The sequence below is a fragment of the Ambystoma mexicanum genome, chromosome 1q (genome assembly GCF_040938575.1).
Source record: "Ambystoma mexicanum isolate Mex_15411 chromosome 1q, UKY_AmexF1_1, whole genome shotgun sequence".
Classification (NCBI taxonomy): domain Eukaryota; kingdom Metazoa; phylum Chordata; class Amphibia; order Caudata; family Ambystomatidae; genus Ambystoma; species Ambystoma mexicanum.
The window spans coordinates 426,423,877-426,568,055 of NC_090922.1; positions in this window are offsets into that span (position 1 = coordinate 426,423,877).

Below are 144,179 nucleotides of genomic sequence, written 5' to 3' on the forward strand. Positions count from 1 at the left end.
TTGTGCTCCGCTCTTAATGATCTTTCTTTCAAGTTTACTTCGGTTCTCGTATTATTAGGGTAGTCGCTCTCTCCAATTGGACCCACTGTTCAGATCTTACCTTGCGCGTTACTTTATCCTCTTCCCAGGGTATTTGTATCCCACTCTTAATGGTCTCTTTTCCAGTTTTATCATGATTCTCTTACTCCTATTATTACAGTTCCATTTCATCAACTTTACAGTCTTGTCAATTTCACTGGGATTTGCTTCTCTTGTTGCATAACGATCCCTGGTGGCCTCCCGGGCCTCCCGTTCTTCCTGTTACCTTGAAATCTACAGGGGAACATCTCCAGGCCTCGGCTCGCTCATGTTCTCTTCGGTTGTTCCAGTTCTTCGCCTTCTCGATTTCTCCTGTGTCTTGGTCTCAGTCCTCTATCTCTGGGCCAACCAGTAACAGTGCAGGTAAGTGGACAGTGTGAGACAGGCATGGTATCAAGAGAGACCACACAGACAACAGACCTCAAGTTTCAACAAGCTTTATTAAAATATCAGGATGGTGTAAGGCCTAACTTGCCCTATAACTAATGTGTGGGGTTGTATATTATAAAGAAAACCTATGCTTGCCCTCACATCTATAAATAAACAAAGTGCGGGGTGATTTCTCTTAGCCAAAATAGTGTTAACAAATAAAGTGTTAGCTGCTCTCTGCTTAAGTTCTTAGACTTCAGGCTTAATATAGTTTCAATAGCGTTTGGTCTAACCAATGTTCTATCAAATCTTGAGGTTCCCTTCCCCAAGATCAATTTAGCACAGTTCACAAAAAGAAGGTCTTGAGGTTCCCTCCCCCAAGACAATGTTTCTCAGTTCTTTAAGTTCTCAGGATTCCCTTCCTCAAGTACTCAATTGACTTGCTACAAAGTCTCAGACTTCTCACCATCTAAGGCCCCCTGGTCTTGGTGCAGTTGTCGGACCACACGGTCTACCCATCACAGGTCACGTAACCAGGAGCCCTGTGCTTCCCCTCGACTTAATATGCTCTGTAGGTGAATTTCACAATGGGGAACTTTCAGGTATAGGCGCAGTTGTCAGGCCACACAGTCCACCCATCACAGGTTGCACAACCCTAAGTTTCTCCCCTTTTGCCTCTGTTGCTACACTCTTGAACATCCGTTTTTGTACAAGTCTTCTCCACATTGGTTTCTTAACCTCTTTCCTCTAGTTCTATATACAATACTGCTTTTGCTCAGTCTCACACTCCTTGTCAGTTTATTTTGCCAATATTTGTTCAGTGTTTAATTTGTCGGTATTTAATATGCCTTGGTTTTACTTCAAACAATATTTTCACTACTGCTCAGTATTTCATATTGCATATTTTCCCTCTCACTATACTATTCATTCAGTTCTGTATTTAAGCCTGTGTAAATGCGTTCAAACAGTATTGTTTGTTCAGTTTAGTATTCAAGATTAAGCAATTGCATTCAAGTAGTGCTGTTCATTCAGTTCAGTATTCAGGATTGAGTAATTGCATTCAAACAATGCCTTTCGTTAGATTCAATCTTTTCGTTTAGTTCAGCATTCAGAATGGAGTCATTATCTTCAAGCAATGCTTTTCGTTCAGTTCGATATTTAAAATTGAGAAAATTGCATTAATTTCAGTGAACCACTACTTGGCTGTGGTTCCCTCAGAGAGCTGCAGCACTTCCGAGTCCTCTGACCCTCACTGGCACTTCCCGCTCCACTACGGCGGTCCCTACTACTCCCTCTCACCTCTTGGCCGGCCGGCATGTGGACCGCTTTCACTTCTCCTCGCTGGGCACTTCTATGCACATGCCGGTGACCAGAGCGGTATGCAGCCGTTCTGCTTTTCTTTAATTTGACAGCTTCCGCTATCCTCCTTCACTGCAATGGGTTCCTGGTCCTGCACACACCATGCAACTTGCACACTTCTTCTGGTCTTGTGGGTCCTTCGGGATAGTGGAAAGTCTCACAACCTCCGGATCTCCTGCGGCCGCTCTCTCTGCCTGCACTAAGGTTGCTATCCCTTCCTGCACCCAGGCCGCTCTCTCTCTCTGCATCCAGACAGCTCTCTTCCTTTGTACTGGTTTGGGCTCTACCTTTTATACTCAGGTGTATGTTGTCAATTGGTATTGCCTGGCTATAATAAATCCAATTATTGGGACATGCCTGACCTTCAGCAGTAACTGTCTGCATACTCCTGTTCTTGGTCTCAGTACTATAATGGTGTATTCCATAGGAAATGTGTATTACTACTAGTCCCCTCTTCTTCGTCTCAGTACCAGATAGCGGTGAATGGGGAGTTATGGGTTGGGATTGCATATAACCCATAAAGGCTGCGGAGGGGTCAGATATGTCAGTGTTAGGAAAGGGGGATACAATGTCTAGCCCTCAGGCACTCTCCCCCCAATCCCCAAGGACCCTCCACCCAGGTGATCCTCCCTCGCTTGTCCACCTCCAAGGTCGGGATCCAAAAGCGATGGCCCTCCCCTGGCCACCTGAACAGAAGATCCCTGGGGAGTAGATGTGAGAGTCTCCTCACAAAGGTTCCCTGATTTCTCTGTGTAGTGGTTTTGGCATCATTGGATAGGAACCCTGTCCACCATGAAGTCATCGTGGTCACGAAACCACCGGAATCCAGGTTCCATTCTCCTCAGTTTCTCTCATACCAATGCACGGTTCTCCTGGGCTCTGCCTCTCTCAGGTGTGAGCCCATCAGGGGGCTTACCCTACTTGCGTATGCGTTTCTCTGCTTTGCCTCGTCTTGGCACATGCTCTCTTTCTAGCCTCCTCATCTCAGTTAAATGGAGATCTCCTTTTAAAGAGAAAGATCATCTTTCTTGTTTGTAACAGTATGTTTTAGTTTTGTCTTCAGCCAAGTCTCTGGATTTTATCCTGTTCTTTACCTCTGATAGTCCCATGTATGGCACCATGCGGAATGGCTTAGGGAGTTCCTCACGGAATGGGAGTCCTTGTCCCCAGAGGGGGAGTCCCTCCCATTGAGGTCCCACTTGCCTCGATCCCTGGGGAGGATATTGCGAAGCGGGCTCAGCTCCCTAACCTCACAAAGGGCTCCTTCTTGGGGAGAAGGGACACATACCTCTGATTCATCACAATATATTCAAGTGTATGTGGGTAAGTGGTGCCTGGGCAGGGGAGGACTGGCAACATTTACCCTCGGGGACAAGTGAAAGTGGCCACAACTTCCAGAACAAGTAAATTCAATACCAAACTCTCCCCCTCCCAGACATTCACAAGTACATATTGACATTAGTATCCTTTTATGCACCATATTTTCCAGTTATGTTTGTAGTTTCTTAGACACCCGGACCACAAGTAACTCTTCCATATACCAAACATAGTAAAATCATTTCACCAGAATAATAGAATTGGTGAAATGGGAAAGCTGTAATTTTAGCCTAGGTTTTGCTCTCACAGCTAGACATGAACTTGCACAGCAAAAGACTCATACCTGGTTTCCTGCATCCACAGCCCACACCACAAAACCTATATCTGGCACCCTGTTTCCATAACCCCCACAACATACGACCCTTACTTGGCATCCTGCCTTCCTACTAATACACTTTATATAAATGATTAAAATTATAATTATTAATGGATCAACATTATAAATTATAAACCCAAGTAAGTGACTTTCTTTAAAGACAGTTAGGGAAAATAAGGCACAGAGATAAAAAGTGATTTGCTCATGATCACATAATGTATGAAGTGTGGAAACCTGAGGCATGAGCCCTCTCTTCATGGTTGCATAGTTTCCAATTTAGAGAGTAGGGGAGACTTCATCCTCTCCAACTCTGCATTCAATATTAGAAACAAAAAAAAACGTTTCTGCAAAGTTGTTTATTAAGGGATAACTATGTGAGGAGTTGCAGGATTCAGAGAGGAACCTTTCCTTGTGACGTTAGGGAGGTGAACCAGCTATGCAATAATCCCCTTAGGGGTGACGGTATTCGGGACTTCACAGGGAGAGACTCCTCTCTGGGAGGCAAGGACTCCCGTTCCACAAAGGAACTTCCTAGAGCCCTCTCTTCTAGAACAGCAGAAAAATCAGAACACCAGAGACATCAACCAAACCAAACCACTATTAGTTATTGTGACATATGACCCAACATTCAAACTGAGGATCTTTGTAGTAAAACTACTGTGAAGAAGAACAATGCTGAGCGAGTAATGTCGATTACTCAATGGTTGGAAACCAACACTGCTATAACAAAGAAGAAGGAACAAACCATGAGGAGTGATCAACTAAAAGAAAGAACGGACTATAATACTCCGCTGGGGAGGACCATGCAGCCAATCATAAAAAGAGATGGTGGGCTGTCCATGAGAATCGAAACCCGGGAGTCCCATACCAGCTGAGTCGGGAGTGCTGAGAGAGACCGGGAGATCCTCTGTCAGGAGGAAATCACAAGGTGCTGTGGGCAAGACGCACAGAGGAAACTGAAGGCCAGAGAGAGAGAGGGGGATGAAAACCCTACGAGAAAGAGCGGTGCAAGAGCGTGGCGTTACCCAGGACAGGTGGACTATTCAGTCTGGAAACAACTCTGAGACCTCTGGATGCTGGTATCACAGAGAGCTGCAGAGAAGAAACCGAAGGAGTCAGAACGAGAATCAAAGCTCTCCTGCGAACAGGCCTGGTGATGCCAACCCGTAGAAAGCAAGGGAACTGGAACAGCGGGAGACCCGGGAGGCAAGACGGGGATAAAGTGTACCCTCAGCCTACTCGTCCCAGTGAGTAGCCCGAAACTAGGAAGAGTGAGACACAATCTAAGGACTTGTCCTAATGAGTGCCCCAAAACTAAGAAGAGTGAAAAACACTCTGGGACTCAGCCTACCGATTCCGGTGAGTTGCACAACACTAAGAAGAGTGAGAAACACTGTGGGACTCAGCCTACTTGTCCCAGTGGATGGCATGAAACTAAGAAGAGTGAGAAGCAGTATGAAACTTCTTTTACTCGTTTCAGTAACATAAGAACTGAACAAAAGCATTAGAATAGCTATTGTGTCTGCAATACATGACTCAAGGAGAACGACATAGTAACAGAGGAGGAGGAACAATATGTTACATGTCTTTTCCATAAGGATTTAATGAACTACAGAAACACAGAGGATGAGAATCACATAAAAAGAGATTCTGTAGACCTAGTAATCTCAGAGAAGGAGAGGCTTTCAGGGACACTTAAGACAGACAATGTACAAGAATTTCCAAAGCCTATAACATTGAGGAGGAGAAGCCTACAAAAGAACGAATAGAGGAGCCAAAGACTTGGAAAAGTACCCTAGAGGAACTAAATAAATTAATGAAAAAGATAGCTAAAAAGTATCTCAAAAGTGTCTAATAAGGCTGAGGAAGCCTATCCAAGAGAAGGGAGTCATTCTCCTGGTCTTTTGTTATTTTTGTCTTAGTGGTAGGCACAGAGCAGCTTAGCTTGGTACGGAGGACAGACTGTCTACTTTGGACTTCACAACTGACGACGAGCACCTTAGTTAGTTTGGTTAGGCAGGAAAATCCATAGATTAGGGATAGTGAGGCCTTTTCACTTATTATTTAAGAAAAAGAAAGTCAAGAATGCCAAAAACTGGTGTGTCTCCTTCTTCTGACCTATCACAACTAGTACACTGTTGAAGAAAAGTAGCTTTCAAAGCATCAATGTATCTACAAGAGGGAAGCCTATGCAACCTGAGGCAACTACATCTGCGAGTAGACACAATTCTAAAGATGAAGATTATAATGAAAACTCACTGTGATTATAATCTTAGGGCCTCATTACGAGTTTGATGGTAGCTTGGCAGTAATTCCACCGAACTACCGTCTACTTCATTTACCATTACCGCCACTTGGTCCCGTGGAGATACAGCAGGATTACAAGTGGCAGATGGTGGTGTAAATCCTTATTTTGCATGGGGTTTTTGGTGAAATTACCTCCGGTGGTAATTCTGCCCTGGTAATTTTGCCAAAAAACAGTAGTAGGGTGGCGAATTCACCTCCAGCCTTGTGGTGGAGGTAAATCCTCTACTCCATCACCAATCTCGTAGTTCGCAGTGTGGCAATGTGGTGGGAATGCGGCAGTAACGGAATTACCACTGCATACCCGCCAATTTTTCTCACAACGCCGAACTCGTAATGAAGCCCTAATTAGTCTGTATAAGTGTGTGTACTGTAAGGGAGGCATGGTATGACAAGTACGACACTGACACAAAGGATACTATTGGTAAAAACTTTATTGAAGTTTCAGTGGTGTTGGAGAAACTTCTACTTTGCCCTATATCTTGTACAACAAATGTGAAAAGGGGAATATGTTTTCAAATGAAAGTCAGTGTTCAAATATAAAGAATACATGTGGCTGAGTCAGCTTTCCTCCCCACATTGGACAGCATGGAGTAAGGCGGTCCCTGTAGCCAAGATGACACACTCTGGCTCAGATTCTTAACACAAAAGGCAGTTAAAAACGTGGATCGAGGCCCACCTGGTCTTCCACGTTAAAGTTACTTTCCAACTTCCAACACACAGTTCACAAAACAGTTCACGCTGGTCCTCCTCTGCCGGGGTCAGACCTCTTAAAGCAAAAACACAGTTCACCAAAAAGGTCACATCGCCCCCCTCAATTGGGCTCAGGCCTTTCACAGAAAAACAAAAACACTTGCAGGGGTTCCCTTCCCCAAACTTGATTAACCTCCTTTTGGGGTTCCCTTCCCCTAACTTATTTCACCTTTGGTCTCCCTCTGCTGGGCTCGAACAGGTTTCTGATGTCAAAGACTTTCGGATGTGCGTGGCTTCTTTTCTAGAGACCTCCGCAGGACCACTTCGACTTTCCAGTTGGCAATGCACACTCATAGGTTGTTTACCCAAGTGCTTCCTGGTCTGGGTAGTTCAATATATTATGCACAAAAGTTCAATGTTCACCTTTTCTCTTTTTCCTCACCTCAGGGTCAATTCCAGCTACCTTGTTTTACAGTTCATTCCCTTTATCGCTACAAACATTTCACCTTTCACTGAGACTTTCGAGTGGGCTACTTCCTATCATTCGGCTTTGGTTTCTCACAACCCTGAGAAAGTACTGGCCATTAAGAACTGGCAGAGTGCTTTAGACAGAAAAGAAGTCCAATGTTTTCTTGGATTCTCCAATTATTATCGGGACTTTATTGCCGATTTAACACAACTGTTGCCATCACACAGGTACTTCAAGTCAATCAGCCTTTCCTCTGGACTAAAGAGGAGGATATTGCTTTTCAGGCCCATAAAAAGGCCTTTATGTCTACACCTGTCCTACACCATCCTGATGACACCTTGCCATTTATAATCGAAGCAGACGCATCTGACAGCACCATCTGTGCGGTTCTCCTGCAAGAAGATTCCAGCACCTTGGGTGAACATCCCATTACATACTTTTCACAAAAACAGACACCTAGTGAGTGCAACTATGCAGTCATTGAAAAATAACTCTTATCCATAAAAGGGGCTTTCGAACAATGGCTCCCTATCCAAGGAGCACCCATTCCGGTTACCGTACGTACCGATCATCGAAATCTATAGTGTCTACAAAATCTACAGTGTCGGAGCAGCCGTCAATCCCATTGGGCATTCTTCTTTTCTCAGTATGAGTTTACTTTGACATACATCCCTGGATCTGCTAACAAGAGATGCTCTATCTCGTTCCCTGGGTTGTGAACAACCTATGCGTTTCCCTACCGAATCTTTTCTTCCTGCCAAACATTTCATGGGAGCTATTCGATCTTACACGGATCGTATACAAGAACTGACCGCGTCTGATCCCATGGTTCCTCATCTTCTTCGGAACCCCAAGATCTCTCTTTGAAATGGAATACTACTCTATAAGCATTGATTGTACATACCATCTAACGACGTCCGTAGATCAATCCTACATGGTCTACATGACTCCAGTGTAGCCAGGCATAGGGAAATTAAGGCTAACAATCAATTGGTATCTCATCACTTTTGGTGGCCTGGATTGTCTGAACAGGTATCTGCTTACGTTGCCTCCGCCCTCCTGCCCGGTATGTGCACAGGTGAAGACCTCAAGAAAATGACCTGTGGGCCTGTTGAAGACGCTAGAACACTCACCATATCCATGGCACAACATCTCTGTGGATTTCGTGGTGTAGCTGCCAAATCCAAAGAACAAACCTGTATCATGATAGTCGTTGATTGTTTCTCAAACTGGCCCATTTTATTCCTTTTTCTGCAATACCTACAGCCACTCAGATGACAACGGCATTTATACACAACATCTACCATCTTTAAGTATTACCTGAGAAACCTAGATCAGACCGTGGTTCCCAGTTCCTCTCTCGGTTTTGGTCTCAACTATGCAAACGTGTCAACCTGCAACGCACTCTTAGTTCTGGCTACCATCATCAGACTGACAGACAAACCGAGAGAACAAATCAAACCTTGGAGCAATACTTACATTGTTATGCCAATGCCACACAAGACAATTGGTCCCAATACCTGGACACAGCAGAGATAGCCTATAACAACTCTTGGCATTCATCCATCAAACAGACACCGTTTTATGTCACCTACCTTTATCATCCCAAGGTCTTTACTATTCTGACCATTACCAGCAGTTTCGTTCCATCCGCTGATGAAATGGTGACAGATACAAGATGTCCACAAGACCACGTCCAGCATATTACAGGAAACTAAGAAATGGCTAAAGCTTGGGGACCTTGTGTGGCTGTCGTCCAAAAACCTGCCCTCTGTTACGCTCACCTGGTATCCACAGGGACGCCACCCAGCCAGTTGGTCATTGGTGCCCTTCCCAATGATTCCCTGGTGTGGTCTCGGTGTCTATGGGATTCTGCCTGGTTGTCGGAATCGGTGGGCTCTTCGTCCTGCTCTCTGGGCAGGGGCGCGTTGTCTTTTGTGGGCGCGGGCGGTGCAGTTACTTCACTGACTGCTGCCCTTGTAATGTCTTTCAGGTAGGTCTTACTGCGATTGATGGCGTCGTAATTCTTGCATGCCTTTTCTCTGTTCTAAATGTCTCTTTTTTTATCTCCCTAGGAACGCGGAGTGTCCGCTTGGAGAACTGGATATGATCGTTCTCACCGGGAGATGATGGCGCGCTATAGAGTTATGATGCGGTAAGGAGGCGCTTTGCGTAGCGCAGCGATGTCTTGTCCTCACTGACCTGTGCTTTTCTCTTTTCGTAGGTCGCGGCGAGTTCCCAGCGCAGATGGAGTTCCGGAGCTATGCCGGCCGAAAAGCAACCAACCAGGAAAGTCTTTAAGTGCTTTGTGGTTGTAATGTCTCCACTACCTCATTTAATGATGTCTTCCTCCTTTTCTCAGGTCCTTCGATCCAGGCGGTGAACTCCACCAACAGGGCTGCTCAGGAGCTGCGAGCAGTGAAGGATGATGAATGCAGGTAAGATTCTGCTGCTAAGGATGTTCTTGGTTTTTCTGCAGGTCCAGAATTCACCAGGCTCGTGAGAAAGCTGGACACGGTGAGCGTCACGTTGCTAGAAGCAAAGTAACGTGAAGCGTGTTGTCTTGTTCGGGTGTGGTTTAAATAGCCACTGTAAAGTAGTCCCTAGGCCACCACACCGAAAACACTAGACCGCATAGCTTGGTTCTAGGAATCAAGCTATGTGGATGCCTCCACGTTGGCTTAAAGCCTAAATAAAGTAGTTCCTCAAGCAGATGTCTTTCCTTACTGATGAGCCTGGCACCAAAGGCGCCAGAACTGGCCCGAAGAGGGCCTGAGAAGTGGATGCCAGGGCTTATTAGTGATCCGAGCCCTGATTCCACCTGGCCAATGGGCTTGCCAGTGGGGATCAGGGCTGAGGGTTGTGTCAGCACTCCCCTCCAAGGCCCCTCCCAAGGTGTGTCTCCTGCTTGGTCCAGGTTTAGTTGGGAAGTTCTGATGAAACTTCTTGATCAGACGTGGTCCATGGATGTTCTCACTGGGTTCCCAGGATCTATCTTGAGGCCCAAACCCCTTCCAGTCGACGAGATAATACAACTTGGCTCTAGAGTACTTATAGTCCAGGATGCCCTTGACTTCGAATTCTGGTTCTCCATCTATTCGTATAGGTTAAGGTGGTGTCTTGATTTGTATACCGGGTTGCATTGGTTTTAAGAGGGACACATGGAATACCGGAAGGATTTGTAGATTAGGTGGTAAATCCAATTTGATGCCTGCTGGGTTGATAATTGCCTTGATGGTATATGGTCCCAAATATCGAGGATGGAAGGTCTGGGTCCCTTTGATGGGTACGTATTTGGCGGATAACCAAACCTGGTCTCCTACTTGATAGTCTGGGGCCTTTTTCCGATGCTGGTCGGCGAAGTGCTTTTGTTTCTCTTTAGCATGAATAAGATGTTCCTTTGCCTTTCTGAACGCCTGAGTGATGGTTGTATGAAGAGTCTTTACTGCAGGCATTTCCAAGCTGGCAGGAAGGTCAAGTTCTGATGTACGTGGATGTCTGCATACAAGGAGTAAAAAGGTGTTTGGCCCGTGCTAGAATGTACGGAGTTGTTATATGCGTACTTAGCTATCCAAAGTATGTCCTTCTAATCTCTCAATTCATGGTGCGGGATGCACTGTAAAAACTGCTCGAGGGTCTGTTGTTCCTCCTGGTTTGGCCGTCTGTCTGGGGGTGGTGACTGGTGGATAGCCGGACGTCAATCTGTGCCATTGCGCAACATTTTCTCCAAAGATTGGATACAAATTGGCTGCCTCGATCGGAGACCAGAACTGATGGAAAGCCATGCAGCTTGACAATGTTTTCCAGAAATACTTCTGCTAGGGTGGATGCGTCCGGGAGGCCCTTGAGAGGAATAAAATGTGCCATCTTTGAGAACAAATCCACGATTACAAGAATGGTGTTAAAGCCTTGACTCAGTGGCAGATCAGTGATAAAGTCAAGGGAAAGAGTGCGCCATGGAGCTGGAGGGATGTCCAGTGGTTGTAGAGGCCCAATGTTTTCTGTTTCTGTGATTTATTTTGTGCACAGACGCCGCAGGACTGAACATACTGGACAATGTCCTTACACCAGGTAGGCCACCAAAAGTTCTTTTTTACCTTGGCTAAAGTTTTAGCGATTCCAGGGTGTCCTTCGATCAGAGAGTCAGGATAACCTGAAATGATATGCTGTTGTAACTCCTTCTCGGGTACATATAGCCGGTCCCTAAAATAAGGTAACTGATCCTTGATGCAATATTGTTCTCCTTGAGTTTGCCATGCGAGGAAAGCATCAGGGTTCATTGACTGTCGAATATCGTTTTGTAATTCGGCTTGTGATAATGCTGTTGTGATACCCAAGAGTTTTTCTTCAGGTATGATGGGTACCGGGTCTGGAGTTGTATACACCGTTTCATCGATGCCTATTTGAGATAAGGCGTCAGCTTTCGCATTGTTGACCCCTGGTCGAAAGGTGATCACGTAGTCATATTCGGCGATGAAGAGGGCCCACCGTAACTGGTGTGAAGACTGGGCTTTTGCTGTTTTGAGGTATTGCAGGTTCCGGTGGTCTGTGATCACTGTAATGGTGTGTCTAGCTCCCAGAAGATAGTGTTGCCATGCCTTGAAAGCGGACTTGATGGCTAGGAGTTCTTTGTCCGTGATAGCGTAATTACTTTCCGGGGGTGAGAATTTTTTTGACCAGAAGGCCACAGGATGCAGCTGGCCAGTTTCTGGGTCCCTTTGTGAAAGGACTGCTCCCATTGCCATACTGGAAGCATCAATTTTTATGACATGAGGGAGGTTTGGACGCGGGTGCCGCAGGATTGGAGCGGAGATGAACCTTTGTTTCAGTTCCTGAAAGGCTCTTTCTGCTTCCTCAGTCCAAGCAAACGTTTTATTGCTTTTTCGTAGCAGTACTGTGATCGGGTGCACAACCTGAGAGAAGTCTGGGATAAACCGGCGGTAAAAGTTTGCAAAGCCTAGCATGCTCTGTATCCCCTTCAGAGTTGTTGGTGATGGCCATTTTAGAATAGCGTCAACCTTACGTACGTCCATTCTGATGCCTTTTGGCAAAAGGAGGAAACCAAGGAATTCTACTTCGGTGACGTGAAAAAAACATTTCTCCAGCTTTGCATACAAACGATGTTGGCAGAGCTTGGTGAGGACTGAACGAACATGCCTGATATGATCTTGTTTTGAGGCTGAGTAGACCAAGATGTCATCAATGTACACTAAGGCGCAAACATCAATCATGTCTCTCAAGAAATAATTCATGAAATATTCAAACACTGCAGGAGCGTTACATAAGCCAAAAGGCATGACTTGATATTCAAATAAGCCATATTTGGTACGGAAAGCGGTTTTCCACTCATCTCCGCTTCTGACCCAGACCAGGTGGTATGCTCCCCAAAGGTCTAATTTGGTATAGATCTGGGCATCTTTGACTTGGTCTAGCATTTCCGGGATAAGAGGCAAGGGGTAGCGGTTCTTCACGGTTATCTGGTTTATTGCGCAGTAATCAATACAGATCCTCAAGTCCCCTTCCTTTTTCGGTACAAAGAACAAAGAACTGGCTGCTGGGGACTTAAATGGGCGGATAAATCCGTTTGCAAGGTACTGTTCCAAATAGGATTTCAGGTGAAGGGTTTCTGGTTTGGTAAGAGCATAGATCCTGCCGCAAGGGATTTGTGCCCCAGGAATAAAGTCAATTTGACAATCATAAGGCCTATGCAGCGGCAATGGGTTAGCCTGGTCTTTTTGGAATACGTCGTGAAAGTCACGATATTCATCTGGCAAAGTATTTGTTACTCCCAGAGTAGAGGCTGTAGTATTGGAAGTCTTGGAGACACAGGAGTCGGGTTCCGGGTCAGGAGAGTAGCAAGTGAGGGAGCAGTTGTTAGAGAAGGTTAAATTCCGTGCCCACCGGTCTATCAAAGGGTTGTGAGCAACCAACCATGGCATCCCTAGTATCAACCGGAACTGAGGTGCCTTTATAGGATCGAACGAAATACATTCCCGATGTCCATCCTGGCACAGCAATGTTACTACTGCTGTGCACTGGGTTACTGGTCCGGAGGCGATTTCTGTCCCATCCATGGTAGTCACTTTGTGCCTGGTAGACTTAGAACACAAAGGGAGCCCCATCTCTGCTTCCAACTCTTGATCTATATAGTTCCCAACTGCTGCGCTGTCGATGTACGCTTCTACGGCATGCATCTTTGACGATTGTTGGTGATTTATTAAGATCACGGGTATCGCAAAGTGTGAGGTCAGTGGCTCTTTCTCATCACTCGACAAACTGACCTCTACGGTTGCCGAGCTTGGTAGTTTTCCGATTCCTTAACTTCATCCTTTCTGTGGCCCCGACTGTCCTCCTTGGGGGTTTTATTGGGCAGTCTTTCAGAAAATGTTCTGGTTTTCCACAATACAAAGTTTCTGTTGTCTTCTTTTATCCCGCTCTTGTTTTGTTACTGGAGGTCGTATCCCTCCGATCTGCATGGGTTCTATGGCATTGTCTGGCCCCCGTGGCGCATTGTCTTTAGGCCGAACATAAACTAATCGAGAGTCTGCTTTGGACCGGTCTGCTTTTCGGTCCTGCAACCGAAGGTCTAGCTGTACGACCGGATTTATGAACTCGGTACAGTCTTTGGGGGGATCAACTACCTGGGCCAAGACGTCCTTTAATTCGCCTCGTAAGCCTCGATGGAATAACGTGGTTCTTTTGTTTTCTGGCCACCTGGCTTCAGCAACCAGTCTATTGAAAATCGCAATGTATGTTAACAAGTATGGTTCCCCTGCCGGAGGGATAAAAGTTTGTTATTCACTGCTTGTTCCTGGGTATGGCGAGCAAACAGTTTTTCCATTTATCTCTGGAACCCCCCATAGTCCTGTAAAAACAGATCATTATGGGTCACCAACGGCACCGACCAATCCGCTGCACTTCCACTCAAGTATGATAGGATAAAAGCTACCCGAGCTTGGTCATTTGGAAAAGCCCCAGGGCGACAAAGGAAGTGAAGGCGACACTGATTTATGAATGCTGCATACTTCCATGGGTCGCCTGAAAACCTTTCTGGTGGTGCCAGGGGAACTGTTCCAGGCAGCGTGATCTGTACTGGTGTGGGGGTATAGATGGTGAGATAGGATTTTGCATCAGTGGATTTCCTCCAGGCAGAGGAGTCTGCCCTGTCTGCGATTGCATGAATTGTCTGCTAATTTCGTCGGTGCGCTCCTTGGTCACTATTAGGTCTCTCCGGAGTGCAATAGTCTCTTGTCGGGCTGAATGAACCTCAGCACGAAGGTCCCCCAACAATTGGGCCAATTGGTCGATTTCTGATGTTTCCATGGCGCCCAAGTGGATTATTTATGTGAGGCTTCGCGTTCTGTTACGATCACCTGGTATCCATGGGGACGTCACCCAGCCAGTTGGTCGTTGGTGCCCTTCCCAATGATTCCCTGGTGTGGTCTTGGTGTCGATGGGATTTCGCCTGGTTTTCGGAATCGGTGGGCTCTCCGTCCTGCTCTCTGGGCAGGGGCGTGTTGTCTTTTGTGGGCGCGGGCGGTCCAGTTACTTCACTGACTGCCGTCTTTGTAGTGTCTTTCAGGTAGGTGTTACTGCAATTGATGGCGTCGTAATTCTTGCATGTCTTTTCTCTGTTCTAAATATCTCTTTTTTTATCTCCCTAGGAGCGCGGAGTGTCCGCTTGGCGAACTGGATATGCTGGTTCTCACCGGGAGATGATGGCGCGCTATAGCGCTATGATGCGGTAAGGAGGCGCTTTGCGTAGCGCAGCGATGTCTTGTCCTTACTGACCTGTGCTTTTCTCTTTTCGTAGGTCGCGGTGAGTTCCCAGCGCAGATGGAGTTCCGGAGCTATGCCGGCCGAAAAGCAACCAACCAGGTAAGTCTTTTAGTGCTTTGTGGTTGTAATGTCTCCACTATCTCCTTTAATGATGTCTTCCTCCTTTTCTCAGGTCCTTCGATCCGGGCGGTGAACTCCACAAACAGAGCTGCTCAGGTGCTGCGAGCAGTGAAGAATGATGAATGCAGGTAAGATTCTGCTGCTAACGATGTTCTTGGTTTTTCTGCAGCTCCGGAATTCACCAGGCTCGTGAGAAAGCTGGACACGGTGAGTGTCACGTTGCTAGAAGCAAAGTAACGCGAAGCGTGTTGTCTTGTTCGGGTGTGGTTTAAATAGCCATTGTAAAGTAGTCCAGGCAAAGTAGTCCCTAGGCCACCACAACCAAAACACTAGACCGCATAGCTTGGTTCTAGGAATCAAGCTATGTGGATGCCTCCATGTTGGCTGAAAGCCTAAATAAAGTCGTTCCTCAAGCAGATGTCTTTCCTTACTGGTGAGCCTGGCACCAAAGGCGCCAGGACAACGCCCCAAGAGGGCTTGAGAAGTGGATGCCAGGCCTTATTAGTGATCCGATCCCCTGATTCCACCTGGTCAATGGGCTTGCCAGTGAGGATCAGGGCTGAGGATCGTGACACCCTTACGCAACTTGCCCACCAAGCTTGCACTTAAGTTTCTTGGTCCTTTTCCCATTTCACAACGGATTTCTGCTGTGGCATTCTGTCTGGGTCTGCCAGCTGCATGGCGCATTCACCCGGTATTACATGTCTCGTTATTGAAAACTTATGTGCTGGATTCCTATGTAAGACAACCCACATGTCCCCCTCCTGTTGATCTCGACTGCAGTCAATAGTTTGAAGTATGTTCCATTTGTGATTCCAGATATCAGAGAGGTCACTTATACTATCTGATTTCTTGGGTTGGTTATTCAGCAGCTACTGCACCTGGGAGCCTGCCACCCAAGTTCATGCACCTCTTCTGATTCGTTACTTCTATTCTCATTCCCCATGGAAACTGGGTACCCTGATGACTTCAGGGAAGAGGCAGAGTGTAACGGCTCACCCTTTCCTCTGCGGCGGTCGGTTGGCACCTGTATTCCTGATGGTGCTTCGACAATGGCTGCCACTCACTGAGGCGGTCCTCCGTAATAGGAAGGGTGCTATCCAGCTCTGGAGGACAAGCAGACACAGGACTCAGTGTGTAACATGTTGTACACAATGCACGCATGGTGCGTCCCAGTCGCCTTGATAACCACAATGCGATCGAGCAATAAAAGCCCAATGCGCCTTCCCATCGACGTGTCTCAACGCTCCGACCAAGACCCTCGCTTTCTTGCTCATTCTGTGCTCTGTGACTTCTCCTTGTGCCTCTTTCCTGGCTCTCTGTACTTTCTCTCGGCCCCTTTCCCTCTGTGAGCCTTATTTTGAGGTTCTTGCTCTGTTTGCTCCTGTGCTCCCTCTTCTCTCCTCCTCTCTGTCCACAACCAGTTTTCTCTCTCTTGGCTTGGTCCTGATCCTTCTGCCATATTGGTATCCTCACATCGCTCCTTTGGATACCTGTCAGAGCCATATTGACCTTCCAGTTTAGTGCTTGCACCTTATCCACACCACGAAAAAATGCTGGAATGCAAACCCATGGTGTGGGGAGAGGGTGCACAACCACCTCTGAGTATCACCTCCTAAGATTGGGAAGTGACTTGTCTCTCCCACTGCACCTCCTACAAGAACCAACCCCGGAAGCACGTCGACCCAGCATCTCTGCCAAAACATCACGAGTAAGAAGACCCAGTGATCAGGTAGTTGACACCTCTAATCACTTCCGAAAAAGAACATAGTCACATTACCAATGCTTGCTTTTACTGTGGAAAAGTAGGACATTATGCCAAGAAATGTCCAAAAAGACAGCAGCTTTGGGGGTGCTCATCCTTAGACCGAGGGGTCCGGATGAGCCTGGTACGGGAAACACCCCTTAAAGACATCCCTAGCAACAAGACACATTTTTTGTTACCGGTTGCACTTATGATCCCCGGGTGAAAACCCTGTGAAGTCACAGTCTTGATCAGCTCAGGTGCTACCAGTAATTTTGTTGACATTACCCTGGCAAAAACGCTCACTTTCCCTCTGCATGAGAAGGTGGAAACCGAACCAGTGCGAACCGTTGATGGAATAGCTCTGATATACAGTCCTATTAGGCAGCAAACTACTGCGTTGAATCTGCTCATGCATTCCGAGCACCATGAAAACATGAAGTTAGATCTTATAGCATCCCCATAATGTGGTATCATTTTGGGGATCTCATGGCTACAGTTACACAACCCTTCTATCGACTGAGCTCAGAGAACACTTGAATTCACATCTCCCTTTTGCCTTCATCATTGTTGCAAAGGTCTTCCCTCACTACAAACTCCTTGTCAGGCTCTCGTAACCATAGGCCATCTCATATGGCCCGTTGACCCTGGTATACCTTCCAAATACCATGACTGCTTGGATGTTTTTGACAAACGGCAAGCCGAACAGCTTCCCCCACACTGTCCCTATGACTGCCCAATAGGCCTCATGCCAGGTTCAGTCATTCCATCTGGTAGGGTGTATTCCGTAACACCAAAAGATGATCAAGCACTAAAAGAATATCTTGACAAATCCATACACAATGGTGATATCAGTCCCTTGCGTTCTCCCGCAGCTAGTCCCAACTTCTTTGTGCAAAAGAAGGAAGAGCACTTAAGACCTTGCATAGACTACAGAGGAATGAATCAAGTTACCATGGCAACGGTGCACTTTATAAATCAACATAAAATAACATAAAGAACCAATATCCATTTCCGTTGGTCTCTTTACTGTTTGAGCAATTGAAACAGGCTTTTATCTTTGCAAAACTGGATCTGATACGGGCCTACAGGATGTTTCAGAAGTACTACAGCAGCTTCGTCAACATTACTTTTATGCAAATGCCGAAAAAGTGCCTGTTCCATGTGCAAGGCAGACTGGCTGACGCCCATGCCAGTAAAAGCTTTCCAAATCTTCTTGGCCTCCTTGAGTTTCTACCAGTGTTTTATTCAGGTTTTCTCTACCATAACAGCCCCATTCACCTGACTTACAAGTCCAGTGGTTCTATTTTGCTGGATCAGAAAATCCCAATATGCATTTGATGATGAAAGAGGCCTTCACTATGGCTCCAGCCCTGAAACCCCCCAACCCTGATTTACCGTAAGTAGTCAAGGCAGACAAATTAACTACCAGATACAGAAAAGGAACGCTTGGCAATCAAAGAGGCCTTTCAAGCCTGGAGACATTACCTATTTGTTGCTAAATGGCCCAGAGCGGCTTATACAGACAAGCAAAACATCCAGCACCTAACTTTCTTGAAGTGCATCAATGGCCGTCGAGCGTGCTGGAACCTGGTTTTTTGACATTTGTTTTTATGATTAAACATTGTCCAGCTGTGAAACAATGCAAGGCCGACTCATTATCCTGCATCTCCGGCTGAGATCTGTAACCCTGCTATCCGGACCACATCTTACCTACCAAACATGTCCTTTGTTTCTGTCCTCCACCTTTGTCAATGACCGCCGTCATTAAGGAGTGGTTATCCTCCCATGCCAACTAGCTCAACAAGTGGAATGAGGTTTCCAGGAGGGGCTTCCATACATACATGGTCACTTATATCTCCCTGCTCAGGAAACCAGGTGACAAGCCTTGGAATTGTCCAAGGTCCATGGGCATCCTGGTCAAAATAAGACCATCGCCATTCTCAAATGGGGGCGTTAATGGCCTAGGAAGAAACAGGATGCTATTGATCATGTAATGACCTATGCCATATGTGCACAAGGAAAAAACATACAAGGTAAAGCCATGAGATTGGTACAACCCTTGCTGATTCCCCACAAACCTTGGAACATCGATTTAATCACTGATCTACCACCTGTGAAACAAAAGGACACCATATTAATTAATCTTTTATTACCCTCCTAATACCAGAGACCAGTCTCTAAGTGTGGGGCTGCGGTTCAAAACTTTGTTGCTCTATGTTGTCTTGCTTCCAAGACAAACACATTGGTCCTGAGCTATCCTACCCCAATATTAGTGGTAGTATAGAGTTTTACCAAAATGACCCGCTTAGTTCCCTGTTCTGGCCTCCCTTCAGCTCCTGTCTTGGCTGACGTGTACTTCAGACATGTATTCTGCCTTTTTGTTTTTTTTTTAAACTTTTATTTTTGTTGGCAGAGGTTCACGGGGTACAAACATCAGGACAACAAGCATATGAATCGAGTGGCTCGTAGCGCTGTCAGCGGGCCACATTAACATCTTTACAACAATGACTGCAATATTTTACAAACAAAAGAGGAGGCTGGGTAAAATCACAATGCATGGGTGGGTGCCGGGGATGGGCAGGACTCCGAAGCGGCGTCAGACAGGTTATTGAGATATGAGGTGAATTCACTCCAAATGTTCTTAGGGCGAGAACGAGCAGGCAGCGTAGCCAGATAGTCCTCCTCGCAGTTCCGTGCCCATGTGAGCATGCCCAACCATCTCTGAGGGGTCGGGGGAGAGGAACACCGCCAGGTCTGAAGTATACATTTCTTGGCAACCATGCAACTTATGTCTAGAAACTTTTTTTGGCGTTTAGTTTCCTCGGTGCCCCAAACCCCAAATAGGACTGCTAGAGGGTCGGGATCAACAGTGGTTTCGGTTACTGCACTAAGTGTGTTCATGACCCCTCCCCAGAAATCGGACAGCTTGTGGCAGGACCAGAACATATGAAGGTGATCAGCCTCTGTGGCCCTGCAGCGCGGGCAGAGGCGCACCTCGGAGCGAGCAAACCCAGAAGTCCTGTGAGGTGTGTAGTATAGCCTGTTGAGGAGTTTATACTGCATGGCCCGGAAGCGAAAGTTGAATGAGACTCTTTTGGTGTGGAGGCACATGCCATCCCATAACCCATCCGGTATCTCTAGACCCAACTCATCAGCCCATTTGTTGCGCGCCCCAAGGATCGGGGCAGGGGAGGCATCCTGCAGGATGTGATACAGTGATGAGACAACCCCCCGTGCCCCGCCCGAATTGGCAATGTACGCTAAAGCAGGGTCGTCTGGGGGTTCGTTCGGGAAGGAGGGCCACATAGTGCGGAACGAAGCGCGAAGCCTGAAGTATTGAAGGGTCTCTAAGGGGGATCTGGTGTGACCCGGCCTCCACGTCTGGGGATCTATAAATTTGCCCTCTGGGTAGAAGTCAGTCAGTGCCCTATATCCCAAAGCCTCCCAGTGGCGGGTCAAGGCCACATCGTGCGTGGGTTCCAGGCCCGGGAAAGCCCACACAGGCAGCCACTTGTAATACGGAGAAGTCCCAGGCGATGGGCTTAGTATGTGTGACCACGCGAATAAAGTCGCGGCTAAGGGGTCAATGGGGGAGTCCGGTGCGTAATGTCGGTGCAGCACTAGGGTCATCAGATTAATACCCGAGGATGCCAGCCGTTCCAGCTTGACGTGAGGGCGTCCCGGGGCGCCAGGGTACCAGTGGGTGGCATACTGGGCTTGGGCCGCGAACCAATATGTAGCCAGGTCAGGGGCAGCCATACCCCCCCGCCTGTACGAGAGTGCCATGTCAGTCCACTTTTTGCGTACCGCACCAGAGTGCCAGAGGAACTGTGCGCAGAGCGTGTGAAGCTTAGTGAAGTATGCCTTCCCAGGCCAAAGGGGCACATTGCTAAAGGTGTACAGGAGCTTGGGGAGGAGGATCATTTTGATCAGGGACAGTCGACCAGCAAAGGACAACGGGAGAGTGCGCCATCGTGAAATTTTGGTCTCAACGGTCCGCGCCACAGCGGAGTAATTATCGGTAAGTAGGGTGGGTTTAGTGAGGGATACATGTACTCCCAGGTATCTAATACCGTTAGGGGCCCAGCGCAGGGGATATTCAGAGGCGGGGTGTGTGGTAGCTCTCGTAAGCGGGAAGATCTCCGACTTGGAGTAATTGATCGTAAAGCCGGAGTGTGTACCAATGCGAGTGATGTCTCTCAGTATGGGGTTGAGGTGAGTAGCGGGATCCCTGATGTAGAGTAGGACGTCATCTGCATATAGGGATATGATTTCAGGCTCCTCTATTAATCTTATACCTTTGCGAGAATGTCTCGAACGCACATAGTCCGCCATCGGTTCAATCGCCAGTGCGAAGAGAATCGGCGAGAAGGGGCATCCCTGCCGGGTGCCTCTGAAAAGCGTGAAGATCTCAGATGTAAGAGAATTAACACGAACCCGCGCCACGGGGGATGTGTACAAGAGTCTGATGTATCCTATCATGTTGGGGCCAACACCCATTGTCTCGAGGACCAGCCACATATATTTCCAAGAGACCATGTCAAAGGCCTTCTGGGCGTCTAGCGTAACCGCTACAGCCTGGGCGTCTTGGTCTATGCGAGACATGACATTAAACAGTCTCCTGATATTGTGGGAAGTGGACCTGCCCGGGACGAAGCCCGCCTGGTCCTCGTGCACAAGGTGCGTCATTATTGGCAGGAAACGGTTGGCAATAATTTTAGCGAAGATCTTTGTGTCGAGGTTCATGAGAGAGAGGGGTCTGTAAGACCCACATTCGTCTACCGGCTTGCCCGGTTTGAGCAGCACCGTGATTACCGCTTCCCGCATGGAGGGGGGAAGGATGGAGGTTTGTAGCGCCTCGTTCCATACCTCGAACAGCCGAGGGGCCAGGACAGCAATGTGTTCCAGATAAAAGTCGGCGGTGAGGCCGTCAGGGCCAGGCGCCTTGCCTTTGGGCAAGTCGGAGATGGACGACACTATCTCGTCTAATGTAATCGGGGAGTCTAACTGGTCCCTAGTCTGTTGGGAAATCTCCGTAGTGGGGATTTGCCCGAGGAGTTCGCGCATATGCTGCTCGGTGTGTTCTGCGGGCTGGGAGTAGAGGGAGCTGTAAAACTCAGTGAATGTCTCTAGTATTTTCGGGTCCGCCCATTGTGCGTCCCCATTCCGATCTTTGATGGAGGATATCTGTGTACGGCCCGATTCCCCCCTAACCAGGGTCGCAAGCGTTTTCCCAGGTCTATCGCCCTCCCCATATCTCCTGGCGGCCTGTGGGCGACTGAAATAGCGGACTTCGGAGGTGGCCAGTGTATTATATACTTGAAGTTCGTTAGAAATCTGGGCAAGAATGGCGGGGTCAGAGTCGGTAGTGGCGCGTTGCTCAAGTTGTTTCAATTTGGCCTCAGATTGCCCCAGGGCAGTTCTGATGGCCTTCAGCACCCCGGCCTCCCGAGAGATGGACATGCCCCTTATGTATACCTTGAAGGCCTCCCACCTAACCGCTGCGGTCGTGACCTGGAGAGAGTTAAGTTCAAAGAACGACTCGATATCCGCTAGTATTTCGGCCTTAAACACGATGTCCTTTAGGGCCTCCGACTTAAAACGCCAAGTGCTGACCGTTGGAGCAGGAGTGCCCAACTTCAGGGACAGTGTGATCGGGGCGTGGTCCGAGAGCGTGCGGGCCAAAATGCCCGTGCCCTCCACCCCGCCCATTACCCCCCCGGAAACAAGAAACAGATCTATCCTGGACGAGCTGTCGTGCACAGACGAATAATAAGTGTATTCGCGTTTCTGCGGGTGGAGAGTCCTCCAGGCGTCACTAATGTTGAGGGATTTCATGTGGCACTGTAGCCTGCGCGCCGCGCGGGAGACCGCCCTAGGAGTCGTGGATGTTCTGTCCAAGACAGTGTCCAATATAAGGTTTAGGTCTCCTCCCCATATAATGTGTACTCCCACATAACCCAGAAGTATGGTGGCTATTGCGTCAAAGAATTCCGGTGAGTCCACATTGGGGCAGTAGGTGTTAATGAGCAGGTATTCCCTATTGACCAATGTGCAGTGTAATATAACGTAGCGACCCTCGGGGTCGATGTAACTTTTATGAAGTCCAAACTTAATTGATTTATGGATAAGCGTGAGAACCCCCCTGGACTGCGTGGAGTAGGAAGTGAAAAATCTGGCGGGACCCCAGGATGGGGCAAGTGCCCTTGGTATCAGACCATTGGAGTGTGTCTCCTGCAGTAGCAGGATCCTGGAGTTATGTCTGTTGGCATACGCCATGATCTTGCGCGCCTTGGTATGGTTGCTCAAACCTCTAACGTTCCAGGACATTATGACAGTAGGCATTTCAATTGTAGCCATATTCAACCGCAATATCCATCCTCAGTGAACATCCCAGCCCAAGTGGCCGTGTGGGCCTCCGTAGTTAAGACAGCATGCGCGCTTGCGCCCCTTCAGCATGCGCCCGGTGAAACCTCGTGTGCCTTTTGAGAAAACAACCCCCTTCCCACCCTTGTATTCTGCCTTTTTGGCCTTCTTTTTGTCATTGTGTCGGATCATAGTTCCCAATTTATCTCCAGGTTTTGGCAGGCCTTTTACGTCCCTCATGGGTTCTGATGCATGATTTTCCTCTGCTTACCATCCGGAGACTGACAGACAGACGGAGCGGGTTAACCAAACCCTTTAGCAATTCCTGTGGTGCCTCTGCTTACAATTTCAGAAGACGTGGCTCTCCAAGCTGTGTACCGCTAGGTTTTGCTTACAACAATGCCCCACACTCATCGACAGACTTTTCTCCTTGTATAGCCAACATACTCATTGTCTGCCTTTGCTTGATTCTCCCATCACTGTGGTCCCTGCCACAGATGCATACTTTTCAACACCTTCAAAAAGTGCATACGCAGATCTACCCCAACTTAAAAGACGCTCAACAGCGGCACCTGGCTATCATTCTGGTGACTCAGTGTGGCTCTTCACATGTGACCTGAACATTCCTGGTTCATGCAAACTACTTCCTCACTTTCTCTGTGCCTGAATAATCCTTCAGTACCACTTGGTTCTGCCACACCTTTGGCGCGTCCACCATGTGATTTACTCCTCCTTGTTGAAACCATATGTACCTGCAACTCGTTTACCAACCCTTACCCCTCCTGTCAAGTTGGGTTCCGCTGAAGAATACAAAGTTCAGACCATCCTTGACTCTTGTCTCTGTTGTGGTCGTCGGTGCTACCTCATCGACTGGAAATATTATGGTCCGGAGGAAAGTACTTGGGAACCATTGGTGAACGTTCATGCCCCAACCTGGCTGCTCAATTCCACCCGATGCATCCAGATCTGGCATTGTGTGGGAACTCTGTCATGCCTCTGCACTCCAAACTCACTTTTGTTGATCTGGCATGCCGACCCTGCAGGAAGAAACCACGTCCCTGGCGTTTGCCCTGGCATCTGTTGGACGGGCCACATAGGAAAAGACTCCATTACTCAGCACACCACGCTCAAAAGCACTGTCACCTGATAGGCCATCATGTACACAAATGACATGTGCAGTAATGCAGAAAGACTTATAAGCAGTCTGTCTTCCCGGGATCGGAGCTTCCCAGCTCTTTCTTTGCTGTTAAACAGATATTCTGTTTCTTTCTTTCCATCTGCCAAGATTGCCCAACTGCCCTCCACTCCTCTTTTCCTTTTGCACAATTAGTTGGCCAGCAGAGTGTAGCTTGTGCCTCTCTGGCTGATCCATTGTCAAGGAGGCTGTTAGCTCACCTGGGACTCAGTACATGACATACATACTCACTGAACTGGTCTTGCTTGCATACACACATGCACACACACGCGCATGCATACATGCATACATATAACACAATCACAAAACACACACACACTTACTTTAGGTCTTCTCTTCAGGGGGCTGGGGCATGGGACGGCCATGACAAATTCATGTATGCAGTGCCAGTGCACCTAGAAGTATTTGAATACCCGGGGTGTGCCGCACAGCATATAGCAATACCGATGTGGTTGCCAAGCAACAATTATGAGTGGTGTGCTGTGCTGCACATGCTGGCACACCACTCCCTCACACCCACAGGGCTGGCGCTCAGTCAGGGCTGACACTGATTGAGCGCTAGCCTTGATATTTAAAAAAACAAACCTTTGAGTGCTGCACCCACTTGTGCAGCACAGTGCACCACTCACATGTTGTTTTTTTTATATCAGGGCTGAGTGCCAGCCCTTAATATTTAAAACAAAAACCCTGATCTGTCAGTGGTCAGCTGTGCTGCACGAGTAGGCGTGCCACTCACAGGTTGTTGTTTTTTAAATATCAAGGCTAGTGCTCAGTCAGTGTCAGCCCTGACTGAACACCAGCCCTGTGGGAGGTATGGGGGGGTAGGTGGCACCAGGCTGGAGCTGGGAAGGGCAACCTTTGCATGCTTGTTGCCACTCCTGGTGTGTATGGTTTGTACAGGTGCAGAAGGAGGAGACTGAAACACAGGTGGCATGGTGATTGCTACAAACTTGTATTCAGTATGAAAACCCTTGTCTCGCCCTACATCTATGAGGGCTTTACCTGCCTCAACTAACGTTCTAATGGGTCTGTCAGAGTGTCTGTGTAAATCAATAGTCCACTGTCCTATGTCAAAAGTCCCTACTCTGTCCCTAACACTGATAACTTAAGATAAAGATTGGGCCAAAGTTCTTGATCCAGGAGAATGACTCCCTTCCTCTGGACTGGGTGTCACGATTGCTGGTTATTATTTCCTTGTAAGTCCCTTACCAGTGGGTATGACTTCCTTACCCTGGTTCATGTACTTAAAGTTCTCTGTTTCTCCACTCCAGAGGGACTGACTCTTGTCCTGTCAGGGGGAATGACTCCCTTCCCCTGGCCTCTCTTCACTTTAGTAGCACAGTTCAACAGCAGCAGGGTGAATGGCTTCCTACCCCTGGGTTCTCTTTCTCTTGGTAACACAATTAAACAACACCCGGAGGAATGACTTCATTCCCCTGGTTTCTATTTCTCTTGGTAACACAATTAAACAACACCAGGGGGAATGACTCCCTCCCCTGGCTTCTCTTTCTCTTAGGAGCATAGTCAAACAAAACCAGGGGGAATGACTCTCTTCCCATGGCTTCTCAGCAAAAAACACCAGGGGGGATGATTACCTTCCCCGAGCTTCTCTTTCTATTAGTAGACCAGTCAAGCAACACCAGTGGGAATTACTCCCTTCCCCTGGCTTCTCAGCGATACAGTTCATGCACCAGTCGGATCCTCGACCCAGGCTTCCCCATTATGGCCCACCTGGTTCTCTGACTTGCCAAGTGCTGCCACGAAGAAGAGAACTCAGCTTGCTCTTGTTGCGGGTCCTGGACCTGCGTTTCTCTTTTTGACTTGTTGAACCAACTTGGTTCACTAGCCTGCCAAGTACTGTCCCAAAGAAGAGGGTATCCCTCTCTTGCTTTCTCTTATTGCAGATCCCATACCCGTATTTCTCTGTGCGGTTCGCCGGACAGACTCGGCTTACTAGCCTGCCAAGTACTGTCACAAGGAGATTGCCTCATATCATCCTCTCGGTTCGGATAACTACTCTTTTTGTTGTCCTTCAGCCCCTCGCGGCCGACTTGCCACGCCCGGTACCTTCTTTCGACGTGGGCCGTTTAGCTGGCCTCTCTCCGGTACCAGCTTATTCTCGTCAGGCTGCATGGGTACTTCTTGCTTCCCCTGCTTTCGGCCATCAGTCTGTCTTTCCTTTCTTGGGCTGGACGGTGCTGGTGCCATTACTGGACCACTCGGTCCACCTTCCCCAGGTCTCACCACCGTCTCGCAGTGTCCAGACACATCCTGGGTCATCTACTTGTCCCCAAGTCGAGAACTCCCCTTTCCTCTGAGTCGGATTCGCAAGCGGACTGCTCTCAGTGTTCCTCATGTCCTCTCTGTTTCTCGTTTGAATTTCCCAGGTTGAGCTGTCACTTGCTTTGCACTTCAAATCCCTTTCTCCTAGTCTGTTCTCAGTTTTTATGTTGGTTAAAGGAATACTCCCTTGCAGAACACTAGAGCACATCTTCCACTTCCCTGGATTACTCTTTATGGCTCCTGAGGTCCTCCTCTTCCCAGCACTTCTCAGATTGGTAATCTTCATGCTTTTTTCGTTATGGGCATGGAGATGGCTGTACAATAATATATGGAAGTCTTGGGTAATCTATTGAGTCTACATAATATAGAAGTGTGTATGGTGTTGGGTCAGGGTTGATATACTGCAGTCTCCATAGATGTTCATCCTTGTCCCAAGAGGAGGAGTCTCTCGCCATGAGATCCTCTGGCTGTGTACCACCCCCAGGGGGACTATAGTGTTGTGGCTTCAACCCCCTGGCCTCATGGGAAGGGGCTCACCCTCGGGGAGATGTGACAACATATAAGGATTTGTCACAGGTTATAGTTGGATGGGTATTTATTGACATAATACAGCTATGTGCAACCACCATATATCAAGTATTGAGAGTGGCCAGTTACTCCCTTCATAATCAAGGCACTGCCGCTAAAAGCGGATCTACTCCTGCAATATCTTAGGTTCTGTCATATATCCCCTGTTACTAATACAATATTGCAGACTGAGCCGTTATATGTCCAGGGCATTCACTCCTGGGCTTTCAGCATACACAGGACAACCACAACGTGACACTCCCTCTTACTGCTCATTCCTGCCTAGTCAGCACCAGCATACCAGTTCAAGCTTGGGTTTGAGCAGAGAGATGACAGCCAGCACTAACAGCAGGTAAAGATCAGGACTACTTGATTGGGTTGTGTGATGGTATAGAAGAAGGAAACTGACAAGGAGGGGTCATGTTGTGGGCTATAAACTTTTATTATTATTATTATTATTATTATAGAAATACAGAAACCTATCTCTCCCTACTTCTACAGTGCTTACCGTGCCTAAACCTAGGAAAACTTAGTGATCTGTCGGAATGCTCATCCAGAAATGTTCTTCCCGTCCTCAGTCAGAAACCAACTAATCTAACCCTAACATTAGAACATGAGTGTTTAACTAAAGTAAAGAATGTGTTTGCTTCACCAGGAGAATGACTCCCTACTCCTGGTTTCTCGTTTCAATCATTTAGTGTAAATATCTCTTTCAATGTTCCATCACAAGGGACCAGGGGAATGGCTCTCTTTTCATGGCCCTTCTATAAAAGTTCTCTACAGTGGTCTTTAAATACTCTTGTAGAAAACATGAATCAGTCTCTTTAACTCCTTCCAGGAAGTAGAGAAGCTGCTGGTCTTATTTGGCATCCATTTAACATTCTGATGGCAGGTATCTTTTCCAGGGTTCTCTGTATCCTTCTCGCATGTCTCTCTACTGGCTTTTATATCGTAACGAGGGGGTTGTTTCCCAAAGCTCTCAGGCACTTCTCATGCCTCCATTTACTTGGCTGACTTTGCATATGGTTATTCCATATGCTTCTCATGCTCTTCTGTGTCACAGAATGTTTTACATTTGTCACAATCATGGATTTACAATAACACATGGTTCCACTATCAATGGTGGGGGGAAATGATGACCATGAGGGTAGGAGGTTATGTGACAGGGTTTTGAGAAGGTTTTTCCCCAGGTGGATGTCCTTATCCTCAGGAGGCAAGTCCCTCCCTATGAGGTCCTCACACATATTAATTACCACCCATAGGGGGACTATTGGGTGGCGGATTCACCTCCTCACCCTCATAGGAAAGGGCTCCCCTCTGGGGAGAAGTAACGAGACCTGGTAATTCGTCACAGTTGATGGATGACTTCTGTGCTTGCGAAATCACACCTAGCTCCAGTGTCTGTTAGAGTCAGCAAGCATGTGGCCACCTCCTTCCACTTCCTGTGGGATGGAGATGCAGCGCCATGGAGGTAAATGCCAGAAGGAAAGGAAAAAGGGACATGTTTTTGTATACACTGGAGAAACATAAGGCAGCTGGAAGTCATTATGGGTGGGTAAGGGAGGCACAAGGAAAGTGACAAAAAAGTAACATCAATCACACAAGCTTTACATAGGAAATACCACAACTGAAGTCAATATTAACAAACAGGTAAGCTTTCTGCCCACAGGGCTTGTTCCGTTTACATGCCCCCTTATGCCAGAGACGTTTTTATGCTTGTTCACACCACAAATAATGATGCTCTACTGCATTCATTCGCTTATCTCAATGTCCTTGGCAGGCTCAGTGGCTCACAGACATAGGCTCAATGTTTGGCATCCTGATAACGTTGTGCACAGATATAAGCTATTTCTGTATGCACTATAAATAAAAGCACTAGAAATAAGTCTTTTATTTGCACGCACTCACTGGAACAACCGCCTGTTTGCTTTCACAACACCATATAGACCTAGGTTGGTCCTTAGCACAATCCAACCGACCGCAACCAACTCTGACCATACTCCCAATCCCAAACATGACGACATTCCCATTGCCATTAGAGAGATGTTCATCAAGTCCTAGTTTTATATTTGCAGGCTGGGACTTGTATGTAGCAGGGGATAGTCCTAACAGACTTAGTGGGAGACAGGTGAAAGCGGGCATAGCAGTACATGTTTTCTTACGCCTTTACTTAAAAAAAACTTCGCCTGCCTCTTACCTGTCTCCAACAACCCCCATTTACCTGAGCGTGGGATCACCCCTGATGGCCCTCTGTGGAAAATGGACGTGGGTAGGAAAGGCTGTGGTAAGAATTTCCCAAACCCCCTCTAGGTTATATTAGCTATAAACACACACACAAGGAAAGGCAGACTAGTTGGTGTGCATTTCCTTTAGTTGAAATATAGATTTTTCCTTTCACCCAGTATACCAGCAGTTTTTAACTTTTGTCATAAAAAGGTGAATCACAAGACACTATTTACAACTCTATAGTATACCTAAGCAGCTGCACAAAACAAGCAAAAAAGTTCCTAAAACTAAAGAAGTACTTTAAAAATAAGAAAAGTTACTTAAAACATACAAAAAAAACAGTCTTTCCAAAAAAATACAAAAATAGTCCTCAAAAATATTAAGTGTTCTTGTAAAGTGCACTTTAAACTATGTACAAAAAATCCTTGTAGGGAGACAGCTTGTCCAGGGCTGTCTCGAGGTCTTTTCTTGCTGCAGGTCTTCATTTGTTGTTGCTCTGGGGTGTTTATCAGGCACAGCAGCAGCAGTCTGTGGGGTGGCCCAAGGTCTTTGTAAGTTGGGCTGCATATGCCAGAGGCAGCACAGGAAACTGCTGCAAAGGAGGAGTCACTTTATGGATTACTGGCCGGGCTGCATATGCCAGGTGCAGCCTGGATTGGATTGCAGCAGCGTGAGGGCTGTTAGAAACCTGAAGGTGTCTCACTCGCTGATCCCCGGGGATCTGTCATCCAGGTGGCCAGGAAGTGGCCATCGCTATTGGATCCAGTTCCTGGGGGTGGACCAGTGAGGGATGATCACCGGGATGAGGGGTCCTCAGGGAGTGGAAGTGGGACACCGAAGTGTGAGACATGGTATCCCCTTCCTTAAGACACCTTTTCCCCATCCTGCCAAGTAGGATATTTTTAAAATCTACCCCGCCCTTTCGAACACTAACACTTTGTCACACAGTGAGCGACAACAGACTAATACCCAAGCCGTTTACCTGACATGTCCCAACACAAGGTTCAGGCAGAGTCAGGCAATTGATGATAACTATACAAACCTGACCGCCCTTTCCCTTTCCCATTGAGATAAAAGGAGGAGCACAAGATCACACTCTGAGCAATGCCGAACGCACAACGAAGCAACTATTCCAGGACGGCAGTTCAAACAGAGGAGAAAGGCGGCAAAAACTGAAAGGACGTCAAGGAGGGAGTTGCTCTTGCCCTTTTCAACTCAGGCCCGTGAAGCCTCAGATAAAGAAAACACAAGACCGAGAATCGCAGCTGGCGAATGGTGTAACGGATGCCAGCAGTACATGGAACCCTCCTGCACTAATAGTCAGGGTGGGAAGACGTGGTTGCCATCGTGGTACTGTCCTTGACTCCAGTGGCAAGAGAATCGCCAGTGAGTTCAGCACAGCCAGAAGAACCTGATAGGGGAAAGGACTGTGTTAGACTTAAGGTTGCAGTGACAGCATTAAGAAGATTAATAGACAGAGGTCTTTTGTTGTGAACAAACTTGGTACCAGAGATAGAGTGGCCCGGTGTCACGTGGGTGCTCATTTGAAGGTCTCCAGCTGGTACCCCTCTCCTGAACGAAGAGAAAGTGGAACTAAAAAAGTGTTAACAGTACAAATACCATAAGGAAGGCCGGCATGAGGCGTCAAGGTGGTCATCCAAGGGTCAAGGCAAACCCCTTGTACAATCGAAAATCCTTGACATGGTGCAGAGGTTTTTGACAATTGTGAAATTGTGAACCCAACTGAGGGAGTTGTGAAACAGGCGTTTTCGCCCAGCTGAGGGTAACGCTGTGGGAACTGTAATTTTGCAAACGCAACACTTTTTCCATTGGCTTAACAGAGTGACCCGGCGAGGCGTGATCACCCTTTGGAAGTCTCTGTTTAAAGTTGGCAAGTGCTCTGAAAAGTCTGAGCGTGACAGAGGGAGGCTGACAATCGAAAGAAAGATCGGAGCCCGGCTGAGGGGGATACAAGGGTGAAGATTACCAGAAGGAACTTTTGATTTGTTGTTTCTTGCATATCAGGCCCTCACCCTCCTGCTTCCTCCCTCTCCTTCCTCTCCGCTGTCACACCTGAAGAAGTTACCAGAGTTGTCTGCTCCATGAAGGTGTCATCTAAACAGGTTTCCCCTTGCTCATCCAGAACCCTCAAAGACAACATTGGCTCTCTTGCCCCCGCACTCACAAATTTCTGTAATCATTCTTTTGCTACTGGATCTTTCCCCTCCTCCCTCAAGCAATCCCTTTTCCGCCCCCTCCTGAAAAAAACTTCAGCAGACCCTACCTGTCCAGCCAACTAGCACCCTATTTCCATCACACTCTTCCTGGGGAAACTGCTGGAGGAGATGGCCTTGCCCCAACTCAACTTGCACAGCAAAATTGTTGGTGGTCTCCACGAGCATCAATCTGGATTCCGAGCATCCAGAGGCACGGAAACGGCTCTTCTGAACACCTGTGAAGAACTGCTTGCACCTCCTGAATCCAACTCCCATGCTGTACTCATCCTACTCGATCGCTCGTCTGCCTTTGACAAGGTCAACCATTCCATCCTCATACAAAGGGCCTCATCATGAGTTAGGTGGTATCCCAGCTGTAATACTGCCCGACTGTAATAGCCTTAGCACCCACCGGTCTGGTGGTATTACCGCCGGATCACGGGTTGGGCATTAATGGTAAATCCCCATTGGGTCCAGTGGATCCAATGGGGCATTTTCAGTGCTAAAACTGTGGACTAATACAGCCGGTGGTAATACGGCCAAAAACTGGGCACTAAAAGGGATTTTCACCTCCGTAAAACAATCTCCCAACTAGTGATAGGGCCAGCCCTTAAATGCAGAGGTAATACTGTTACCGCCGCATTTAAGGGCTACGGCCCAACTCGTGATGAGGTCCAAAGGCTCCACAATACCCTTGGTATCATAGACTGGGCACTGGAATGGCTGACATCCTTCCTAATTTACTGCATGTCCCAGGTCATCCTGGGCTCCTTCTCCTCCCCTACTTCCGTCTCCACCTGTGGTGTCCCCCAGGGCTCTATCCTCTTTAACACCTACCTTGCTCTGCTTGTTCGCCTCTTCTCCTCTTTCTCCCCCAACTTCCAATGTTATGCTGATGACACACAGCTCTTTTTCAAACTGCCTGCTGACCCTTTTGCACCTTCCATCATCCCTGACTGCCTATCTGTCATCCAGTCCTGGTGCATCGCCAATGATCTGTGCCTCAACGCCTTCCCATTGGGACCCCTGTTCTCTCCTTCTCAGCCTCACTCTGGCCTTCCTCCATAGGCTCTCCCTCTGCTCCTTCCTCTGAACCAAGAAACCTTAGAGTCATCCTCGACTAATCTCTTTCCTTCCTCCCTCACACTCAGGACATTGCAAAGAAGTCCCACTTTCAGCTCGTTCTTCTTAAAGGAATTCTTCCTTTCCTCACTTTCCCCCAGAGGCGCAATGTTACCTGAGCCCTGGTTCTCTCTAAGCTTGACTATTGCAATAGCCTCCTCCTGATCCAGAATAGGGCAGCAAGACTTATCCTTGGCCTAAATTCCAGGAGACGCATCTCACCTGTCCCAAAAAGTCTTCACTGGCTCCCGGTTGCTGCACGGATTAAATTAAAACCCCTCTGTATCATCCACAAGGCTGTCTGGGCACGGGGACCACACTATCTTCAACTTTATCTCACTAAATACTCTCCTTCTAGACCTCTACGTTCCTCTGGTATCAACTCTCTGCGTGTAAAACGTTTCACTAAACAGAGAGTAGGTGGTCGATCACTCTCCTCCGCTGGTTCCCTCCTATGGAACAGCCTCCCCCTCTCTCTGAGCCTTGAGCAGAACTTCCTTAAACTCACGAAGCTCCTCAGGACTTTCCTCTTTACCTCCTCCTTCCCTTTTTCTCTCCTCTGCTAATTTGCACAGCTGCTGTGATTGGTGTCCTGGGCCCTTATGCATCCTCGTGGCCCCTGACCTCCCACACCCAATAGTCCCAGCTCCTGTCTAACCTCAGCACGTGCCCTTGCACTCCCTCCGCCTTGGATGTTTGCACTTAGCCATCGCGGCCCCTGGCCGTGTAGCACTCTCCTTACCATGCACTTCTACTATGCACTTATCTGTGGCTCACCCACGAGCACGGACACTTTAGCACTTCTCCCCTTCCCTCTTTCCTGCTGTATTTACACGTTCGGAATACTCACAAGGCGTAGTAGGTTTGTCCTTTTTTCCCCTTTTTTCCCCCACTATTATTTTTGTATTTTTTGTGTTTACTAATGTGTTTCACACTCTGTTCCATCTCTTTGCCCTGTGGGCGCTTTGAAACAGTATTTACCTGCTGCATAGGTGCCTAACAAGTGAACAATAAATAAAATAAATAAATAATCAAAATAAACATAAAAGTCACATAGAGACAAAAACGCTTCTTTTAAGAGCCACCATTGTTTAATGAAAAATAGTTTAAATGATTTTCATTCCGCCACTCCACACCTGGAAATGTGCAGATGTCTGCAGACTATCGTACTGTCGGCGGACTATGCAGGTTGCAAAGAGTCCTGTTAATTTTTTAAGTTCGATTTTTTTAACTGTGAAACGTGGCTCCAAAAGGAACCGATTTTTTTGTATTTTGTGATTTTGTATTTTGTTTTTGGTTTTTTACAGGAGAGGCAAGGTAAGGTGGTGGAGGGTGGGATGGGCCACCAACCACAGAGACAGAGATGCAGGTAGACAGGGTGAGATGTTGGGCAGGCCTTAAATATAAGGTAGGTTGCAGTGTTTCTCGTGCTCCTTGGCTGCGGCCTTAAAAGCACTTCGAAATTGCTCCCCCCTCCAGATCGGTTTGTTGCAATATAAACATGGTACTGTGACCCTCGAAAGGTAAGGGTCAACAGTGTTCTGTATGTCCTGCGAGGCAGCCACCAGGATCTTGTGCTCCACAGGTGTAGCCTGTGTGGTGGCAGGAGCGGTCCAGGAAAATGGGGTAGAGGCCATCAACCTTCTTCTCCCTGAGAAAGGAATAGCCTTTCTCAGAGCACCCGAGTTCTTGGATTTGGTGTGGCTGCGCATGGAGGTGGTCCCATAGAAGTACAGACCAGGTTTTCCACGACTGAGTACAGCCTGCACTCAGTCCATCTCACCTTGGCTGCCCCCCCCAATGGTGGTGAAAAACCACCACACCCATGACTCACTCCAGGCACTGGAGGTAGGCACTTCCTTCCACTACCTCATCTTCTCTACCTCTTCATCCTCTTCTGCATCTCTGTGCCTGCTCCCCTCTCCAGGCCCTCCAGGTTGTTGTGGTGGCGGTGGTGTTGGCCCTGTGAATGAGTAGGGATGACCATAGCAGATACCATTGGTGCATTTTGAAATCAGGTGCTCTCCCCTGGTCTGCCAGATTGAAAATGACTAAATGTAATGGGTGGGTCCCTTCAGAGCAGCCGTCCAGGGACATGGTGACTGTCCGTGGACTACAAAGACATAAATAAGCCTTAGAAATTTGTAAAAAGTTGCTTGATCAACTAGGAATGGCTCTAGGAGCTCTGCAAGAGCAAACATACAACATGAAACATCCTAGATTGGCCAGAAATGCAGTTTAGAACTGTCCACAGTGATGAACACTGTCTGCAGACACGCCGCCATGCCGCACGGGTTTGGTCACATGATGATGACCCGGACATCCGCGATGACGGTGGGTGTCCGTGGACAATCATTGGGCAGGAGCCGCAGGGTGCATGGTTGTGCACAAACAGCTGCGCTGTCTATGGACTCATTAAAAGTGCGTCATGCCAGACCGGACATGTCCGGACATGGCGCGATGTTCGCAGACACCCCATTGCATTGCGTAGATGGACACCCCGAACAGTCTTATCGTCCGCAAACTATTAATTGGGTTAATAAAAAAAAGGATGTCAGAACAATATGCAAGATATTTATAGCATAAAAAATAAATGTATTTATGAAAGGAATTGGGCTTCCGAATGGTAAACATAAATGGGAGGATTTGGAATTTCTATACAATGATCATCAGTGAACTGTCATCAAAGCGTCTTTCATTTATATTTTGGGAATTTGTTGGGAGTGATTGCTGAGGGCAAACGAGGAAAGTACAAGAAGGACAGTGATAGTCAACATTTATAATAACATGATTTTTAACATCATTTTAAATGTCCTAAAAGTCATTACTAAATTCACCCAATTTTGCAGACAATATCATGATTCCATTATGTACAGTTGGGGACAGAGATTGTCTTTGTGATTCTTGGGATTCTCCATAATTAAATTGGGGTGCTGTTTCTTCATGTAAAGTATGTGCTATAAGAAAAGAAGAAATTATTATTTCACTGAGCTCTGTATAAATTACATTATCTGTTTATATTGAAAGATGTATTGTTTACCATCACTCATTTCTTCTTTTGGGAGGTTTTCTTCCAACCACTCAAGTGTGTTTGCCATTTCTGTGAAAATAAAGAAATAGTGCTTTTTGCTTATAATAAATATTTATACAATGAATGGTAATGATAGAGAAATAAATACAGTGTACTTACTATTTGGTAAGAGGTTGTTTTGGAATGATTGCCTGGTGTATGTGAGTATGTATGAAGAGTTGTACTAAAGTGATAATATGAGGTGTAAAGTTATGGTTTGTGCTTGGTGCATTCCATTATATTGTGTGCTAACTGAAAAAATTATGTGTACATTTTCAAATGTTGATTTTGCACAAAAAGGTATATTTGGGTGTAGTAAATATAAGTAATGTTGTTTTATCTATATGTGTTTGTTGGTTAAGATTCAAACATTTTGTATTGTCCCCTGTGCTTCTGGGCTTTGTGAATGCTACCCGATGTCGATGAACCTTTGTACTGTCCATGGACTCTATAACTGCTACATTGGGGTTGAGTATAAAATAAGGAACTTGTAGCAAATTAGGGGTGCACTGGTAAAATCCTATGAAATTGAGTGAAAAAACATTGTTAAGGGGACGTTATGGTTAAGTTGAACTAATAAAAACCTATGAAATTTAGTGAAAAACTTTGTTAAAGGGATGCAACATTTACAAGTAAAACTGATAAACCCCTGAGATTCGCCAGTTATTGTAAGCTAACGAACCATAATTTGCGCCACCACTATGTATTGCTAAGACTAACACCCAGGACATCAAATATGGCATCACAAATGTCATTGATGACATCACTGATGACATCAAATATCTACGCCACTTGTTTTTGGTTGCTAACATATGTAGGCCAGGTGTTTTTGTTCACTGACAGTCAGAATATGAAATTCAAAAGGTGCTATATATCTAGACATTACCCTTGTCATGTTCTTAAAGTACTTTCCTTAGGGTTTGGTCTCAGCTCATGGTGCTCATACACAGGGCAATAACCAGGTCTAAAATACACAATTCATTTGTATACATGAAGATAAACTTCAATGTTATTGACATTTTCTGGTGATGTTTCTTTCTTCCTTATTTTACTTTCCCCGTATATGCTTCTGATTTGTATGCATTTGAGTCTTCATATGCATTGTTTGTACTGAGACAAGTGTGTATTAAGTCTTGAATTGTTAGCTATTTATTTCATGTTTAACATTAATCAAAACTCTCATAAGGTAGCATTCATTATTTTACTAGCTAAAATTACCACATAAACATACTGTACTTCTTTGGTGCATGCTGCAGCCATTGCCTATGTTTATGTAGGATTAGGTTCCTGTCTTAACAACGCTCCAGTATAATGTTTTGTTTAGACGAGTAAATTCTTTAATACATTAAGTAGTTCATGATATGTCTCCCGATCACCCCTGACATCTTGTTACCAACATGATAAACAGAATTCCTTGCAGGAACTTTTCATCAAAATACATTTTATATGTGATGTCAGTAGTTATGTCATCAATGGCATTTGTGATGCCATCTTTGATGTCCTCGGTGTTAGTCTTAGCAGTGCATGGTGGTGACGCGAGTAATCGTTGTTTAGCTTACCATAACTGGCAACTTTCTGGAGGGTTTCAGTTTTACTTGTAACCATAACATCCCTTTAACAACGTTTTATCACTAAATTTCATAGGTTTTTATTAGTGCAACTTAAACATGACGTCCCTTTAACAACGTTTTTTTCACAGGCTTGGGGTAGGTTTTATTAAAGGGTACACAGTTCACGGTGGGAGCACAACCTTTAACAGGTTTTTGTGACACAGACATAGTTATATGGCTCAGTGGGAGGACTTTAAGCTTGTTGTGTGGTAGGTAAGGTATAGAGTTTAGGTAAAACCTCTGTGGAGGCCTGTTTGGCAGAGCAGTGCTCCTTTTATTTAAGCAGAATTTATTTGTAGATGAAGAGGTTGATGAAACAGTCTTGTCTTAATCTTTCATTTTGTCTTTGTATCCTTATTCAAGTTCTCAAAGTGAGCCTGGAGTTTACGTTCTTCCAAAGGTTCTCACAGTCCAGGGCCGCACTCATCAAAAGGCTTCAGATTGGCTAATCCAAGTAGTGTGGAGGCCCATTGCCTACACTAGCAGAGAGGGAGTCTAGATGTTCCCAACATGCCACATCCGGTGCTCTTAATGCCACCCAACTTCTGGAACATTAAAAGGCCTGCCACCTCTATCTAGTACAATCTCACTGGCGTTTGCTTGCAAGATGATGTCATCAGCATGCATACAGTCCAGTTCATTTGTATAAAAAAAAACTTAACTGCATGCAGCTGACCACCAACGTTGGCAATTAAGTCATTGGGATACCCTGCATGCAATTTTAAAACTTCACAAGGTTGCGAAGAAATTAAAAAAAACACTTTTACTCTTTCCTGTTTCTCTCTGGCTCACGGAAAATGGAAACGCCACCTGCAAATACACTTTGAATGAGTTGTTTACCAATGGATTCCTCTTGAATCCACCTGGCCTTGATCAGGTCCAAAACCGAGGCAGATTCAACAGAAATCCATTTGTTGGACGTCTGCATGAAAATCACATGCAGGCGTAAAACGAAACAGACTGACAAGATGGAGCAGGATTGCATGACGGAGATCTTCAGCCTCATTTTGTGCTGAATGTAAATTGCATGGAGAGGACCACTGACATTTCTACTGACATGCTGTGGGGTCCCCTGCATGGAATTATGAAACATCACGGGGCAATGGAGAGAAGGAAAGAGTAATAGCAAGGCAGACCCACGTTTACCCCTTTATTTTCCCCTCTGGCGCATTAAAAAGTAAACGCTGACTGCAAATAAGATTTGCAAATGGCATTTACTAATGGATTCCTCTGGAATGTGCCTAGTTTGACCAGGTGCAAAACTGAGGGAGATTCCCTGGGAATCAATTTGTTTTTCACCTGCATGAAATTCTCATGCAGGTGTAAAAGTAAGCACTCACGTAAGACGGAGGAGGTGGGCACAGGGAAGCTTTTATTCACTATTTAAGTCCCTCCTCTGCTTTGTGTCAGCATGAAAATGGGACAGAGCAGGAAATGTTGGCGTAAAAGCATTACATCTCGCATTTACATATCCATTTACTACTCTGTCACATTTAAAATGAGGGTGCTTATCTCCACTAAATGCCCCTCATTTGCGTATCGTGCAGGGGGAGCTTACCCTTCAAAGACTCCCACTCCAAGCGGAGCTTTGTGGTCCTTGCTGAGTCTTAGGCAGTCTTCGGTGGCCAGATGAATACATCTTCCCTGTTTGACAGCCTGGAATGGACCCCTTAAATTGTAACTACTGTGACTTTTCAAAATCTTCTATAAGCAGTGGAGCGCTGCAGGGAGTGTGTTTGAGTGCTTGGTGTCTGGTCTTCACACGCATATTCTAATTTCGCTCTAACCTTGGCACTGTGGTCTATGGCGGTTGACTTTGAAAGGTCTTACTTTCAACATCCTCATTTTGGTCTAGTGGTAAGACTAATTGCTCCTTTTGCACAATTTAAACGTACTGAAGGTGTGGGAGTGTGTTGTTTCGATAACCCCTCTTACCTCCCTCTTACTTCACAAATTCTCCACAACAACAAACATTGGCATAGCGTGTGAGTAGTGCGCCTATTTTTAATAGTGGCTTTCTAGTGCTTAATCAGAGGGCGACTGTGGGTCAGGGTGCCTTTGAGCTCTCTGATAGGATACACTACTTGTGATTACTGTCTGGCCAAACAGCACATTATCGGAGCAAGGTTTAAGTAGTGCAGGTCACCGCACCGGTGGCTGAGACCCAATCGGCGTATTAACAGCTTATTTTCTTTCCATCTTTAACTTCAGCTGTCTATTACCTAGGTCGGGCCTTCGCAGTGGTAAAACCACAACCTCTAAAATGGAAATATCCGATGATCGTTTGGAAGGCGGGTCTAACACGTCGGAACAGCAACATTTATGCATACTAAGGAACTCAAACAACGTACCATCTACTGCAGACCGCTCAGTCTCATTGACTCATGTCGAACCAGAGGATCTGACTGAACGCATGGGATCTAACTTAATCTCTGACGTATCTATCTTGGCACCTGTTGTGTCCTCTGAATTTGCCAAAAGAGTTTGCCTCTCCTTGGGTGGTCCTATTATTCAACCCATGTATGGATCCCTGTCTCATAGACGAGGTATGGAGGTTGCTATACTTTACAAAGCTCTTCCCTATCCACCTGTTTTGCCAAGTACAGAGGCAGGCAAGTTTTCTACTATTTGTCATGGCTTGTCACCATTATCTGATGCTCACACTTTTTTCAATCAACATGGGCCCGCTGAAAAATTCTGTTCATCTCCATGTACGGAAGCGAGGCCTGTAACAAAATGAGCCATTATCTACAGGCCCAGGAAGAGCCTATAGTGGATGCCTTTTCCAGTCCTGAATCGGATTTAGGATACTATGGACCGAGGGCATAATATGAATATGTACGAACTAAGAGAGGTTTGTTCCTCCTTAAAAGACTTGCTAGCTAAAGTGAACTTTATTGAGGGATTCATTGTGGCACTAAGCGCACCGGGGGCTATTTGTAAAAATGCACTGTTCAGTGGCGGGTTGACCTCAGTGAATTCAGCGTTGGTTGCAAGTCAAACCTCTGTGTTCGATTCTTCCTTAACTTCCACCAAGGCTAATAAGCTGGGAGGTTTAGAGGAGGAAGTTGTTTCTTATTGTCAGCGTGTTCCAGCTAAGGCTTCTAGTTCTTGTGCCTTATCCTATTCCTAAGAAACTTGATCCAACAGCCCGCTCATTTGTGTCAGTTGAATAGTCAGCTGACTTACTGGTCACTGCTCTTGGGAGCTTCCTTACTATGGAAGATAGAAGGAAATCCTTAGCCTACGGTCCTGGTTTGGGAGGTCCGTCTTCAGGCCAAGTTAGACTTCAAAGGGGTCCTTCCGGGGGCTCTACTTTTAAACTCCCAATGAGGGATGAGGCCCTCGAGGTAGGCCTAGCTTCTTCGTCTGGTGGTCCGCCTTTGTCTTTGGGGGATCAGTTATGTATGCTTGAGTCATACCTTTAAGGTTAAAGAACTTTATCCCCTGAATCGTCAATACATTTTGGCTTTGTTTGGGAAAATTCCTAGCCTTCAATCCCTCTCTTGCAAAGATATAGCCAGAATGTTCTTTTTAAACTTCCACAGAGTTGATATGGTGAAAATAGGTTGTTATTCAACACTGGTCTACAACTTAGTTATGGCTGAGGGGAAATGTCTCTTGAACATGGGCTATTTGCTTTCCAAAGATTGGTCGCAGGAGGGGTCAGACTCACCTAGTCATGGGGGGGGGTGCAGGTTTAGAATCTAACCCTCGTGACCCCTTAAAGATAAGTGTACAATTGGTTGGTGGGCAAAAGCCAATGACATTTCTCGACAGACGATGAATCATCACGTGACTTATGATTGGTCCCACATTATTAATTCTTTGCATCACCATAACCCATTGCAAAGGGGCTCCCGCTGAATCTCCCCGGTGAGGTAAGTGTCATAGGCTATGGGTGGGTTTAACCCCCTTTGCTCTAACAATAAACTTTGGTGAGATGCAGATCTTATTTGTATTCAAGAAACCCTTATGCTTGATGTTCCCTTGGTGGATGGGTTCCCAGTATTTCATGAGCCCGCGAGGAAGGGCTTAAAAGGCCGACCATATGGTGGTTTATTTTGTGCCTGGCGCATCTCTCCTCATTCAAAGATTGAGGTTATACAAGTGGGCCGACCAGACATGATAGGATGTAAAATAACATGGTTCGATCCCCTGAGGCAAAATTATCTGTTTTGATTGTTTAAAACATGTATTTTAATCCTGCAACAATGATTTTAATTGATTTTTTAGCAGCCATTACTAATGTATTGGAAGATCATGTTTTATCATCTAATGTGTGTTTTATAATTTTGGGCGATTTTAACTCCAAATGTTTGGGTTCAAAGTATTATCTCCCGGGATCTTTAAGGTGTTTCTCCCAGTCTACTAGAGCTTGTGGCCTGGTATTTCCGGCTTGTATGGATGGTCTGGACCTGGTTTCTTTAAATGATTATTTTCAGGATGATACCCCCCCCCAGTTATACCTGGTCAAGTGCCCAGTCAAGATCCACCTTAGATTTTGTGTTTGTATCCTCTTCCCTTCTTCCTTTTATTGATCACCTTAGTGTGGAATTTGACAATACTAGCGATCATTTGCATCTTAGGGCTCATTTGGGGGCATTAAAACAACTGACTCGCCAGACCTGCTTTCTGACGCAGTGGAAATTTATCAGCGGAACCATGATGTCATATGGAAACCCAAATATGCTCACTGATTTAAGGCTAGCATTAACTTGGACTTTGTGGGGAGACTTTTTGTAGAGATATGTCCACGTTCATTCTCTCCCCACCTTCAGAGTACACTATCTGTTCTTAGAACGGCCTCGAAACTCACAAGGGAATGTTGTTATTTGACATCAAGACATTTGTATAACACAGAAATTTGTGGAATGAAGAGATGGTTGAGTGGGAATATAAGGGAAACTTAAAACGTGGAACATACCATTACAAGGCTTAAGTTATCGTAAAGGAATTAGGTGAAGGGTCATCGAGCCTTGCTTCTTCAAGTCGATGCAGAGAAGATGCTTAGGATATTGTCTTCCCGACAGATGACTAACATTTGGAGACTTATCTGTAGGGGCGGAGGGTGCAACTGTCATCACAACACCAGTCTATTTGAAGTCAGCAGTGGGAGGCTTACTTTAGCAATTTGTATGCTTCAGATGTTTCCAAAGAGGGGTGTTTTACCACTCAAATGGAGGTTACCTTTGGCGATGAGGCTTGGGCCCTATTACTATTAGATGTCGATCTAGTAGGAATATTAACAGCGAGTAAGAGGGCTAAGTCCTCCAATGCCTCTGACCCGGACAGCTTATCTAATTTAACGCTTAAATGCGACCCACCTATGTGGCCAGCAGTCTTATTACAGCTGTTTCGTATTGTGGTAGGGCGGACGTTGTGCCCTGATATGTGTAGAGAGGTTATTGTTATAGTAATATATTAAAAGGGGGATATGGCAAATCCAGTGAATTATCGCCCCATCTCCCTTTTGGATGCCTCGTACAAAATCTTTTCATACTTTTTACTTCATGCCTTGGAAAGATGGGCTACCTCTGCCAATAAGTTCAACTCTAACCAGTCCGGCTTTTGTAAGGGGACGAGTACTGCCCTTAATGGCCTGATTTTTCAGCTCCTGAAAAATCAAGCGTTTTCAAACAAAAAGCAACATTAATCTTGCATTTATTGATATATCCAAGGCTTTTCAATGCGTGGATCGCAATAGGATATGGGGGATGCTTAGATTGTGGGGCTGCCCTGAGGCCTTGGTCTTTATGTTGGAATTTTTATACAAAGATCTGAAGATCAAGGTTAAGTTGGATAAGCTGGGTGGTTACTCAAGGTGGATCTTTGCTGACCGTGGTCTGCGACAGGGTTCTGTTGTAGCCCTGTTTCTCTTTAATCTGTACATCTTGGGAATCAGGGTTGCATTTGAGGGGCCTGCGGTTAATCCACCGAGGTTGGGCCAGGCTGTGCTCCAATATCTCTGTTACGCTCACCTGGTATCCACAGGGACGCACCCAGCCGGGTTAGTCGCTGGTATGCTTCTCAGCTTTGCCCTGATGTGGTCTGCGGGGAAGGTTCTGCCTTGTGGTAGAATTAGGCGTGCTCTCCGTCCTGCCCTCTTTGGAGGGGTGCATTGTCTTTCATGGGCGAGTGCAGTCCAGTTACTTCACTGACGCCGGCCCGTTTGATATTGTTCAGGTAGGTTTTATTGGTGTTCTTTAGTTTTGTTGCTATCCTGCATGCCTTTCTTTGTTTAAAATGTCTCTTTTTTCCTCCCTTATCTTCCTCTTTCAGGTCGTTCTGTCCGGGAGGCGTGCAGATTCGAGGAAGCTGTTCTCAGTAGCTGCGAGTGGCTAAAGATGAAGACTGCAGGTAAGATGCTGCTGCTAATGATGTTCCTTTTGTCTCCTTGCAGGTTCTGCTTCACCGAGGTTCAAGGGAATAGCTGGACACGGTGAGCATCACGTTGCAAGCTGCAAAGTAACGCGAAGCGTGTTGTCTTGCTCGGGTGTGGTTTAAATAGCCCCAACAAAATAGTCCAAGTAAAGTAGTCCCTAGGCTACCACACCCAAAACACTAGACCGCGTAGCTTGGTTCTTAGGAACCAAGCTATGTGTATGCCTCCATGTTGGCTGACAATATAATAAAGTACTTCCCAAGCACATTGTTTTTCATGGTGTATGAGCCTGGTGCCATAGGCGCCAGGACTGACCCCATGAGGGCTTTTGAAGAGGATGCCAGGCTCTAGAGGCCCGAGTCCTGACTCCACCTGGCCAGTGGGTTTGCCAGAGGGGGTTTTGGGCGAGGGTCGTGACAATCTCCTCTATGCAGATGATCTTGTCTTAATTGACTAAACGGCAGTCGGACTACAGTAGTCCATTCTGGGGGCTCAGAATTTCTTTTGGGAATTAAGCCTCGAGATAAGTGTCACAAAATCCAAGATCTTGATCTTTAACCATAGAAAGATCTTATCTGGGAGATCAAACTTTGGATGGCATATCGATGGTAATAGACTACAGTTTGTGTCCGAATTTAAAAACCTGTGTGCTACTATTAGATCAAAACAAGTTATGCTGCTGGCTACTGATGAGTTAAGAATAGGAGCCATTTCAGCAGCAGCCCAACTTAGTGTACTCGATAGAAAATATGGTTGCTTTTCAATTATACCTGTTTTAAAATTGTATGATCAGGTGATTGTCCTGGAATTATCTTATGGGGCAGAGGTGAAGGACGTAAATTTAGACTGGGCTAAACAGAAGGCTTTTGCGTCGAAAAGATTTTTAAGGCTTCCTGCTACTCCTTTCCCCCAGTAAAGCATATCTTGGGTCTTACTTGGCTGAATGCGAAGGTCAACTGGAAAATACTACTTCTCCTGCGCTCTATATTGTGTCCTCCAGTATCTGCCCTCTTTGTTCAACTCAAAGCACTGCTTAAACAGGGCAAGTGTCTAGTTCGTGAAAATTGGGTTAATTCAGTGCTGTAGATGGCGGCTGACAAATTCATTTATCTGGAGGACCTGGAGCATAATCCAGGCAAGGTTTATTTGAGGCCGATTGGATCGAAAAACAGGGATCATATCTGTTGTTATAAAATATTTGACAATTTTTCCATGGATATTAAGCCTTTTAATGTTTTGCAGAAATAGTTACCTCAGCATGCTTCGCAACACCTTAGAAGTCTTTGGTTGCGTATTAAATGTAATTTTCTTCCTACCAATGATGTTATAGGTGGTCGATCTAGAGCTTCTCTAACTGATCGCCAATGCCGCTGTTTTAATTTAAATGTGGAAACCCTGAATCACCTCCTATTTTAGCATCCGCTCACTTTTTACTTGGAAAGATTTGTGGTGGAATTTATTAAAAAATCCAAATGATAGGCTGCTAATTAACGTAATGAATTTATTGAAATCGCTTTTACCATTGTATGAAATTAATCTGTTAGATGTGTTTTATCTTGTACTATTTATTGTTGTCCGAATGTGTGTAAAGTAGGTTTTAAATGAATCGCACAATAAATCAATAAAAATTAAATAAAGCCTCACGCTTTGCGTTTACAATTTGCCCCATTAAAAATGAGGCAAAGTGCCTGAGCTCACGAGGAAACCTTGTTTGCTTAGAGCCAATGAACCGCAGTGACTTGGTAGGGGATGGAAACTCATAAATCTGGGTCTTTGTTAATGTACAACCCCAGAGGGTGGTTACATGTGCACCTAAGGCGCTGTTACCCAAAGGGGAAGAATTTAGAAAGAAATGAGTATTGTTTTGTTTCTTTGTTCTTCCCCCAGGTTTAATGTTGACCCTGTTGCTTTCTTGACCATAACCTGTTCTGATATAGACCTATTTAACACCACAGCCTCTCACCGCTTTGATTCGATTTACTAAAAGCAGTGGGCTGACCAATGCTATCTGATGACTGCTCAGCTTGCTGCAAAAAAGATGAAGCTTTTTATGCTCCTAGTTTCACACTGGTTGGTAAAGTTTGATTTAAAAAAAACGCATCCACAAATCTGAGAAGGAGTTGTCTTTTTTTCTTAGTCCATTTACATTGCTGGCTAGGAAGCTCTCCTTTTCAGTAACTTTCTAGCACAGTGCAAATGCATAGCATGACTCATGCATATTCTATGGACAAATGAAATGAGCTGTCATTCCCAGTATGAATCTGACAGTGATGCACCATGTATGTATGAGTGGTGAGACGTCGGTTTTCAGTATTTCGGCACTTGCTCTACTTACAAGAATGACAAGAGGGCCGACCGCCATCTTGTCCAACTTTAATTGTAATGTCCCTTAACAAAAAAAAAATTGATGCTTCCCCAACCATTCCTTTTCTTTCTTTCAACTGGGCTTCACCCACTGATTTACATAAACTCAAAGTCAAAGTCAAGCAGGACATGAGGACACACTCCATCTCGCTCGCTACCTCAAGGAATTTAATTGAATTTTTTGCCTTTACCAAAGACATTTTGTTGTCCAAAAAGACGAATAAAAATACGTTTCTAGGGGTGGGCTGCTGCAGACAAAAAGAGTGAGCCACCTTAAATGAGGGGCCACCTTAAGAGGAAGAGGAGGGACTCGAGACCAGGGATAGGGGAGGAAGAGGAGTGGCTACTAGAGCCTGGGAAGGCAGAACGATGTAGAGGGCAATAAAGGATGTTGTAGAGCTCATTGTCTCTGTGTGTCCGTGAGTTCTTGGACAATGCCTCGGGCCACAGGGAGGCGGGACACAGACAGGGGTAACAACTGGCAAAGAGGCGAAACACTCCACGCAGTGCACAAGCCTGTGCCTGCCTGCTGGTGCCGTAACGTGAAGGCAGCATGGACCAGTGAGGGGATCACCGCCATTTACAAGTGCAATTATCCACCGGAGTAGCCAAATGGTGGGGTCCGACCCACGACCGCAGTTTGATGAGCCCCCACGGTGAGCCCAGCAGCAGACAGTGCACAGAGACGTACAGCCTGCGGCCACAGCGGAGCACTACGCACGGGCCGCGTGTGCACGCAGAAGCTAGGGTAAGGGGACCCTCAGCCCCGAAGAAAAAAAAAACACAAACTCAAAATGGTCACGGCACCCACCATACATAGTACACCATGACTCCTAACCCAGACTCATAAGAGTTCCGTGGACGCTACGCGACACTCAGTCAGAGGGACACCACACAGGAACCCCATACCGTTGATGCAAGTGGTGCCATCTCAAGCCACGACCCAGAGACCCTGCACGCGCACAGCACGCCATCGAGGGCCTCTGGAAGGAAAGGTCTCACAGCCCAAGGCCTAGCAAGGCCACAGCAGTGCACCCAGAGACGCCCAAACACGCCAGCACAGTGAAACAACCTGACAGGGTGACACAGGGACAATTGTAATGTGGGACGCATGCCGCACACAGCAAGTGGCAGTCCACTGACGGCAGAAGGATCAGGACACTAAATGACCTGCTGCGAACCAGGAGCATGACGCTGGAGGACCACTGAGGGAGAGAAGAAGCCTAGGGATGGAGTGACATGGCAGGAAGAGAATGGACTGACACCGAAGCCAGCGGACGACTGAAAAGAGTATGTGACGGGGTGATCTTGATGATCCCGAAGCAGAAAGAAAGCTGGAGGCGGCAAACGAGAGGCCCGTAGTGAAAAGGAGGCAGTCCGTCCGCAGTGAAAAAGGGGCAGTCCGCACACACTGAAAAGGGGACAGTCCGCCCGCAGTGCAGAGGGGGCAGTCCACCCGCAGTGAAGAGGGTGCAGTTCGCCTGCAGTGAAAAGGGAGCAATCCACCCGCAGTGAAAAGGGGGCAGTCCGCCCTCAGTGAAAAAGGAGCAGTCCGCCCACAGTGAAAAGGGGGCAGTCCAGCCGCAGTACACAGGGGGCAGTCCGCCCACAGTGAAGAGGGGGTAGTCCGCCCGCAGTGAAGAGGGGGCAGTCCGCCCGCAGTGAAGAGGATGGCCACAGGAAAGGAAGCCCAGAAAGGAGGGCCTCAAAAAAGAATGGGGTGGGAGGGTCAGGAGACCCACAATTGGAGGACGTCCAGAAAGCAGGGCCACTGGATAGAACAGGACTCACAAAGGAAGTCGGAAGACCCACATGGTGAGAAACAGCAAGGACCAAAAAGCCACAGAGGGTGGGAAAGTGACTCAGAGTCGACACTTAGCAACAACACCAATAGCCGGAGCAGTGCACAGACCAACCAGACAGGCAATGAGCACAACTCAGCGCAACAGTGCACCGTACATCAAGGAAAAGAGCAAAGAAGTGCCAACAGAAAACCAAACCCCAACAAACTACAGAAAGCACAACATAATTAGACTGCCGGCTGAAGGTCACAAAAGGTTGCATGACCACGTCACAAACATACCCTGCACACATCAGCAGCAGACAAGTGAGCATCCTGCAGGGAAAGAACGACATCCGCAAAGAATGCCGTAGGACATTGACGAATAAGGAACGATCTACAAGTACGGAGAAAGCAAACGAAGGAGGGCACAGGAGCAACAGCTAACAAGACCAAGATGCAATCAAGGGCGACCACCAGAAAGCAGCACAAGCCACGACCCCACAAAGATTTTAGGCAGGGGGGAGGTGTTGCAGAGGAAAAGAGCGAGCCACTTTAAATGAGGCGCCACCTTAAGAGGAAGAGGAGGGACTCGACACCAGGTACAGGGGAGGAAGAGGAGGGGCTACTAGAGCCCAGGAAGGCAGAAGGATGTAGAGGTCAATAAAGGATGTTGTAGCGCTCACTGTCTCCGAGTGTCTGTGTGTTGGGAGTACTGGGCCGAGGCCTCTGTCCCCAATGTGGCGGACCATGGGCAGGGGTAACATGGGCTTGGTGGGGGGCTATAGCCCCTAGCCCCGGGACTTTTGGTTGTAGCCCTGGATAGAAGCTCAGGGGCTACAACCAAAAGGCTATAGCTAGCCCAGAGTCCCGACATTAGCTTAGACCAGGATCTTTTCCAGACCTAGCAACACCTCAGAAAATATGGCACCTTGCTTGTCGAATTTGCATATCATACATAAGGCCCGGCCTGCGCCCTATAGCTGAATAAATACAAATAAATAATACTTTACTTTGTTAATTTTACCCAACTAGGAAATAATGTATGTTTATGTGCGAAATGGAATTGCAAATAAAAAATAAAAAACCATATTAAACAACACGTTACAACGGTATGTCAACTCTCATTTCTGTTTTGTGTGCATTCATATACAGACACACTCGGCATGCCTTCCCTTCCCGCCGTGGTCTGTGGCGTTCTTATTTCCTTAAAACGCCCTTCATCGTGTGGCAGCCGCACGTTCGCACATCGTGTGAGCCTCTAACCCCCACAAGCACACACAGACCGAACAGTAACTTTACACAACTGAACTCCAGGGTCCCTGCGAGGGCATTGAACGCAAACACGTGTTTTTGTCCCTTGGAGTAAAACCACTGTTTTCTTCTTTTAAGTAGTACGTCGCTAACGAGAAGCCTTTATCTAAGAGCAGACCGCATCTGCGCCTACTCCCACACTGCTGCGGTAAGCATGCTGCTTATCTCGCCTTCTTTAAAGGTCTTACCATAAGATCAGGCAGCAACGGGTTCTCAACTGCAAATGGACCAAAAAAGAACTGTTTGCCAAGCTAAAAATACGTATAAACATAAGAGAACAAAGTCGGAATATTTTTGAACATACAATTGCAGGTGCTGGCAATCAGTGTATAGCTATTCCCGCCACGCTTCGCGAGAGGCTGTGGGCCGAGTGCACTTCGGTAGCCATTGTAGTTAACAAGCACTTAGACGCGGGTCACTTCCCTGTATTGGTTCCCCTCCACCAGGGCAATTCAAATATGCATTGTTTTAGAGTTCACTGTGTACAGAACCAATATCTATTGCATTTAATAGCTTTTCTGATGTATTATTTGAAGCATCTAAGTGTTCTTGAGCAACATACATCCCACTTCAGACAGCATTTAATAGGGGTACTGGGCTAAATATATCACTAATGATCACCCCATTACCCTTATGTTGTAAAGTAGCTTTATTTTTGTAATTAATGTTTTAACAATTTATTTTAAAAAATGCAGACTTCCTGCGGACTCACTGGCCCCTTCCTTCATCCCTGACTGCCTTATCTGCCATCCAGGCCTTGTGCACTTCCTACGATCTCTGCCTCAATGCTAGCAAAACTGAGATCCTTCCCATTGGAACCCATGCTACCTCCTTCTTCCCTTCTCTCTGGGCCTCCCTCCATGGGGTCTCCTCCTGCTCCTTGTTTTTCTGAAGCCAGAAACTTTGGAGTCATCTTTGACTCCTCTCTCTCCTTCCTCCCTCACACTCAGGACATTGCCAGGAAGTCCCACTTTCAACTCTTCCTTCTCAAAGGAATTCTCCCTTTTCTCACCTTCCCCCGGAAGCTCAGTGTTTCCCGAGCCCTGGTTCTCTCTAGGCTCAACTATTGCAATAGCCTCCTACTCAATCTTCCTTCTTCCACTCTGCAACCCCCTTCAGCTAATTCAGAATGGAGCAGTGCGACTTATCCTTGGTCTTAATACCAGGGCCTGCATCTCTCCTGCCCTAAAAAGTCTTTACTGGCTTCCGGTGGCTGCACAAATCAAAATTCAAATCCCTCTGCATCATCCACAAGGCTGTCTGGGGCTGGGGACCTCACTATCTGCAACTCTCTCTCACAAAATACTCTCCTTCTAGACCTCTATGTTCCTCTGGCACCAACTCCTTGAGTGTAAAGCATTTCGCAAAACAGCGAGCAGGAGGTCGTTCGCTTTCCTCAGCTGGATCCCTCCTATAGAACAGCCTCCCCTCCCTCTGCGTCTTGAGCAGGACCGTCTTAAATTCCGAAAGCACCCCAAGACTTTACTCTTTTCCTCCTCTTTCCCTCCTCTGCTAATCTCACAGTTGCTGCGATTGATGTCTTGGACCCTTAAGTATCCTCTGGCCCCTGACCACTCACACCCAATTTTCCCAGCTTCTGTTTACCCTCAGCACTTGCCTCGGCACACCCTCCGCCCTGGAGACCTGCAGTTTTCAACCAAATGGGGCGCCATGCTGTATAGTACTTACCATACTCTGCACTTCATCTATGACTCACCCACGAGCACGGACACTGCAGCACCCACCCCACATCCCTCCTCCTCGCTGCACTTTCTTCCCCCACTGTATTTATATTGGTGTATTTTTAATGTACTTTCAATCCCATGTTCCCTCCATGTTGCCCTGTGGGCACTTTGTAACATAATTTATTTGCTGTATAAGCGCTTAACAAGAAAACAATAAATAAATAAATAAATAAATAAATAGATAGAAAATGTGATTTTTCTTCTGACCTAGTAAATACATATTTGTATACTGGACAAAGGCTGTCTGGCATTGTTGGATGAAATTCAGCAAAATACAAATATCAATACCAATCAATAATACTAATAACTATGAAGAGAAAGCAAGCTCACTGAGCACTTGACTCTGCCCAGGCTTTATCACTAGGAAACAGAATAACTATGAAGAGAAAGCAAGCTCACTGAGCACTTGACTCTGGCCAGGCTTTATCACTAGGAAACAGAATAACTATGAAGAGAAAGCAAGCTCACTGAGCACTTGACTCTGCCCAGGCTTTATCACTAGGAAACAGAATAACTATGAAGAGAAAGCAAGCTCACTGAGCACTTGACTCTGGCCAGGCTTTATCACTAGGAATGAAGAGAAAGCAAGCTCACTGAGCACTTGACTCTGCCCAGGCTTTATCACTAGGAAACAGAATAACTATGAAGAGAAAGCAAGCTCACTGAGCACTTGACTCTGGCCAGGCTTTATCACTAGGAAACAGAATAACTATGAAGAGAAAGCAAGCTCACTGAGCACTTGACTCTGGCCAGGCTTTATCACTAGGAAACAGAATAACTATGAAGAGAAAGCAAGCTCACTGAGCACCTGACTCTGCCCAGGCTTTATCACTAGGAAACAGAATAACTATGAAGAGAAAGCAAGCTCACTGAGCACTTGACTCTGCCCAGGCTTTATCACTAGGAAACAGAATAACTATGAAGAGAAAGCAAGCTCACTGAGCACTTGACTCTGGCCAGGCTTTATCACTAGGAAACAGAATAACTATGAAGAGAAAGCAAGCTCACTGAGCACTTGACTCTGGCCAGGCTTTATCACTAGGAAACAGAATAACTATGAAGAGAAAGCAAGCTCACTGAGCACTTGACTCTGCCCAGGCTTTATCACTAGGAAACTGAATCTTTTTGTCAGGCGTAGTCCGTTCACTCAGATGCATATCCTATTTATTTGATTTGTGATTAGTAAGTTGGCACCAGGCAAATGTGAAAGGTCCCTTCCTATTTCTGATGTAATGGTACATAGAGATTGGTAGGGCGAACAGAAGTATGCATAAAAGATGCTCTGGAACATGACAATCGAATTGTTTATCCGATATGGGCTCCCGATAATTGTGAGGGCTATCAGTTAAGGGCTCTTGCAAATCCTTTTGCCTTGCCAGAAAAGGGTAGTCTTAAGCTACTTTTGGAATTTCTAGTGGTCCTGTTTTTGATCTCTGTTCCATAAACTGGGGCCCACTATGCAAGGCCTTCCAGCCCCCCCCCCCACCAGAGAGGCTCGCACATAGATGATGCCGGAGAAGCACAAAAAAAACATTTGCATTATGGAGCGAGAGATGTTAACTCACTCCATTAAAATGAAAATGTAGTATTTGCATTTGCAAAGAATCTAGAAACATTTATATTCTTTGCAAATGCAAAGTTTGGTGGTGCTCCTTAGAGAGCACTTCACAGTGATGAAGGCTGGCGAATAAAACACCATGCCTTCACTCATGTAACGCTTTGTGAAAGGAATTAGGGAGTCCATGGATGACGTCACGCCCTTCAAGACACCTAGGGGGCACCGGCCAATCCAGCACGGGAGGCATCCTGAATTGCTCTTCAGCTCTCCCTCTGCCTGTCTTCCTCAGGCCAGTGGCAGGATCAAAATGCTGACCCTGCGCTCGGCCTGATAGAGGAATAGGCAGGAGGAGTGGTGAAGGGTTGATCCTGCCCCCTGATGCTCTTCCACCAACATGATGACATTGGAGCAAGAAGGAGAAAGCCCAAAGGGGGAAGATCACTGTCGATGCCCACTCAGGTACGTTTTGAAAATAAAACAATTGTTGTGCATGTTTATGTGTGTGAGAGAGAGATATTGTATTTTTAAAGTGTGCTTGAGTGACAGGGCATTTAAGTGTAGTGTTCTGGTGAGCAGGGACGTTTTTATGGGAGGGCAAAAGGGGCACTTGCCCAGGGCCCCCGCCTTGCAGGGGGCTCCAAAAGGCTGCCCGATCTAAAGAAGTAAGATTCCTTTGTTCATCAGACTTAAATAGCACACATCAGGATATTTTATGGAATGTTGCTGAGGCTCTAAACCTATTGCCTGTCTATTTTGGCAAGTACATTCTGCCTCGATCAATTCATCATGTAATTCTTTCTGTGTTCATTGTGGTATATTGGGTATTATGTTGATCATGTGCAATGGCTAATTTTGAAATGCATATTGGTTAATTGAGTGTCACAATGGTTCAGATGTTAGCTCAGTGTGTTAAGCACTTATTGCAGATACGTGTGTTCCTATGCAAGATTAGAATAGCACATTCCTGTAAGGCTAGCTGAGCCTTTCCTGTGTCTGAAGTTTATAAACCTGACTGCATATGTACTTGGTCTTGTAGCACAACAGGTGCCATTATCAGCAATGTAACTTCTCCAGATTGGGGTTGCTATAAAAACAAACATGTCATCCTTATGGTGAAGGTCTAGAAATTGGTTTGTTCCAATGGGGTGTTGTAAAAGCTAGGAAATCACCTCCAACGGTGAGCATAAACTGTTAGTCCCAGAGATTAATAAGTATCCAAATTTGGAACCAAAGCATTCATGCTGGTATCCTGGCTTTGCCAGCAGACAATGCAGTGATCCTGGTCAAATCATCTAATAAATTGTACATTACTGTACTGTCTTCTGTGAGGTTTGGCTCCCCCCGCATTCTGGTGGCATCATTTAGGCCATTACTTGATCTTTCCTCTTATGTAGGCCATTTGAGTGGAAGGGGTGGTAGACAGAAGGGAGTGGACCAGGTGGTGCAGGACTCGGGCAAGCATATTTTAAAGTATGCTCCTTTGACACAAAAAACGCTTTGCATTTTTTTTAAAGTCAAAGTTTTTTCTGCACGTTTATAAATGGCAATTTCAAAAGAAGACCAACCCAGATTAAATCTGTTAAATCACACTGATTGGTATGCTGGTACTTATATACTTCTTTTGATGATTGAGAGAATGAAGCTAGAATCATTCTGTTTTAAACCATTCTATAATATTTTGTTTTTAAAAATTGTCATGTTTGGTAATGAGATTGGTGTACTTTCCAAGTCAGTTTTATAAAATGAGATTATTTTAATTCATGGTAAGAACTGGTAATGAAAGTGTTCAAATGCAGAAATTGCTGAGTTGGCACCAATCCCAGATTCACCCCTTAACCAGTGTGTGTAATGGTGGGCATCTAATTTAATCTTGTATTGCCTAGCCTTTTGAAATTGCCAGTCCCTAGACCTTTCAAAATTGGCGGCCCTTTAGAGAGATTTCCTTCTATGGGTATGATCTTCAAAGCAGGCTCTTTCATGGTTTCACTGGCTATAGTGTTGCTTCCACAATAATAGTGAGCATTGATATATTGCACACCACAGGCACTTTAATATTTTGATCTCTAGTGGAAACACTATTTGAATACCATGTCCCACTTATAAGCTCATTCTGTCTGGATACAGACACCTTCCTGGTAGCTTCTAATCTGCATCCACTATCCATGCTATCATTTGTGTAGCTTTCTCCTTCCTACCAATTGCTCTCCTCTATCCATGCATGTTTGCATTCTGTGAGGCAGCAAATGTGAGTTCTCTGTCTATTCTGGGTTACATGTACCTTTTACACACAGTCCTGGATCAATACTACAGGCTGCATACCTTCCTGGATGATATTGATAAAAAGCCTCCTGTATCTATGCTAGAACAGAAGTAACCTCTTTGTAGACCGATAATGTTGGCTTTCAAATGGTAAGGGGACTTAAAGGGAGTAAACATCCTAATTTCTAATGCTTTGAGGCAGCATATTAAGCTATGGGTTGTGATTGTGGCAGGGGGGAGCGCGGTAGATATACTTGAGCACTTAATTCCTTTGGTTTGGTGGAGGGGGGCCCCAAAGATGTCCATGCCCAGGGCCCCAAAAGTGCTTAAGAGGGCCCTGCTGGTGAATGCTGTGTGTATGATTCAGAGAGAGGCAGTATGGGCTTGTGACTGCTTGCTTGAATGCTGTAAATGTGTTCATGAATGTGTTTGTGTGAATAAGTGTTCTGCTGGGTGCTGAGTCAATGATTGAAAGAAGCTCTATGAGTGCGTGACTGCGTTTGTGAATGCTATGACTGTGCACTGAGGTCCTGATTCTGAGCTGCGTGGAAAATAAGAAAAGTGACATTCCCTGATGGAAAGACACTTTTCTTATTTTACATGGAGCTTGCAATCAGAACCTTAATGTGTGTGAGTAAGGGTTCTGGTGGGTGTCATGTGTAGGATTGAAGGAGAGGCTGCATGGGTGCGGTACTGCTTGAAGCATGTGTCTATATGAAGGTGTGTATATGCATGAGTGAAGTGTTTTTCTGGGCGCCGTGAACACTTACTCAGGCAGATGCACATATTCATATATGCATGCACACAAGCAGTCACACCACTGTACAGCTTCTCTCAGTCATTCAGTCACTCAGAAAAACTGTATGGAGGCGTGACTGTTTGTGTGCATATGTATATGAATGTGTGTTTCAATGTGAATGAAGTGTTCTGGGGAGTGCCGTGCGTATGATTGAGAGAGGCTGTATGGGTGCATAACTACTTGTGTGTATCTGCATGAGTGTTCTGCTGGTTTGTAATTATAATTGTTCTTTGGTGAATCATTCATACAGCCCCCACCAGAACACTTTCTCAGGTAGTTGCACATATTTAAATAATCATGCACTCAAGAAATCACCCCCATACAGCTTTGCTCAATCATTCAATGATTGAGGGAAGCTGTATGGGGTGTGACTGCGTGTGCGCGTGTATATATGAATGCGTGTATCTGCGTGAATGCAGTATTTTGGTGGGAATCATGTGTATGATAGAGAGAAGCCATATGGGTGCATGACTGCATGTGTCTATATGAATGCGTGTAGATGCGTGAGTGAAGTGCTCAACTGGGCGCCTTGCAAATTAGTCATTCAGACGGCACCCATCAGAACACTTACTGAAGCATACTGAAGAAGATGCACATATTCATATATACGTGCACACAAGCAGTCACACACACCCATATAGGGTCTCTAAAACATCCAATTATTTTGAGAAGCTGTATGGGGCATGACTGCTAATGTGAATGTATTTATCTGTGTGGGTGAAGTATTATGGAGAGTGTTGTGTGTATCATTGAGAAAGGCTGTGGGTGTCTGACTGCTTATGTGCATGTGTCTATATGAATGAAAGTGTGTATATGTGTGAGTGAAGTAATCTGCTGGGTGCTGTGTGAATAAATCACTCACACAGCACCCACCAGAACACTTACTCAGAAAGATACCCATATTCATATATACATGTTCGCAAGCAGTCACGCTTCCATACAGTTTCTCTCAAACATATTGCATTCGAGAAGCTTTTTGGGGCTTGACTTCTTGTGTGCTCGCGTACATTAATTTGGGTATCTGTGGAGTGAACTGTTCTAGTGGGTTTCATGTAAATGATCGAGAGAGGCTGTATGGGTGTGTGACTGCTTGCGTACATGTGCATGTGTATATGAATGTGTGTGGGCTCGGGTTTGGGGGGCGCATTGGTGCAGGGCAATACCAAGGTGAGAACACATGTTCTTGCTGATTGTGTGCACTACCTACAGCCAGTAAGAACATGTTCTCTTTGCTTGGTGTTGCCCTGTGACAATGCCCCCTCCGAGCCCACACACACACACATATTGATATACACATGCACACAAACAGTCACGCACCCAATACAGCTTTCTCAATCTGTGATGAATCTGACAATGTTGGCCCTTCGCCCATAGGAGGAGACCTTTTCTGACTGGCTGTTGGATGGAAAGACCATATATGGCTGTGGGGCTGCCTCCTGTCAGACTGACTGGAGCCTTCTCAGGGATTGTGTGTTGTGGGTACACCCTTGGGGTGGGACCTGAATGAATGGAGCCTGAAGTCAACTCACATTCTGTGTTGTGGGTGTCTGGTTTTGGATGTGTAACACAATGCATGGGCCAGCCCTGACTGAAATGGGAGTGAATGCAGTGTAGTGTTCTTAAAGGCTGGGCGCTTACTCCAATCCACATTCTGTGTTATGGATGTCTGGTTTGGGTGAATGGCCTGAATGCCTGATTGGCTGCCTGTCTGCATGAATGCACTTGTGTATGATTGGCTGGCTAAGCCTGGCTCAGCCTGAGTGAATGGGGAACAAATGTGTATAACTAGGGACCAGTAACCCACCAATTTGTTCTGAAGCTGAAACCTGAAGCTTGAATCCTGGGTCCAGTCGGAGGAAGGAGTCTGCAGCTGCATTTCTTCAAGGAATCTGAAGACTGCTGAGCTGACCCAGCAGGACATGGATAGGCGACCTCTTTCTGAGCTACGATGGACCAACGTGCACTGCTACTCTTCATCATAACTACTCTGGAAGCCTGTTCTGTGTGCCTGCCATCTGGAGAAGGGGTATTTGTGAGTCCAGAAGAGGAGTACCTCGACATCTTCATCCGTAAAGTCCAGTTGTGTCACACAGAGTCCGGAGGAGTGTTCGTAACCGCTGGAAGGCAGATTGCTACCAATCACCCAGAAGAGGGGGGACCCTAGCATAGTGCTGCTTGGCATCCAGAGCTGCCAAAGTTCCATTTGATCAAATAATCTTTCAAGGGACATCCCCGGACACGACATCTGATGACATTTTCCTGCTGAAAAGATCCCAGGTCACTCTGTGCAGAGGAAGGTCCGCCAGTGGGTTTCCCGCCACCAAAAGCCAAATAAGACATCCCAAGGTTCCAGCCCTCGTGATGGTCCGTAGTCCAGTCCAGTGGTCGAGTCCAGGTTGCCAGAAGTCATCCAGAGGTCTGTGCTGCGAAGAACCAAAAGTCAGTAAACCTGAAAATCCAGAAACCAAACACCTACTTCTTCCACTGCACTCGTCGTGACCGAAAGGCATCAAAGGTCTACACTCTTCAGCCAGGCATTTTCAGAGTCCATAGCAAGTTTCATCTTCGCTGAAGTAACGACCCACCAAGGGGTCCATCTTTGAGGGGTCCCATCGAGTAAAGTCAAGAAACTCCACTACTTCGTCTGCCAAGGGACCAAAGGTACTGTGAAGTGGAAGAGCATCTTGCAGCATCAGGAATCATCCAGGGGATCCGGATCCATCATGGATCCTGTTCTCTTGTGGCATCTCAGGTACTTTGGGGTGGTAGAAGTAAAGCAGAACATTATTGAACATTTATGGACTGGGCTGTAATAGACAAGATACTGTACACCCTAACATTTCCATTATAGGTTGCCCAGGTGAGGGGATCCTCACACAGTATCACTAATCAAGTCTAAAGAAAGTATACTGCATATGTTACGAAACTAACCTGAAACTAACCTGCCTGTTACGCTCACCTGGCACCCACAGGGGCGTCGGTTGGACCCGGACAGCTGCGGTCTCCACCCACGTGATGCGTAGTGCAGCGATGACTGACTGGATCTGCCCTCCTAATCTTGTCTGCTTAACCCGTAGAAATATTCTCCTGCAAGTGGAGAGATGGATTTAGCCACTTATGGATTCAAGTGATGGCACCCCCACAGTCCTCCCCAACTAATCACCTCCGAAATGCCCTCACAGCAATCTCACCTTATATTCTTGAAAGATGAGCTCTCCATCCTGCGTGGATTTGCAGGGGCGCGTCGATTCCAGTTACTTCACTGGTTTGAAGGCTCGGGAGAGTTCCGGAGAGTATTGACTCTGAGGTTCCTGGTGAGGACCAGTAAGTATTAAGTTCATAGAGTTCAATATGTCCGATGTGCACTCTTGTTCCCCCCTTCCTTTCTTGTCTTGCAGCTGGCTCGTGAAAAGATGCTCTTGTGGCAGCTGGTGGCGCTCAGGTAAGAGTCTTACCCGGCACTGTCCGGTAAATGTTGCACGAGGAAAACGTGTTGTTTTGTCTCTCTTTACAGATGCGGCATGTGAAAATATGGAGAGTCACAAAAGGATGCCTCCGGTGGTAAATCAGGTAAGTCTATGGTGGTAAGAATTATATTTGTTGGTTCCCTCGGCTCACCTTGTGGTTTTCTTTTGTCTCCTAGGTGCCGAAGTTCGGCGAAGAAATGATGGAGGCAGCGCCGACCCGAAGGATGCTGTGAAGACTGGTGAGTATGGCGCGGCGCTGCAGCTGGAGGTGCGGCGCCTGCAGAAATTATGTTCTTTACAGGTCCGGAGACAAGATGGATCCATAATCAGGTGTGGAATAGAAATAACTTTCTTTTCTAACCTTGTCCCTTTCTTTCCTCTTTGTTTTAGGAGCTCCGGATTCGAGGCGGGCGTGGCAGAAGACTGGATGCAGGCTGCAGGCATGGTGAGTGTTACGCTGCTGGATGCAGAATAACGCGAAGCGTGTGTTGCTGGTCGGGTGTGGTTTAAATAGCCTCAAAAGTAGTCCCAGGTAAGAAGTCCCTAGAACCACACCCGAGTAAAAAATAGTCCCTGTAGAAAAATAGTCCCTTTCAGGCTTCATGTTGGATTGGAGTCATTTGCAGCATGGTCTGCCTGAGTTAAGTAATGACTATGAGCCTGGCACCTTAGGTGCCAGGACTGATTCCTATTATGAGCCTGGCGTCTAAGGCGCCAGGACTGAACCCAGATAGCCCCTAGCCGGGGCTGCTGAGGTTTCACTAAATGTCTAGATGTCTGCTCCCGGGGCTGATGGGCTTGGTCCGGATGCCTGGGGGTAGGCATCATGACACTGCCCTTCTTCCTGGATCAAGTTACACCTTGCTTAGCAAGTGCCATGTTTTTAAAGACTGTCAGCAGTATGTGCATTTTTCTATGAATCTAGGTATTGTGTGGTACCACACAGGGAATATATATTATTGCCATTCTTAGAATAGTATTGCCAGTACAAAGTATTATTATTTATATATATATATTTATCTGAACCTTATTTTATATAAAGAAGCTATGCTATCATCTAACATAGTATGCGGACATTCCTTTGTGGGGGCTCGGGATTAACTCTAATGAGGAACCAGCCTGCATCACCGCCTGAGAGCTTAAGCCTTGGTTGCTTGTCCATTGCTACCATATAGAGAACCTTGGCTGGGGTGATCTGTGCCTCTACCCCGACCATATAAGAGGGCAGAAGTACAGATAGCCCTCTCCCTCTCCAGTCTTTACACCGGGAAAGGAGAGAGAACGAATGTAGTTGGGGAGCCGGCTACTCTGAAGCTCACATACCGAATAGGCGCTGGAGAGTCTTCCATGTCCACAGCAATGGCAAGGCGAAAGCCAAACCGCGAGAAGGAAGCAGAACGCTACAGTCGAGAAACCGAAGTGAGAGCAAGACCCAGGGCTACCGGAGTCTTCAAGAAGGAAACCCAGATCCCAGAAGACGCGAACCGAGAACAAAGGTATGCAGGATGGTGGGAAGCAACAGGTTTTCCGGGCGAGCCTGGAAAAGCACAGAAAGGACCGAACAAGGGTCAGAGAACACTGAGAGAGATACAGAAAATCAGGAGGGTAGATTCCCCAGTCAGCAATGAATACATGAGAAGTGAATTCATGACAAGTACACGCAAGGCAAGAGAAACCCTAGCTTGACAGGAGAGTGAATCAGGCTATTTTGAATAACAATTGCGAGTCTGGGACCTGCACCCAAATGAAGTAGAATACCTTAGGGAGTCAGAGACTCAGCATGGAAGCAAGTTTGAAAACAAGGAATGCCACATTTGGCAGGAGAATAAACCAAACAAACTCGAAGTTACATTGCAAGTCTGGGACCCACATCCAATGGAGAGACCAAGGAGCTCGAGTCCTGTATGAGAAAAAGGGACAGTACATGAGAGAACAGGGACTTGGCAGGAGAGTACACCAAGATCCCTCAAGTATTGCAAGTCTGGGACTCACACCCAAATCAGAGACTAAGATCGGAACACAATTATTCTTGTACATTGTTTTGAATCCTTTTGAGGCCCGACTGGCTGAGAGAATTTATGTTACATTGATGAACACTGTTTTCTTTAGAGCAAGATCGCTCTTGCACCATTGTGTTAGTTTGTAGTGTGAGGGACAGAGATAGGTTTTGGAGACGTGACTGGGACCACATTTTGCTTTTGGACATCCTGACTGTTTTCACTAGTTTCTTGGAGGTAGGGAAATCCCTCTTAGGTTAGAGAGGCCTTTTTTCCAACCTTGCTTGATCAATAAAAGTCTATAACCAAAATCACTCTTGTGTCCAAGCCTTCCTTCTGGTACCTTACAAATCATTCACATGACACCCACCAGAACACTTAACTCACGAAGATACACACATTCTTTTTTGTTTTTTGTGCTTTTTGGTGGTGTAAGCCACCAAATCGCAATAAAACATTGTTACAAAGGGGTTGCAAGAAGCAGTCTTGGTGGTTGGCAAGACAACAGTCTTGGTGGTTGGCGTGCCATACAAACACCAACAGTGTTCGTTTCTGTAGTATAACATGGATGCAATCCAATAGTGGCTTGTTTAATGTATTTTCTCCCAATCAGGAGTAATGTCACATGTCACGTGTCTTGGTGGAGCTGCTATTTCTGTGTTGGAGGGCTTGTTGGGATTCAGCAGACCAAACGTTGCAGATGTTTTGTGGGTCCTGCCTGGAGTTGCAAGGAGATCTTGTGCGACAGCCACCCAGCATGCACTGGAGCAGCCCGGAAAAGAAAGGCTGGTTGCTCCCAGCATCATCTGAGCCTCGCTTCGCTTCCCAAGCTCTGCGGTGGTGGGAGGGGAGATATCCACGAGGCAACAAAATGGTGGCTGGAGCCGAAGTCTTCATGTCCTTGAGTTTGCCGGTAGCTTTGTTGCAAGTAAGCCTGACGGAGCACGTGCCTGCAGCATGCTTTTAAATGCAAGGGCTTCTGCTGTTCGTGTCTGATGAGGCCAGGGAAATGAGCGCAGGTGTGGCTCTCCTCCTCAGAACATACTACAGTCAAGGCTCTGCTAACGAGGCGGCTCTATTGTGGAGTGGAGTTGGAAGCAGAGACGGCTCCGATTGCTTCAGGGGATGGGCGCTTTTAAGAGCAGATACCTCGCAGCCGTTGAATGTGGTCTGGCATTCCTGGTCACACAACCTTAAACTCCCGTTAGAAGCCAAGGCAGTGACACTTATGAAAAAATGTGGCACCATATTACCTCTCCCCCACCGATCGACTCCCCTCTACCCAAAAGCAATCATACACGAGTGTGCTGCACATTCATTCGTCAGAGATTTAAAAGCCTCTACGCATCAGTGTTTTCAACCTACAAGGCCACACGGTTCATCGAGTGATGGTGAAATCTATTCCTGCTTCCAGTCATTCAATTGCTTAACCAAGCGCTAAGGGTTCTGGCAGGCTACTCACACTGCCACCATCTTCTCATAGTAGAAAATTACCTTGGGGTCCACTCTGATTCACACAGGGTCAGTCTCAGGCTGGGATGGGGGAAACTATCAGTCCACTCGTTTCCATTACCGGTTCGTCGCCCAACAATAACTTTCTCTGGAAACTATTACACAAATTTGAGGCGCTAGACTATGTGTCATGCAAAACCTGGGCATTTGTCCAAAGTTATACCAACATTATTGCTCTTTCCATTTGCTACCCATACCTCCTGCTTTTGAAAAAGGGCAGATGGAGACATTCTTCTTTTGTTGGCATAAAAAGCTGCAGATTTATTATCACAACATTACTAAACACTACATGCTTATCATCACTGCAAAAACCAAACTTTATGGAATTGTTTGTGAAATTGTTCTCCAGGTGCAGCGACCAGTCGACTGCTCCCTCTCATACTATTGCTCCCCCCTTTTTCCAACCAAGTCCCCACTAGGCCAAAACTCCCTCAACCATTATTGTCTGTGCCCCGCCTGCCCTTGCAGGTGGTAGTGGGCTGGAGGAGTGCCTTTTTTGGCTGGGGGAAGCTGAGCTCTCATCGATACCTCCAGCGTCCTTGCCGCTAGGCATCAGAGGAGCGCTGATCGCAAGAGGAGCAAAACCCCTCCCACTTTCCCAAGGCTCGTTAGTATTACCTACAGTGTCACTGGTTTCTAAAACACTGCCACTCCGTTCTTCAACTGCAACAGTGAAGACTTGCACTTTCCTTGCTGACAAAGTCCTTATGTAGGGTCGGTGGGAGGAAAAACTGCTTCCGGCCTCATTCCTCTTCTGCTTGTTGGGCAGAAAGATGGTGCTGCCCGCGGCTGAGACACTCTTATCCTGAAATGACACGCCTCTTTCCATTGTTGCCCATTCGCGGGCTTCCTATCCGACAATAATTCGTCAGAGATTTAAAAGCCTGTACGCATCAGTGTTTGTAACCTACAACACCACTGGGTTCACTGAGCGATGGTGAAATCTATTCCTGCTTCCAGTCATTCACTCGCATCATGAAGCGATAGGGAGTCTGGCAGGTTACTCACACTGCCACCATTTTCTCATAGTAGAAAATTAATCTCTGGGTCCACTCTGATACGCACAGAGACAGTCTCAGGCTGGGATGTGGGAAACTATCAGTCCACTCCTTTCCAATGAAGATTACCCCTGGCAATAGCGCAGGGAGTCCTGATGGTATGCAGTGATAAAATTGCTGCAAAAATGTCACCTGTACAAAAAATCGCGTCAAAAATGCTGTGGTTTGTTGCGTTAAAGGTGTACCCCATCACACCATTTAAGGGTAGCGGGGGTTCCGGGGGTGTCCCCCGCTCCCCTTAAATGGTATAATGTGTCCAGGGGTTGTGGGGGTGTCCCCCGCATCCTTTACATGGATTGCGGCGACAAAACCACAGCCTTTTTACCGCAATATTTTGTGTCCACAGCCATTTTTGCCGCGATTTTAACAAATGGAACCGTCCTGATTCCATTAAAGACAAGGAGGTGAGCATTATGCTTCTTCTTCTTTTATTTTCTGTCTCCAGCAGTTTCAACAAATTTAATAAATGAACATCTTTCATGTTTGGACAAAACATATTTATATTGTTTTTTGTTCAAACTACAGGGTCGGATTGGCCCCTCTGCCAAATCGTCCCTGAGGAGTGGGGGCTGGTTTCTGGTCACGCCTGGGCCGGTTTTAAAAAAAAAAGTCAATTTTTTTTTTCTTTTTTTCAAAAACCTTTCATCCTTCTTAGGTCGATAACCAACACAGGTTGGGTGATATTGTATGCATATTTGTTCTATAAAAAAGAGCTTAAGCATAAGTGCTATACAATAACATATTATCATGTGGCCTTGGACGTCTGCTTGGATTCACAGTAATTTGACAATATGGATCTATACACACAGATATTAATGATACATATGGTGATGCATTCTTGTATGAAATGTATATCACCTTAGTGAAATCATAACCATATTTTTAGTGATGTAGTTTACTTAAGAACCATGCTATTTGATGCCACTTACTGTTTTGGCAAGGGGTGAAAGGTTGTGTTTCATCGCTTCCCGGGATGTCACTTTTGCGTGGGGTGGTCAAATGACATCACTTCCGGTGATGTCATCAGAGGTCAAGGGTCGTGAGGCAAGGGGTGGGCCACTTTTTTGAGGAGAGGGGTGGGCCAACTTTATTTGGGTGACCTGGCCTATTTCTTGTCCCAGTCCGACCCTGCATGTCCCTTCAAATCTAGTCCTTTCTGTAGTCCTTCTGACTCCTATCACAAGCCCGGAGTTCTTCCTGTTCCTCCCTTCCTCCTCTTCTTTGAGTACTCTGAACTGCACCCTGGTCTGTAATTGAACTTGCAACTCGTAGAACTACAGAGGCTCGACCTTCCTTCTGATCTGCTCTGTCTTTATCTTCGATCTTTACTGGTAAACTCTGTGGGCACCTTCATTATCGAGCCCGGCAAAGGCTGAGGATAAGGCACCTACACCAAGGTTTAAGATACCAGCAAACAGTTCCCCTAGACAGAGAATTGAGAACAGAACTAGTATGGCGGCTGCAGAATATGGACGCCTGGAATGGGAAAGCCATATTCGGAGACCGACCCGACATAGTGATAGAGTCAGACGCCAGCAGAGCAGTCTGGGGAGCCTGTTGCGGAGAGCTAGAAACGGGAGGCAAATGGAGTGCAGAAGAGTTACGCCTACATATAAACTGCCTGGAACTGCTGGCAGGATCCTTCGCAGTCAAAGCCTTCACAAAGGACAGAGTGAACTCATGCATCCTGCTGAGGATGGACAACATCTCAGCAGTCAGATACATCAACCACCTAGGTGGAACGAAGTCCAAACTCCTGACAGAACTACCCAAGGACTGCTGGCTACAGTCAGGGTACAGGGAAATGGATTCATGAGTTAGAGAGCATGACATCAGGAATGATGTTAGCCATAGGTGACGTAAAAGGCTTGCTAGCAGCCATCTTAGGGGAGAGGGCTGATGACATTTAGAAGCGAGCAGGATATGCAGGTGTGATTGCACATAGCATCATACAAGATGGAGCACCATTTAACAATTGTAGAACAGATGTATGGCGTGCACTCAGAGTACAATATCCCGATACATCAGATATGGGTGCTATTATGACTAGGAAAATGGGAGAGGATGAAGACCCTGTTGCCTTCATTCAAGATATTCAAGAGAGATGGCGTCTTGAGACGAGAGAACCGTGAGATAAAACAGTGGCATTATTTTACCACATTTTGTGTCACGGACTGCCCGAGCCAGTGCAACAGCAAATGAAGAAACAGGAAGGAATGGAAGTGAAACCTTTGCCAGAAATACAGTTGACGATTGTGCATCACTGCCGATTGTTTCAGGAGAAGGATAAGAAGAAAGCCGAGAGTGGAAAGCAGGAGGAGGCGAAGTTTGTTCAGAAGAGGTTATCAAAATTAGCAATAGAGGGAGCGGTATTGATGAGTAATGAGGGTGTGGTGACACAGAAAATACGACCAGCGCAGCAAAATAATGCAGTGTACTCGACGGATCAGGGTGGGTACAATTCTTGGCCAGGAGGAAGAGGGAATGGACTGAGAGGAGGAGGACGACAAGGTGGATTTCAGAACCCTCAGGCAGGGGGATTTTATGGTGGACAACCGCAATAATGGGCCTCATTACGAGGTCACCGCCAACCCCATACCACTGAATCTGTCAGTCTAGAAAAATGGATACCTCTCATGATTGATGGCAAACGTATTTTGGTGGCCAGGGGCCAACCGTCTCATGCACGATATGATAGAAATACAGGTTTCAGAGTTTACCAATGAACGGCCATTTTGATGTAACAAGGATCACCATTTTGTTTTCTAACAATTGCTCATTGCTTTCTGTTCTTATTGCTTCGCAGCACATTTTCTGCTTACACTGCTCGACTGTTAATATTGTTGTCTGAACGTGAAAGGACAAGGCCGCAGGGCCGCGAGGCTAATAAGAGTTCATTGAAACACAACGTAGGCAGCGCCAGGAAGGAATGCCCGGCTCCCTCCCGAATGTAGCCTTGAAACAGAGCCGCAGGGCATTTAATCATTTCACAGCTGCCAGCCAGTCTCGTTATATGGTAGAATATGTTAGAATATGTTAGAAGAAAGCAGCTAAAGGCCTGAATTATGCTCTTCTTACGGCCCCCCTTTACCGAGCCCTGTAGAGCGTGTCGGCTCCCAGGACACGAATAGCACCTCATAGATAGCAAGGTATGGAATGTGACTCTTCCCCCGTATGTAGCTCGCTTTCAAGAACAGAAGCACTGTTTCTGTTCAACAACTAAAAGATGCCTCCGCACTTGCAAAATTGCATATTGTTACTAGAATAGATATTGAAGGTGTCATAATTGTCGAAAGTGTCCATCATCACACCGAGTTCAAAGAAACCCAATAAAGGGGGGTGTTAAACATGTCATAGCTGATTGTATGATATGCATTTTGTATATATTTTTGTATATATGTAACTGATGTACGTAATTCACTCTCTTGCGTCCCTCGAGGTCTAGAGATACACGTCGCGGGGCGTGAGACCGAGTTGGCCAACTGAGACTATTTGCTTTGCAATAAACCCTCGCTTTGGAAATACAACCTTGTGTCTGGCGTATGTATCGTGTGTGGTGACTTGTCTTGTTTCCATAGACGTAAGGGACCCCTAGGGGCCCCTTTCAAGATGGCGGCCGAATAGGACCCTCCCCCACTTGTTCCATCGTATACTTTGTAATTGAGTAAAGGCGGAGAACGGCGAGGACGGGACGATCGAGCTAGGATCAAGAGGTGTTTGGGGCGCCCAGTAGAAGAGATGAGAGATTCCTTTGCAGATCTGCACACACCTGATCCCTGATCGACGTACCCGGCTAGAGAACAAGAAGGCGAGGGTCCCGAAACGCAGACACGACGTCATTGGTTGCGTCAGTATACAGACGACTTGTGTCCTGAAGGACAAATTGATTTATCAGTGAGTCATTCCCCGATTCAAAGTAATCCTGATATTGGTTGAGAGTTGACTTTGCAAAATCAAACGCCCTAGGTAAGGTTGATTAACCAGGGGGAAGGTTGAAACATGCCTAGGGTATTGTCCACCCTAGCAGGGTTTTTCCGCTGTGGTAGACAATCTTTGGAAGATGGCCAAATTGCACCACCTGGGGGAACGCCGGCATATGAGATGTATGTGAAGTATGGAGTGGGTGCAATAATATTCTGTGAGACTTGGCATAGGCAAACCAGAAAGCAAAAAGACCATCAGTGGCCAATTAATGGTAGTTTTGAGATAGCGAGAATAGATAACCTGGAAAGGGTGTTGATAGGAAAGAAAGCATTTGATATTGTTAAAGACTGGAGAAAGGAAGCAATGCTCCGATTCGGAAGTAGAGCGAAACATGCGCGCAGGCATAAATCGAAAGGTGAAGTAGCGGAGGAAAAAGAGGAGGAGGAGTGGACTGAGAGTCTAAGGAGGTCAGGTAGACGTGACCAGTTGAATATAGAAAAAATATATCCACAACGAGAATTGCACATAGCAGATGAATTGATAGAAAACATATTGATCCATACAAAACAGGGCCCAAGATCAGAAGCGAGGCCAAGCACGTCAGTAACTATTGCCCAAACCCCTCCCGAAGCCCAAACTCTCCCTCCCGTAGCTCAAGCCCTCCCACAGCCACAGACCGCGCACATAACACTTCCTATTAGCCAACCAGGCCCACAGCAGACACTCCCCGCTTCTGTTGTCCCATCCGCACCTCCCACCTTGGATACAGACTCGGTACCGTCCGTCCCTCCCGGGGGTGAAATAGAAACCACGGGGTGAGAGGCGGGACAGAGCAAAGTAGATGCACGAGGGTAAATCGCAGTGCGATCAGCAAAAAAGAAAGGTGGAAGGTGGAATTACAGCAACAGGCAGAAATGTATATAGACGGGAATGATGGGACGGCAGCACTGGCTTCGATGTATGACTTCCGAAGAAGCAACGAAAGACAGGTAGTGTTGGAATGTATGGGTGAATATTTGGTGGAGAGATGGAAACAGTTAATTGGGAAATTACCACCGCAGCGATTGTTAGATTTGAATGCATTAGCACGCTGTAGAGAGAGAGATGAAGAAGTGAGAGAACATGTATATGGACTTTTTGAACTTAAAAATGAATTAGATAATGATTATGCTGAAATGTTTACTGCACCTGGGTACAGGGGTAAGGATATTGGGAGAGATAGGAAGGGAATGCAGGGGTGACATAATGGACGGCAGCAGTTACCATCGCCGGGGCAGAAGGCGATGGTGGACGAATTATTGTTGTTAAAACAAGTGGGGTGAGATTTGAAAGTATGCATACTGAAGACACGGGTGCTACTGCAGCAAGTACAAGGACATAATAGAGGGAGAGGGAATACACAAGGGAGGAGTAATTCGAATATGCATGGGCGGCCATTGGGACCAAATCAGTGTGCGTACTGTAAGGAGGAAGGACACTGGCGAGCGCAATGTCCACATCTGCAGAATAGAAATGGGTCTGGTCAGAGAAGACAGAACAGAGGGCACCAAGGAGCGAATGGACCAAATAGGAATAGTATGCAGCAGCACCACAATAATGGAGGTAATCAAAACCAAGCCCAAAACCAAAGTGCTCCTAACCAGAGTCAGGGTCAACAAAACCAACAGTACAATGGAAATAAGAGTGGGGGAAATAGAGGGAAGAGTGGGAATGTACACAGCCAAATACGTATTACAGTAATAGTAATGATTAAACATCGGACGATGTGTTATTTCCCCAATAGGACAGCCCAGGACAGGGGTTGGAACCAGTGTCCATTCCCGTGAATCAGAGAGGACCCTACGTAGAAATGAGAGTCGGGAATGAGGAGCACCGCTTCCTTGTAGATATAGGAGCGCAAAAGTGTTCAATAGACCATCACTTGGTTCCGGAAATACCACTGTCAGGGCAAAAGAATGTTTCCATAGGGTTCACAGGTACACCAGTCATAAACCCAGTGACCCAACCATACCATAGGACCATTCACTGAACATTGTCCTTTCCTTTTAACAGAAAATTGTGGGGAGAACCTGTTGGGATTAAATTTGTTGAAAAAGTTAGGTGCAGTTATACATTGCACGGCAAACGGGGCGTTCCTGATGATTTGGGCACAGGATGTCCCTGTGTCAGAATTCATGTCTGAAACTTTACCAGGAGAGCTAAGTAAAGTGCCAACCTGCATATGGGCAATGCATGACAACGATGTAGGATGTTTGAAAATAGAGCCAGTAAAGATCCTTTTGAAGAAGGGTGTTACGCTACCACAAATTCCCCAATACAGAATTTCGGCTGAAGGTGAGATAGGATTGAAGAGTATTGTTACAGATTTGGTGAAATTAGGGGTGATTGAAGAAATTACAGGCAGTACATGCAACAGCCCGATTCTTCCAGTTTATAAAAAAGGAGGCAATGAAGTACCATACCGTTTCATAATTGATTTGCGCGCACTAAACAAAGTAGTAGATCCACAATTTCCTTTAGTCCCAGATGTCACTACAATATTGACAATGATACCTGTTTCAGCAGAATACTTTAGTGTAGTCGATCTAAAAAATGCGTTCTTTAGCATTCCGGTGGACAAGGACAGCAGATATCTGTTCGCGTTCACATTAGGAGGATTATCATTTACATTTACGCTCATTTTCAGGCTACCCTCAGCCTCCCCCTCTCCTTCCCTCATCTCTGACTGTCTGTCTGCTATCCAAGAATGGTGTGTCGCCAATGACCTCTGCCTTAATGCCAGTAAGACTGAGATCCTACTCATCGGTACTCCCACTCCTTCCTTCCCTGCAGCTCTCTGGCCTGCCTCCCTTGGCCCCCTCCCTGCTCCTACCGGCAAGGCAAAAAACCTTGGGGTCATCTTCGACTCCACACTCTCCTTCTCTCCTCATATTTCTGACGTCGCCAAGAGGTCACACTACCAGCTGCACCTCCTCAGAGGTATTCTTCCCTTCCTCTCCTTCCCCCAGAAGCTCACTGTCTCCCGAGCCCTGGTTCTCTCGAAGCTGGACTACTGTAACAGCCTCTATCTTAACCTGCCTGCCTCCACTCTCCGCCCTCTGCAACTCATCCAGAACAGAACTGCGAGACTTGTCCTTGGCCTCAAGCCCAGGGACCGTATCTCTCCAGGACTGAAATCTCTACACTGGCTCCCAGTGGCTGCGAGGATAAAGTTCAAAACCCTCTGCATTGTCCACAAGGCCTTCTGGGGCCTGGGTCCTAAATACCTTCAACTCTCTCTTCCCAAATATCTTCCTTCCCGAGCCCTTCGCTGATCAGCCTCCAATTCCCTCAGGGTTAGCCGATTCTCGAAGCATCGAGCTGGGGGTAGATCTCTCTCCGCGGCAGGGGCCTCCCTCTGGAACAGCCTTCCTGCCTCCCTGAAACTTGAGGAGAACCATCTCCGGTTCCGGAAGCACCTCAAAACCTTCCTCTTTGCTTCTGCTTTCTCTCTCCCTCACCCCTGCTGAACAGCTAATAAATTCTTCACTGAAACTGCACTGATCCTGCAACTGGACCACTCTAAACGGCCTCGGTCCTGGGCCCAGCCACTCTCCACTTGCACTGATGCCCTGGAACCCCTTTGCACTGCGGGACTGTCTCTGTATCCCTACAGCCCCCTCCCCTTCCCCAGCACTTGCTCTGCACTTACCTCGCACTTGCCACCAGCTGGCCCTTTTTATTTATTTATTACTTTACGCCACTTACCTTGTACTGCACTTCCCCCCTCCCCTTCCCCTTGCACTTTTCCCCCTCCCCCACCCCTGCACTTGCGCGATCTGAATGACACCTGGCCTAGTAGGATCGTTGTCCGTCTCCCCTTGTCCCTCCCCTCCCTGCCTCGTCGCGCCTTGAAACACATGTGTATAGGCGCGTTACAAATACCATATCATATCATATCATATCAATTGTGCAAATCGGACAATTCAAGACTCGCGGCTCCTCGGTGAGATCATAAAAAGTACATGTGTCTTGAACCAGAGCGGACAAGCTGGGCGCACATGGTACTAAGGCAATAGAGAACCGATCAAAAGTCCTCGGAGCAGTATGAGAAAGGACAAGTTATCTTGCCTAAAAACAAATAAGTAAATCCAGGCTATAAAGGACTGGCAGAACTGAACTGTGACAATTCCGTTGAATTTATTGACATCAGAACAAGTGCAACGAAGAGAGATATCCACGACGAACTCTGATAAGGAAGAAGAAGGACGATGAGAAACATGTCGGGACCGGTTTCAGCCTCCTCCTGCACCGCTGCTGAGAATAAGTTGATTGTAAGGACTGTAAGCTTAAGGAAAACGCATGGTAAAAAGAATTGTATGCTGGCACTGACAATAATCATGTCCTTCATGAGTGTGGTAGCACCAATAACGACAGCCTTAGTACTATGGTATGTGGAATCGATACACCCATTGTGAATGTTTTTTCCAATAGTTAATATATCCACTACTGAAAGCCCGGTTCAGGTGATTACTTATACCTTGTCCCTGATGGAAGAAAGACACAGGGAAGGGTATGGGAACAATACGCTGTTATTGATTATGAATATGACACATGCAATTCTAAAGAAAACAAATTGCTGGGTATGTGCCCATTTACCGCAGCATGCTGGGAAAGGAATAGGTTGGTATGTACAACCATTACCATTAAGTTCTGCATGTAGTGCATCTTTAGGTGCAATGTTCTATGGGAAATGGAATAAGAGTGGTACGGGTCAATTAGACAGAACAAACATGAAGGAGTTTGAGGAAATAATTATGAGGCCTGTAGGTTGTTCCATATTCCATAAAGCACAAGTGATGACCCCAGAACCCACAAGGAAAAGTACGCGAAAAATAACATGATTAAATAGACAAGATAGATTGCCCCCACCAGTTAAAACATCTGTGATGACGTTTCGAGTAAGAACAGACGGGAACAAAGATGCAGTTCCCCCTTCTTACACAGTGAATTATAACCCGAGAACTGTCCCTTTTTGTCTAAAAGAAAAGGCTCCTATTCATTCGGAACATTTACTGGATGCATGAATACAGTGGTATTAAAATGGGAAATAGAACCAGTATATGTGGGAGATCCAGTCTATTTTATATGTGGAGAGAAAGCACATCCTTGGTTGCCCAGAAACTGGGGAGGTACATGTTACCTAGGTCTACTGTTCCCGGGAGTGTTCCTCTTAGAAACAGCAGACATGGCCAGACTATCCAGATCAAGAACCAGAAGGAGTAGCAAAGGTGTTTTGATAGCGACTGACGTAGCAAAATCATTCATTCCATTCTTGTCCCAGATAGTGAACTACTATAACATAAGGCAGCTGTCCAGAATACTAAAAGATACCATAAACACAACAACAGATATACTATTTAACATGACGTTGGAAGAAAAAGGGATTAGGTTAATGTCACTGCAAAATAGAATGGCTCTCGATGTGATCCTGGTTGATCGTGGGGGAATTTGCAAGGTTGTGGGATCAGCGTGCTGTGTATTTGTAGATAACTATTCCCCTACGATTTTTGAAGCAATAAAGAAAATGCATGTCCTAAGCTCCGAACTCCCTACTGGAGAAGAGGGCTGGCGAATAGAGTCCTGGTTTTGGGAAATATTGCGTTCTTGGGGGTGGAAGTTGATCTCGATATTAGTAGTGGTGTTTGGAATATTCATAGCTTGCTGTTGTTGCATACACTGCCTACTGTTAGTTTGCATTGAGGTAACTGAGGGATGTACGAAGGGATGTATGCATATTATAACAAGAGGAAAACAAACGTATGGTCGGGATGACAGAGACACAAATGAAATGAAAACAGTGAAAGAATTAATGGCTATAGATATAGATGGAGATGATGATGCTTATAGTAGCATGAAAAACTCAGACATAAGTGCTTTAGACTTATCGTCATCAGAGGAGGATACAATAAATGAATGAGACGTTTGGCATACGACCAAAGGAGGGTTTGTCAGTCTAGAAAAATGGATACCTCTCATGATTGATGGCAAACGTATTTTGGTGGCCGTGGGCCAACCGTCTCATGCACGATACGATAGAAATACAGGTTTCCGAGTTTACCAATGAACGGCCATTTTGATGTAACAAGGATCGCCATTTTGTTTTCTAACAATTGCTCATTGCTTTCTGTTCTTATTACTTCGCAGCACATTTTCTGCTTACACTGCTCAACTGTTAATATTGTTGTCTGAACGTGAAAGGACAAGGCCGCAGGGCCGCAAGGCTAATAAGAGTTCGTTGAAACACAACGTAGGCAGCGCCAGGAAGGAATGCCCGGCTCCCTCCCGAATGTAGCCTTGAAGCAGAGCCGCAGGGCATTTAATCATTTCACAGCTCCCAGTCAGTCTCGTTATATGGTAGAATATGTTAGAAGAAAGCAGCTAAAGGCCTGAATTATGCTCTTCTTACGGCTCCCCTTTACCGAGCCCTGTAGAGCGTGTCGGCTCCCAGGACACGAAAAGCACCTCATAGATAGCAAGGTCTGGAATGTGACTCTTCCCCCGTATGTAGCTCGCTTCCAAGAACAGAAGCACTGTGTTCTGTTCAACAACTAAAAGATGCCTCCGCACTTGCAAAATTGCATATTGTTACTAGAATAGATATTGAAGGTGTCATAATTGTCGAAAGTGTCCATCATCACACCGAGTTCAAAGAAACCCAATAAAGGGGGGTGTTAAACATGTCATAGCTGATTGTATGATATGCATTTTGTATATATGTAACTGATGTACGTAATTCACTCTCTTGCGTCCCTCGAGGTCTAGAGATACACGTCGCGGGGCGTGAGACCGAGTTGGCCAACTGAGACTATTTGCTTTGCAATAAACCCTCGCTTTGGGAGTACAACCTCGTGTCTGGCATATCTATCGTGTGTGGTGACTTGCCTTGTTTCCATAGACGTAAGGGACCCCTAGGGGCCCCTTTCACCGGGACATTACAAGTCCTGGCAGCGTGAGAAGTCAGTCACCAGATTTCGAAGACCCCATTCCCATGGGAGTGGGGAGACCGAAGCACTGGCACTGTTTCTAATGGTGCCAGTGCTTCCGTGACAAATCTGCCTACTTGGGCCGCTGTGCTCGCCAGGGTCAGCCCTGTTGGGTGCAGCGGCCCCGGCAGGCAGACTCATAGTGTGGCAGTCTGGAAATAAGTGTGCCAGTGAGCTTACTAGCACCCTTGTTTCCAGACTGCCACACTTGTAATGAGGCCAATGTTGGAATTGCAGGAGAATAGGACACATAGCCAGAACACGTAGAAGCAGAGGAGGCATGCAGCAAAATTGACAAGCTCCAAGAGGGGGGATGGGCTATGTTTTGCAATATAATACAGAACCACAGGAGTATTTTGCCCAAGATCACATGTAGACTCAGACACATGCGCTGCAATCACAGCAGATGCAGCAAGCACCATTGCAAATGTAATCGCCACAAGGGCAACTTCAGCAAGTACCTATGCGAACACAACAGGTACAAACTCAGCAGGCAAACACACAACAGGCCATGGTACCACAATAGAATATGAATACAGGAGTCCAGCAAGCACCCAAATTAGGGAGTGTGACCGTGGCAGGAGGAAATCCTTTCACAGGTACGGGGATACATTTATATCCACAATAAGATAGCCCACAAAGCAAGCTGATGTGTTCAGTACCATTTGTGACATCAGACCCCCAAGAGGAACCAAGGGTCAAGGTGATGATAGGAGGCAAGACATTTTCATTTCTTGTAGACACTGGGCCTCATTAGGACCCAGGCGGTAAGGGGTTTACGGCGGCGTAAACAGCGCCGACCCTTACCGCCTGATTCCGAGGTCCCTTAGCGCCATGGAGGTATTAACACCTGCTTTTAGCTGGTGTTAAAATCCATGGCGCTAAGGGACCTTGTTAATTACGCCACCGTAATTTACGGTGGCGTAATTAACGCCTTCCCCACTCCCATTATGCCCTATGGGGCAAAAATGGGAATGGGGAAGGGTAAATGGGGATTGGGGATTTACCGCCCCACTCACCTCGGAATGGGGCGGTAAGTCCGCCAACCACCATGGCGTAAACATAGTAACTTACCGCCTGGGTCGTAATGAGGCCCACTGAAATAACTTGTTCCTGCATCCATCAGGGAAAATATCCAATGTCAAGTAGTGCCGTGAATGTGCAGGGATTCTCTGGGGTGATGAGTTTAGTTCATTTTACAGAAAAATTACCAGTCTTCGTAGGAGAACATGACATGTCGATGACATTATTATATTCTAGGCAGGCACCAGTCAACATATTAGGGAATTACTTAATGACAGAACTTTACATGACGATATCTTGTACTGATGAAGTGATAGTGTGTTGTACTCCAGGGATACATTATATGAATGTGAGAGAGCTTATAATAGCCTTCACAGGCAAGAGGCAAGAAGGCATTTCGAGGAGTTCCCCTAGATACAGAAGTATTTTTGTATGGAGTGACTGTTTTATTATTATGGTTAACTAGGTTGATAGGTAAACTATTGAGAATACCCAATACATTTTTGTTTAGACAAGAAGTCCCCATGGATGATGAAAGGCAGATTATCCCTTTGGAGTTAGAAGCTGCAGTGGTCGGAGAGGAAACGGTGGTGGTTCTTCATTGGACAGATGATGAGGGAAGAGGAGGGAGGACAGTGATAGCTCTCAGTGAAGGATACGGGGTGACATATTTGACAGTTGAGGAGCTGTTTAAGGATGAGTACCCAGACGATGTTTTAGTATTTTTCATAAGTCTCAATTATTGGATTAAAGTAAAGAATAGAGAAATACTGCAGAGAATGGTGCTGGTAAAAAAAACTGTCATTTGTTTAGAAAGATTTAGAAAAAGTGCCAAATATGTTATGGACCACAAGTCCATATGATGTGGGTCTATTAAAAGGAGTAGGATCAGCTAAAATCAAAATTAAACCAGGAGCTCTTTTGTCACAAGCAAAGTAATACCCCATGTTTAGAGAAGCGCATGAAGGTATATTTGAGACCATTTCCGCTTTAATAAAGCAAGTTATACTGGTGCCATCTGATTCTCCATGATCTTACATGATCTTATCTTAAAGGACCCTAAACAATATAGTCGAAGTTGCGTTTCCTTTAGTTCCAAATCCTGCAACAATATTATGTAACATCCCATCTAAGGCCAGATATTTCACAGTCATAGATTTAAAGAATGCATTCTTTTTAATTCCCCCCCATGAAGACTCACAAGATTTGACTTCCTTTTTGTATGGAAATATTCACCTGGCCCATACTAGTTTGCCCCATGGGTACTCTGAGTCCCCTTCAATCTTTAACAGGGTCCTTCAGATGGACCTAGGTAATGTTCTGCTTGAAAGTCAATAATCAATATGTGGATGGCATTTTGGTATGTAGTGAGATGGAGGAAACATGCAGAGGAGTTTCAGTTAAGCTCGTGACCATACTCTCCGAGAAAGGGTGTAAGATAGACAAAGAAAAGTTCAAATACTGTTAGGAAAAGGTCTTTTATATAGTATGGTTGATTTGTCATGAAGGGAGGAAAGTGACACCAGCGAGAACAGAAGCAATTATGAAGACCTTAGAACATAAAACAACGAGGGAAATGCAGCAGTTTTTAGGCCTATGTAACTATTGTAGGGCCTTGGTTTTTTATTACAGTACACATATTCAACCACTTTTAAAAGGGCTTAATAAAGCACAGTTGAACAAGAGTAAAATAATATGGGCAGATGAGATGACTGAAGGACTTCAAGAATTAAAAAGGCAATCAGTACAGCCTCTGTGTTAGGGATTCCAGATTATCATGAAGAATTTTATTTATTTTCTCATTCAAATGAAGAAGTTATGACAGCAGTCCTTACACAGAAAATGACATTAAGGCATGAACATAAACCGTTGGCTTACTATAGTGGGATTTTAGATCCAGTTATAAAAGGATATTATCCCTGTGAGTAATCTTCAGCTGCTGCTGCATTCACAATTCAAAACACTTCAAGTATAACAATGGGGGTGTTTAGTAACACTAATTGTAGAGCATGCATTATTTGCAGATGTAGAGAAACCCAAAAGTACATTAACTACACAAAGAGCATTAGGATACAAGGCAATTATTTCAAATCCAACAATCAAAATTGTTAGATGCAAGACAGTGAACTCAGCAATGTTCATAGCAGAACCAGTGGGGGAGGATGATTATGTACATAATTGCACAACGTATGCTGAATATTATGATGATATTCCCCAAGCTAGAGCGAATACTCTTGGGTGGAGGCAAGTTCTGTTTACTGATGGTGCTTCAAAAATTGAACAAATGACTGGCGAAAGGCATACTGGATCAGCGGTAGTGAAGCTGAACCGAGAGGGTGAATTCGAGGTACTGACAAGCGTGAAATTACCTTCAGATTACTCAGCACAGGCTGCAGAATTAATGTCGCTTATTGCTACATTTTACAGATTTGAAGATGAGGAAGTGACAGTGTACTATGACTCAGCCTATGTAATGTTTATTGTGCACGCAGGTTTGTCACGCTGGAAAAGGAAGAGCTTACTCCTTGCAGAAGACATTCCAGTACAACATGCAGCCCTATTGGATAAACCTATTGAAGCATGAGGACTGTCATGATGCCTACCCCCGGGCATCTGGACCAGGCCCATCAGTCCCGGGAGCAGGCATCCAGATGCTTAGAAAAAGCCCAACAGCCCCGGCTAGGGGCTATCTGGGTACAGTCCTGGCACCGTAGGCAACAGGCTCATAGAAGGGGTCAGTCCTGGCGCCATAGGCGCCAGGCTCATATGCTTACATTTACCTCATGCAGACCATGCTAAGAATCCAAGCCAACGTGAAGCCTGAAGGGGACTACTTTACTTCAGGGACTATTTTCTTACTCGGGTGTGGTCTTGGGGGAACTTCTTACCTGGGACTACTTTGAAGGCTATTTAAACCACGCCCAAAGAGCAGCACACGCTTCGCGTCATTCTGCATCCTGCAGCGTAACGCTCACCGTGCCTGCAAGTCAGCATACAGCCTTCTGCCACGCCCGCCTCGAGTCTTGAGCTCCTAGAGAAAAGGGGAATAAGGAGGAAAGGTTAGAACATGAACATTACTTCTATTCCTCACCTGATTTCGGATCATCATGCCTTCAAACAAGGAAAGAGACATTAATTTGATACGCGTCGCATCGCCCGCTGTAGCACCGCGCTATACTCACCAGCCTTCGCAGCACCTCCTAGATCCGCTGCAGTCTCCATCACATCTTCGCCGAACTCTGGCACCTAAGGGGGACAAAAGAACAGCAAGGTGAGCTGAGAGAGTAAACAAAGGCAATCTCTGTTACCACCATAGACTTACCTGATTTTACCGCCAGAGGCATTTTTCATCTCCAGGGTCCGGCGCAGCCTCCATCTCATCTTCGCCGAACTCCGGCACCTAAGGGGAACAAAAGAACAGCAAGGTGAACCGAGAGAATAAACAAAGGCAATCACTTTTACCACCATAGACTTACCTGATTTTACCGCCGGAGGCATTATTCATCAAGACGTCATAATTTCTCACGCCGCACCTGTAATAAGAGGGAAAGCAACAGATTAAACACAGGTATCATTTACCGGCAGTGTTGGGGGATACAGACTCTTACCTGAACGCTACCAGCTGCCACGAGGCAATCTTCTCTTGGGTCAAGCTGCAAGACAAAAGGAATCGGACAAGAGTGAATATCAGACATTTTGAACTCTTACGAACTATATACTTACGGTTCCTCGCCAGGGACCTCAGAGTCAATATTGGTCTGGAACTCTCCCAATTCCTTCGGACCATTGAAGTAACTGGTTACCTACGTGCCCCTGCATTCCACGCAGGATGGAGAGCTCATCTTTTATAAACATAAGGTGAGATTATGAAAGGAGATATCGGAGGTGATTAGTGGGAAGAACAGTGAGGTGTTATCACTCAAATCCACGGGTGGCTAATTCCCTTTCTCCACTTTCAGGAGAATACTTCGACGGATTAAGCAGACGAAATTAGGCGGGCCAGTCCAGTCTGTCATCTCTGCACTACGCGTCAGGTTGGTGGAGATTGCAGCTGTCCAGTTCCGATCAAGGCCCCTGTGGGAGCCAGGTGAGCGTAACAGGACTCCCATTGATGCACGCAGTCATAAAATGCATAGTGCATTCTAAAAGGGCAGATGAAATTTCCGGCGGACACGAAGCCACAGATTTTGAAGCCAACAAGGCAGCCTATATCCCAACCATATCTAATTTTGAAATAGAAAGTGTTAAACAGATGGCAGGACGATGCATGATCATAGAAGAGGGCTTTAACATGCTGTCTATTGTCCAGATAATTGAGATACAAGGTCGAGCTCCACAAGAAGAGAAGGATTCATGGAAGAAACAGGGGTGTTCCTTATTCCCCACAGAGGCAATTTGGAAGAAGGATAGCACTGGAAAGCTAGTTATGCCTCTAGCATTATTGAGGGTAGTGATGGAGAAGCATCACTAAAGCACGCATCTGACACGAGAGAGTCTTGCTGCTACAATTGCAGAAGATTGGTTGTCACCAAATGTGTTGGAGCATGTGACAAAGTTTATTGTAAATTGCACCATGTGCCAGAAACTTACTACAGGGCACATGGTGAACAGTGAGAGGAACAATCCCTAGACCCAATGGTACATTTCAGCATCTACATTATGTGGATAGGCTGCAGATATGCAATGTTTATGGATATATGCTGGTTGTGGTATGTCCTCTTTCTAAATGGATTGAGGCAGGTCCATGCATTCACCATGATGCCACAAGTGCCGCCAAGTTCCTTTAGCATGAGGTGTTTCCAAGATGGGGTGTGTGCGAGTTCTTGCGGTCTGACAATGGACTGCATTTTGTAAATGAATTGTTTGAGCAAATAGTTATTCTGTTAGGCATTAATCATACATTTTGTGAATGGCATTTGTGAAATATTAAATGGATTATTAAAAGAGAGAATTGCAAAAATAAAAATGACTTTAAAGAAGGGATAGCTACATTGCCTACCCTTTGTCTTGTATGCTCTAAGACATCATCCTGGCTCAGATCACCATCTAACTCCTCACGAGTAGGTGACTGGACGCCATGTGAGAACGCCCCTTGCTCCTCCAACTAGGTTAAAAATGGATGCCCATAGTGTAGCAAAGACATTAGATGACGAGATGCATGATTACCTAACAACAATGACTGCAAGTGTTTCTTTCATGTCTCAACATGTGTGGAGCCGAAGGGAGGGGTCAAAGAGAAGGGACAAAGGAAATCAACCCATTGATACAGCGGATTTATTGAAGCAACCCAGTCTATATCCAGGGTACCAAGTGTTGGTAGGAAGTTTTGCTATGTACTTGGAGCACACCCCATTTTGAAGGACTGTACGAGTTGGTAGAAGTTATCCCCACAGCTGCCAAGTTAAAGGGAAGAAGAGCTTGCCTGCATTTGCACGATATCAAATCATATAAAGAAGAAACCCAGGCCCCTCCTGCACCTACCAACGGTGAAGCAAGAGAAGAAGTTCCACACATGCAGACTTGTTCGATGGCCAAAGAGCAAAGACAAGGAGAGTGAAGAAGTACAAAAGGCCTTTAAATTAGAGACCAATATCTTTTAACAATGGATAAGGAATAGACTTGCAGTTTTCCTGTAACTTTTAGATAGGCTCAAGGAACAATGTTTTAACGTACCATAACAGAAAGAAAAGAAGCACACTTCATCTCCTATGTTACCTATTGTAAACACAATACACACATTCTTGTATGCTGTTTTCTCATTTATACTACAGTCTTATCCAGCTTTAGTAAGAAGACGTGAATATTGTGACGTTTCTCTGCAATCCTAAAAATAATCATATTATTTTCAGAATTATTGTAGCAATCATCTTGCAGTTCTTGATCTAAAAGTTTGATCCATAAGGAATTACAGATATATATGTATATAATTGGCCTCCAACCCCAAAAGAATGATCCATAATGTAACAAAAAAAGAACACCAAGCCATAAAAAATTTACAAATGGATGACTCTATAGTAATAAGAACAGCGAACAAAGGAGGCAATGTAGTAGTCCTAAACTCAGAAGACTACTCAAAAGAAGATCTACGTCAATTAAGAAATAATGAAAACTATCAGAAACTTTCAAAAGATCCACATAAGAATTACCAGATTGAATATGACAAAAAATTAAACAACTGGTTTGAAGCAGGGTTGATTTCTTGGAATGACAAAAAATATTTAACAAAGGATTTTCCAACCACACCTATCATTCATTTCATTCCTAAATTACACAAGTCAGCTACCCGACCGCCTGGCAGACCAATAGTTGCTTCGATAGACTCCCTTCTGGAAAATACCTCCAAATACCTGGACACATTCTTGTTTCCGTTTGTAGAAACTTTACCATCATACACACGAGACACAACAGATTTACTGATGCAGGTAGATCAAATACCATGGAAATCCAACTATTTGCTAATTACATTAGATGTTGTTTCACTATATACGTGTATTGGACATGATGAAGGAATGGAAGCCATAAAAAGATTCTTGTCTACAAGATCTCTAAGCTACAGAGAACACTCTTTAATGCTACTTGAAATGTTAACATTCTGTTTGACACATAACTCTTTTATGTTCGATGGGCAATGTTACACCCAGATTTGTGGTACAGCGATGGGCACAGCGGTAGCTCCCACGTTTGCAAATTTATTCATGGGAGTGTGGGAAGAGAAGTTATTTGCAGAAGAAACAATGGAAATTTATACCAACAAAGTTATCCTTTGGTGTCGATATATTGACGATTTGTTCATTTTATGGGACGGTTCGGAGACAGAGTGGAAAGACTTCTTTCAAATTATCAATACTTGCAGTAGAAGTCTAAAATTCACAGAACATCACAGTAAAACTGAAGTAATTTTCCTGGACATTATGGTGAAAATTGCAGATAATAAAATAACAACTGAGGTATACAGGAAACCAACAAGTACAAATACAGTTCTACATGCCAAAAGTGCCCATCCCACGATTGTAAAGAATAGCATACCATATGGAGAGTTTCTTCGTATGAAAAGAAACTGTAGCAAAGCCTCCACTTACAAACAAAATGCAAAAACGACAGCAAGTAGATTTCAAGCAGAGGGTACAAAAGATCTATTATTAACCAAGCGTATAATGAGTGCAACAAACAAACCATGCAAGAACTTCTAGGGAAAACAACTATGAAAATGGAAGGAAAAAAGGTGAAACACACCAGTAAAGAACAAATCATTAGATTCATAACAACTTTTGACAATGGTGCCAAGGAAATTAAGAAAATATTGGCAAAATACTGGTACATTCTGAGGAAAGATAAAGATATTAGCTCAGAAATCAATGTCAATCCAAATGTAGCATTTAGGAGAGCCAAGTCTTTACAATCCAAAATTTCGCCAAGCCTGTTTCAGTCTAAACCCAAAGAAAATTGGCTTCCAGAAAAACCAGTAGGATTCCAGAGATGCATTAAATGCAAAGCGTGTAAATTTGGACAAAACATAAAACAATACACGCACCTCTGAACAGGGAAAAATATTAAGATCAGGAAAACCATATGCTGCAGTACAAAGTTTGTAATTTATGTAATCACTTGCAGCTGCAATCTCTGGTATATCAGAAGCAAAAGTTGGAAGTTAAGATAAGAATCTTGCAGCATCTCAGAGCAATTAAGAACCTGGATCCAACCTATCCTTTAGCAAAACATTTCTCTGATATACATGGAGGACACATACAGTCCCTCAAGTTCTTCGGCATAGATCATGTACAGCCACATGTAAGGGGAGGAAACAGAGAGCGCAAATCGCGTCAACTGGAAAGTCGATATATAATTGACTATAACACCAAGTCCCCCGGGGGGCACAACAAAGACGAAGAATTATATACATTCATTGGGGAATGATATAATTAAAACAATGTAACAGAAAAATCCCAAAGTTCTGAATTGGACATTTGAAAAATATAATAGAGGATATAAGTGACTCAGCTTAAATGAGAGAAGAATTGCATAGCGGAAACAAAAACGTTGTTAACATTGGACAATACCTTAGCAGACTCACTGAATAAGCTTTTTTCTATGTGTGATTTTTTGACATGTGTGACAGACAAACATAACTGTGCATCACACAGTGAAACATTAGAACTTAAACTAATTAAATAGCCTAGCCTCAATGTACAGGCATGATATTAAATGGCTATATAGTCCATATTGGATCCAAATAAGGAAACAGATAATATCAAGGCAAATAAGAAGAATGACTAAACACTACATAAGCGTAACTAAAAACTGCAATTTATAAATGCACTAGGCACATTATTATAAAAGCCACTGCACCTAAAATTTGGGGTACATAGTATGCACATATTGGTATTTCCATATTTGTATAAGGTACTACTGCAACGTAGGCAAAAATAAATAAAAAGATGCGGAAGCGAATATTGCACAAAGCACTAAGCACTTTACTTTTGAATATATTGATATTCCAAGGCAGATAAATATAGTTTGCTCAATATAGGTTATAATACAAAATTCCTTAAACGTTTCTATTTTATGCCAAATATTTTAGATCACTTGATCTTTATTATATCCTTGATCCATGACACGAAAATGTAATTAATGGAGAATATATCCTTCTTGAATGTTTTATTGACAAATACCAGCATTTTATGCCATTTTTGCATATAATAAATCAATTGACTTTCCCTATTTCCTCCTTACCTTTATCCTCTTACCCAGGCACATGCACTTTGCAAAAATACAAATATATGTATTATATATAAAAAAATGTACTTTGGCTTAAAATGTATTACTTCCTATCATTCTTCAGAAAGTAGGGAGTCAGTACATACTCACCAAACATGGCCGCCATTAGAAGGCAAACAAAATCGGCAAAAGCACCAGTCCAGAGGTCCAAAAACAGGAAAGGGTTGGATGTTAAACAGGAAATGAAATAAAACACTTTGCATGACATGGTGTCAGTTACAATCTGACGAAGCCCAGTTTGGGGTGAAACGCGTTATTGTGTGTGAATGTCCACACCAAACATTAAAGGACGTTTTAATAAAATGAAGGACTGCGTGGTGTACTTTTTCGAAAAGCAGGATGGAGGAGTGCCGCTGTGAACTGTCGTTTTGCAGTTCGTTTTTTTGTTTTGGATATTTAACGTGTGCCCAACACGTATACAGCAAGGCACCCATGCGGACCTAAACTAAAGTCAAGATTAAGGCCGAGCGCGATGGCAACAACTTTGGGAAACCATTTTTTCGAATGTATATATATATAAATATATATATATATATATATATTCAGAATTAAAATAAAATGAGGAGGCTTCAGAATATATATATTCAGAATGAAAACAAAATGAGGAGACTTCAGAATATAAGAAGCGCGTTGCCATCATGAAAATCGATGAGCTTTCATGGACTAATAATTGTGATATCATTCTGTGTTATTTTTTTCTCCTGATTATTTTGGCATTTAGACATATTACAAAAAACGATGCAGACATGATGGGTAACATTTACTATTGTCCCGGATAAAGTACGGACAGCATTTTTTATAATTTTATGAGGCATCTATTTCAATTTAAAAGGGATGTTGGGGAAGATCACAAAGATATAAACACATATCTTGATAATTCGGCTCATTTAAAAAATAATGTATGGTATCAGCACATGAAGGAGGTGGGAGAGAGTACATCAGATGAAAGCTGCTACGTCTGTTCCTTAATGCCATATGCCATGAACGTAGAAAGGACATTTATTGCCAAAGAGATGCCTGCACATGATGCGATATGTCTCAGTCACATAGCAGCGTGTACAAACAGAGGGCCATTCCAAGGAAAATGGGCAACTTTACAATGGCGATCAAGTGGAAAAGTTCCATATGAAGATACTTATGTGAAGACAAAAAGGATGGAAAGTAGGATGGGATGGATAAGCAAAAAACACATGTCTCCACCCCTAATTGGAGAATGAATAAAAGTTGTAGAAATGAGGAGGATGGATTGCTCAGATATGACTGAAAGATCAGAAGAGCCAGAATGCTAGGAGAGACCTCAGCTATTGGTGTATGGTCATGTTGCCACTATTACCGGATGGGAAGAAGGACTATTATCTTGCCATGCATACTTACTGAAGAAAGAACCAGTAAGCATAGTGCAAATAGTGAATGACAGATGCCTAGAGTCATGGACCAATAACTCTAAGTAACTAACATGGGTCGACAATGAAGCAGGACCAGTATCCATAATACCATTAAAGAATGCAACAACATGCTTCAAGAATGGAGGCTCGGTTCTGGTTGGAGAAAACGAAGGATGTGAACAGACAATCGAGGTCCCAGGGATGAATGGAGGAACTGCAGTACTGATGGACTGATATTGGGCCTGTGGATACAGAGCTTACATGCAGTTGCCTAAAAATTGGAAATAGTATGTTCCATTGTATTATCGTATTAATACATGTTCCAGCATTTGTGATTCCTCAAAGTGATCTCAATATCGATGAATTTCCAAAAATGAATGAACACGAGAGACGGAAGAGGTTTCTCATTCTTCGCCGGTATAAAAGCGAGAACTACTTCGCATTAAAATCGATAAAGGACTATGAAGACATTCCAGATTAACATAACGGTTCAGCAAGACAGCAATGATATTGACATCTATATTCATACCAGGACACCAGACTGCAGTGAACGCCAAGTGGCTGCAGATTACCAGATGGGAGTTGTTAAGGATGATCAATGCAACAATAAAAGGATTTAATGGAATCAGAGAAGAATTGAGAGACATCAGGCTGATGACACTCTAGAACAGGTATGTCCTGGACTTAATTACAGTAATTGAAGGAGGCGTGTGCGAAATGGTCGGGCCTTCTTGCTATACATTCACACCATGGCAAAACAAGAATATTCCCATCGGTTTATGGTCATAATACCGAATTTTAAAATCTCGAAAAAATAAATCTGGAAACAAAAAGGCCGGAAAAAAAAAGGTCGAATTTTTTTTTATGATGTTTTTTATTCGAAATGGGGGGGGTCCCCCCCAACCCCCCTTTTTTTTATTTTTTATTTTTTTAACCATTTTTTTTTAATCCCGGACCCCAAAATAAATATATAATTTAAAAAAAAAAATTCGACTTTTTTTTTCGGTCTTTTTTTTCGACCTTATTGTTATTCGAGATTATTTTTTCGAGATTTTGACTGACCACCATTCCCATCAGAACTAGTTCAATATAATGCTTAGTCAAAGACACTTTTTGCATGAAATATGCATGGCAGGACTAAATCCTGACAATAATTAAACATTCAAACACTTGGCTTTATGTACTTAGATTTTTATTACACATAATCAAAATCAATTTATCAAAACATAAATGTTACCTAAACATAAGTACTTCAGTCAAAAGCTGGAGAAAGAATTAACTTGGACATAGATGCCCCGACTCAGATGCAAGTAAATTGTTCAAAGACACTTAGATGCTTCTACTCGGATGCAAGTTAATTGTTCAAAAACACTTTGAACATATTTATGCGGAATACAGTGACATAGGTATGTACAACAAACATAAATTCTATTAGTAATTGTCAAGGGTCAACGCCAATGAAACAAAGCCATGAAGGCGTTCTAACGCCAACAACACAAAGTCATAGACGTGTTTCGGTGGTGTAGACAAGTGATGCCTGCCTTCCTCGGGACCAATGTCAATTGTGGACCCTGTAGAGATAAAATGTGAGCATAAAAACTAAGTTTAACTAGTACACAAATATACTAGCTAGACCAAATGTGAGAGAACACAAAGGAGAGTGGGAAGCCCCATCACTTTTAAGCCGAGAGCCCCACACTGCCGCAACCATACCTACATTAGGCGATGAGGAAGGTATGTGCCAGGAGTCCAACCGCATCAATAAATGACCAGAAAGTGCAAGCGGGCCGGCATAGGGACCATATTTGATATAAAACTGGACTGAACAAAGGAGAATACAGTGGAAAATGTGAGACTGCCCTGCAACTATAGGGCGTAGGTGGAATGGTTAACAGAGGAAAGTGAAGCTAATGGCTTACCAAGGCGCTGTGAAGCTGTTGGCCTCAGCTGATTTGGGAGTCGTACCAGGAAGCATGGAAAGTGAGGCAGAAAAATGCTGATTGGGAAAGTCAACCTGGTTAGGCTAAAGAGCAACAGAGAAACACATTACATAAATGGGGAGCCTGGGAAAGATTCAAGGGCTAGCCTCAAGAAGAAGCCAAGCTGCTGCATCCCGATTTGTACAGTATAGCTGGGACATTGGTATCTAGTAATCTGCACTTACCAGAGAAGACGTCCAGGAGTGCATCCAACATAGTACCGTACAAGATCCTCAATAGGAATCGATCACCCATATTGCGTAAAGAACGTGTGGCGTCACAGCTATTTAGAGTGAATGACCACAGTGCAGAAATAAGGTGACAAAATTAAAAACGACTCAGAAGGCGGGTCCATGTTAGGGGTAGGCTGCATGAGTCCTGCATCCCCAATGAGATGGCAGGTATGGTGAAATGTAATGACAGTAGGCGGACAGAGTGGCAAAGCCCCTCCAATTACTGGATTGCAAGGGCGCCCAAAGGGGTAGCTGAAGTCAGGTGGGCAAAGGTCTACTCTTGGGTGATGTAGTGCTATTGTTGCATCGACGATGCATTCCTGGAGATGCTTGTGGCGCTGAGTTGCTAAAACATTCATACTATCCCATGGCGGAGAAAATGGAACCCTGAAGAAAGCAATAACTATGCTGATTACCTTGCATACAGAGATGGAAGATGACTGGTTTTCATTGATATTATCATGTATTCAAACCTGTTTGGTCAATGCATTCAAAATTCTTAGGGCAACACTAGTGAGTGTTGGTGTTGCTAGGATTTTGTCACATAAGGATCATCTTGGGACAGTGCCAGAAGACAGCCAAGAAAGTTATTGAGATGAAGATAATGATTAACATAGATGCTGGAGCGGGTGAGAGAATGCAAGATGAGGAAAGTATCCATGAGAATATAAATAAAAGTCTGACTGGCATCAACAGGAACAAAGTTCTACTATCCTAAGGATCATAATAAATATGTAGGACGCTGGATATTCTGTTCACCTTCAGCTGCCATCCGACCTGGAGTGTGGCTGAACATATAAAGAATGCAGGTCACCTGGGGTAGGTAGAAAGATATTTAGCAAAGAAAGTGCTGTGCCCCTGCAAGCAATACCAAAAGTATACAAATTACTGAGCAGACAAACACACAAAGAGGGCAGCTAATGCACCTCAGGTTCACATAAAGGTACCCAGTGATAGAGCCCACTGCAAATACAGCCACACCTGGGGCTAAAAGCAATACAAACATTGGGCAAGGACAAGGAAAAGGCAAGGCAGAGCGGGAAAAGAAAGCAGCTGCTGGCCTGGGTCAGGGCTGGTGCGAAGGACTTTGGAGCAGAATGGGTGGCAGAGACGCTCCGGCAGGGATCTGACCACAGCAGGGAGGTGTCACCACTGCTGATGGAAGAAAGTGGCAGTGAGAAATCCAATGAGGGGGCGGAGGCCGCACTACTGAGAGGACAGAAGAGAAGGGAGAGAGAGAGAAACCACAGCAAAAGAGAGGACAGAGATGGAGAGGCCACGGAAGAGTAGAAAGGAGAATCATACAGGTACTGGGGAACGTAAAAAAGGGATTACAAAATGTATCATAAAGTTGCTACGCTCATGCAGAACTGGCTTGGGCAGAATGCCCAGAAAGTGCTGCAGGGGCAGAAAGAGGAGAGATGCGGGGAGGTGCAGAAGAGACTCAACTTCTAGCTCATCAAACACAGAAAGTGATAGTGAGGGTGACACTGATTGTAGCGACGATAAGGAAAGAAGATATTTGAGGGCACGGGTCAATAAGAAGAGCATTATGGATGGGAAAAAAACAGTACCAGCAGAAAGGAGTAGGAGAGTTGAGGGGGGATTTGAAACCAGATATGGGAGGTGCATGATATGCAGAGATGTGCACACGAGAGTGGTTAAAACCCTACCATGGCACATTGAGAAGAAAATGAAAAAGAAAATTTGGCGTAAAGAATTTATAGAGATTTTTTCACTATTGGAATTCCAAAGAAGGGGGTATGATGTATGGATAAAAGAAAAGAATTAGGATGAAAAGGGGGCTTGCAAGAAAGCCCCAATCAAGCAAAGAAGGGACATTGCTAGTGCCTTACGAAGAGAAGGTGTTTAAAGTGTATAAAACATTTGGGGGCAATGCATGGCGAGAATATGACAGAGAGTTTCGAATGCAGATGGGAAGGGTGGGAGGATGAAGATGCCAATGTATACATATTTAATATAATGAAGGCAAAGCTGGGCCAGACAGAAATGCCGGCCAGGGGATCACAAAGCAGCAAAGGAAATTGGCAGCATGGTTACATGGCCTATGATAACAGCTTCCAGGCAGCCAGGGGGCATTCCTTTTGGAGGAAGCAATTTTGGGGGGGGGAGAGAAGTTGGCAACGCAGCATGCCTCCCACAGCACGATGAGGAAGGGGTGGGGCAGGGTCGCCCCGGGTGCTCCCAGCAATATGCTGGACGTTTGATGAAGGAGCATGCAGCTGGGGAAAGAATTGCAAATTCAGTCTCCAGTGGAGCAGGTGCAGTGGGGACCAGAGCAGCAGCAGCAAGTGCACAAAGATGGCAAGAAGCACCAACCCAAGACACATTGAGGCTAAACATCAGTAGAAAGGGGGTGGCACTGGGGAGGTCACGAATAAGAATAGAAGCAATTGAGCAGTGGCTACAAGCCTTCCCAGGTAGAGAGATAGCCAAAACTATTAAAGATAGATTCACACAGGGCTTTCCTATCCCTTTCAAGCGGCCAGGGTCACACAACATACCCAAAAACCTAAGATCTGCAAGAGACAACCGGGAATTGGCACAGAAAAAGATTAGACAGGGGATAGACTTGGGCAGGGTAGAGGGGCCATTTTAGAGGATACCATTCAGCAAGTTCATGTGTTCTCCATTGGTGCTGGTGCCAAAGAAAGAGGAAGGGGAGTTTAGATTAATACATCACATTTCATACCCAGAGGGCAAATCAGTAAATGATGGCATGTCAAGCCAACATTGATATTCGCAGCACTTCAGGAGGCAGTGGAGGTAATCAGGAAAGCGGGAAAGGGGGCCTGGCTGGCAAAGGTAGACATTCAGGTGGCCTTACGGTTCATACCATTGCACGAAGCATCACATCCATGGCTTTGCTTTCAGTTCGGGGGAAATATGACTTCGACAAATGCCTACTAATGGGGTGCGCAGCATCATGTTCTTATTTTGAGAAGCTGAGCTCCGTCTTGCAGCTGGTGCTGAACAGAAATCATCCCAGAGGCACAAATAGTTCATTATCTAGATGATTTGTTATTCATGGGTCCGCACAGGTCTAACTTGTGCAGGCAGACGTTGGAAGGGGCATCCCGCTGGATGAAGAAAAAAACAGTAGGGCTGGCAAAAACAAACCAGTTTTTAGGAATAGAAATGGATTCCCAAAAAGGGATATGCCGGATCCCCGGAGACAAAGTGACAGAGCTTGAGAAAACCATATAGAAATGAAGGAAGAAAGACAAAGGCACAGGTGGGGAGATCCAGTCACTGGTGGGGAAATTGAACTTTGCAGGAAGGGTCATACCACAAGGGCGAGGTTTTCAAAGGAGTATAGAGCTGAAAACAAGGGGGACCCGCAAAAACAACACAGGGTGAGACTGGGGGCTGGGATCAAAAAGGATCAGGCAATATGGGAAATGTTTCTAAGGGATTTCAGTGGCACGGTTATCTGGCGCACGCCTATCAACCAGGCGTCAAAAAGAGTGCTGTTCACCGATGCAGCAGGTGCTGGCAGATTTGGCACCAGCCTACGGTGGAAATGGTGTGCAGGAGTATGGCCAGAAAACTGGCACAGATATGGCTGGACGAAGAACATTACAATGTTGGAAATATTCCCATTATGGGTGGCAATGTGTGCATGGGGCAAGATATTGCTTAACAAAGAGGTGACAATATGGTCCGATAACATGGCAGTGGGGCAGGTGCTCAAAAGGGGAGCGGCATCATGTCCACTGGTGTTAGAGCTGTTCAGAACCATAACGTTAACTGCCTTGGAAAATAACATTGTGCTGAAAGCCAGGCACACTGCTGGTGAAGAAAACAATGTTGCTGATCCCCTGTCTCGTTCGCAGTGGAAGAGGTTGAGGGAACTAAGGCCGACCACAGAGCCAGAGAGGTCAGCAATGCCAGAAGATGCTTTGGCAGCATTAGAAGGGCAAATGAAGAGACAAGAAGAAGAAGAGAAAAGGAGGAGGAAAGCACAACCAAGAATGCTTCACAAGCTGAAAACACTGAAAAGACATGGCCGGAAGAGAGGCATGGAAGAATAATAACAAGCCTTGCAGAGAACTCTTTGGCCCAGAGAACAGCTAAGCAATGTTGTAAGTACCTGCAAGATGTAAAGAGAGTGATGATTAATAAGCAGAATGTGCATGATTTTACGAAAGAGGATGTGAACATATTCCTGGAATAGGCATTTGGGCAAGGGTAGAGAAAGAGCCTGGGCAACATCACATCTGGCAGCAGTGGCATATGCAGCAAAAATAGCCAGGGCCATAGACCCAACAAATAGCCCGCGAGTAAAATACGCACTGAGATGTTTGGCCGGAATTGAAGGGAAAAGGGTGGATATTAGAAGGTCACTAGACTTTGGAATAGTAACATGCCTGTTGAAGGCATTGGGTAGCACATGCAACAGCTGGTATGAGACAGCCTTATTCAGGGCGGCTTTCACCCTGGCCTACTTTGGGGCTTCTAGAGTGGGGCAATTGGTAGCAAGCAATACGGCACCGAACTATGGGCTAGCATTGGGAGCCATCAGCAGGGGAGAGGGTTGCATGACCATACTGTTAAAGAAATCCAAAACTGATCAGCTAGGCAAAGGGAGGTTTCTAAATTTACATGGCATCAAAGAGGAGGCTCACTGCCCCATCTATATCATCAAGAGCTTTTTGGAAAAGTGCCCTGACTTGGGGGGGATAGCTATTGATGCATAGAGACGGCAGGGCACTTAGCAGGTTTCCATTTCAGGTGGTATTAAAGAAGAAAATAGGGGAAGCAGGTTAGCATGCGGCAGAATACGGCACACACTCATTTATGATTGGGGCAGCAACGACTGCCTGGGCAGGCAGCCTGGGACCAAAGGAAGTGAAGAAGAAAGGGGTTGGAATCAAATTGCTTCAAGAAATATGTTGGGGGTAGATTTGGTGTAACAGTGATATATCTCCCCACAGATGGAGGTCCCTACAAATCAGCATGGATAGGGGATCATTCGTTTGTGACCTGGGCTGGGAGGTGGATAGAAGATGTGCACCAAGGATGACATTTTGAAAGAACAATCACCTCCTGGTGGGGTTTGTCAGGCATGAGATGGGAGGCCATCCATGACAGGCTATTGGATTTGATCAGTTTTCGGGACCCACCAGGTCAGAGGAGATAATGCTAATTGAACATATAACAGGCACCAGCCAGAAATGGAAAGACAGTAAAAGATGGAGAGGCAAACGTCCAGATTGCAGTACGCAAAAAAGGGACTTGCCCAACAGAGCTCAAGGACGGTGGGAAGGCCGCTGTCAGAAGGTGAGAGAAGCTCTGAAGCCATCTGGACCTGGCTGGTGGTAGGCCTCAATCTCCTGGACCACGAGGTGCCCAAAAGAACACCCTGAGTGTTGTGAATTGCTTGCTATGTTCTTATGTTACAAGCAAATAAAGCCTATAGCCGTAAAATAGTTTCCAAAAACAAACACCATGGTGCAGTGTAGTCAATTCAGGCATATAAAATGCAGTGTTATGCCAGCCCTATGCAGCTTAATATTACTTAGCTGTGCAAGTGCACAATTTGTCATACTGGCAGGGCCGGAACAAGCACTACGCAAGGTTAGGCTCTTGCCTATATGAGAATCTTACAAGTGGAAAATCTTGCCGACTGCAATGGGCACTTTTGGTATATATTTTTGTATATTTTTGTATACATCATTCCAAAGCCCATCCCTCACAGCGCTGCGCACTCAGGAATGACTGAGGCAGGCACATTGAACATTGCAAGCACCGCACGTGCCCCCAGTTTGTGCCAATGTTCTTCTTGTTCTGGCCTGCATGCAGCCTACCAGCAGTAACGCCACAGCGGCCCTGGCCGCCCTGAGACAGTTCAGTCAGTCAAGAAGCTCCGACTGACAGAACGAGGGCACGGGCCGGTGGTGAGGACGAAGGACCAAGCAGTGGACACTGGTGGTGCCCCTATTGATGTCATAACAGATGTCACAGCAGCCGTCCTTTTGCTGAGGGCAGACAGGCACGCATTTTTTATTTCAGGCCCTGACAGGGGTGGTCAGAGTGGCCTACTCTGTATTCTAGAAATTTCCCGTAGGCCGCATCAGGGACCTCTTTTCCGTGGTTATGTCTGAACTAGAAACACTTTTATGTCTGAACTAGAAACACTTCTAGCTTCAGTTTATTTTTGAAAGCACGAACAATTTGTCTTGCTTTAAGTCAAGTGTAAATATGCAGCAGGACAATTAGTGTTATCCGAAACTTTGTCGGTGTGAGCACAAGTCACTAAGTACTGGTTTTAGAATGCAGGGGTTGGGTACTTTGGCCGCAAAGATATCTTTATATATTTAGGTTTAAGGTCTTGGTTTGCCCGGATAAGCACCGTTTTGACTATAAAGTGTTGCTTATTGACTATAACAGTATTTCTTGGGAGAGTGAGAAGGGGATGGATGTATTGATGGGACATACTGGGAGAAGGCGTGCCGAAGAATTTCCAATAGTGCCCTGGGGGCGCTGATCAGCGAAATACAGCAGTATCACCATTGCGGTGAGGTGCATGCTGGTACTCGTAGGCTTTGCAGAGCTGGTGCAACTTTAATTGTTGCTTTTAAACATGTTGCTGCTTGATTGTGGTCCTATATCGGGTTTCCTAACTCTTTTTTGCATCATCATATGCACAGGGTACCTTCACACAATATTATTGAGTGAGATGGGATTAGGACTAGACCACACCCACCACTTTTTACTAATTCACTGGAGTGAACCTGCAGGTGTCCAGGGCATACTACAGTTTGAACTGTACAAAATAACTCATCTGAAGCGTTCATGGAGGAGGCCCCGAGCAGATGTACTCTGTACCCTGCTTTTGCAAATCCTAGTGGACGTGCAAAAAAGGTCTGATCGTGACGCAGAGCAGCATTTACTGACTGAGACCAGTGTCACACTGTCCGCCAGCATCAAATCCTGCGCCGTATTCTGAGGAATACAGACTTTGCTCAAACATCACTGCATGGGGCGCCGTGCCTATAACCCAATTGACCAGAGTAGTGGAAGATTTGTAAATGCAGAAGGGCGTTGGGGAAACAATATATTCGGTTTTTTGGGTACAAACATTTTTAATTGGCGTTGTTTAGTATTCCTGGTGCATGAGAAGACTTGTGGAATATTGTATGTTTTTTTAATACTTTACAGCATTTTTATCATCCTCCTTGAGGAATTGCACTTCTCCCAGGTCAAGAGGCTGGAAAACATGCGACTCTGTTGGCTTGTCGGTGTGTTGGTGTGACCTTATACTGAGGCTCATTTGGAGAGTTTCGAACAGCCTTCTAGCCTGGTGGGCTGTACACCTTTCTCTTCATTGGGGTTCTGATTCCAAGGGTCTGCTAGTATGAGGTGCTGACTCAAACCAGCGTAGTCTGGAAGGTTCTCCTAGGTGGATCCGAGGGAAGCTTACCTTCCCCTTGTCTGAGAGGACCTTACCCTCTTCTGGCCCGGTGCAGCTTGGACAGCTTCTTATCCGTGAGGCGCCGGCACCCTTATAGTACTGGCGGGCTGTGAGCATGGTGCCCTCCTAGTTCTATGGACAGAGACATTCTCCTAGTCTGAAGACCATTATCTCTGTGACCTGTGACCCGTGGAACATAGAAAACACTGGCCCAGCCCTCATCATTGATTCTAAACTGTTTGTATCTTCTGCTTGAGTGTGAGCGAACACACCGCACACTATCTTCATTTTGCCTTTTCATTTTCTTCTTATCCCCTGAGGATTTCTTTTTAACCATTACCCAGCTCTACCCCTTCCATCAGAAAAATAAGAAATACAAACACTTTCAATCATCGGAAAATATTATTAGTTTCAATTAAGGAGTCCAGATGACGGAAAAGCGAATAATAGTTAAGGTGGGGGGCGGGGGGAGTGGAGAGGGGCAGGGGGCTGTCCCCCCAATTACAATAAAAGATGCAGTAATATCTCCATTCGATCTTTTCATCGACACCCGTATTGAAATGGTTCTGTGGCTGATTAAACGCACATGGATATGTTGTTGGGAACTGGCCGAGCAGAAGATCTGCGCGTTGCAAAATCAGAACACGGGTTTGCTTAGGACGATTGTTACCACATGTACAGTGCATTCCAAACGTATAATGGCTCCAATGATGAAATTAACATGTTTGGATTACATGGAGAAATGACTTGACCTCTTTTATTGCAAATTATACTTTGAGAGGAATCTGCTTAAACACTTGCAAATGTAGGCCTGCATTTGCCAGCCCCCTTTTCTGACAACGCTATTGACGAAAGGACGGTTGCCGACTGGCCAGTTTATAAACAGGCAGAAGATTCTAAAACAAAAACCATTAACATTTTAGCTATATAAATTAGTCGCTTCACAAAAACACCGTACAAAGGCCAGGCTAGGGTAGTGTGTGATGGAACAGGGATATTTTTAATCCTTTGTATGTTTGTTGCAATATGAGCATGCTGGTTTACGACAGCCTGGGAGCATTTGATGACAAGTGCATGCATTGATGGATGCAATCATGAGAGGGTTTAGGTAATCGTATATTTTGAAGGCAGGCTGGATGATGAACTGATCAGGGGTTTGTCAGCGATGGTACCAATTTCATGCTTATAGATGTTTAAGACCAGTGTGAACTCATTGTTTGTTTATTTGGTATAACGCGAAACCAAACCCAAAGGGTAGCTGGGCACAGACAATACAAGAATACTTGAGAACTTGGTTACAGAAAAATACAGTTATACAGTTAACATTAATAACAAGCAAATGCGGAAATACAGTTAAGGCTAGTTGACCAGAAACCAATTAGTCTAGTTACAATCATCAAAGGGTCACTAGAGCAGGTGGCAGTGGGAGAGGTCGAGCTAAGTGTCATTGGAACGTAACCAGGTGAGGACTTTCCGCCTGAAGCTATGGTAGGGTTGGTCCATTCTGAGGTCCAGAGGGAGTCTGTTCCAAGTTTGCGCAGCTATGACTGGAAAACTGGAGCCGCCAGCTGTGCTCTTTTTGTATCTGGGCACCACTAAAGTATAGGCATTAGTTGATCTAGTGGGACGGTCTGAGATTCTCTTGTTGACTCTGTTTACCAGGTAGGGGGGAGATATGTTGTTAAGACATTTAGAGGTAAGGGAGAGGGTTTTGAGGGTAATTCTGTCTTTGATTTTTAGTGGATATTTTTCCTAGAGGTGGAGATATGAGCTCTGTTAGGAATATTTAAAGCTAGTCTAATAGCATTATTTTAGAGAGTCTGGAGTTTATCAAGGATATACTTGTTAGATCCTGCATATAGAGCATTGCAGTAATCCAACTTGGATATGATGAGTGCATTAGCTAGTGTAATGCAGCTAATCTCAGTTAGAAATGGTCTACATGCTCGGATCAATTTACAAGTATATGCAGTGGAGGATGCTAGTGAGTTAGTTTGTTTCTTGAATGTGAGCGCTGAGTCGAGATAGACCCCAAGGGTTTTGACTGCAGGCATCACTTTGATGACATTATTGTCGATGTTGAATGAGGAATAGTTTGGGTCAAGTTTTTTGATGGCCAACTCTGAGCCGAGGATCAGTAACTTAGTTTTGTCGTCATTCAGGCAGAGGCCGTGAGATGCCATCCATGCCTGAATGAGGAGATATATCTTATTTACTAAGGCTGTGTCTTCCAAGAAGTTGCTCGAAAGGGGGATAAGGATCTGAGTGTCATCTGTGTAATTAGTGTAGATGACACCCAGTCTGTCCAACTTGTCAAACAAAGGCTTAGTAAAGATGTTATACATCGTCGGAGATACACATGATCCTTGAGGGACACCGCATGAAACTTGTGTGGGATCAGCGGCTGCTAGGGGGGAGAAGACTCTCATTGTCCGGTTAGCAAGGAAGGATTGTACCCAGGTTATGGCATCACTTCAAAAATGAGCGGCGGAACTGAGGTGATTGCATAAGACTGCGTGATCTACCAAGTCGAAGGCTGCCGATAGGTCAAGGAGGAGTAGCATAGCTGATTTGCCATTGTCCTTCAACTCATCAATGCGCTGTCCTCTTATTCGTAAAGTTTGGGTTTTGTGTTTTTTGGGTCGGACATGTTTTTCATGACTGACCTGGCCGTACATTCTTCACTGGTGTGTGGTGAGTCTCCATTTCTGTCAAGTATCTGGTCCTTTGCAAGAGCAGGACTTCTGCATAGGGCTTTGACGTTGTTTCCTAGATTTTAGGCCCGTTCTGCAAACCTGATTCTGTGGTCTTTGTGACTTGTTTAGTAATGATTTAGTCCGTCCCGTGTGTTGTACAGCGCAGTAGCCTGACACACCAAGACTAACTCTCTTTTCAGTTGCACCTATTGGCTGTCTTGCATGGACACACCCCGACTTGGGGGGGTTCCAATCTGACATTTTGCCTAGGGTGGCAACATTCCTTGCACTGGTCCTGCATACTGGTACTGCCCGTTTCCGGGTAGGCCCCATGTCCGAATAGAGCGGGCCATTGTGGCTCCCGCACTACTCAGAGCAGTAGTATTAATTGTGATTTTGTGCATGTGAGGTGATATAAACACTGTTGCGTAGGCATGCAGTGCATGGAAAAAGTTAGCCAAAATAGTCGGATGCGAATCTCGGTATTCGCCCCTCCTCCCGGCACCCCACGCAGCAGGACCACTGATCACTTTGGAAAAACTATACATTCAAACAATAAGAAGGTTAAAGACTAGTTGGGGTGAACCCGTATAGTAGGGGGCGCTGGCGCCCTTAAATCTCAAACAAAGGCTGGCTGTGGAGCAGTACTAGGTGGTAGGACCTCAACTGCCACCAACTAACATGGTTCCATAACAGTGATTGGTACTGCAAGCCTGCACACTGCCCAGAATATAAGTAAATATAGTTGAAACATCCAATAGATTATGTGGTGAGTTTATTCAGATGATTAGCCAACACGTGTTTCCACCCTGTTGTTCTCAAGGCTCTATATTGCTGCTAGTTAAGTCTAAATGCTGTGCTCTTCGAACTTGTTTTAATAATTTCCGATTTATATTAGGTTATATGTTGACTCTAGAAATGGATGAAAATCCTTAGGAAATGACATAATGTACGGGATCGTTCCAGGGCGCCGCAGCTAGGCACAGCATTTAGACTGCAGTATAGAGCCTTGAGAACGACCGTAGGTTCGAAACACGTGTCGGCTGATCATCTGAAGAAACTCACCACATAATCTATTGGATGTTTCAACTAATAACAAGACAAGGGATAGAGGCGATGGCCGACCTGTTTTCAGCTGGCAGCTTCCTTACATTGAACAATTGGAGTGGGCACGTCCCCACTTGATATTTTGCTTTACTTCAGGCCTAAAAACCCACTAGGCACCGTCTATCCACGTTTTCTGGACAACTGACTCCAATGGGCATCCTTCAGCACTTGATTACAGCGCAGTGTGAAGGGAGACTCGTCTCCCAGCTCTGGCAAGCTAAATGCCGACAATGCATCACACACGGCCCAAACCAACGTGAAATGGGAACGTACACTAGCCCGGACCATAATAGACAGAACTGGTCTTATGCATGTAGCTAGGCCAGGAAAATCTCTCTCAGTGCAAGTTATACGCTGACACAATTTACATATTTGCACCAGATGTACTATTCGTTTGCTCACCTGAACCGAATATATCGCCATGCCTGTAAGGAGTGTCAAAAGACAGACTGAGGGAGACTTTCTACATTTAGCCTGGTCATGTGAGAAGGTGTACAGTTTCTTGTCAGATATTCTAAGATGATAAGCCATATCACTGGGGCAAGGAGGAGTTGCCCCTTGACACGCAAATTGGGCTATTGAATATAACATGCAATGTACCCGTAACATGTCCAACTCACTGGCCTCTTGCTTGTGAGAGCTTGTACATGTATCACGAGGCACTGAAACCGTGAAATCGCCCCCACCTCCAAACTGTGGGTCCCGGACACTCCGTAAGCTACAATACAGAGGACGGCTAGGCTCAAACCCAACCACACGCAGCGAGGACCAAGGAGATCTGGCCACTTTACAAGAACTACCATCTTCACAGACATACGCAAGAGGACAGCATGGATCCACCAAGTAACAGCTCATGAGTGCCGCGTGAAATTAACTAAATCCACATTGCACCAGTAGAGTGACTCCTCTCCCTCTTTATTAAGTGTGATGTATTCAAGCATTCCTAAATATATATTGTTCCATTTATTATCACTTGCACTGTAATGTAAAAATTAATAAAAAATACTGAAAGTGTCATCACAAATTAGATTAAACTTCATCGAAAATGAAAGGTGCAAAGTGAAGAAATTAAGTGTTTTGTGCAATTAAGCAACCTTAATTTAATAGCAGATTTAATTTCATAGATTATTATCTAGAGCAGAATGTTGTGTCTGCTCTCGACTTGTAGACAGGTACATACTCCGAACCTCCTGTGTACCGAGTCTGGTACTAAACAAGCCTTCTGCTATTGACCAACCCTTTATTTTTTGCTGACAAGTGATTCAAAAGGAAACATTCTCCCAATTAACAGGGTAATTCATAGAAATTCGCACAAAAGTGGCGCACGCAGCTGGCGCAGCGTGCCCGTGCGAATGTCTGCGCCAGTCGCGTGCGCTAAAATCGATTTCCGCGCACAGCATATTCATGGATTTTCGCATCCAAAACCAGCCGTGGCGCAGCGTGGCGCAGCGACCCTGCAGCAGCGCCAGTTACGCCCCCAAGAACGCCCTCGCGCAAGGAAAAGCCTTCAAAATCCCCAAATAATCGCAAAGGGCTGCGCTAACCCTGGACCAGTTCACAGGGCTGGCAAACAGCAAACGCCAAGCGGGGAACGTGTATTTCAGTGGTTCGCGGGATGTTCCACACGCGATTGTCCTGTGTACGTGTGCATCAGGGGTGCGTGAGAAGTAACACACGCAAAAGCAGCAGGGTACGTGTATTTCAGGGGTGCACGGGAAGTATCACACGCAAAAGCAGCAGGGTACGTGTATCTCAGGGGTGCACGGGAAGTATCACATGCAATTCCATCAGGGTACGTGTATTCCAGGGGTGCGCGGGAAGTATCACATGCAAAAACAGCAGGGTACGTGTATTTCAGGGGTGCGCGGGAAGTATCACACGCAAAAGCAGCAGGGTACGTGTATTTCAGGGGTGCACGGGAAGTATCACACGCAAAAGCAGCAAGGTACGTGTATCTCAGGGGTGCGCGGGAAGTATCACACGCGATTCCATCAGGGTACGTGTATTCCAGGGGTGCGCTGGAAGTATCGCTTGCAAAAACAGCAGGGTATGTGTATTTCAGGGGTGCGCGGGAAGTATCACACGCAAAAGCAGCAGGGTACGTGTATCTCAGGGGTGCGCAGGAAGTATCACACGCGATTCCATCAGGGTACGTGTATTCCAGGGGTGCGCGGGAAGTATCACACGCAAAAACAGCAGGGTACGTATATTTCAGGGGTGCGCGGGAAGTATCACACGCAAAAGCAGCAGGGTACGTGTATCTCGGGGGTGCGCGGGAAGTATCACACGCGATTCCATCAGGGTACGTGTATTCCAGTGGTGCGCGGGAAGTATCACACGCAAAAACAGCAGGGTACGTGTATTTCAGGGGTGCGCGGGAAGTATCACACGCAAAAGCAGCAGGGTACGTGTATTTCAGGGGTGCGCGGGAAGTATCACACGCAAAAGCAGCAGGGTACGTGTATTTCAGGGGTGCGCGGGAAGTATGACACGCAAAAGCAGCAGGGTATGTGTATCTCAGTGGTGCGCGGGAAGTATCACACGCGATTCCATCAGGGTACGTGTATTCCAGGGGTGCGCGGGAAGTATCACACGCAAAAACAGCAGGGTACGTGTATTTCAGGGGTGCGCGGGAAGTATCACACACAAAAGCAGCAGGGTATGTGTATCTCAGGGGTGCGCGGGAAGTATCACACGCGATTACATCAGGGTACGTGTATTCCAGGGGTGCGCGGGAAGTATCACACGCAAAAACAGCAGGGTACGTGTATTTCAGGGGTGCGCGGGAAGTATCACACGCAAAAGCAGCAGGGTACGTGTATCTCAGGGGTGCGCGGGAAGTATCACACGCGATTCCATCAGGGTACGTGTATTCCAGTGGTGCGCGGGAAGTATCACACGCAAAAACATCAGGGTACGTGTATTTCAGGGGTGCGCGGGAAGTATCACACGCAAAAGCAGCAGGGTACGTGTATTTCAGGGGTGCGCAGGAAGTATGATACGCAAAAGCAGCAGGGTATGTGTATCTCAGGGGTGTGCGGGAAGTATCACACGCGATTCCATCAGGGTACGTGCATTCCAGGGGTGCGCGGGAAGTATCACACGCAAAAACAGCAGGGTACGTGTATTTCAGGGGTGCGCGGGAAGTATCACATGCAAAAGCAGCAGGGTATGTGTATCTCAGGGGTGCGCGGGAAGTATCACACGCGATTCCATCAGGGTACGTGTATTCCAGGGGTGCGCGGGAAGTATCACACGCAAAAACAGCAGGGTACGTGTATTTCAGGGGTGCGCGGGAAGTATCACACGCAAAAGCAGCAGGGTACGTGTATTTCAGTGGTGCGCGGGAAGTATCACACGCAAAAGCAGCAGGGTACGTGTATCTCAGGGGTGCGCAGGAAGTATCACACGCGATTCCATCAGGGTAAGTGTATTCCAGGGGTGCGCGGGAAGTATCACACGCAAAAACAGCAGGGTACGTGTATTTCAGGGGTGCGCGGGAAGTATCACACGCAAAAGCAGCAGGGTACGTGTATCTCAGGGGTGCGCGGGAAGTATCACTAGCGATTCCATCAGGGTACGTGTATTTCAGGGATGCGCAGGAAGTATCACACGCAAAAACAGCAGGGTACGTGTATTCCAGGGGTGCATGGGAAGTATCACACGCAAAAGCAGCAGGGTACGTGTATTTCAGGGGTGCACGGGAAGTATCACATGCAAAATCAGCAGGGTACGTGTATTTCAGGGGTGCGCGGGAAGTATCACACGCGATTCCATCAGGGTACGTGCATTACAGGGGTGCGCGGGGAGCACCACACGTGAATTGCATGTGTGGGTCCTCCCAGGTGTTCCCTCTACACCCTCCACGGCCCCTGCAGGTGGCCCACACCACAGGGGCCTACCCTGCACATGTCCTGCAGGCACCCCATCCACCATGGCCATGCCCCCCAGCCAATCCACATGTCACCTTGCACTACCGCCCACCAACGCATGTCCCCCTGCACCCCCAGCCACCAGGGGCAGCCTCCACCAGGCCCCCACCCATGTCTCCCATCACCCCCACCCCCCAGCAGTGCCGGGGCAGCCTCCACCAGGCCCCCACTCATGTCTCCCTGCACCCCCACCCACCAGCCACCAGGGTCAGCCTCCACCAGGCCCCCACCCATGTCTACCACCACCACCACCCCCCAACAGTGCAGGGGCAGCCTCCACCAGGCCCCCACTCATGTCTCCCACCACCCCCAAGCAGTGCAGGGGCAGCCTCCACCAGGCCCCCACTCATGTCTCCCACCACCCCCACACCCCAGCCACCAGGGGCAGCCTCCACCAGGCCCCCACTCATGTCCCCTATCACCCCCACCCCCCACCCACCAGGGGCAGCCTCCACCAGGCCCCCACTCATGTCCCCTATCACCCCCACCCCCCAGCCACCATTGGCAGCCTCCACCAGGCCCCCACTCATGTCCCCCAGCCAACATGTCACCACAATGTAGATCCCTGGCCCTTATGGTCAGCCTCCAAATGCCAAACACCCACCCGAGTATTGCATCCACCCACTTAGAAATGGCAAAAACATGATAGAAGCCCAATTGCAAGTTTGGAAATGAACACATGTCCCTCACATACACCCAATGGGTGTCAGTGAATGTCAAAACCCATATCATGAAATGCATGAAACCAATGAGATGATACTACACATTGAACTTTGAATAAAAAATATGTATTAAAAGCAACATAAATTGAATCAAAAATAAACAAACAATAATAGAAATTAAAAAAAAAAACCCAGCCGGTCCGTGAAATAATGTAAACCACAAATCATAATGCAAAGGAAAGGTGTCCAAAGTCAAAGTCCACAAAAGTAAATCCAATGGAAAATTAAAATCGAAAACCATTGCTCCATGGCGAAATCATAATAAAAATTGAAAATCCAAAAGTCAACTATGTACAGATAAACAATCCAGGGTCCATGATCCCAACCGAAGAAATGAAACCTATCTAATAACACTACCTAAAAAAAATAACTATATACAAAAATGTGGCCCATTGTCCAAAAGGTCCAAAAAAAATGCTAAACCAAAGGAAACCTAACACTAACTATAGAACTATTTACAAGGGCAGCAGGCTAGTCCGATGGCTCACTTCGGGATGTTCCGGGCCAGGGCATCATCGAACTCCTGCTCAATGTCCCGGAGGCGCTCCTCCTCCATGGCCCCGAGGGTCCGCAGGGCCGTCCACATGTTCCCCCCAAACTCCCTGCGGATTGCCTCGAGGCACTCGGCACGCCTCAGGGCCCTCCTCATGGAGTTCTCCGCCCTGACCATCGTGAGCCGTGCCTCTTCCGCCCGCTGCTGCTCCGCATCTATGGCGTGGCCCAACCGCTGCCACACGGAAGACACTTCCCATCCTGGGTCCTCCTGCCCTCCGGCCGATGCCTGCCCCTCCGATGTGGCAGGCCCCGAGCCATCATGGCTCCCACCATGTTGCTGCTGCCCCTGCTGCGCCTCGGACCGTGCACTGCCTCCTGCTGCCTGCACATCCTCTGGTGGCTGGGGTGCAGTCGTTGATGTGGCCACCCCTGCTGGACGTCCGACTCCCGACTGTGGCAGGGATGCCTCCTCCACCAGCCTGGCCGCACCGTCAGAGGCAGCTCCACAGGGCACCCAGGTGACTGATGGGTGGGAAGATGGCACGGACGACGACTGGCGCATAGGGGGTTCAGTTGAGGAGGGGGTCATAGCAAGCCCCATCAAACGGAGGAATCCGGCCTGGGTGACCTGTCCCAGTAGGCTGACGCGGTCAACGAGCCATTCGAGATGACGTGCAGTCTCCTCATGAAAAAAGACTACAGGTCACCTCGCATGGCTCGTTGACGCAACGCCACACCAGTCAGGACAGGCTCAACCCAGACCCGGATAGCCACGCCCGCAGGCAGAGGAAGGCCAGTTGTCGTGAGCTCATCCCCTGCCTGAAAACGGGTCTGGACGTAGGCATCCCTGCTGGTGCAAGATGATGCAGTGACAGGATCAGGGACAGGATTGCACACATGCACCTCCGCGGCGACCTGTGCTGCCTCCTGTCCCTGGTCCTGCACTGCACCACTAGCACCAGTGGAATCCCCATCTCCAGACCCCGTCTCTGTTGCTTGCACGGCCTCCTCCTCCACCAAACCCCCCACCAACCTGGATGACTCTGTGCCATCTTCCCCCGTTGGGCCCTGTGGGGTCCCAGCTGCCCCTTCTGCTGCCGAGGAGTCCAACTCCGACCTCCGCCTCTTGGACCTCCCCCCGGCAGCTGCGGCCTGGGACGCGGCACTGGACTCCTCACTCCCCGACGAGATCACAACCTGGGAGGGGAGCCGGGCCTTGCGTCTCCGGCTGGTGGTGCGACCCCTGCTGCTGTGCTCCACAGCACCTTCTCCGCCCTCTTCATCAGTTGACGCTGCAGACAGGGAGAAATAAAACACAGGCATCAGGGCACTGTACAATGGACACATACACACATGACAGTTGCACATGAGTTGCATTGGCAAACCTCAGACATGGCATCACAATCGGCAACACACATGTCATTTCAACTTGCACACATGAGCCATACCACAGCCACATCGCAAATGCCAGCACCATCCATACACATACAACAGCATGAGCAGGCAAAGGTGAGCCAGACATCACATGCAACACAGGGAGTGCACTACACATGCACGCGCACCACCACACTTGCATGCATGTGTACACCTCAGCCAACTGTCGCAGTGTTCCGATGGGCATCCATGTCACATCTGCCAATCAGGCTTCCACATCCCGCTGTCACATGCATCCATGTTGCATCACTGTTGCACCCTTGTCAAATACACACACATGCACATGTACACAGTGCTGATACATGCAGCTGAAAACAACATACGAAGATGCCCACTTACATACACATTCATCCAAACATGTGTACCCACACAACTGCATTTGGCATGCAAGCCTACACACACAAGCACCATCCATGTCTCACACATGACAGCCCTCGCATGTGTTAGCCTCACGGTCCTGTACACCCCCACCCATACTCGGCCCCATACAAACAACCGGCACACTACTGGCACATCACCACACGCACAGCTTACAATCATGATGCATGTACACTTACCGCTCGACTCCAGACGGGTCTGCCTCTCAAGGACCTGGACGTGGAGCGCTGGGGATATGCATTCCAGGACCCTCATCTGATCTTCCGACAAGTGGCCCCGGCACCCCTTAGCATCCGCTGCCTTCAAGAGGCGCCGGGCCTTGTTCAGGGTACTGGACCTGAAGTCCTCCCAGCGCTTCTTGACATGTTGGAAGTCGCGGACTGCCACCCCCTCCGCATTGATGGCAGTCACGATGTCCGTCCAGATCCGAGTCCGTCCTTCCTTGTCGGCGCGCACACTCCGTAGAGGGCATCATACTGCCCCAGGACTTGCTCCACCAGGACACCAACTTCCCTGGCACTGAAGCTGGTGCCCCTCTGCCTCTCTGGCCGGGGGTTGTCAGTGGTGCCAGATGTTGCAGTGCCCGACATGACAACCCCAGAGGCAGGGGTGGGTGGGCAACTGGGTCCTGGGGCTGGGCTGTGGAGCGATGGAATCCCAGTCGGGAGTCTTCGGTTCCAGCAGGGGTGGTCACAGCAACAGCACCCCTGGCTGATGTGCAGGCAGCAAATGGCAGGGCACGTGGGCAGCAGGCAGTCAGGCAGCAGCAGATGGCAGGTAGGAGCATGCTCGGGGCTCTGGGGGGCAGTAATTCGGCCTTGTGGGCAGGAGCGTGGTCTTCCGTGTGCTTATGCGTAGCCAGCTTGATACGGAGTAATTTGTCACGTGAAAATCCTGCACGTCTGCGTGTAAATCGAGGAAAGGCCCGTAGCGCGTATGCACGTCAGCACGCATATGCGATTTCATTGGACCAAAGGCCCTTAGCGCGTAAGCGCGTCTGTGACATGACGCGCGCGGGTGTTTCCCTCATTACACGTGATGACAGAGCACATGTGGATTTCCACCAACCGCGTGTGAAACTTCCTGCGCACCCCAGAAATACACGTACCCTGGCCAATCGCGTGTGGAACTTCCCGCGCACCCCGAAGTACACGTACCCAGGCAAATCGCACGGCTGGGGGGTGGGGGTGGTGGTAGACATGGGTGGGGGCCTGGTGGAGGCTGCCCCTGGTGGCTGGGGGTGGGGGTGGGGGTGGTGGTAGACATGGGTGGGGGCCTGGTGGAGGCTGCCCCTGGTGGCTGGGGGTTGGGGGTGGTGGCAGACATGGGTGGGAGCCTGGTGGAGGCTGCCCCTGCACTGCTGGGTGGTGGGGGTGCAGGGAGACATGGGCAGGGGCCCGGTGGAGGCTTCCCCTGCACTGCTGGAGGGTGGGGGTGATGGGAGACATGAGTGGGGGCCTGGTGGAGGCTGCCCCTGGTGGCTGGGGGATGGGTGTGGTGGTAGACATGGGTGGGGGCCTGGTGGAGGCTGCCCCTGCACTGCTGGGGGGTCGGGGTTATGGGAGACATGAGTGGGGGCCTGGTGGAGGCTGCCCCTGCTGGCTGGGGGGTGGGGGTGGTGGTAGACATGGGTGGGGGCCTGGTGAAGGATGCCCCTGGTGGCTGGGGGGTGGGGGTGATGGGAGACATCAGTGGGGGCCTGGTGGAGGCGGCTGCCCCTGCACTGCTGGGGGGTGGGGGTGATGGGAGACATGAGTGGGGGCCTGGTGGAGGCTGCCCCTGGTGGCTGGGGGGTGGGAGTGCAGGGGGACATGTGTGGGAGCCTGGTGGAGGCTGCCACTGCACTGCTGGGGGGTGGGGGTGATGGGAGACATGAGTGGGGGCCTGGTGGAGGTTGCCCCTGGTGGCTGGGGGGTGGGGGTGGTGGTAGACATGGGTGGGGGCCTGGTGGAGGCTGCCCCTGGTGGCTGTGGGGTGGGGGTGGTGGTAGACATCGGTGGGGGCCTGGTGGAGGCTGCCCCTGGTGGCTGGGAGGTGGGGGTGGTGATAGACATGGGTGGGGGCCTGGTGGAGGCTGCCCCTGCACTGCTGGGGGGTGGGGGTGATGGGAGACATGAGTGGGGGCCTGGTGGAGGCTGCCCCTGGTGGCTGGGGGGTGGGGGTGCAGGGGGACATGTGTGGGAGCCTGGTGGAGGCTGCCCCTGCACTGCTGGGGGGTGGGGGTGATGGGAGACATGAGTGGGGGCCTGGTGGAGGCTGCCCCTGCACTGCTGGGGGGTGGAGGTGCAGGGGGACATGGGTGGGAGCCTGGTGGAGGCTGCCCCTGCACTGCTGGGGGGTGGGGGTGATCGGAGACATGAGTGGGGGCCTGGTGGAGGCTGCCTCTGCACTGCTGGGGGGTGGGGGTGATGGGAGACATGTGTTGGTGATCAGTAGTGCAAGGTGACATGTGGGTTGGCTGGTGGGCATGGCCATGGTGGATGGGTTGCCTGTGGGACATGAGCAGGGGTGCAGGTTAGTACCCTGTGGTGTGGGCTGCCTGCAGGGGCCGTGGAGGGTGTAGAGGGAACACCTGGGAGGACCCACATGGCCAAATCACGTGTAGCATTCCCCGGCACCACCGAAATACACGTACCCTGCTGAAATCGCGTGTGAATCTTCCCGCGCACCTCGGAATACACGTACCCAGGCCAATCGCGTGTGGAACTTCCCGCGCACCCCGAAGTACACGTACCCAGGCTAATCGCGTGTGGAACTTCCCGCGCACCCCGAAGTACACGTACCCAGGCCAATCGCATGTGGAACTTCCCGCGCACCCCGTAGTACACGTACCCAGGCTAATCGGGTGTGGAACTTCCCGCGCACCCCAAAGTACACCTACCCAGGCCAATCGCGTGTGGAACTTCCCGCGCACCCCGTAGTACACGTACCCAGGCTTATCGCGTGTGGAACTTCCCCCGCACCCAGAAGTACACGTACCCAGGCCAATCGCGTGTGGAACTTCCCGCGCACCCAGGAACACGCGCACACGCTATTTTTCACACAGCGGGTGTCCATGTTTGTCGGTGCCCCTTTGCACCTCATTTGTCCTAGAGGGCCACTGTATGGCCCATTCATCATGGCTGTATATGGGTGCTTTTTGTTAGCGCACATTTTGGCGCACATTTTTTTCAGTCGCAGGGGCGCTACCGCCTGCTTTCTTGTGGTGTACTTGTTTGGCCCTGTGCGCGTCTTTGACCGTGCGCTGGTTTGCCCTATTCGATTCCATGAATACGGGTTGTAGGCGAGCGTCTGGGCGTTCCGCGCACTTGCCTCATGTACTTCCCCCGTGAAGCCCATATTTTCACGCGTTGTTCCCTATTCCAAGTGTTACGACCCGTGTTCCGCCTACTTTTGTGATGTGCGCCGCGCTATGTGCGATTTTGCAGTGGCCGTGGCGCACGCCGTTGGATGACCTGTGCGCCGGCGTGCGCGGCGCACATTTTTAGTGCACATCCAATGTTTTTCTCGCGCACGGACTTCCATGAATCGATGTGCGCTGGTTTCCCTGCGATTTTCGCACTTGCACTGCGATTCGCACGTTTTGGCACCTCTGCGCAGGAATTTTCGGCGCACATTATTTCCATGAATCGACCCCTAGATGTTTTATGACTTACCAGTTTACAAATAATTATTTTAAAACTGTGTACCACAGTGAAAAGATTTGAACTATTTAAGTATGAACAATAGAATGTCTTTGTTTTATTTCATGACACTTTCCTTTTTACTTGCATGTCTGTTCGAACAATAAAAATGTGATGCTTATTTCTCTTTAAAAAAATGGGAGTAAGGCCAGTCAGATGGTATCCAACTGTCATTTTTGTAGAAGTATAAATTAGTTTTAAAAGTATAAAGAATAAATACGTAGAAGCCAATATTTCTACATCTTAACTATGATGTAATTGTTTACTATATGCACATGCATACACTTATTTGTAGGTTGCACTTTTAATTATTTAAAAAAAAATTTTTTTAATTAAATCTTTCAGCGTAAATTAACACAAACTTTTGCTTTTTAAAAGAACATTTACAAAATCCTCACAAAGCCCTTTCATCGTTTTTGTCCATCGATTTCCGGTTTGGCATTGTTTTTCCCTTTTCGTTCTTTTTGGTCTTTGACTTAGTTTCTAGATCGGCGACCACAGTCACTGTTCTCTTTTCCATGGTTATGCCAGTCTCCTTAGCATGATTTCTAAAAAAAACTCCTAGCCCTCTTACTGTTCTTTGGTTTGGTTCGTCATACAAGGCTGCCCACCATTTGTCAGGGTCTAGGTCACATATTGGCGTTAATGTCGGCTGTAGTATTTTTCATCTTTCTGTTTCCAGTTTAGAACAGAAGAGTAGTAGATGTTGTAAGGATTTGTCGTCCTGATTGCATAGCCGACATACGCTGTCGTTTTCTAGACCATATTTTTGCAGAATTGTTTTTGTTCTCACAATATTGAGTCTAAAGAAAGTGAATGTCTATGCTTTTGATTTGCACTCTTTTTTAGGTATCGGCAGACTTTTTGGAATTCTGGTGTTCTTTGTTGACAAGGTATGATGTTTAGATGTTGTTTGTGAGCTTTCTGTTTGCGACCAGTCAATTGACAACAGTAGGATTTTGGTCCTCTTTGGATGATTACCAAAGGCCTCTAGTGATACATTCAGATTTTGCAAGATGTCATTGCATTTTTTTCCCACTCAATTAGTGGCCAGAATGGTGTACTTTCTTTCTCCGTGTTTAGAATTGCATATTGGAGCGGGCATTTTGGAGAAACTATTTTTCTGACGGTAGCTAAGTCCTTCCATACAACTTGAACTTGCATGGACTGTAATCCAAGTTTGTGTCTTATTATGGTCATTGGTATGCATGTCGGGATTCTTAACACTTTTCTCCAGAATCTGTCCTCAAGCCTATCCCATGCTTCCCATGGCATTCTTAGCGCTGTATTCATTTTCTTTTCAGTATCAATGCTTGTGCTGTTAGTCGATCCATTTTGTGGATTAGATGGTTAATCCATGGCTGATCATTCCAGTCAGCACTCATAATAGCACGCAGGTATTTTGCACTCTTCCCTAATGGAATTAATTTGTCCTCTATGTACCATGTGGGCATTCTGAACATTGCTGATCTTGATTTTTTGATTATCATTATCTCTGATCTTTCTGGATTGATTTTTTGTTTGTTCACTTCTACATATGTCTTTAAGGCCCAAACTTTTTTTGTAGGCCAATAGCCATTTAAGTTGTTTGTGTATAAGAGATAACCTATTTTGTTTTCACCTATTTTCAGCGAACAGGCTCTTGGAAGCTCTAAGCCGTTTTGTATGTCCAGGATGTAAAAGTTATACAAAACTGATGCAAGGGGGCAGCCTTGTTTTAGTCCTCTTTTTGTCAGGATTGAATGAGAGAGATTTCCTTTTTGGTCCAGTCTCACTTGAATCGACGTATTTGTATGGACCGCTTTAATTGCTGCCACAAGATCTATCGGACATCCTTTTTGTTTTAACTTAGCCCACAATATTTGACAATCCACTCTATTGAAGGCTGTTACCATATCTATGGATGCAAGAAACAACTTCTGGTTTTCTTGAAAGGCTTTTGCCTTCAATAAATTAAGGATCAACAGATTTAATCCACAGACCACATTTTCGACAAAACCAGCTTGTCGATGGTCGAAGTTCCCTGATAGAGTTATCCATTCTTTGAGCCTTTTCAATAGTCTTCCAGCAAAGATTTTACCGATCACGTCTAATAAAGATATGGGTCGATAGTTCTCCGGACGCCACCTGTCTCCTCTTTTGTGTATGGGAATAGTTTTTGCTGTGACCCATGATTTTGGTATTTGTCTCGTTTTTATGATTCTTGTGAATAACACCTGTCACATATCTGCCCATACCTCCGGAGCCTGTTTTAGAATTTCGTTTGTGAGACCATCCGGTCCTGGGGCGCGCAAATTACTTGCCTTGGTGATCGTGCTAGAATTTCGTTCTTATTGAATTTCTCTATAGTTTTTTCTTGTGGGTCGTCGCACTTAGTAGATTCATTTTTGTAGATTTCCTGAAAATGCTGTATCCGTTTTGATTCATGGATAGGATTAAGTAGTTCCGAACCTTGTGGAACGTTTGTGTAATTTAGTAGAGACCACAAGAATCTGGCGTTTTAATTGTGTATGGCCATCATCATTAGTTCAGAGTCTTTTTGGAATAGAAGCACTCTATGTGACTTGGCCCAGTTCCGATAACTTCTTTTTAAAGCTTTGCTTTTGAGTTTTCCTTCTTCTGTTTTTTGTTTGTTTAGAGCTCTCAAATCTTAAGCCAATTGTCGTTTTTTTCCAGCTATTTAAGGTTTATATTTGTGCAAAGGGGTGCTTTTGTCTTTTTTGTTTGCACACTTTCTTTCTCTGAAAATTGTGAGCCACGTCTCATATTCCACGCCTATGATTGTTTGTGCTTCCCATTTTCCTATTGATTTTATTAATTCAGGCTTCTCTTTTGTTGATAGTCTTAGTCTATTTAAGCCCTTGTTTACATTCACGGCATCACACCAGACTTTTTTATGGAACATCTCACCATTTTCCTTTGTTACTGGGCCCAAACACGAGAGAATTAGGATTTTGTGGTCACTTTAGAATGTTGGTATGATATTCAAGGATACAATCCTGTTGAAAATTTCACGACCGACAAAGAAGTAGTCTAATCTAGCACTTGAATTGTATGATGACCATGTAGGCTTGCCTTCTAGGTCTCCATTTCCATTTACTTGTATGATGTCTCGCATTTTCATCTCTATTAGCCATTGTTGCATTCTCGTTTGTTTTTGTCTTTTTTGGCTTGTGAGGTTCTCTTGTGGTTTTTTGTTGTTAGTACAATCTATATTTAAATCACCACATGCACTTCTTCACAGTCTTTTCATAGCACTCGATGCAAGTGATCCAATCAATCAGGGGTTCCATCCATCGGTGTGAACTGGCAGAGAGCGCCCGCGTTTGAATGGACGTGCCGGCCACTCGCCTGCGTGGCACAACCCAGTCTCACCTCCATGCTGACATGCTCTACCTCTTACCAGTGGAAAGGGGTCTCGCGTCCTTTCGTCGTCCCTGCATGCTGTGCGTACGCGTCCTTTCGTCGTCCCTGCATGCTGTGCGTATCTCGGCTGCAAAAAAAGCCTTCACTTTGATGAAGGCTCAAACGGCCATGCGTAGCCCCATTATGAAAGGGAATTAAAAAAAACGTTTTCACAAACAGAGTGGTAGCGCCGTACACCACACACCGGGTGCTAAAAGTGTTAACTCCCGTGTTTGCAGGCTGCCTAGGCCGGTAACAACCGTATGGCTTTGCCAAGGCTTTAGATGTGCTTGATTGGTCCTGCTATTGCCTATGGCATGGCAGCTATTATCTGCTAATCCTGAGCCTACACGTGCATTTAGAAATGAATGGTATGTTTGTTACACAGAAATAAACATGATCGAGGTAATTTATCTGTTCGAATTTAAAAAGCTTTATGCGTTCATTTTGTGTAATGAAGGTTTATTTTGGTGGCCGCTGACACAGATGACCACTTCTGATATATGTTTTTTTTAATGAGAAATTGAGAAAATAAAAATGTACACATTTAGAGAGCAGGACATGTGTGCTTATGCTAGCACTCAGCTTAGCAAAAGTCAGACAGGCAGACATGTACTCTTGTATTATGTATATTGTTATTGAATCTTGTGCAATGTTGAAAGATAGCGCCCAGCAAGTTAGAGATGCTCTTCTTGTATGTGTCTTTCTTTATGACGGTCTATATGCTGTTCTATGTGTTTTTGGAATGTTCAAAAAGAGTACCTACTAATTTACCATGACTTAGTATGCAGTTGCACAATTGATATGATAGGTTATTTATAACGCGCTTAATACCCAGAGGTACCCGGGGATCGAACCTGTGTTGCTCTATGTCGTCTTGCTTCCAAGGCGAGCACATTGCCACTGAGCTACCCTCCCGAGACAATTGAGGGAATACATGGTGGACTTTTGCTTTTATAAGGCCATCTTCGATGTGAAATATGTAAAAACCAAAGATTCTGTAGATGAGTCAGGTGGCGACAGTGAAGGTGCTGAAGATTGTCCATGCTGGGCAGACTGGTCATTGTTTGCAATTCTTTCTTACTGCACCTGCAAAATATGTTCTGCCATTCGTGCCTGCTAGTCCCGGAGACCCAACCTACTCCTCTCTGATGAGGCCCAATGAGGCCGAAGCATGTCTGGGGATGCTTGTGGTCTCGCGCTGAAGGGATGTGGCACAACAGTTCAGGCCGGACTGCCCCTTTTGGGGTGGGACCAAGCCTGATTTGCATATGGTCTTTCCCCTTTCTGTAATGGCTTGGCAAGCAAAGAAGGATGGTCTGGGGGGTTGCCAAGAGCAATGGCAGAGGTTAGGATGAGGTTCTTTTGTTTTGCTATTATCATTCTCTTTAGCAAAGTATCTCGAGACTCAAGAAGAGCAATCAGGCACAGCACTGTCTTACTATTTAACGAAGAGCAAAGTAGCCTGGTGTTTAGTATTAATAAGAATGGTAGCTGCTCAGAGGTGGATTTAACAGTCGTCAGGTAGACAAATGGCGAGCGGGCCCCTGTACACTGCCGCACCCCCTCCCAGTCTCTCTCTTCCTGACACATGTCACAGAGCCCACATGCAGAGCTGGAAGTGTAATAAAAATAATTGGTACGCCGTGCTTTTTACAGTGCATAGCAGTACACCAATGTAAAGTCACACTTATTCAGATTTGCCACAGCATTTTTCCCTGAAGTATACATTTGAGCCATAAAATACAAACATATTTTTCACAAGGCACCAATACATTTGAGGTTTTCCGACATGCCAGACCTCCCCTTGGCGCTGCACAAAGACATGAAGTACATTTTGAAGTTAAATGGTAAACAGCAGCAGGCACTGTGATTAGAATTGTGATGTGCTAAAAGTTAACCTTTGCAAACTTTGAAAGGAGAGATTTCAAAAGCATTTTACATGAATGCTAGAAAAAAAAAACTGCAAGGTTAAGCGTGAAAGTTAATTTCGCTTAATTCTGCATAATAAGTACAATGTGAGACAAACAGGTCCACGCGTTTGATAGCCACGCCAGCTGACAAGGTTGAAACCACCGTCCGAGGGAGACAGGGAGGGTTATATCTCTAATGGTGTGTTTTTGTGAGCGAAATCTGAATCCACGGTTTACTATATTAGACAGAAGTATGCTGTCGCTGCAGCCAGGCAGAAAAATACTGTACAAATCCGGTAAATGGTTTAAGACATGCAAACAGAAAACTGTAAAAAGAAACACAACTTAAATAAATAATGTATCCTCTAACGTTAATCATTGTGCAACTCCGCCCACACTAGGCTCCACCTCCATGAACCACCCACTTGGGGCCCTCTGTCATTTTTGCCCACGGGGCCCCTTTACCTTACATCTGCCACTGTAGCTGCTAATGCAAATAGAAAGCACGTACGCTTGACCTGAAGTCCTCAGATCCAGGCATCCAGGCGGGTCTGCAGTTCCCATGGAGTTGGGTTAGCTGAGATTTGCTCGTAAGCAATGTGGGATAGTATACATGGAAGTCATTCCAGATCAGTATTGTGGACACAGTGATGATGTTTGGAAGCCATGTTCAGGGAATCTTCGTGTCGCAAGAGCGACGGATCAGGGTGTGGATCTGCCGTTCCAAGTGCTTGACATGGAGAATGAGTTACATGATGAAATCATTGGCAGATTTTTAACAGTACCATTTTTTGTTTGACTAAAGTTATCATTTCAAAACCATTGTAGTTCAGTGAAAAAACGTTGTTAAAAGGACGTTATGGTTAAGTTGCATTTGCTAAAAAAAAAAGGGCATATTTATGATTGATGATCAGCACAGTAATATTTTGGGACATCCTCAGGAAAACCTTTGAAATTCAGCGGGGGGAAAAATGCACTTGAAAGCACACTGGGCTTCATCACGAGTTTGGCGGTATCCTGGCTGTAATACTGCTCAACTGTAATAGAGTTAGCACCCTCTGGTCCGGCGGTATTACTGGAGGATCATGGGTTGGGCGTTAACTGTAAATCCCCATTCGGTCCAATGGACCCAATGGGGAATCTTCAGCGCTAATACTGCATGCTAATACAGCTGGCGCTAATACAGGGAGGTAAAACAGGCCATTTAAAGCCCAACTCGTGATAGGGCCAGCCCTTAAATGTGGCGGTAATAACATTAGCACCACATTTAAGGGCCACAGCCCAACTCGTGATGAGGACCACTATGTTTAAGCTGATGCTTTAAAAACCATGCAAACTGAGTGCAACAAAATGTAGGTGAAGGAAAGTTATGCTCGATGCACTTAAAATGTGACAATTGCAGTGAGATATACAACCATGCATCGAGCCCCCATCATACGCTTCTCATACTGACATAGCTGACGTCACAGGTGACATCACAAAAGGCATCAGTGAAAACTTCATTGATGACATCACATATGACATCAGGAATGACATCCTGTTGAAATGGCGACACTTATGGAGCAATATGCAAAGAAGGTGCACAGTGCATTTGACCCACCCAATGTATTTGAGCTCTGAATTTCTTTTTGTTTAGTGACAGAAGGCAGAGGCCTTCACCTGTCGGAAGAGAATTCAGAGCATGGCATATCGATGTACCGGAATCACCGTATAATCATGCTTTAACCTTCGGCAATTCACTTGGGTCATGTGCACCATTGTCACAGACTTTAGGGCCTGGCTTGTGGCCATCGTGCAGATATACTGAACACATTAGCACTACGCAGACAGATTACACCAGTTGCATACCTTACGTGTATGATGATTGGCACTAATCATATGCTCATGCCCTGGTCATCATTCTTATGTCCTCACTACAAGATGCGCATCAGATTTGTATGCACCAATGCTCTACGTATGCTCCAAATGTCCCCACACATGCTGAGTGCTTGATGCATATTAAGACCTTGACTCCAGCCTGACCGTAGCAAGCGTTCTGATAGGCCAGGTTGTGCAATTGTACTGCCTGAGCTCACCATATTAGACTTTCTATACTTCCATTCTTCATGCTATGGATGTAGACTGTTGGCATCTATTACAAGGCTGCCATATTCTCAGCTGAACCTCAGTATACAGCTTCCCTCATGACAAGCACATTTTGCGAAGCACAATCTACGTCATGAGCCCCTAACTCTTGCACTGCTTATATTTGGCCTACAACTGCAATAACCCATGACTTGAACACATGTATTTAAAGGCTGTCAGACCCTAAACACAACACCTAGTACGCACTTTCTATCAGAATGTCTAAAGATTGGCAATCTCATATGGGATATCGTCATTGATCTAATCAGTTATGACATTTGTGATGTCATCTGTGATGTCATGAGCAGTGCATGTGTGTGGGTGTGTGTTATGTTGCATAGCTTACCATAACTAGCACATTTCTTAGATGTAACGCTAACATGTGAAAGTAGAATTAGTCATGTCAGCCAACTCACACACAGCACAGCACCACCCAATGGCCATCACTGGACCTTTACCTCCAGATCAGAGCCCGATGGGCACTGCATTGGGGGTATGAAAATGAACTCAAAGGCCAATTCCTTTCCCAGAGCAAAGGCTTCACATTTGAGCGTATTTGCACACCCACAAAGTACTGCATAGCACTGCACTGTGTGCAATTTAGGTCAAATGGCTAGCTTAGAGCGTGCACCCTCAGAATTTAAAATGGAGTATTACAGTAGGAGAATTCATGCGTGCTAGGAGAAATTGCTCTGATTTTGTAGGATTTCTGACTCACTTACGTACTATAGATAAGAGATGTGTATTGCACAAATAGCCAAAGAATGTGATCAATGTAACATTTAATAAAGTTAGTCAACCAGGTAGAGGGGATTTGCAAGACACTAAAAGCTCAAAGATGCGAGATCCCGGCAGCAGTAAATGTTTGGAGGGTGTGGAGGGTGTGGAAAGAAAAGATAAAGAGAATAAAACCATTTGATTTATCACCACTTATCCAAGGCTATTAAAAGATCCTAAATAGAGATTGGCGTCTTTTGACACAAGACGATGATCTGAAACGCTTAATTGATTATCACATTTCTATTACTTACAGGAAATCTTCCTCTATATGGAATATGCTTGACCCAAGCTTTTTTGAAGAAAAGATGACTCATGTTCTCTTTGCAATTCTAATTTTGAATACTAAACAAGGTCGGTTTATTGAATGTCACAAATGTAAAGCATGTACATTTGGAGTGAACACCGGGAGCAATATTAACCCACAAACAGGGCGTCCGGTAGAAATAAGAAAACAGATTACCTGTGAGAGTTGGTCTACTATACATGTCCTGAAATGTGATTGTTAAAGTTGTAGATCGGCAGCACAATTCATGAAGTAAAGGTGCGTATCTTGCAACATATCATAGCAATCAAAAATAGAGACGTTGCTTACGCTCTGGCCAAACACTTTGAAGGGAAACATGGTGGCAATCTTTCCTCCCTTACATTTGTTGCTATTGGCGGTGTCCCCCGTGAAGCCTCGTGGTGGTAACAGAAAGAAGTGTCTGAGACAGAAAGAGGCCAAGCATTTTATTGACTGGGCTACTAAAGCTCTGGAGGGACACAACAGAGCTATGGTTTTGTAGGGAACAATAGGATGCAGATTCATTCAAGTGTCACAGTGTTAGATTTCCCAAGTCGGTTTATTATGGTTGCTTTGAAATTATGTTTTATGCTTTTAGATCTGGCCCAGGTTATGTCTTGAATGAGATGCCTCTGTGATTCTCAACATTTGTTCCTTCTTGCTTTTCAACCAATTGAAATTCAGCCGGTGTGGGAAGTGATGACCATCTTAACTCGACACCCCCGTCGAAGTATCTCTTGATGTCATTTCGTATGTGATTGTAAATCCCTTCTGCAATATCATGTATCTGCTCTGGGATTTGCAATGTGGGATGCTGAGTTAGAATGGTGTGATGAATCCAAGGAGTTTGTCCCCTCATCTCAAAGGGGGTCCACCCCCTTTGAGACTTTGCGGCTAGGAAGGTAAGGCTGCTATGCCTAACACCTAACACCCCCTAGGGGACAGTGCATGTGGGATCCACTCAGGGTGGCCCCCTCATCCTAGGGGACAGGAAATCCTCAGAACAGGATTTACATTATCCCCTCTCTCCCCCAAATCCTGATACCTTTGTTGGCTATGTGGGAACTGAAATGTATAATAATCCAGAATGGCTGGTTTGGTTTGTGACCCCAAACATCCACAGCCCTCGCTTGAAACAGTAGAATATTGGATGGCCCAGCATCAGATAAAGAGTCAATCAGAAGTGGCAAGAGATGAGAGAAGCCTGCAGACCTAGAGAGGACCAAGATTCACCTTGTGGGATGTGTGGCAAGGCAGAGCGATCATACGCCAGGTGTGACGTTCACATCGCTGGTCAGCACCATGGAGGGATCGCTGCACCCGCCAAGCAAGGAGTTGAAAGGAGCTGGCCCAGAAGAGCAGAGAAAAATGAGAACCTACCTTGAGACGAGAGACCGGGCCACAGGGAAGTCACCTGTGAGTCCCAACGGGAGCCAGCGGGAAATGAGCTACGTCCAACGCAGAACCCATTTCACAAGTCGCATAAACGACTTTGTGTCTAATAGACTCCCAGACCCTCTCAGGGAGCACTGCTCAAAATACAAAGGTACGCGATTGTTCCAGAGAACTGGGTGCAGGGTGGCAAAGCACATGTGAGAATCCCCAAGGCGGGGTGAACCCAAACAGATCCCAGGGTGAGGTGAGGACCAAGAGACCCCAACGTGGGTTGAGGTCCAAGAGATGCCTAGATAGAGTGAGTCCAAAGAGACCCCCAAGGCAGGATGAGAACTGAGAAACCCCAAGGCAGAATAAGAACCAAGAAGCCTCAAGGGGTGGTGAGCCCAAAGAGACCCAGAGGCAGGATGAGAACCGAGAAGCACCAAGGTGGGGTGAGCACAAAGACACCTCAGGACGGGGTGGAAACCAAGATGCCGCTCCACAGGGTGAGCTCAAAGAAACTCAAAGGTAGGGAGAATACTAAGAGACCCCACAGCAAGGAGAATACTGAGAATCCTCAAAGGGGGGTGAGACCAGAGAGAGCTCAAGGTGGGCAAGGAAAGGAAAAACCCTAGAGTAGGGGACAAGAGTGAGAAAACTCCAGAGTGGGGGTATGATCAGGAGATCCTCGAGAGGGAAGAGAGTAAAAGAATAACCCCAGAGTGGGGGACAAGAGACTGAAAAGACACCTAGTGCATGTTTGGGACTATGCATCTAGGCGAGGAGCCTATAGTAAAGAGACACCAGGGTTGGGGTCAGAAACCATCACCGACCCTTAATTCAGGCAATGGCACAAAGCATGTCTTTGTTGGTTTTTGTGTTTTCCTTTGTAGTGATAGGGAGAGAACTCAGGTTAGAACAGCAGAATATTGGATAGCCCAGCCCCTTAGAGGAGCGTCAGATGAAGATCCAATCAGAAGTGCCAAGAGAGAGGCTGCGGAGCTGGAGAAAGGACTTCATTTATGTAAGACATCCTGATGAGCACTCTGCATATTTCTTTGTAGAGTAGGGTAGAGCATCTTAGTATGAGGGAAAGCGTAGTCTTTGTTTTTGTTTACAAAGTGTTCAGGTGACACCCCTCTGTGTACGTCTCCCGATTCTGACCTACTACACTGGTCATCCCTTCTCACACCCGCTGGATTTCAAGGTTTTTGCTGTGTTAAAATTAGCTCACCTTAACTCTCTCTCAACTAAAGATTTTACAGTGAATTTCAAGGGTTTTGTTATGCTATATTTTCCTCAGGGCCCCATAGTCATTGCCTTTGGCCATGGCCATTGGACACTATCCACGTTGCAACCATGGGCCCCAGAAACACGATGAGAGCCGACACACCTGTAACTCTCCTCAAGCAACCCCAGAGGTGCTTTGCTACTGTCCGATACACAGTAGGAATACAATGTTGCAGGGAAGACTTCTTTTACCGACTCCCCACTAGGCTTTACACAAAGTTTAAACAAGTGTCACTAACTGATGAAGGCACATGCATAGTCGTGTAGACAAGCCCAGTGCATCCAAGTGGACCCATTCACTTTTTGCTGTGAAGAACCCATGACTACCCATTAGCTTCCTGAGGAAGGCATGGCCTTAATCGATTGGCACCTCAGCCAAAACCTAAGTGCTTAAGTAGACGCCAAACACAAAACATTTCAGACTGATTGTTGCAATATTTGTTTGCATTGGAACAGGTTATAAAGTTTGTGCACATTGTGCATGCTGTAAAAGTGGTTGCTATGCTACGACCTTGACAATCGAGATTATTTTTCTTCTTTTCACTTAACTATCTGATTGCACACTAAACACCTTTCTCTTCCTGTAGATTTTCAAACATGTTTTAATATTGAGTGTATTTTACTGTTTTTCATGCTCTCTGGTTCTGCAGTTCAGCAAGATGTCTTTTACTTTACTGAGAATATTGTTACTCACTGAACATTCAAGAATAATGTTCACCCACAAAGCAAGACAAACCAATCCTCTTGCTTTGGAAGATGTTTGATGACAATCAAATAATGAAGAATACTCCACTAGATGCTTTTTGTTGTACACATTATTAGCTGCCATTCAGAAATCAGACATTAAATCGTTGTCACCTGCTAATAGAAGGGCTTTTTATCTGGCTCTATGTACCTCAGCTCTCAAGCCCTCCTATCACAACTCAGGTAACTCCTGGTGTGAGAGCACAGGCCATCAATTGCTTTTTCATATTGCAACAATGACTTAAAAAAGGTAAGGCTAGTATTACCGTTACGGGCGCTAGGTCCACCAGATTATGAGTGCCGGCAATGGTGGTTAACCCCTATTCTAGGGAGCCACACAGGATTCCATGCGCGGATTGCAGGTATTACCGCCACCGGTATTACTGGTGACGGTAATACTGGCTGTCTATTGCCAATGGGGTACCTGACTTACCTCCAGCTCTGAGGTATATCAGGTTCCCCACCATTCTGGAAATGTGCTGGTAAACGTTATTACTGGCACGTTAATTCCAGACTGGCAAACTCTTAATGACCCCCTATGGCTAAGCCTCAGTGGTCCATAGTCTATTGTTCTTTTCCCTCTTTTTATTCCTGCAATAATGTATAAAGCTAACAATGAATCGTTTCTGTGATGGGGTCTTTTATTCATGCGGAAATCATTCCCGGTAATCATTCCCGTGATAATGCAGTGTGATTCCAGCGATAAGGTAATGATTGCCAGTTGACGTGGCAAAAGGAACATTACATTAAAATGTTTTCCCTGTCCTCACTGGAACGCGCCATCTGTCCCCCTCCTCATTTATAGGTCCCCACACTGACCTTCAATGTATTTGTTCCCCTGACCCGCTGCCACTGTCCCCTTTCACTCTCCGGTTTGTAAGATGCAATTTATTTCCTGATCGCGTTTTATGGCGTTTCTGCAGTCAACTCTCAAGATTCCCATGGTATTCCCCTAATAAGCCCAAAACGTGGTCTGCCAAATGGGCTCGCCTGCCCACCCCAAACACCCCCATTTCACATGTGCCCCCCCCATCCTCCCTGCCTGCAGTCTGATATTAAAACACCCATTTTCCTCCGCAATATATAATTTTGAGCGTTTTTCATTTTTGGCTTCCCTGTGTATTATCGCAGATATCAATTGAAGCAAGGAAAAAATATATAGCTTTTCATTTCTAAAAAGACTCTCTCCCACAAAGCACCATGGGAGATAGATTAAAAAAAAAATGGGGCCATCCCCATCTCCAACAAATATTTCAAAAACTACTGGAAAACTAAATGCTAAAGGCACATCTGAGGTGCTTTGTGCCCACCTCACCTTATTTCTTATTTGGTGCAAACCGTCCACCAGTTCTCACGCTACGAGCGTTCAATCAAATCCTGTTTTCTCTATGGAAAAATGAATGGGACGAAGCAAAAAACAGCAATTGTAGTTTTTTAATAGCTTTTCCACCCGGGCCAAACTTTTTTAGGGTTAAATTTCATCCAAATCTGTCCAACGAGTCAAAAGGCATTAGAAATAGAATATTGGGAAAAGTCTATGTGAACAGGTTTCACCTTAACTATATGGTAGTGAGTAGTAGAAGTGGGGCGTGAAAGTAAGGAGACCAATTTGGGCAGTGTATCTGTACGGTAGATTTCTGTAAAACCTTTAGAACACTAACCTCTGCATAGTGTGGGGAGAATTAAAAAGTCCCTGAGTGAGTTCAGCTAGATTAGATAAATTGCCTTTAAGTCTCCAAGTCTAGCGTAGGAAAGAACATAGACAGTAGGGTGACATCTACTGTATATGCTAACGTGGTATAGGAACGCCTGGGTTAGGCAGGACAGTCCTTTTTAGATGTTAGAGAGAGAGAGAAAGAGGGACGGCCAAAGGTCATTTCAAGAATTTATTTAAAAGCCTTGAGGCATCTCAGAGCATTGGAGTGTTCTTTAAGCCATCTGTGATACTTACCAAACCCACCAAATTTCCTGGGTTTTGGTGCGACAAATCTGATCATCTGAACTTTGTCTAAACTAATGTTTTTCACTGAATTTCAAGGGGTTTATTAGGCTATATCTTCTGCAGGACCCTCTGGGCAATGTCCATGTTGCACCAATTACTAAAAAAGACAAAGACCAATTGGCCATGGCCTTTGACCATGGCCATTGGTCCCAGACTCGACTCTGCGTCATGTCCCGCTGCCTAGGTACTAACCATATTCACCAACCATGGCTTTTCACCATGGCTTATTTTCTTTCTTTTGGATTATACTCTGTACACTTTGAACATTATGTTTTAAAGCAGATTATTAGTTTTCCTCAGTGAAAATAGGTTTCTCAGTGATTACAGTTAGTCAAGCTATGAATTTGCGTTCTCTTTTTTCTAGTTCTTTTTCAGTTTTTCACCTACTAAGAATTGAAATATAGGTAGCTGGATAATGTAGCAGTACAAGAGTGATATATTTAAATCAACTTAAAGAGGTATCCAGGCATTGTTTCGAAAGCATTGTTTCGAATACCAAAGTTCTTTTTAAAAAAATGCATCTTTTTTTAGGTAAAGATTTGTTTTTACTATAGTGGTTCTTAAGGGGTAAAAAATAGGAGTTGGGGGGACCCCCCATTAGAATTGATTTTTTTTAAATGCATTTTTTCGATGCATTTCTTTTGAAAGTTTTCCATTTGAAACTATGGCATTCGAAACGTTCACTAGGAACCTTTAAAGACATGTCATTGTTAATATATCAATTGGTTTAAGGCCGTTAAGCAAGACCCTGAAAAACACGTTTGTCAGATGAATTGTGATTGTAATTATTTAAATAGTATACATTTATCAGATCTTTTAAAGTTATTAGACGGTATATTTTTACATTTTGGATGTATAATAAAATTATTACATTATTTGAAGTTTCCAATATCAAACATGGCTCTTGTTTTGCTCATATCTTTGAAATTGATAAAGGACTGAATGTACTCAAAAACAGAGCAAGGGAAAAGGGACTATAGTTTCTATTTAACTGATTCTTGATCATGCTTTGTTTTTATAGTGAGCAGGCTGTTTGTCATGTGTTAGCCAAGGGTGATATATTAAGCATTGTTTAAAAAAAGACAACAAGTTGAGAACCTAACTAAAGTTTCAACCTGTTATTATAGGTTGGCGGTTACCAGGGGTTTCTGATCACCTTAACTCTCACTTAACTAATATGTTTTCACTGAATTTCAAGTGTTTTGTCATACTATAGATTCCGCTGGGACCACTAGTCATGGCCTTCAGCCGTGGCCAATGTATATGTTGCACCAATAGTTTCCTTTTGAGCCCACTAGCCACAGCCTTTAGCCATGGCCAGTGGCCAAACTCCTGAAATTCATCATTCCATTTCAAGCAAGTCCACCTTAACTATGCGCCCCCTGTTACGCAACGTATGACCACAATTATGGCACAATTATGGCATCACAGATGACATCAAGGATGACATCACTGGTGGCATCACTTGTTACATCACACATGATATCACTCACAGCGTCACTAATGACACAAAGAACATCACTGATGAGATTAATAATTACAAAAAATATGACATTACTGATCATTTAAGTTAGTATATCTTTGGTCACCTCTTTTGATACATATATTATTTTATTACACTTAATAACAACATGACATAAAACAATACACTGATACAGAATGATCACATGATTAGGTCTAGAGTATTAATTTGTAGTACTTATCAAGTAAAATGTGAAATAAAAATATGTAACGTTATACAAACGGTTTGAATTTCATGCATTAGTAAGCAATTACAATACTTTATTTCAGGAAAAGTACCTGAGTAAGGCAAATCTATTTCAGGTATTTCAAAAATAATATAATAAGTATATCTAGTAGTAAAAAAACAAAAGATAGAAGCAGAAAAATAGTACAATAGCAAGTGTTATGTAAATAGTAATTAGTGATGCCCTCAGTGATGTCATCAGTGCTATCATCTCTGATGCCATCATTGTGGAAAATGCGAGTGCTGAATTATAGGGGTTTTGTTGCATTAAAACTTCTCAACTTAACGCTCTCTTAACTAAAGTTTTTTCACTGGATTATATATATATGTGTTGTAAGGGTGTGGAAGGAGGAGACTGACACACAGGTGGCATAATTGTTGTTTAAGACTTTTTGTATCGGAAATACAGAAAAAAACCTATTTTACCCGGTTACTAAGGGTTTTTCCTTTCTCAACTCAATACTAAGGATGTTGTCAGAATGTCCATAAACAATAAGTTCACTGTCCTGTGTCAAAACCTATTTCCTACCCTTACACTTCTAACTAAACAAAAAAAAAGGTTAGTGAGTCTTCTTAGTGCAGAAGAATGGCTCCCTTCATCTGTGGAGTGGACTATCTTCTCAGTAGTATAAAGGGCTATTCCCTGAGGGAGTGACTCCCTTCCCCTATGCTGCAGTTCTTTTCAAAGACAGTGTACAATGTTCCACATTGGCAAAGTCTCAGTTCAAAGTTAATCCAAGACTTCCAATTCAAACACCCTTGGCACCAAGAGAATGAAACCCTTCCCTGGGTATTTATCAGGCTTCTCATGATATTCACAAAGCAAAGCAGTATTCCAACTCAAAACCTTGTTTCCAAGGGGATGACTCCCTTCCCTTGGTCTTTCCCAGGTTTCTCACAAAGGTCTCAAACAGCAGGGGGGGTGACACCCTTCCCCTGGCCTCTCGCAATGCCAATAGAATGACCCCCTTACCTTGGCTTTTGTCGCAATGTTACACATTTCACAAACACCAGGGGGTGTGCTTCTCCCCCTGGTCTTCCTCGGGTTGGCACAGTTCATAATGCCAGGGGAATTACTTCCTTCCCGACCCTTCTCAGGCTTGCACACTCTTTCCCTGGCCTTTCTCAACCCTTTGTAATGCCAGATTAATGACTCCCTTCACTTGGCTCCTATCACGGTGTTCACAGATAGCAGGGTAATGACTCCCTTGCCCTGGTCTTTCTCAAGTGTCTTGCAATGCCAAGAGAATGAATCCCTTCTCTTGGCTTTTGTCACAATATTATAAAGTTCATAAAAACCAGGGGATATTACTTCCTTCCCCTGGTCTGTTCATACACTCCGATCAACGCGGGTCCCACACCCTATTTTCCTCAGTGATTCCTTCTGTCAGACCTCGTTCATCATTTTACCAGGCACTGTAACGTAGAAGAGGATTATTGACAATCTCTTCCTTGAATTGCGTGTCCCAGACCCTTCCTCAAGGGTTAGTGGATTTATCCCAGACACTATTATGAGGGACTCTTCCCCCATGGACTCTTCTCCGGTTGATTGGGGCCCGCGCCCCTTCCCTGATGATCATTATGGACTTCCCCGCAACTGGGGCGAAGAGGAGCACACTAAGAAGCTTTGAGTCAATGTTGTGACACCCTCATGTTATGCTGAGAGGGGGTCTAGCGACAACCTCACGTGCCTTGCTATTCCAGTGGCCTGGGTCCCCTGCGGATCTCCCATGTGTCCCCTTACCTTGTCTGGGATTACTGCATGTCACCAGAGCTTCCAGAGACAGCGGGTGCTTTACTTGGCTGTTTTGGTGGTCCACTTCCAATTCGACTGAGGAATAGCATTTCCAGCATTTCACCGCCTCCGTTTGCCCTCCCGCTGCATCTCGGTAAGGCTCCACTTCTGCTCTTGCTCTCTCATTCCAACGAGGCCGACTGCCTGTGTATAGAAAATGTTGCCTCTTTGGTACACTAACGCAAGTTTGAGTTTCCTGTGACTGGGAAGATCCTTCGTACCTCCAGCTTCTCTCGGTTTGACTCTCTCTTTCGTTAAATCCTTCCTTGATTTATATGGGGTTGTTAAGACCTTGCCTTTGCAGAGGTCTAGACCGCCCTTACTAGTTCTCTGAGCCCATCTTCATTGCTCCGCACCTCCTCCTTGTCACAGTATTCCCCCTGGATGTTCCCCTGGGATCTTCCAGACTCTTCCTCGTCTCAGTACTACCCATAAATGTTAAGTCAATTACCTTACACATGTAAAAAAGGGGAACTAGATAGGGTGTAAAGGGATGAGGTGTGGGGGGGTATGGAGGAGGTGTTGTTTGGAGAGGACACTGCATTCTCCCTGGATAGACATCCATAGTCCCATGGGGGGGTAGAGATCCACCCTCTAAGTCTCACCCTCAGGGGGACTATCGAGTAGTGGCCTCACCTCCCTGCTCATGGGATGGGACTCCCCCAGGGAGAAGGGACAACATCCAGGGATTTGTCACTATATATATATATTCAGTAAAAAAACTTTGTTAAAGGGACGTTATGGTTAAGTTGAGCTACTAAAAACCTATCAAATTCATTAAAAAAAACTTTGTTGAAGGGACGTTATGGTTCAAAGTAAAACCGAAAACCCCCTGAAATTCGCCAGTTATGGTAAGATAAGCAACCATAACTCACGCCACCGTGTACTGCTAACATTAACACCCAGGACATCAAAGATGACATTACAAATGTCATTGATGACATCACATGTGCATTTAGTTTTCATAAAAACTCTGTACAAGGGATTCTTATAATGTTGACCAAAAAGTGTCAAGGAGCATTGGAATAAATATCATGAGCTAATTAGTGCACTAAGCAATGCATTGATATAAATAGCATTCTATTCTGGAGTTCCATCCAGTATACTAAACTACTCATGTAGAAACATAAGCAGTGTGTGCAGCATACATGATGAAGGTGCAATATTCATAATCTTGCCATGTTGAATAGTGAAATGAATTGGTGCTTTTTTATTAGAGTTTTGTGTAGTGTGAAACATGTAATAAGTAGCTAATAAAATTCACTTAATACATAATTGCATTATTACAGACAAAACACAAAGAGACAACAACACATACAAATATGAATATATGCAGAGAAATGATTGCTCTGTTTCAAAGCTGCTATTTACTGTATGTATGTGTATCACACGATGTGACTAGACTCTAAGGAAAGAAGTGTGAGTACAATGTATACAAATATGGTTATATACAGCAAAGTATAGTATGAGAAAGTGCGGATAATCCTAATGAGTACCTTCATGCACAGAAAGGATTACTGTCTTTGAAGCCTGTGTCTCCCGCTATGTATATGTTTCATATGATGTGACTTGAACCTAAGGGAATTATTGTAAGAACTTAATTGAAGGATAAGTCTACAAATATAGTATATTTTCGAATTTTTAGTTTTTCACTGTTACTAAACAGAACCATGTGGCCTAGATATGTCAGTAAAGGAAAAAAGGGGGAGCCAGACATGTGATGTCATCAGTGATGTCATCAATGACATTTGTGATGTCCTCTTTGATGTCCTGGGTGTTAATGTTAGCAGTACACGGTGGCGAGATTTATGGTTGCTTACCTTACCATAACTGGCGAATTTCAGGGGTTTTCCGGTTTTACTTTGAACCATAACGTCCCTTTAACAAAGTTTTTTTTAACTGAATTTGATAGGTTTTTAGTAGCGCAACTTAACCATAACGTCCCTTTAACAAAGTTTGTTTACTGAATTTCATAGGTTTTTAGTAGGGCAAGTTAACCATAATATCCCTAACATAGAACATACTGAAGTCCCACCTAGTGATTTCGATGTCCGCGGATTGTGCACATGTTCGCAGACGGTCGCGGACAACACCAATACTACCCAAAAACTAAGGGGTATCTTAAATTGGTATTTCACGCCACATGAACACTAGACAAGTTGAAAAACCAACACACAAACACATTATATATAGTAATAAATAAGACATAGAACTTATATATCTAACACATCAAACATCCATTTAAATACCATATATCGTAAAATGGAATATACCAAAATGAGAAAGGTATGCTTCTAACATAACTACCTCACAGAAACTGCACAACTAGAAGCAGCAGCACATCTACAGAACAGGGAGAAGACAACTTACCACAATCTAGTAATTAAACTTTTTTTGTTATATATTTCTAAAATGTCTATATTAGATACAATAAAGGTAATGTATATATTTTTTTTTACCCCACAGAAATGTCAAATACTTTAGAATGGCTTGAGGAGAATTTCCCACATGGTGAAATGTCTGAACATAGTGAAACTAATGGTAGACACTTCTCTTTATAACCAAATTAATAAGCATTACTTTATGTGCACTTAACATATATATATATATATATATATATTTTTTTTTAACAGACCATACAAACAATGAAAACAATACTCAACAAGATACTTAAGAACAAACTCTCCAGTGCATGGAAGAAAAAATGAAAAAGCTAATAACAAATTTCCACCTTTTGAAAGATTTTGTGGAGGACCATATAAAAGAAAAAATTAGATACCATTGTTCAACATGTACCTGTCCCCCCTCTCCATATCCCAGTCAATTATCCCCAAACCCGTTTTGATGAGACTTCCATCCCTTCATCTTCTCCTGTCCATCCTATTGAAAACCCCAATTCCCCTGTGTTTGTGTCAATTTCTGCTACCCCTTCTCTATCATAAATTGTACATATGTATAATATAATGAAAAAATAAATGTTATGTATGTGTTAATTTAGTCCTTTGTGTTTTTTTTTTTAAAAGTCAATTTTGGTGTCCACGGACAACACGGATGTTCGTAAAATAAACGAAATGGGGGTGTCCTGAGGACACTATACCTGTCGTACTGTTCGTAGGCAGGTTGAAACTGTTCTAAGAACAAACACCGGTGGTGTCCTGAAATGTTCGTAAATAAACAAAATGGGGGTGTCCTGAGGACACTATACCTGTCCGTACTGTTCGTAGGCAGGTTGAAACTGTTCTAAGAACACATCAAGTGTCCTGGGATGTTCGTATATAAACAAAATGGGGGTGTCCTGAGGACGCTATGCCTGTCCGTACTGTTTGTAGGCAAGTTGAAACTGTTCTAAGAACACAGGCGGTGTCCTGAAATGTTTGTAAATATACAAAAGGGGGTGTCCTGAGGACACTATACCTGTCCGTACTGTTCGTAGGCAGTTTGAAACTGTTCTAAGAACACATCAAGTGTCCTGGGATGTTCGTACATAAACAAAATGGTGGTGTCCTGAGGACACTATGCCTGTCCGTACGGTTCGTAGGGAGGTTGAGACTGTTCTAAGAACACATCAAGTGTCCTGGAATGTTCATAAATAAACAAAATGGGGGTGTCCTGAGGACGCTATGCCTGTCCATACTGTTCGTAGGCAAGTTGAAACTGTTCTAAGAATGCAGGCGGTGTCCTGAAATGTTCGTAAATTAACAAAATGGGGGTGTCCTGAGGACGCTATGCCTGTCCGTATTGTTCGTAGGCAAGTTGAAATTGTTCTAAGAACACATCAAGTGTCCTGGGATGTTCGAAAATAAACAAAATTGGGGTGTTCTGATGATGCTAGGCCTGTCCGTATTCTTCGTAGGCAGGTTGAAACTGTTGTAAGAACAAACGCCTGTCCGTAACTGTTCGTTTCATGTGTGTTGCACTTTTAATTAGTTTCAGGACCCGAACACTGTCTGTAGAACACCAACGTGCATGCGCAAAACAGTTTCAGTGCATTTGGTGTCCTGCAGACACCCGTTCCCTTCGCGGACATGTTCGCGATGCCATCATGTGACCGCGCCCACGCTGAGCATGTGTTCTGACTCCAGACACTGTTCTTGTCCGCAAACAATTTAAAACTACTTTTTCAGCCAATCCACATTTTTTTATAATAATAAATCACCATAGCATAAGTCCCAGACAATAATCCAGATTTTGTACATACTTTTTGGGACTTTTTGAGCCTTTTTGTGGTGTTTGATCCGTCCGCGGATGGAGTGGGTGTCCGCGGACCGCCGGCAGCACCCCTATAAAGGGCCACACCCCAGAACTCATTCTCATTGTGTTTCTGGCTACCTTACAGAACACAGTGCATTTTGCTGCCAACTTTCCAGATTTTCATCTGAAACCTGATGGCATCCATGTTTCCTCCACTGCCACCTGGTGCTACATCTGCTTCAGCACCACCCCCACCACCATCATCTCTCCAAGGGCCTGAAGAGGGGAACAGGAGTGAGGATGTAGAGGAGGATGAAGAGGATGAAGAGGATGAGGTAGTGGAAGTCCCTACTACCAGCACACGCCGTGACTCTTGGGTGTGGCAGTTATTTACCATTCATGGTAACTAACAAAAGCATGTGCGAACAAAGTCACCTGCAACAAGTGCAAAATGGTGCTCAGTCGTGGGAGACCTGGTTCGTACAGCTTTGGTACGACAACTATAAAGCGACACCTAAAGTCTGTGGCCATTAGCAAGGTTGTACCTTGCAAGGTGCGTAGTAGGTTGAGTTTCACTACTACATCCTCCGTTTCTGCTCCTCTCACCACAAGGGACACTCCTGTGGGAGAGCGCATCCCTCCAGCTGCCTCACAGGCCATTCATCATGCTGATGACCCTTACCTTTTGAGGGTCACAGTCATGTGTATGTACTGTGACACAGTACTCTGCAGGGGGAAAGACTTCATAGTGCTTTCCAGACTACGGTCGCACAGTATGAGAAGACCTGCCCACTACCTAAGTAAGGCCCACCCTACATCTTCCTCTCTCCACCCGCCCTTTTTTATCCCCGTGGTTGGTGTCCCCCCTTACCCTCCTTTCCCCTCCTCTCCTAGTGTGCCGTGTGTAAAATACCCAAAAAAATATAAAACAACAAAAATAAAAAAAGGCTCTTTTCAGAGCCGCCTTTCACAGTTTAAATATAGACGTGGAGAATAAATGGAGCAGGGGCTTGCGTATTTTTTAGAAGTCCACGGACAGTTCGCAGACATCTAAAATTTTGGGGGTGCTGCCCTATCATAACCATTGCACTTTTCTCTGGTAGGAAGTGGTGGCTCTGAAAAGAGCCTTTTGGTGGTGTTTGTGTTTGAAAAACTTGAAATGGTCAACACCTACTGCAAAATGGATGGCTATAATTCCAAAAAAGTTCCCAATGCATTTTGTACATTTCTCAGAAAATCTGATTGCCAGCATAAGTAAGATGAACTCCATCTCTGCGAAAAATGTATGTGCTATGAAACATAATATTTTCATTGTGAAAAGAGGACATGCCAACATCTCTTAGAAAGGCACAACCAGCCTTATTGACATTGCGCCTCACTTTCGCCATTTGTGGACCAAATGAAGAAGAACGCAGCCACATTTGTCTCTGCGCAATCCGAGAAAAAATGACTTGAGAATTTGGAAACATGTCCATGACCTTCCCAAGTCCTTCTTTCATTGCAAATTGCAAAGAAATTCCAGACACATGTCCTAAACTATTCCCTCCACAATGAATTATCATAATGTCTCGGTGATGCTCTGTCTCCATAGTAGCACAGAGAGGTAGTAAGTCCAACCACTTTGTTCCATGTACACGTACTCCATGCCAGTGCACTTCCACATGTAGGCATCCAAGATCTACAGCTACTCCACAGCTTTCTGCATGCACCTTCAACCAATGTATCCACGAGTCTCCCAAAATCCAAACAATCTGTTTTCTGAAACACACAGCCATAGCTATCTGTTCTTCTCTCAGGAAAAAGACTATCTGACAAACTCTCTCCTGGCACAACACACCCACTAAACTTTACTGACCAATCCCTTGCTCTGCTCATTCTCATTTGCATGCCTCCCCACCCCAAAATCCCCGTATGTAACACGCGATATCCACGGACTACCGCCATGTCCGTGGACATATCATAACATGGGCAGCCCTTCTACCATTTCCACTTCACTCTCTGTGCCATTCCCTCATTGGATATAGCTAAGCAGTCACAGGACCATCCACCAATCACATCCAAGACCTCTACATCTAACTCCATCATCATAGATCAGCACTTCAAATGTACTGTTAATCACTCTGAGTACAAGTGTCATATCATTGGAAAGCACCTACTACAAGAAATACTGTACAAGTCTCCAAGATTTCTACTTGCAGCTGCATGCATATCCATATGCATGAACACAAACTACAGGTATGCATATTTTCTGTATAGTACATGTACAATTCTTATAAATTCACATAAACAGAGTAACTGACTTTTAACTTGTATAACCTATAAAATTAACTTACTGTCATTTTTCCATCTGCTATAATCAACTGTCACTTCCAAACCTATCTGCTATTTAATTTCTTTTTACACACACATTTGCAAAGCATGTTGAACTAACATATTTAAAGTAAAATATAAAGACTACACATAGTCTAACAAAATTGCATGCACACACTATGTTCAGATATCAAACAAGAATACTTGTACAAAAACATTAAAATCAATGTCTAAATTAACATCAGTGCTATAAACACACAAAATTACTAATGTGTTTCGTTTACAATTGCAGTGAAGACCACTCTCATGAAAAGCAGCAGCAGAATTTGAATTACAAACAACAACTCAGAAGAAACCTGCTCATTCCACAAAAACAAAAAAGGGTAAATACCACCATAATATTTTTACTATTACTCAAACACACTGTGGGGTTCATTCATGCTATTTCTGCGCCTAAAAACAGAGATTGTGCACCATTCTGTCCACAAATCCCCATTTGTTAAAAAGGGATTTATGGGCAGAATGGCACACAAATCCCCATTTTTCGGCGCACAAATGACATAACTCAGCCCCTACCATTTTAATATTATAGAACAAACAACTGTTTTAATTCTATACCATTAGATTTACTATTTGTGCTTCTCCTCACTGCTAGCTTACTTTCTACTGTCATCTGAACCCCAGTTTAGTAGCACATACATTCAAGAATACCCATCCCAACTAGTTGTAGTTGCCCAATGCACAATCACATACCATCACATACATATTTATCATCATACTCAGACACTCATGCACACAGCACACATACATTGCAGAACACCCCAACCCATACCTTCTTTATTTTTTTCAACAGACCCTAAAGAATGCCTACCACAAATCAAGTCTGTAGAAAGCAACGCAGAAGTAGAGCAAATGAAAATAGAAGTGTCCAAAATAAGCATCCATCTCTAGCAGAATTTGTACAAAAAGTTCAAACAAAACAGGTAATACAGTCATTTAGCGAAACAAAACAAGCTTCAAGTACAGAAACTTTGCCTCCTCTATCAAAATGTAAAACGAAACAGAAAATGATTAACAAGAATTCAGCTAACACTACTTTTAAAACTGTTCCTATAAATCTTGATATAGTGCATACCCAAAAAGTATTTTAGCAAAAATGTTCCACCACAGAGTCCTTCACAATCTTATAAAAACAGGAGAGAAATCATGCACAACCCTTAAACCTACCGTAGGAAATTAATCTTAGAAGCTTTGATAGACAGTGTAATCCTTCTCAAAAGAAAGTTATTTATTTTAGTGTTAAACAAAATGAAACCACTAGCAAAACTAATGACTAAATTACAAAAATGACTTCTCAATAAATGAAATGTCAACAAAAATAACTTCTTAACTATCTGTGGAGGTGAGTGGAGTCACATCACAAGCACAGAACCATATTTTAATGAAGAAGCATACAAACAAAAGCAAACAAATACAATTGCCATACACAGCAGTGGACGAGGTTATGAAAAAGTTAATAATACCATAATGGAACAAAAAATACTGCTTACAAAAATATCCCCAGAAAACTTAGAATTACCTCTCAATTCAACTGAACCAGAACGTCTATTATACAAATGGCCATACACGTCAATGTGTAACATTCCCAAGTCTTTACGCCAATTCCTCTATCAGTATGTGAAAGGCAAAGACAAAATCAAAATTAAACTACTGCAAAATATGGATACCTGTCCAGTACGCAAGTACACAGGACTACAAGGACATTCATTGGCCTGCATTTCAGGGCCTATTTGCAAAACCACCTTCCATCATATCAAAATGATATCAACACATCATTCAACTATAAGAAATCTAGTCAATAAACTGTACTATGCTAAAAGTCCTGCTTTAGCTCTAGCCAATGTAAATAACATTCTTCTACATGGTACAGCAAAATACCTACTTGAAGAAATAGACTATATCCAGAAAAAATATTTTGGAAGTGAACGCCACTTACAAAATGCAATAGCTTTACAACAAATTAGCAACAATTCTACACATGGCAACCTTCTACTACACACATACAAAAAAGAAATACTGAAATGTAAAAGTACATCTGCTGAAGTACCAAACCATGTGTGTGTAAGTTGCCGCAGAACTTTTTATAAAAGTAACACAAAAACTGTAAACCTAATATACAAAATAGAAGACAATGAAGATTCTAAATGGTTTGAATTAGCTCTCTACCTTATAGCAGAAAACAAATACGAAATAACTGACCCCTTAATACTTTGCAGTTACTGCACTATAAAACTTGACAACAACCAAACTCCTTCACATGCTATCACAAATAATTTGGAATTATTCCCACTACCAAAACCCCTACAATAACTCAATTTACATGAGAGCATCATAATTCAAACAGTGCACTCCTTTCAAGCAATAATACGCCTTCACCCAAAAGCAGCAAAATTACCTCCCTCTGAATTTGTGAAAGGCATTTGTGGCAAAGTAGTGTATTTACCATTAGATCTAAAACAAAATGTGCACACTCTGGGAGTGCAGCGTCCAATGGAGCAATCTTTAATTATCATAGTAAATGGTGTACCTACAAAAGACAAAAGAAATTGGCAACAACTGGTAGACTTACATAAATTTAGACAAGCCTTGCAATATCTAAAAGACAATAATGAATGCTACAAAGAAATTAATATTGAAGAAAACTTGAAGGAAACCACTGAAATAATTCAAGTCACCAGAAACTGGTCAATTTGAGCTTCTAGATCCTGCTATAGTATCTAATACTTTAAACGATTATACAATTCATCGATTGAACTCTAATGACACCGTAGAAGATGCACTGAAACGTACCAAATGCGACAAACAAAAGGATCACCAATCAGCATATGCGAAAAAAGTATACAAGCACATGCTTTTCCTCTACTCTTTCCTACTGGCAAAGGAGGAAGGTACAATGATAGACCTATTCAAATAACAGCATCAGAATACCGCTCATTACGGTAGTATTCTGAAGATCCCAGATTTAGACAAAATGTGCAATACATATTCCACCTACTCTTTGAAAGTCAACCAGCAACTCTATGTTATGGAGTTGCACACACATTAAAATCAGGAACCCACTTTCAAAATATGTCAGCTACACAATTATTACAAAAAGTGCAAGAAAAAGATAAGGTTTTACAATCAAGTATTACAAATCTATTAGCAAACATGCATGGTACTTAAAAGTACTGGTTCCGACGTCATGGAGATGTACGTTGTATGATAAGAAACCTTGGCCCACCCACTTGGTTTGCTACATTGAGTTGTGCAGAATATGCATGGGAATATTTACATGATTTCCTACGCATATCAAACAAAAATAAAACAAACATAGATATACTAACACCTGGAGAACTTTGTTTGCTAGATCCTGTTAATGTTTCAAGATATTTTCATCATCGCTTCATTGCTATGCTACACTTTATTTGTAATAAAACTGTTCCTCCCCTCGGAGAAGTGCAACACTTCTTTTGGAGAAAAGAATACCAAGCCAGAGGAGCACCACATATCCACATGCTTTTATGGATTAAAGATGCTCCTAAATTTGGTCAAGACAATGATGCCACTGTGTTACAGTTTATCGAAAAATATGTCACTTGTGAAATTCCATCGGAAGCAACAAATAGTAATCTTCATGCACAAATTTTACAATTTCAAAGATACAAATGTGGCAAATATTGTCATTGCAAATACAAAAGCAAAGGGAAATACTACACCAAATGCCGCTTTGGTTTCCCTAGACCAGTTACAAAAACAGGTCAAATGAACAACTTTATGTCTTCAGTTAGAAATAGGGCCTCATTCCGACCCAGGCGGTAAGTTACCGCCTGGGTCGTACCTTTACCACCATGACGTAAACTACGTTTACGCCATGGTGGTTGGCGGACTTACCGCCCCATTCCGAGGTTGGGGGGGCGGTAAGTCCCCAATCCCCATTTACCCTTCCCCATTCCCATTTTTGCCCCATAGGGCATAATGGGAGTGGGGAAGGCGTTAATTACGCCACCGTAAATTACGGTGGCGTAATTAACAACAAGGTCCCTTAGCGCCATGGATTTTAACACCTGCTAAAAGCAGGTGTTAAATCCTCCATGGCGCTAAGGGACCTCGGAATCAGGCGGTAAGGGTCGGCGCTGTTTACGCTGCCGTAAACCCCTTACCGCCTGGGTCGGAATGAGGCCCATAGTGTTAAAGGTAAATCACCTAAAAATACATATTACATAAAAAGAACAGAAGAAAAAAAATATATCAATGATTACAATGCAATCATTGCCCTCTTATGGAATGCAAACATAGATGTGCAGTACATTGCAGACAATTCCACTGCAGTTTCACGATATGTTACAGCATACTTAACCAAAGCAGAAAAAACAGAGCTTCAAAACCTCTGGAATGACCTGTCATCAGACAAAACACTGTCTCAGAAATTATGCAGCTTGGGCATAAAAATGCTCTCCCATAGAGAATGCGGCTCCTATGAAGCAGCAGATCGTTTAACCGGTACTGCTTTGTATGGAAAATAGGAAAATATAGTATGGCTAAGTCTTGGTCCTGCTAAATCTAGAAAAAGAGTTCTGAAATCATACGACGACATAGAAACAATAGCCAAAAATGATCCCAACAGCCAAGACATTTTGAAAAACAATTTGCTGGACACATACCACCCAAACAGAAGTACCACTTTGGAAACCATGTGTCTATACCACATAGCCCAAAACTTCCCATACAAAAATAATATAAAACCCGATGAAAAAAAAGGTAGATACAGAGTGACAAATTGTGAAGGCAGCTTAGTAAAACTCACCAAACCAAATTTAATTAATCATATCAAATTGTCAATAAAGACTACTCAACATAAAGAACTATATTACATGTCCCTGCTACAACTCTTTAAACCATGGAGAAAAGAAGAAGAAATACTAGATAACTATGACTCCTACGAAGATGCTTTCAAAGCAAATGAAAGCACTATAACTGATGTAAACTTTACACACTACAAAACAATGTTGCACAATGAACAGCAACTCCAGGCCCAACTAGATAAGGACACTCCTGACAGTAGTCAACATTCTGTAACAGGAAGCCAAGAACCACTGGGACAGCCACTAATAGCAAATGAGGCAGAATTAGCTATGACGGAAGTAGAAAAAACGCCATGTGTTAGTATGAAGATAAAGAAGACTTAACTATACTACAATCAAAACTAAACAATGAGCAGCGTAGCATTTTTCAAGAAGTAACAAAAGAAATTGCACATGGTGTACAACATGAAAATAAAGAATGCACCTGCCACAATTAAAAACCTATACTACTGTACATCAGTGGTGAAGCTGGTTCTGGAAAAACATTCTTAATCAAAATCTTCAGAAAATTCCTTCAACAATTGACAAACAACAAACTGTTAGCTGTTGTCACTGCCCACATAGGTTTAGCTGCCTACAACATAGGTGGTGTCACTTTACACCGATTACTACTTCTTCCAGTAGAACACCAAAACAAATTAGACTATTACAAACTTTCTACAGAAGCTGCAATGGAAATGCGCAGAGTATTAAAACAAATGAAAATGCTACTAATAGATGAAGTGAGCATGGTCTCCAACCTAATGTTGGCTTTGATTCACCTCAGATTACAAGAAGTACTCAAAACAAACTATGAAGAGCTCTTTGGAGGAAAACACATTATTGTTTTCAGAGATCTTCTTCAATTGACACCAGTGAAAGGTGAGCCTATTTTTAAAACCTTAGGACACAAACTCTGCCGTAAAACTGTTGACAGCATAGGAAATGTCAACTTTTGGCAACATTTCCAATACAGAGAATTAACAGAAAACATGCGGCAATCTGCAGATCTCACTTATGCCAACATCTTAAAAAGTATTAGAGTTGGTATACTATCTCAAGAAGCACAAGCAATATTGAAAACCCGGGACATTCATGCACTTTATGGCGATAATGCATGTGCTATGGATGTTATGGAACAATTAGCGCACAAAAATGTCAGTTGTATGGCCTTAATGCCAACTCTTGCAAGCTGTTTCAAATTCAATGAAACAATGTTAAGAAAAGAAATGCAACCAATAATTGAAATTAGCTCCACTGACAAACTAGACGTACATGGTATGACACTACCCATGTGTGAGCAAGCCACAAGAAGACTAAATAGTTTAGAAAATTCAATCCCCAACACAGCTGGATTGGAAAAAATATTAAAATTATCCTTAAATTGTAGAGTAATGCTTAAACGTAACCTTGACGTGGATCAAGGACTAGTTATTGGAGCACTGGGTACAGTTGTTGGCTTTCAAACATACCCACGTGACAACAACATTCAGTTTGTCAATATTCTCTTTGACAAACATTCAGAAGTGAAAAGGATAGGACGCTCAACAGCTCGATTCCTTCTCCTCAAAGACATGTATGTACGCAGAGAACAATTTTCTCTAACTCTTGCATACGCAGTCACCATTCATAAATCACAAGGTCTTACCCTAGAAAAAGCATTGATAGATATTGGTAAGACAGTCTTTAAAGAAGGCATGAGCTATGTAGCACTATCACGCTTATGTACACTTGAAAGTCTATTTCTAATCAACTTTGATGCAAGTAAAGTAAACGCTGATATTCCTTGCATTTTAGAATACAATAGACTTTGTTCACTGTACACCCCCATCTAAAAACATATCCTGTTCCACAAAAAGTAAAACGTTGTAAAAGAAAACTAAATCAAACAGAAATGCAACAGGATGTCACTGCAAATCCTCCAAATAGTATAAAAGAAACTAATACTTCATCAAGTACCACAAGCAAAAAAGAACCTATTAGGGAAAGTAAACCAGGTACTTCTTCAAAGAAGGAAGACAAACTCCAAAAAAAGCACTCAGATACAGAACTACCTGGTCCATTTAAACTTTCAAATATAACTGGTGTAAGTTGCTACGCAAATGTAGCAATTAATATTCTATTTCAATTACCACCAATTGTTGACAACATTTACTTACACATTACAGACCAATTGTGTTTGCAAATGTTAGTACTTCCTGGAAACGCAACAAATAATCCTGACAACACGTATATTGTTCATGGAACAAGACAACAATTGGACTACTGTGCTGGAATGGTGAAATTCACTATAAACTCACATGAATGTGACACAAGAACAAATCCCTAATGAGCGCTTCGTATATGTATCCATACCTAATTGGGAATCCGTTCCATTTCAGCAACTTGTACAAAATGCAAACCATGGTAGATTATGTACTACCTGCAATTCGGATAATTTCTCCACCTTACTAATACCTTACTAATACAAACACACAGAAAATACGTAATACTAATGCTTCTACGTTACAATGCAGATGGTACCAAAACAACTGCAAGCTGACTGGATTCACACATGGTCAAGTATCACCTGGTAAGAAAACCTTCACAACAATAGGTATAATCTACCACGCAGGAGCCACAACCAATGGAGGTCACTATACTGCATATATAAAAAATAATGTGGATGGTTCAAATGTAATGATAGTACCATTACTCTAAAGCAGAGATTACCAGCAAATCTTACAAATGCTTATTTAATCTTCTTAAAACCAAAATTTATTAACTAATCTGTACTTAAACATTAACAAACTTCTACTAAAAATCTATAAACTGTTAGAATATGCCAACAGCTATCTAACTGCCCCAAGATTCTACAACAAGTAAACAGATAAATGAATACCACTAAATTATATCAAACAATAAACTGTTAGAATACGCCAACTGGTATCTAACTGCCCCAAGATTTTACAATATCCAAACAGATGAATCAATACCACTTCATTTTAACAACAAAAAGACAGTTAGAATATGCCAACAGGTATCTAACTGCTCCAAAAATCTGCAACAAGCCAACATATAGAACATTAGCCAGAAACAACAAGTGAACACTGAAAACAAACAAACAAATAGACTGTAGCGTAACAAAAAAGGTTTTTTTTTTAATCCAACATGGATTTTTTTTACCACAGACCCAATGGTTTTAGCAACAAACACAGACACTGAGCAATTTGCACAGTACACTGGTTTGTAATCGACTAAATATGAGGGTAAAAAAAAAATGTTGATTATTCAATGGTAGAAGGTTTTACAAAATACCAATACTAACAGGACTTTTCTTTTATCACAGAAATTAACAAGGAATATATGTACTCCAGTTACTAAACCAAACAGTAAGTATATTATAATAAGTACAACCATCGCAGCAAATCACACCCATAATGACTTATAACTTGAGTGCTTATAAATTTGGTCTTGGCCATGCACCCAAGACTCTAGGCCCTGACCACAACCACCGCAGCATATCACAACCATAGTAGCTTACAACTTTGGTGCTTATAAATTTGGTCTTGTCCATAGAAGGTTTTACAAAATACCAATACTAACATGACTTTTCTTTTATCACAGAAATTAACAAGGAATATATGTACTCCAGTTACTAAACCAAACAGTAAGTATATTATAATAAGTACAACCATCGCAGCAAATCACACCCATAATGACTTATAACTTGAGTGCTTATAAATTTGGTCTTGGCCATGCACCCAAGACTCTAGGCCCTGACCACAACCACCGCAGCATATCACACCCATAGTAGCTTACAACTTTGGTGCTTATAAATTTGGTCTTGTCCATGCACCCAAGACTCTAGGCCCTGCCCACAACCACCACAGCATATCACACTGATACTGGCTTATAACTTTGTTGCTTATAAATTTCTTCTTGGGTCCCAAAGTTATAAGCCACTATGGGTGTGATATGCTGCGGTGGTTGTGGCCAGGGCATAGAGTCTTGGGTGCATGGCCATGCATGCACCCAAGACTCTATGCCCTGGCCACAACCACCGCAGCATATCACACCCATAAAGTCAAACATTTTAACTATGCAATATGGGCACTTTTAATGTCCGCAAACATTACGAGTGTTCTTAGAACAATTTCAACTTGCCTACGAACAGTACGGACGGGTAAAGCGTCCTCAGGACACCCCCATTTCGTTTATTTACGAACATTTCAGAACACCGCATGTGTTCTTAGAACAGTTTCAACTTGCCTGCGAACAATACGGACAGGCATAGCGTCCTCAGGACACACCCATTTAGTTTATTTACGAACATTTCAGGACACCGCATGTGTTCTTAGGACAGTTTCAGCTTGCTTGCGAACAATACGGACAGGTCTAGCATCCTCAGAACACCCCCATTTTGTTTAATTACGAACTTCCCAGGACACTTGATGTGTTCTTAGAACAATTTTAACTTGCCTACGAACAATACAGACAGGCATAGTGTCCTCAGGACACCCCCATTTTGTTTATTGACGAACATCCCAGGACACTTGATGTGTTCTTAGAACAGTTTCAACTTGCCTACGAACAGCATGGACAGGTGTAGCATCCTCAGGACACCCCCATTTTGTTTATTTACGAACATCCCAGGACACATGTTCTTAGAACAATTTCAACTTGCTTACGGACAATCCGGACAGCGTCCTCAGGACACCCCCATTTCGTTTATTTACGAACATTTCAGGACACCGCCTGTATTCTTAGAACAGTTTCAACTTGCCTGCGAACAATACGGACAGTCAAAGCGTCCTCAGGACACACCCATTTTGTTTATTTACGAACATTTCAGGACACCACTTGTGTTCTTAGGACAGTTTCAGCTTGGTTATGAACAATACGGACAGGTCTACCGTTCTCAGAACACCCCCATTTCATTTATTTACGAACATCCTAGGACACATGATATGTTCTTAGAACAATTTCAACTTGCCTTCGAACAATATGGACAGGCATAGCGTCCTCAGGACACCCCCATTTTGTTTATTGATGAACATCCCAGGACACTTTATGTGTTCTTAGAACAGTTTCAACTTGCCTACGAACAGTACAAACAGGTATAGTGTCCTCAGGACACCCCCATTTTGTTTATTTACGAACATCCCAGAACACTTCATGTGTTCTTAGAACAGTTTCAACTTGCCTACGAACCATACGTACAGGCCTAGTGACCTCAGGACGCCCCCATTTCGTTTATTTCCGAACATTTCAGGACACCCATGTTGTCCGCGGTCAGAACAAACACAACAGGGGTTCCTGCCACCTAAATAAATACAACATTTAACCCATCTCTTACTCCCCCACCCGCCCCAAACAGTCTTACACGCCAACACACTTTACTAAATAGTATTTTTCCACCAACTTTCACTGCGCTGTCCGCGGATGTCCTCGAATCCAAGATGGTGGGCGTTCCCAAAAATCTGTCGCACTTCACGTTCTTCACCATCCAATCATCAAACACGTTGCCTGTCCGCGGACATGACGCAAGCCGATTAGCCAATCAGCACACTGTCCGCCGAGCGAACAGGGAAGTGTGTCCGCGGACCGAGCATAGATATCA